The sequence below is a fragment of the Brassica napus genome, chromosome C1 (assembly GCF_020379485.1).
Source record: "Brassica napus cultivar Da-Ae chromosome C1, Da-Ae, whole genome shotgun sequence".
In the NCBI taxonomy this organism is placed as follows: domain Eukaryota; kingdom Viridiplantae; phylum Streptophyta; class Magnoliopsida; order Brassicales; family Brassicaceae; genus Brassica; species Brassica napus.
Window position 1 is genome coordinate 11,919,783 of NC_063444.1, and position 119,950 is coordinate 12,039,732.

At 36.9% G+C, this 119,950-nt stretch overlaps 12 protein-coding genes, 3 long non-coding RNA genes, 2 other non-coding genes and 1 pseudogene across 21 annotated transcripts; 10 read left to right on the forward strand and 8 right to left on the reverse strand.

Moving 5' to 3' along the window:
* Positions 1–11,639: 11,639 nt before the first annotated feature.
* LOC106349809 (protein SGT1 homolog A-like) lies at positions 11,640–18,351 on the forward strand. Its single transcript, XM_013789775.2, has 5 exons — positions 11,640–11,881; positions 12,315–12,390; positions 12,467–12,605; positions 12,695–12,879; positions 12,957–18,351. Exons 1-5 carry the CDS (start codon positions 11,640–11,642, stop codon positions 13,062–13,064), a joined length of 750 nt encoding a protein of 249 aa, XP_013645229.1. The 3' UTR covers positions 13,065–18,351.
* Positions 18,352–20,658: 2,307 nt separating this feature from the next.
* Positions 20,659–23,107, forward strand: LOC106346576 (cystine lyase CORI3). Its single transcript, XM_013785947.3, has 7 exons — positions 20,659–21,038; positions 21,245–21,584; positions 21,793–22,011; positions 22,129–22,188; positions 22,301–22,456; positions 22,548–22,641; positions 22,731–23,107. Exons 1-7 carry the CDS (start codon positions 20,785–20,787, stop codon positions 22,880–22,882), a joined length of 1,275 nt encoding a protein of 424 aa, XP_013641401.2. The 5' UTR covers positions 20,659–20,784; the 3' UTR covers positions 22,883–23,107.
* Positions 23,108–24,975: 1,868 nt separating this feature from the next.
* Positions 24,976–31,059, forward strand: LOC125580116. The gene has a single exon (XM_048744098.1). It carries the CDS (start codon positions 26,474–26,476, stop codon positions 27,788–27,790), a length of 1,317 nt encoding a protein of 438 aa, XP_048600055.1. The 5' UTR covers positions 24,976–26,473; the 3' UTR covers positions 27,791–31,059.
* On the forward strand, positions 29,778–31,059 carry LOC106349808. The gene has a single exon (XM_013789774.3). It carries the CDS (start codon positions 30,233–30,235, stop codon positions 30,950–30,952), a length of 720 nt encoding a protein of 239 aa, XP_013645228.3. The 5' UTR covers positions 29,778–30,232; the 3' UTR covers positions 30,953–31,059.
* Positions 31,060–32,744: 1,685 nt separating this feature from the next.
* Positions 32,745–33,937, forward strand: LOC125579806. The gene is made up of 2 exons (XM_048743661.1): positions 32,745–33,200; positions 33,401–33,937. The coding sequence occupies exons 1-2, from the start codon at positions 32,745–32,747 to the stop codon at positions 33,935–33,937; spliced, it is 993 nt and encodes a 330-aa protein (XP_048599618.1).
* Positions 33,938–50,510: 16,573 nt separating this feature from the next.
* Positions 50,511–53,171, reverse strand: LOC106346575. Its single transcript, XR_001270496.3, has 2 exons — positions 52,527–53,171; positions 50,511–52,322 (listed from the first exon to the last, which is right to left on the reverse strand). It is a non-coding gene; the product is annotated as an uncharacterized LOC106346575 (long non-coding RNA).
* Positions 53,172–54,123: 952 nt separating this feature from the next.
* Positions 54,124–56,329, reverse strand: LOC106349806 (protein PHLOEM PROTEIN 2-LIKE A8). 4 transcript variants are annotated; one of them, XM_022694700.2, is made up of 5 exons: positions 55,359–56,324; positions 54,848–54,957; positions 54,646–54,782; positions 54,475–54,559; positions 54,124–54,398 (listed from the first exon to the last, which is right to left on the reverse strand). In XM_022694700.2, exons 1-4 carry the CDS (start codon positions 55,849–55,851, stop codon positions 54,547–54,549), a joined length of 753 nt encoding a protein of 250 aa, XP_022550421.1. In that variant the 5' UTR covers positions 55,852–56,324; the 3' UTR covers positions 54,124–54,398; positions 54,475–54,546. The 4 variants fall into 4 exon arrangements, with proteins under 4 accessions (XP_022550421.1, XP_022550420.1, XP_022550419.1 ...); XM_022694699.2 differs by having other exon boundaries at positions 54,134–54,398; positions 54,475–54,782; positions 55,359–55,426; positions 55,499–56,329; XM_022694698.2 differs by having other exon boundaries at positions 54,134–54,398; positions 54,475–54,773; positions 55,359–56,329.
* A 14,350-nt stretch (positions 56,330–70,679) lies between these two features.
* LOC125580117 lies at positions 70,680–72,150 on the forward strand. Its single transcript, XR_007317843.1, has 2 exons — positions 70,680–71,423; positions 71,506–72,150. It is a non-coding gene; the product is annotated as an uncharacterized LOC125580117 (long non-coding RNA).
* Positions 72,151–77,153: 5,003 nt separating this feature from the next.
* On the reverse strand, positions 77,154–78,714 carry LOC106346574 (50S ribosomal protein L25). Its single transcript, XM_013785946.3, has 3 exons — positions 78,219–78,714; positions 77,949–78,078; positions 77,154–77,562 (listed from the first exon to the last, which is right to left on the reverse strand). The coding sequence occupies exons 1-3, from the start codon at positions 78,633–78,635 to the stop codon at positions 77,303–77,305; spliced, it is 807 nt and encodes a 268-aa protein (XP_013641400.1). The 5' UTR covers positions 78,636–78,714; the 3' UTR covers positions 77,154–77,302.
* A 1,402-nt stretch (positions 78,715–80,116) lies between these two features.
* Positions 80,117–81,875, forward strand: LOC106346573 (reticulon-like protein B1). 2 transcript variants are annotated; one of them, XM_048744101.1, is made up of 6 exons: positions 80,117–80,140; positions 80,341–80,671; positions 80,820–81,000; positions 81,086–81,227; positions 81,303–81,372; positions 81,478–81,875. In XM_048744101.1, the coding sequence occupies exons 2-6, from the start codon at positions 80,407–80,409 to the stop codon at positions 81,645–81,647; spliced, it is 828 nt and encodes a 275-aa protein (XP_048600058.1). In that variant the 5' UTR covers positions 80,117–80,140; positions 80,341–80,406; the 3' UTR covers positions 81,648–81,875. The 2 variants fall into 2 exon arrangements, with proteins under 2 accessions (XP_048600058.1, XP_013641399.1); XM_013785945.3 differs by lacking the exon at positions 80,117–80,140 and having other exon boundaries at positions 80,323–80,671.
* A 272-nt stretch (positions 81,876–82,147) lies between these two features.
* On the forward strand, positions 82,148–82,231 carry TRNAL-CAA. Its single transcript has one exon. It is a non-coding gene; the product is annotated as a tRNA-Leu (tRNA).
* Positions 82,232–82,410: 179 nt separating this feature from the next.
* LOC106349804 (potassium transporter 3-like) lies at positions 82,411–86,237 on the reverse strand. Its single transcript, XM_048744099.1, has 9 exons — positions 86,007–86,237; positions 85,499–85,742; positions 85,176–85,424; positions 85,057–85,104; positions 84,712–84,972; positions 84,570–84,622; positions 84,221–84,335; positions 83,721–83,975; positions 82,411–83,647 (listed from the first exon to the last, which is right to left on the reverse strand). Exons 1-9 carry the CDS (start codon positions 86,007–86,009, stop codon positions 82,548–82,550), a joined length of 2,328 nt encoding a protein of 775 aa, XP_048600056.1. The 5' UTR covers positions 86,010–86,237; the 3' UTR covers positions 82,411–82,547.
* Positions 86,238–89,930: 3,693 nt separating this feature from the next.
* LOC125579807 lies at positions 89,931–90,810 on the reverse strand. The gene is made up of 2 exons (XM_048743662.1): positions 90,805–90,810; positions 89,931–90,749 (listed from the first exon to the last, which is right to left on the reverse strand). Exons 1-2 carry the CDS (start codon positions 90,808–90,810, stop codon positions 89,931–89,933), a joined length of 825 nt encoding a protein of 274 aa, XP_048599619.1.
* Positions 90,811–92,111: 1,301 nt separating this feature from the next.
* Positions 92,112–92,988, forward strand: LOC106351283 (early nodulin-like protein 3). Its single transcript, XM_013791101.3, has 2 exons — positions 92,112–92,347; positions 92,431–92,988. Exons 1-2 carry the CDS (start codon positions 92,182–92,184, stop codon positions 92,850–92,852), a joined length of 588 nt encoding a protein of 195 aa, XP_013646555.1. The 5' UTR covers positions 92,112–92,181; the 3' UTR covers positions 92,853–92,988.
* Positions 92,989–94,396: 1,408 nt separating this feature from the next.
* LOC125580118 lies at positions 94,397–95,641 on the reverse strand. The gene is made up of 2 exons (XR_007317844.1): positions 95,225–95,641; positions 94,397–95,135 (listed from the first exon to the last, which is right to left on the reverse strand). It is a non-coding gene; the product is annotated as an uncharacterized LOC125580118 (long non-coding RNA).
* Positions 95,642–97,301: 1,660 nt separating this feature from the next.
* LOC106352505 (vascular-related unknown protein 3-like) lies at positions 97,302–98,297 on the reverse strand. The gene has a single exon (XM_048744102.1). The coding sequence runs from the start codon at positions 98,211–98,213 to the stop codon at positions 97,962–97,964; it is 252 nt and encodes an 83-aa protein (XP_048600059.1). The 5' UTR covers positions 98,214–98,297; the 3' UTR covers positions 97,302–97,961.
* Positions 98,298–101,578: 3,281 nt separating this feature from the next.
* On the reverse strand, positions 101,579–109,316 carry LOC106378979 (annotated as a pseudogene).
* A 6,751-nt stretch (positions 109,317–116,067) lies between these two features.
* Positions 116,068–116,174, forward strand: LOC125581097. The gene has a single exon (XR_007318808.1). It is a non-coding gene; the product is annotated as a small nucleolar RNA R71 (small nucleolar RNA).
* The last annotated feature ends 3,776 nt before the right edge of the window (positions 116,175–119,950 follow it).

Consider the following 119,950-nt stretch of genomic DNA (forward strand, 5'->3'; position numbering starts at 1 on the left):
AGTGTATAAGTGTTTCTCTTATGTTGTGGGGATTTCGTTCATAATCAGTCTAAGACACTTAATAAGAGTTATATGAGTGTTATTCAAACCGCAAAACGTTGTTTTCGGTTTAAAAACCCTACTTCCTCGGAATTTCCTCGGAATATTCTGAGGGAATTCCGAGGAAACCCTTATCTTCCTCGGAATTCCGTCGGAATATTCTGAGGAAATATCGAGGAACTAGTGTTTGGGGTTTCAAAACATCAATTTTTTTTGCCGTATTTAATTTCTTATACAATTGTAATGCATACCATTGAGTCGTCCAACGTCTGTGAAAATGTCTAGAACCGTAACATGATATGTTGCCCGTTCGCCTCTATCATCATGTCGAGCAGGTCTTCTGTTTTTGGTCTGAACTTCTGCCGGAAAGTAGTACTCGGAAAAGTTTGAAGTTTCTTCATTGATCATCTGTGCGACTATAGAACCTTCCACCCTACTTAAATTTTTCACCATCTTCTTCAAATGGAACATATACCGCTCATACAGATACATCCATCTATACTGCACAGGACCACCAAGTTCCAATTCTCTTGCCAGGTGAATAACAAGATGCTCCATAACATCAAAAAATGAGGGAGGAAATATCTTCTCAAGGTTGCACTGAATCACGGCTATGTTAGTCTTCAAATTTTCAATACCTTCAAGAGTCAATGATCTCGTTCATAAATCGCGGAAGAAACCACTTATCCCTGCAATTGCTTCGTGAACATTTCGTGGTAATAGTTCCTTGAAGGCAAACGGAACGAGGCGCTGCATCATTACATGGCAATCGTGGCTTTTCAAGCCAGTAAACTTTCCTTCCTTTCTGTCGATACAGTTACGCAAATTAGATGCGTAACCGTCTGGAAATTCCACATCGTTTGAAATCCAATCAAAGAACGCATCTTTTCCCTCTGCATCAAGTCGGTATATGGGAAAAGAAGCCCTACCATTCTCATCAACATGAAGTTCTGAACGAGCACATATATCGACTAAATCCAGTCTTGACTTCATATTATCCTTTGTTTTACCTTGAACATTAAGGATTGTGTTCATGAGATTGTCAAAAAAGTTCTTCTCAATATGCATGACATCTAAATTATGCCTTAGCAGATGATCCTCCCAGTATGGCAGATCCCTGAAAATACTTTTTTTTGTGCCAGTTATGTAGGTCTCCAACAGCATCTACCGGAAAACGCTCATGTCCACCGACGTCTGGCGTCCTTTCTGCACCAAAATTTCTTAGTTGTGTCTTCAAATCTTTCCCACAAATTTCCGGAGGTGGACTGTCAAACACCCTCTTGTTCTTCGTAAACAAATTCCTACTCCTACGATATGGATGATCAGGTGGTAGGAATCTCCTGTGGCAGTCAAACCAACACGTTTTCCTTCCGTGTTTTAGTTGGAAAGCATCAGTGTTATCTTGACAATATGGACATGATAGCCTTCCATGCGTTGTCCATCCAGATAACATACCATATGCTGGAAAATCACTTATTGTCCACATTAGTACTGCCCGCATTTGAAAGTTTTCTTTACACGAAACATCGTATGTTTCAGCACCTTGAGCCCATAGTTGTTGCAACTCATATATTAATGGCTGAAGAAACACATCAAGTGATCTCTTAGGATGCTCTGGTCCGGGAACGAGAATCGAGAGAAACAAAAACTCTCGTCGCAAGCACAAGTTTGGGGGTAGGTTGTATGGTGTAAGAATGACTGGCCATAGAGAATACTGTCTTCCACTCTTGCCAAACGGGCTGAAACCATCAGTACATAATCCAAGGTAGACATTTCTTCTCTCATACGCAAACTCGGGATACTTTGATTGGAAATGCTTCCACGCTTTTGCATCTGAAGGATGTCTGATCTCACCATCTGTTGAGTGCTCCGCATGCCATCTCATTGGTTGCGCTGTGCGTTCAGACAGATACAACCTCTGCAACCTTTCCGTCAAAGGCAAATACCACATCCTTTTATATGGCACTGGAACTCTTCCACTCGTATTTTTATAACGAGGCTTTCCACAAAATTTGCATGTAACCCGCTGTTCATCCGCCCTCCAATAAATCATGCAGTTGTCGCTGCATACATCTGTTACCTGATACGATAAACCAAGACCAGCTACGAGTTTCTGAACCTCGTAGTATGAACCAGGAGCTACATTATCCTCGGGTAGAATACCTTTTACAAAATCAGCAATCGCATCCACACAGTCTTCAGCCAAATTATAATCTGTTTTAATGCCCATCAATCTTGTAGCAGATGATAAAGCTGAATGACAACCTTCGTGCAATGGTTGCTTTCCAGCATCCAACATATCATAAAATCTCCTAGCTTGTGCATTGGGTAAATCTTCCCCTCTAAAATGATCATTTACCATCTCCTCAGTACCTACACCATAATCTACATCCGTTCTAATTGGTTCTTCTAATCTAACCGCTGGCTGAGGTTCGCTAGTACTACCATGTTCATAATCAGTTTTCCCATGATGATACCAAATTTTGTAACTTCGTGTAAACTCACTCAAATATAGATGAGTCCAAACATCCCACTCTTTAATAACCTTTTTATTTTTACAATTAGAGCAAGGACATCTTAACATACCTGTTTTTGCTTCCGGTTGTCGGTGAACTAACCCCATGAATTCGGTTATACCTCGTTGGTATTCTTCCGTAAGCAATCTGGTGTTCGGATCCAAATGAGGTCGATCGATCCAAGAACGAAAATAATTTGAAGAAGACATGTTTTTTATGAATCAAATTCGTGTGTAAAGAGAGTAAGAGGGAGGATGAAGATATGGAGTGAATGAAGATGAAGAGGGGTGCTTGTATTTATAGTTGAAATCCTGCCGACAGACCGAGGAAATTTCGACGGAATTCCGACGGAAACGGCTAGTTCGTCGGAATTTCCTCGGAATTTTTAAAATCCCCCAACGGCTCTCTAACGGCTATAATATATCCTCGGAATTCATCGGTTTTTTCCGAGGAATACGTTTTTCCTCGGTATTCCATAAGAATATTCCGACTGATTAATATTTCCTCGGAATTCCGTCGGTATATTCCGAGGAAATTCCGAGGAAACCAAATTTTGTGTTTCCTCGGAATATCCTCGGAAATTTCTCAGGATATTCCGAGGATTTCATTTTCCGTCGGAATGTCTGTGAGAATACCGCTGTTTTCTTGTAGTGTGTATCCCATATATTCCAATTCTTTTTATTCCATACATTCCTAAAACAATTTACCAGTTACAGCCGTAGACTTTTTGCGTTAATACATGTATATAAATGAAACTTGCACCCGAGAAAAAGAAGAAACCGCAGAAAAGAAAGTTAGAAAGAAGTTTTTTTGGTGCGTGTGTCTAAAGAAACAGTATGGATCGTGGCTTCATCTTCGCTATTGCAGTCGTAGCTGCGTTGATCATATTCATATCGCTTTATCTATGGCACTGCTGTTGCTGCGACCGAACAGCGGTTGAGCCCAATTCTAATCTTTAATAACTATTTATCTATTTCCGTGTATCGTCTATTTTATGCTCAGGTTTTATTTTGGTTACCTCTTTATGATTAACTAGGGGCGGATCCCCGCGCAAGCACGGGGTTGTTGAATTGAATATTTTTTTTTACCATTTGTTGCGACAATTAGACTATTTGGATCGAATGCAAACTTTTTTGCTAACTTTTTGTCATAATTGCATGAATCATATAGTCTGAAACGAAGATATATTGTTAGGCCGTAAGAGATTTTTAATTTAACATAAGTTTAAGATAAATGCATAGTTTAAATGGGCTTGGAGTTATAAAATCGGGCCATATATGTTCCTTTTCTCGGTGGTGAGGGAAATCGATAACTGTTTATCTTTGACCAAAAAAATAGATGTTTCTTTTTCGAGCTTTTTAGTTGTCCGCTGTGAATTTGAAATGAAGGCGCCGTTCCTGTTGTAGAATTATTTTTGTTTTTAGTAAAGAATCAATACATGAAGGTGTTTTTTATTGTAATTAAATGTTTATCTTGTTGCCTGGTATTGACGCAGATTAGGAAATGTTGGCGAAAGTCTCATCGTCTTCGTTTAAACCTGCAAAATTGGGTTTTGTAAATGAGAGTGTTTTTTATCTTAATTTCGTTGAGGAGAAGAGAAGCAGAGATGGTGTATGAAGTCGTATATAATAAAACCATGCATGTCTTTACTAAAATAAAGCTTATGGTTATTGTTTGTGCAGTGTATTCATATAGACCATGATAATGTGAAGACAGTTCAAGTTTAAACCTAGGAGACACCTTAATACTAAACGGACAAAGCCCACCTTATGTGCAGCTTGCTGCATGATTATGCAAATTAAAAAAAAAACAACTGATTCTTCATTTTAAGAAACATTTGGTGTCCAAAGTGAAGTGATGGTAGCTCAAGTTGAAGAATAAAGTGGAGTAAAACACTGGAACTTGAATATCCCACCAGTAAAAATCTACAGCCCTAGGTCCCTCATGAATCTTCCAATATGAGAGCTGTCTTGGTGCTGGCATCCCCGCTTATATAAGTCGCACATACTCGCGACTTCAGAGATGAAGTGGTGTTAACATAACTTTCTTTGAAGGTGGTTGAGGGACTCGTACATAAGTTGATTATGCACCAATGAGTCAAAATTGTATTTATTCATATGAGACAAACACTATACCATGATCTATAACCATTATTTTCATGATGAAGAAGAATCTTTCTAAATCACTTACAATAGTTAAGCATATATTTATATGTGCACAAATTCAAACATCTTACAGAGATGTGTGTGTGTGTATGTGCCCATAAGAAAGATATACATATACTATTCTGGAGCAAATATGTTTAACAGAAGTGTCCAGCTGTTACTCTAGAGTCTGGAGTTCCCTTGCGCAATTGATTCTAAATCTTTTCCCACATAATGCATGCAATGAATCAATATCATCCGCACTATTGTTAATCCCAAATGTTAAGTAAGAAAATCAGAACAATATTTATACATGTTCATTACTAAAATGTATTAGTACCTTTGGTTCCTCTCCAAAAGATCAACCCTAGCCTTAAGCTTGCTATATTTCATTGACCTATTTGTTTGTGTATACACAATTAATTCTCAGTTTGTAAGACAGTTTGATATTAAGATATAAACATACTTTGTGGGAATATGGAGCATTTACCTGTTTCTCTGCGTATGATTGCCTCTCGCAGCGTTTTAGAAACATGGAAAACAGTCTTTTACTTGGTTCATCTTGTTCATGTAAACATAAACCTTTTTTAATGGAGATCATTTATAAAAATAACAAAGTAGTACGCAATATAGAGAAGAATATATAAGAACCACACCGTAAACTAAACAAAAATTTTTAATTTCTAGATGCAAAAAGTCACCAGCAACCTGGAAAAAAAAATCAAACTGGAGTACATAAATAATCGAGCAAAGCTATAAGAACCAAAAGAGTAACTTTTATAACGTATTGAACTGAAAGATTCAGTCAGACCATAGCAAAAGGTTTCAACTATCTCTAGATTGTGGTGAAGGGAAGAGCTCAAAATTGAAAAGTAAGTAAAGAATAATGATATACCAAGCGGGAGAGAGAAAGGATGGTTCAACGATTTCTAAGCTTTGAATAGTCTCTAGCTCCGCAAGAGGAGTCGTTGAAGAAGGAAAATAACATCTCAACGGCTATGTCGCAAGAGGAAGACAATCTTCTTCTTTGGTCACCATTTGATACCTCAAACAAAGATCTTTGAGAGAAAAGATTATAAAAGAATCACAAAAATAATGTTCATGGACTTGTAAGAAAGTGAAACTAAAGCAACTCCAACGTGAATAAAGATATATTCTTTTCTCTTTTCATTCTCTGGTTTTACACAGAGAAAATAATCAGGCTTTCACCAACTTGGAAGGTCACCAACAGATTCCTCGAGTGACCCAATAAATATAATTATTATCTAATTGTACAGTTTCAAGAACACACTATTCTCCAAAGAGATTTGAATGAGAGAAGCACTAAAGATTGAACTTGTCATATATTTAAAAAAGAATACAAAGATGATCAAAAGGTTTGTTTCTTCTAACTTTCTTATGCCTCAGCTTCAACAACTTTCTCTGTCTCTCTCGCTCTTCTTCTTCTGTGATCAGCTTTGCTTCCATTTCATCTTCCTTCCTTGCGATTCTCGCACTGCATTTAACAAATCAAACACAAACTGTTGAGCAATATATATAAGAAGAAACAAATGATTGAAACTCATGATCAAGATATTGATGTTACCTTCGTCTCTCTTCCTTCATGATATCAGCAAAGCAGGCTTCCAGGTCTCGGTTATCATAGCCATGTCCAACATAACGATCAGTACTGACATTAAAACAATACAAAACTCATAAGTGCAGGAGAAAAAAACTAATGAAAATGTAATGGGTGTGAGCGTAGGAGAAAAGTTAGAAGCAGTGCTTGAACATTTGTCTAATCATGCTCAATGCTTTTGCATCCTCTGACATTGTTGCAGGCTTCTTCTTTTTCAGTGGCCTCCGATCATCTACATCAGGTTGTGGAGGTCTATTGGGCGCTGTTTACTCATCATTTGCGAAAGTTAGTTCATAGATTAGTGTCTTTGCTAATTTTTTTGTTCTTGTCTAAAAAGGAGATGAGAGAAAAAATCATGATACCTGGTGTTTTGAGGTAGACGTTGCTTGTTCTGGGATCATTCGGGATGGAATTCATCAAATGGTTAACGCAGATCAGCAACTCGATAGATCTCTTTGGGCTTCGTAGGAAGGAAATTGCAAAAAATATCAATCATACATGTTCGTCGAGGATGAGCAGCTCCCTCTCCAATTGAAGATAGAAGATAAACTGAGAGCGTCTGTGAAGATCCATCCGGCTATCAACCTTCTCCAATTTATAAGGGTTGAAGTGAATTTTTCGGTTTCATTGTATCAGAAGGGAGAAGGAGAGTTTAAGATCGTAAATGGCTTTAATGAAAGAAAAACATTTATTGTAAAATTTAAGAGATATACGTTGAATACAGTAAAAAGAATTAATAGATATGAAAAGAGTTGGAAGGTAAAGAGTTGACGAAGACTCGTTTTTTCACAGGATTAGGAAAAGCAACAGGGTTGGTAAGATTGAAGGGTCGAAGAAGAAGAAACCTCTGAAAACCTAATTGTTACTCGTTTAACGAATAAAAAACGGCACACTTTTCTCGACAAAAACATAAAACGTCAGACCTTTTTTTTCAAAATAGGCCATATAACTAAACATTGGCCAAATGGCCTTACACCCTGATGTTAAGAGTTTTCAAGGCTCCTAAGACAAATGTTGTAGTATAGTGATTGTCGAACCAGTTCTGAGGGATATCAAAGCACTGAGAATGCAAGTACTCACTTAATCTAAGTGCAACCAATGATTTAGATGGGTTTTAAGCTATGACTAAAACTAGAAAGCAATAACAGAATGATACTTTCTTGACTAAGGGAAAAAAGAACTCATGGGCATAGGGATTAGACCTTGGGTGATCAAGTATCGAACTAAGGATGGCAAATGATCAATCAAACTATCAACCTTAAGCCTAGACACAACTCTAAGCAAGCTCTATGTCTAGATGAATGCTCATTTGCTAACATATCTCAAACATCAAATGTCTTTGGTTGAATAATATGAAAGCAATCATTACTAACAAGTCTATTAGCTATCTTAGCATCTTTAACAACAAGAATGATCAACTTTTGAGTGACCAACTCAGAAGATGCATTAAGAATACTCTACTAGCAAGGAACAAGAATGATCTACACTAAAACATCCTAGAACTAACCTAATCACCCTTAATCTCCCTAACCCATGAATTCAAAAGGTGATTACTCACTAATCTCCATGATTCCTCTTAAACCCATATTGGATTTCAGATTAATCATGTATAGAAATCGATAAGAAATCAACAATAATACAAGAACATAACAATCAAAATCCAAGAGATGAACTTCTCAAGAGAGTTTTTGTGTATCTCTCAATAGATCAAAAGATAGTCTGCTTGGTGGCTACCAAAAAATGTTTAAAACATAGGTTTTAGAAATTAAAAACGTGCATCATGAAATGACCAAAATGCCCTTAAGTAAAATAGAAAATCGACCCAATAATAGACGCGGAGCGACCTCGGCATGTCGCTCCGAGAGGTCGCTCTGGCCTTCGGGAGCGACCTCAGTGGGTCGCTCTGAGAGGTCGCTCCGGGCTTCGCTTCGTGTCGTCTCGCCATAGAGACGCGAGCGACCTCGGGGTGTCGCTTTGGGAGGTCGCTCCGAGAGGGGTGTGAGATGCGAGTGACCTCGGCGCGTCGCTCTGGACTGGTCGCTGTGGTGAGGTCGCTCTAGGAGCTGGAGCGACTTCGCCTTGTCGCTCTAGGAGGTCGCTCCGAAGCGTATAGGGCGAGCGAGTTCATGGCGTCGCTCCGGTAGGTCGCTCTGGCTGGAGTGACTTGAGATAGTCGCTCTGGGCTGGTCGCTCCAGGCAGTGCTCGTCCAAAGATCACTCTAATCACCTCCTTTGAGCTCCAAATGCACCCAAGTGTCTCCAGGAACTCCATGTGGTACTCCAATACCTGATAGAGACATATGTATGCAAAATGCAACCTAGATATGGCTTAATCCTAATCTATATGATGAAAATGCACATGAATAAATGGATAAAACAATGTGAATATGCAAGATATCACACCCGACTTGGGTTTTTTATGGAACTTAAACCGAAATCATACATGTACAGAATAAACTTTCCTATCATAAATATATATTAATTTCGGCCATCAATGTATAAAGAATCCTTTAGCTCAGTGGTATAAATAGTGGTGTTTATATCTCAGTAACCCGGGTTCGAACCACAGTCTTGACATTTTTTTCATACTTTTTAAAATGGGACCCACAAACCGCTGACGTGTCGCGTCAGGAATGATGCAACTGCCTCATTATATTATAGATTTTGTGATGAAACTTATGGATTTGTAGCCTATAAGATAAGGAGAATGTTTATTCGATGCTGCAATGTTATCAGTAATATTTTCTTTTATTATGGTTTCTTGATATATTGTAACTTTACACAACAGTAATTGGTACTTCAACGATTTTGTCATCCTTTGTAGCGTTACATTAAGTGATCGTATACTAGGTGACTAAATGATAACGTGCGCCCTGGGCGGAGTAAATAGATTTCAAGATATTATTACTTTTAATTTGTAGACATAATAAAATTAAAATCATAGCAAAAAATACTATATGTTATAAACTAAGGGTTAGACGAAATTTAGTATTTCAATCTAAATTAAGCTGCAAATTTTTTTAAAAAAAATTGTATATTTGTTTGCATAAAATAAATTATTAATATAAAATAAAACGAAACATAAGCAATAGACTAATAAAATATAAAAGAAACAATGCCTTGAATGGTTTCAAATCGGAAACGGAGTTAAAGCCATCCATTTGATTGCTTGAGAGAATGTTTTGATATGAGCAAAATCGATAAGAAAGGTGTGGTGAGTTTTCTGAATTATAGAAGCCGTGTATTTATACTAAAAAGGAATCGCCGTGTGGTCATATGGATTCAAAATAATGGCCGTAACTAAATCGAATATTACACATAAGTACATAACTTGCGCTCTAATCTTAGTCAAGAATTACCTTAATATTGTAAATAGTTAATGCAAACTTCCTTTTATCAATCGCAATTGAACAAATTTAAGAAAGTTCATGATTATTAATTGATTACAATAATTTGAAACTTAATATACGTTCCTTATATCCAAAAGTCAAGTCCTCACAAATCACGTATTATTACCATCAATTTACCAAATTTGTAATTTAAAAATATACGAAATTATTAGAAATTTCCTTTTTCCCAATCATCAATCAATTTTGTCATTTTAAATCACGTTTGAATCATGGGCAATTTGCTCCGCCATTATTTGCATTATTATTATTATTATTATTTTTTTTTTTTTTTTATTAACCAGGTGTTGACCGGCCTTCGGCCAGCCCACCACCTAGGCCCGGAGCCAGCCGGCGTCTGTACCTTCTTACGGGACCTCTCAGACCGAAGCCTGAGGTGTTACCAGTTTAGCTAGCTCGTCCGAGTTCATTATTTGCATTATGCAAGCTGGCGTTAAAATCTTAATTACGATAGATCACCTAAGGTAAGTTTTTATAATTGTATGTCAGAAAATCGTATTGTACCTTAGTTTCTACAATCGCAAGACGGGGATCATCTAACAATTTAATGAAACGGGGCAAGTATGTGCTGGATTGGTTTAGGGGTTGCTTTTGGTGTGACGAACTGGGCGAGGCACTCTATCGACATGGATAGTGCTACTTTGCAGGATGCCTTTGGAAGATTGAAGAGCTTTTGCAAACGCCACTCCAATACTATTGGTGAAGCTTCACCCGAAGACGTCAATGGGATCAACTAAAGGGTCAATATGCAGCATTTTTCTATTTTCTTTTATAGAAAAAAAATTAAATTACTGATAACAAAAATTTTATTGTGGGATTAATAGTTTTAATAGTGTATAATTTTTTAAAAAATAAGTTGTCAATGTTCGTTCAAAACTTTTACCAAAAAATTGTTCAAAGTAAATTTTGAAACTAAAAGATTTATGTATTTTATATGGTTTATAGTTTAATTTAAAACGATATATATATATATATATATATATATATATATTAATCTTAATAATTAATTAAATTATACTTTTTACTTATATAATTTTGTAATCATTTGAATGTGAGACTTTTAACAGTTTTAGTAATTTATAGTCGTTTTTAAAAATTCAAAATATAACATATACAGAAAAATCTAAATTTTTTTTATTATATGGTTATTGTGGTTGTTTAATTTATTTAATGGTTTAATATTAAACAAATATGATAGAAGATACAATATTTTTATCAAATCTTTATTATTCAAAATCATTAATTGTCATATATACTTTAGCCACATTAATTAATTCCGTAAATTCTATGTAAGGAAATAATAAAGTACATTAATAATGAATTTATTGTTAGTATAATAAAAAGTTAATTATATAATTAGATGGACCAACATATTTCTCTAATGATTCTAAGAATCATCCTAGTGATGACACGTGGCTACAAAAAGAAGTTGTAATGTTTCTCGAATTAATAATATATAGGGGATTTCCTATATATTATTTTTGGAGTATTGATTAAATGACAATCTTGTGCATCGTGCTTACTTGTCAAGCTGAGAGAGCTCTTCATCCATTTTTTTAAGAGAAATTGCAGTCAATGTACAAGGAAAACAATGTAATTTATGAATCTAGAAAATGAACTTTTATGACACTGTATAATTAAATTTCAGACCAAAATGCCTCTATGATTTAGACCTGTGTATCTACGTCTCTCTCCCTTATTTTTATGCAAAAATATAACAATATATGTATATCCCATGTTAATTGCTTCTCTCTGTGTTACAATATGTAAAATGTTATCAGAAATTACTTTCAATCGAACAAAACACAGAAAAAAAAAATACTTCTCTTAACTTTTCTTGTTCAACCTTAACGGATCCAAGTTCCGAGTTTTTCTTCGTGTCAAGCTGCACTTGTCAGCGTCTGCAAGGCTCGCCATGAATCCGAGCTCCGACTTCTTCTGTCCACCGCTGCGTCTGAATGTAGATCTTCCCCGTCAAGTGTATCCCTTTCACAGCTGTGCTTCACCTTTCACTTATGTTTACGTTGAGCTCGCGTTCCGAGATTCGCACGGCGTACTTCTCAAACCTTCAGTGCCTTGCTCTACCAATTTCTTCATGCTCGGAATCAAGCTCGCCGTCGTACTCATCCTTGTCATCGCCATCCTGCGTAGAATAAGGTAAAAAATGATAATAATAGTAGTAAAAATAGTGTATTATTGTTTTCAAGTATTTTTCCAATTTTTACGATTTTTAAACGCCAGCTAATAAAATTGTTAGTTATACTTCAAATTGTTTATCCAGCCAACAGTTAATCATAGCTAATATTTAGTTTAGCCGAATATATGAATTTTGTACATCCAATAATCCATATACCCTCACATTAGTGTCGATTTCCTCCTTTTAAATGCACATTCTCTGTAACAGTCTTTCTACATGCGGAATAGTTGTAACCAAATCCTTCACAATTAATCCATACCGGTCGCCACACTAAACATTTAATATGTTTGATAGAAAATACTGCATTTCACACGTTAGATTGAACAACTAATATGAAAAAAAAATATTCTAAAAACTTGAAATAAAAAAATTGTATCCATATACATATTAAAGTAACCAGCTGAGTGTTGTGATTGATGTTCCTGGAGAGGATGAATCTTATCATCTCCAGCCGAGATTGTTTGGAAAGGTAACTGATGGATCAAACAAATCAGTGATCTGACTTGAACATATTGTATTGCCATTTAATTTGTTTCTGTGTTCAGATAGTACCAGCGAAGTGCAGATATGAAGTACTATCAACAAAAGTCGAGATCCGTCTTGCAAAAGCAGAGATCATCACATGGGCCTCTCTTGAACACGGCAAAGGGCTAGCGGTTTTGCCGAAGCCAAATTTCTTATCAGGTTTTGTCTTCTTCTTGTTTTCTTAGGTTTCATCTTCTGATGAGACCACAGTCTCTTTGACAAGTGAAACTTTTGTATAATGGTGCCAGAGGTTTCAAAGAGACCGGCGTATCCTTCTTCCAAGAAAGTGAAGGACTGGGACACGTTTGAAGCCGAAGTGAAGAAACAGGAGAAGGGTGGGAAGCTGGAAGGAGACGCTGCTTTGAACAAGTCTTTACGTGAGATATATTCGAATGCCGATGAGGATATGAGACGTGCCATGAGCAAATCTTTTGTGAGTATTTACTCTTTGGTGTTTCTTTGTTAATGGAGTTTCTGATGACTTATTTATGGTTTTTGGACAATGAACAGGTGGAATCAAATGGGACAGTGCTGTCAACAAACTGGAAAGAGGTTGGGGCTAAGACAATCGAGAGCACTCGTCCGGATGGCGTGGAGCTCAAGAAATGGGAGATCTAATCTTCCTTTGTGATACTTGGTCCCTTTCCTTCATGTAATGAGGATCCTAAGATTTCATTGCTTTTGTCAAATATGTCTCTTCACAACTTTTTTGATGTTTTCATCTGAATATTCACAGATCACTATTCTCAAGTGTCTTGTTAAAACTATATCCGCAAAACTAAATAGCCAAAGCCAAGTAGGCAACTGTATATGAGATTTTCCTACCAAGGGAAGATGAACTTGTATGTCAAATTGCATTGGTAATGATTACACAATCTTTCACACATCTTACAGTCTAGAACTGTTTTAAAGTGTTTGATATGGGTTTGTTTGGACACGTTTACAAGAGACTGTAAAATGGATAATGAGTTCAAATCCCTTTCAAGTTTCTGGTCAAGGTTTCAAACATTTGAACTGTCTTCAGTAATGTATGGGCGATGAGTTAAGGGATTAGACAAGAGTTTCGTTTAGTTGATACATTTTTTTAATGAAATTTCAAATTTATTAATCCATTGAGGTAACTATCATTTATAAAAGAATACTAAGACCACCTGTGGCTATTTTATTTTGCTAGGCTACGAGAATAACTGGAAAAAAAAACTGAGAACAGTTCCGACTGTGCAAAAACCAACGCTGAAGAAGTCCGACAAGCTTGTGACCAGCTCTGTACTTGAGGGATGATATGCGATCGATTGTGCATCATCTTATCTATGACAGTGCGCATAGCATCGACAGTTGATACATTAAAATGGTAAAATAATTTAGTTCATATATTTTAATGGTCTTTTCTAAGATAAAATGTAAAATTCCATTACAAGTTCGTGTATTGTTATGGGTGTACAAAAGTTGGTATTTTAAAAGTGGTACGTAATAGTAATCTATTTAATATATTAATATGGTAAGAGCACCTATAACAACAATTTTTAGAGAAGTTCTAAACGTTTAAGAAAAAAAAATATAGGAGAGAAAATGACCAAAAGTTCTAATATTAGAGGTTTTTAAAAGGGAAATTAGGCTGTATAACCAAACAAAAACGTATAATTCATTTCATAACCATTTACCCTAACATTTTTATACACGGTGTTAACTTTATAAATTAATACTATATTGCCCCTTCTTGCAACCGGTGAAACCTGAAACAAAAATAAATATTATTCTTAATTATTATTATATCTAAAAAGTAAAACATGGCTTTACTAACTTCACATCATTCCTTTTTATTTCTTGCTAACTTCGTAACCTTTGAATGCTCTCCGACACCGCTTCGCTCCACATCGTCACCTCCACCGGATTAACATTGAATTGTTGACTTCTTCTTCATTCTTTGCAAGCGCGTCCTCTTCTTCTCGTCTGAAATCGTCGGTCACACAACGGCGTTAAAGTGTCAGTGACGAGTAGTATGAGACCGTTCCTATTCCACTTCACATCGTCGATTCTTCTCAGATCTCTGGAACTACAGTAAGTTCTCGGGTGTTTACCTTCGAATTTCTTCATATGTTGTTATTTTTCTTTTCTATTTGGGATATTTTCGGAATTAAGGTACTATAATTGGTAAATCTACAACCTCGTTACCATTGCATGTCGGATCTGATTTTTGCGCCGAAGTTCGCCAATTGATTTAGGGTTTCGGTTTCCCCGATCGTTCTTGATTTTGAATTTTATGAAAAATACATAGTAAGTAGTATAGTAATATAATTTGTTATATGGAATAGCATCTGTAATACAACTTGTATGCGTGAGATCTCTTACGCCTATTTATATTTGAGATGGAATAGGAAAACTATATGTTCAAACTATTCTATTTGAGATGAAATCGATTGACAACGTATTCTACTTGAGATGGAATTGAATGATCTGTAACGTATGTGCTACCATTTTTTATCAACAATCGTATTGTTTGAAATATAAAAGGTTAATTTATATATAAAATAGAATGAATTACTTTGTCATAACCATGTTTTCCTCTTACTTTGTTCTTTAGGTTTGGCATGGACGAATTAAGCCTTCGTAGTAGATTTTTTAAGACATGTTTTGAACCCACTGAAAAGACGGATTAACCAATATTTCAACCTCCGCTGGTTTGAGATGATCAGGAATGCATTAGAGGGTTCAATCTTGTTCGTTGTTATTTCATGTTCTCTTGACATAAATGGAATAAACCTTTTATGTATAAAAAGTTTTAACGTAGGCCACTTGTTTGAATGTATACAGTGAAAATATCTTGGTAACTCCAACTCACTACGTGTCTTTCCCCTATTCTCTCAAATGGAATAGATGTAACCAACTTATAGCTATTTATTCCATTGCATTTGTCGTCACCTCTTCTACCACAGACGCCAAGCTTCTAGAAAACACAGGTTAGGGCAATTTAATGTTTCTCTATTTCCATTCCATTCATTGTAAATGAAATGGAAAGGCTCCGATTTACAGTCCTTTCTGTTTAGATTTGGATTTGGGTTCTCGAAGATTGTACGTTTGGTGTTCATATATGAGGTATTAACAATGATTTATGCTCACTAAATTTGGTTTGTCTTAGCATTACGGTTTATATTTCCTAACTTGAATAAAAGTCTTCTCGTAACCCTATACACATACCCCTTCCCTAGTCATTACCTTATGCTCCTTGTTTAAATTTAGAAGGTGAAAATATCTTCGTTAATGGAGAGGTGTACGTGGCATCCTCCTACTCTTTCATATGTACTTGTTGTCATCAATTTGTGTTAAGTGTTTAATGTCAGGTGTAGTTTTACCACTCCCCCATTAGACTTGTATCCAAGTGACATAGTATACAGTATATGGAATGGAAAATGTACAACAATATATACATGTCACTCTAAGATTTGTATCTACGTTTCCCACTGCATATTCCATGTTGTCATGAGGTTTATATTTCCATAAGATGTGGTATCCCTAGGGGTTTATATTTCCCTAACTTGGGTTTAGTGTTTATACTCAACTGTTGTATTACCAGAAGCTGATGTTATGTATTTCGTGTGGCTAATTAAGAATGTAAATACCTATTTCTGTGTATTAATGCACGCATATTTAGTTTACCAAAGATTTCGCTTCCCTGTGCTGGATTGGGGTTTATATTTCTCTATCTTGGGTTTAGTATTTGATGTCAAGTGTTCTATTATCATACCCCTATCTTTGTATTTGATTTTGCTCATGAAGTGTCTAAATACATATGTCCCCTAGTATGCCAGGTGGATTTAATTTCAAAAAGGTTTGGGTTCCGTTACCTATGTCTTGGGTTTATATTCCCGTAACTTGGGTTTAGTGATTACTCTCAACTGTTCTATTATCACCTCAGTTAGTTTTGTATTTCATCTGGCTCATTATGAATGTAAATACATGTCTCCAAGCTGCCATTATAATACTTAAATATATACATGTTGTACTCTGCAGCTAGCGTTTAATGTGTAGTTTTACCACTCCCTCATTAGATTTGTATCCAACTGACATAGTATACCGTATATGGAATGGAATGGTTTGGTTCGAACACCCATCTTTTATGTCTGCCACTCCGGGTATTGATAAAATAGTTTCAATTGGACTCCTTCATAAGTTGGATCTATCTTCTCTCTTACTCCTCTGACTAAATCATACATGTTCATATCACGGTAGAGGTTAATGTAGTGCTCACCAATGAAGGAATGGTCTGGTTCGAACACCCATCTTTTATGTCTGCCACTGACCCAAAATCCAACAACCAGTAAAACCTTATCTTCGCTATTCATCTGCAATTAAAAGTAAGTGAAAATCCATTTATATTTCAAAATTTATTCCATTACAGATTCAGAATAATATTATTGTATCAGAAAAGAGTAAATTTCCTATGAAACTAGGTTTATTAGAATATTCTCACACGAACTTACCTCCTTCTTGCTTCCAAGCAGTGAATCTGTAACTTCCTTCACTTTGTTGCTTCTGAGAGTCTTCACATAGATTACAGTGATTATTATATGGAATACACCATTTATGGTTTTCTTTCATTTCACCATTTAAGATTAGCGGTGCTAATTTCCACCACTCGTTTACCTCTCCACAGTAAAAATATCTTCAGTACATCTAACTTTCTACGTGGTTTTCCCCTACTCTTTAATACGGAAGAGCTGTAACACACAATTGCAAATTTATTGCACTAACTACATCATCGCCTCTCCCCAACCGCACACTTCACCGTCTTTGTTGGTGATTAAATTAGTAAATAATAAACTGTAAATCTATTCTATTTCTTCCAAATAGAATGGTAAATACTCTCATATGAAATGGAACATGCATAAGTTGGATGACTGAGCGGAGATATTCTATTTCCAAGTTGGGTGACTGTGTAAGTGCATCAGTTTATTTATGCTGACATCAACTGTCGCTATATTATGTATATGCTATTTTAATTGGAACTATATATGTATTTCTACTACTCTATAAAAAATATATAGTATGGTAATACGATTCTTGCATTCTCCGTTTGTTTAACGTTGTTTCTTTTACACTTCCGATTTTCATCTACTCCTCTCTCTGCATATTTTCCTTCCTTTGATTTTCATTTCACACGCTTCCAAAATTCTCTCATTGTTACTATGAGTCACAAAATCACCACGTCGTTTACTTTATGTGAAGGAACCGGGTACCTGTTACTTAGAAAGGTATAACCGGCTGGAATGATGGCAAAAAGACAGTCATTACATTCTGTCAAAATCATATCTATTCTCTTGATTTCTCTCTAAAATATAGCTATTAGGCCAATAAGCCCTTTTTAAAAACTGCTCTGACACCGACAAAATAGATGTCACTCACCGAAGAGAAATTGGTGATTTAACTGATTTGAAATAATAAAACAAATTCAAGTAATTATAATAATAATTTTTTTTATTTAGAAACTCTCATGGTGTTTTACCATTGGAGTAGCTCTAACATCTTAAGTTAGTATATTTTATGGAATTTTCTTAATTAAAGGTAAGATTTTCATCTTTCTAGTTATTGCTCCTTAACAACAAATCAATTGTAAAATTTACAAATTTCACCGAAGTATTTACAAAAATGTAAACTTTTTTTTTGTAAAGAGAAAAAATGTAAAAAAAAAATTTGGTCTAAAAAAAATGTAAACTTTTTGCGTTAATACATGTATATAAATGAAACTTGCACCCAAGAAAAATAAAGAGAAAACGCAGAAAAGAAAGTTAGAAAGAAGTTTTTTTGGTGTGTGTGTCTAAAGAAACAGTATGGATCGTGGCTTCATCTTCGCTATGTGCGTTGATCATATTCATATCGCTTTATCTATGGCACTGCTGTCGCTCCGACCGAACAGCGGTTCAGGCAACACTTTAGCAAAAATAAGAGTCATAAGACGGATTGAGCGGTTGAGCCCAATTCTAATCTTTAATAACTATTTATCTATTTTCGTTTATCGTCTATTTTATGCTCGGTTTTATTTTGGTTACCTCTTTATGATTAATTTTGTGATGAAACCTACGGATTTATAGCCTATAAGATAAGGAGAATGTTTATTCGATGCTGCAATGTTATCAGTAATATTTTCTTTTTATTTTGGTTTCTTGATATATTGTAACTTTACACAACATTAATTGGTACTTCAACGATTTTGTCATCCTTTTGTAGCGTTACATTACGTGATCGTATACTAGGTGATTTACATATTTAACGTGAATGGCGTTAATTTAGGGAAAATAATATGTATAATATACAAAAGAAATTTAGTATGGCGATATGTTTGTTCCAACCTAAGCTAAAGATTTTCAGTGTTTACACAAACGAAGAAAAACAAAGAAACAAAGTAGATCTTTTCGTTGTTTCTTGTGTACCAAGTTACAATGATCTTTTTAGTTTGTTCTTCAATCTTACTTTATTGTAATTGGGCAAAGAATTTGCGTAATAGTAATTACACGTTGAATGCAGCAACTTCATTATGAACCCTTGAACTCTAATTAAATTAAACGGTTTGTGAAGACCTCGCAGCTCACATCAACTCATCTTATTTCATCAGCTCAAATTTGTGAGAATTAATCTTGAGAAGTATACCACATCGACGAAAACTTTATTACAAACCTTTATATTGTAGATTTGATTATAATTTGTTTGGCGTAGATTTGTTTAATAAACGTGCGCAATGCTTTAGATTAATATTTTCTCATTGTTTGCAATATTTGATGTATTTTACTTAAAAAATAAAGTTAATAAATTTCAATGTCTTTTAATTTCTAAATTTTCTTTTTGGTAAAATTTTAAAATTTATATCATTTTTGTTTTTTACATTGTTGCAAGGAACTTGTTATACAAAGACACAAGAAAAACAGAAATCCAACACCCGAACACAAGAACTGAAAATTTTATATTATACTATTACATTATATTATTTATATAATTTATATTATTCTCTTAGTTCTTTCAAAACACTTATAGGTGATAGGTAGTGTCATATATATATATATATAGCTCAAAAGAATGTTGAATCAGATCGGACTGAATATTTATTGTCAAGAGCACTTCCTAACCTGAATCAACCGGCCGGCGTAGAGAGATTCAAATCAGATTCTAAGAACTTTTAGCTTAAGGTTGGATGTTTAGTGTATGCATATGATACACTAATATGTACTTTTTTCTTATTTTCAAGTTTATGCGTTTCCGTTAATTTAGATCATAATTAAGGAAATTTTTGATTGCCAAACTTTTCATCAATTTACCGCTGTTGGCGCTGGATGTTGTGTGCTGAAAAAGCATATTGGAGAGACTACGAGATGACCTGCTCTGATATGCATTTGATAGTAGTTTACAAATTTAAAAGCTACTACATAATATCAAGTTTTATAATTCCTACCAAAAAAAAAATATCAAGTTTTATAAAATATTATGTCGTGCTTTAAATCTAGAGAAAAAAAAACTTGGTGATTTTCCCTTATATATGATTTAATAAATGAATGTTGAAAATTCGATGAGTGCTCCCGGTATGTAATTGACCAAAAATTTTACAAATTATTCTCGATATACTATATTAACAAAATCAAATTTCGTTTATCCTTATTAGATAAGATCATGATTAATGAAAGGGGTTCTTAGTTTTTTTAGTTAAAAATTTAGAGACGGTTTCTTATATTCCACTAAGAACTTCATCCTAAAAATCCCGATGCTCTAAGTATATTTTAAATATTGCAGTCTATTTTTTGAAAGTTACAAGATTGATAGCAAAACTGATTGTTCCGAAACAACAATTTAAAAACAAAAATATTTTGGACATATTATAATACTTTTCATTTATATATCCAACATTAAGAGATTGATTTCTAATCGACCAAAATAACAAATAGAGAAATAACAAAATGGGTGGTTTTCCTCTCTTCGCTGGACGGAGACAACAAAAAGCGTACGTGGGAATCTTTGCTTCTTCTTTGATAGTATGAGTAATCGTCAGAACCGTTTTTTTTTAATTTGTTTCTTTTACCCATATGATAAAAGGAGAATGCGACTCTACGAGGGCTTCTAGGGACCATATTCTGAGACTCAAAATAATTGAAAGAAGACAAAGACTCTACATGCATTATTGTCTTTCCTCATCTGCTTTAATTCATCTTTCATATCCCACGTGAGATGACAAATATCAACGTGGAAATCATTGGCCAAAAAATGTAGTTAGAAATCTCACTATATATTCTAACTCGCAGCAGTGCGAATTAATCATTCAAAAGCAAAATATTTCTAAACAGAGAGAAAGAAGTAAGAAATGGCGACCACCCCCATGTGCACTGAGTGGCAGTTCAGCGGGAACGAGGCAGCCAAAGAAGCTGCTGCGGCCGCCCTAGGTGCCTACACCTCTAAACTCATGGCTCTTTGTGATCCTAATGGCAAGCCCATTTTGCCCCCGAGTAACAAGGCCGTGGAGACCAGCAATTCAGCGGAAAAGGCTGTCGTTAAAGTTATTCTCTCCGGCACTGGAAACGCCTATGCTCCTAGCATTGGCCTTCCGCTCGCCAAAAGGTAAAATCTTAAGACTAATTTTAATTTAGCCTCACTTATAGTTTTGCACCTAACTTCATTAGGTCCCTTATTATCGTTACTAGGTTACACTTTTGTATCTACGTGAGATTTGTATAAAAGGCAGTAATCTATCAATCTAAGAATCCTCTTTACGACCACAAAAGGGTCTTGACACAATCATTTTTGCTTCCGTTATTCTTTGTTAGTGCCGTAGCAGAGTATCTAAACAGAGATCTTCCAAAGAAGCTAACAGCAGCTGACGTGTTTATGACTGTTGGATGCAAACGAGCAATTGACCTTGCGGTGGATATTCTGGCTAAACCAAAAGCCAACGTTTTGCTTCCGAGGCCAGGCTTCCCGTGGGATGTAGTACGCTGCATCTATAAGAAACTCGAGGTCCGTTACTATGATTTCATCCCTGAACAAAACTTTGAGATCGACTTCGAAAGCGTCAAAAAGGTGACAGACAAGAACACCTTTGCTATATTTATCATCAACCCTCACAATCCCAATGGAAACACTTACTCGGAGGCTCATCTCAAACAGGTACTTATAAATATAGAGACTCTTCAGTCTTATAACTACTAAACTAGTAATTAAAGTATTTCATTTTTTTTCTTCTAAGAATGTAAATATCATTTCAAAAGATGAAGTTAGGTGTAACATTAAGTTGTTGACAAATTGTAGAATCTAAGTATTTCACTTCACTATGCGGATCATCTAACTTGTTTCTTGTGTAATTGTTGAACCTCAGCTCGCTGAATTGGCTAAGGAACTCTCGATTATGGTGGTTTCTGATGAAGTTTTTAGATGGACCGTCTTCGGGAATAACCCTTTTGTGCCGATGGGAAAGTTTTCTTCCATCGTACCAGTGGTTACACTCGGATCCTTATCTAAGGGATGGAATGTCCCAGGATGGCGAACTGGCTGGCTCGCGCTGCACGATCTAGACGGTGTCTTCAGAAACACTAAGGTCCCATCCTTTTTAACACATCATTCTAAGCTTCGGCCCATATACTAGATTTGATAATTAAACCTGTAAATTGTTTGTCTTTAATTTTTGGTCTAACCCTTTTGTTATTGTGGACAGATATTACAAGCTGCCAACGAATTTCTCCAGATAAATGCCAAACCTCCGACTGTTATTCAGGTAAGGACGGTCTGATTTCGTTAAACTTGGGTTACTCTCTTGCTCTTATTGTACGAGTAAACAAAATATTTAACTATGCGGTATTTTATTCAATGTTAATGCATATATATAGGCGGCTATGCCTGACATTTTGGAGAGAACTCCAAAACATTTCTTCCACGAGAGGGGAAGTTTTCTGAAACATAAAGTAGATATTGGATATTCTAAGGTCAAGCACATACCTGGCCTCACTTGTTACATGAAACCCGAAGCGTGCACCTTTTTATGGGTATTCTATTATTATTACTATATTTTAACACAGTATTTATCTTCTCCTATTTTGAGATGCGACAATCTTGACATTGAACATTATTACGCAGACCAAGCTGGATATATCGTGCTTTGCTGACATTGAAGACGATCAAGACTTCTGCAGGAAGCTTGCTATGGAAGAAAATCTCGTCGTTTTGCCAGGTGCTAATTTTTCAAATCCCTTTGCAAAATATATACTACAATGTTTTTCTTGTTTAACCATAGAACATGTTGTGTGTTGAATTGGTTAGGGATTGCATTTAGGCAGAAGAATTGGCTGAGGCATTCTATCGACATGGAGACGCCAACAGTTGAGGACGCATTTGAAAGATTGAAGAGCTTCTGTGAACGCCATTCCGCTGAACGTGGAGCTTCACTCAAAAACGTCAATGGCGTGAACTAGAGGGTCAACATGATGATCTTTGCCTACGTCTAATTACATATGCTATAATAATAAATGGGTGTTTTCAGTTCAAAAAAATAAAATAAATTGGTGTTTTTGGTAATGTGAGATAAATCATGAACACTTTCGTATTTGTAACAAATAAAATTGGTGTACTTATCATCAATCTAGAATGTTTTCTCATAATGTAGCTACTTTCGAATAATAAAATTAATATGTCCCAAATTCTGTTTTATTTGAGATAGATTGACGTGCAAGTACATTGATAACTAACTGATGCGGCCATCAGATCAGCAACTAAACCAGAGATCAACCCAAAACCCTACTCAACCAGCCAAAGCGCCAGCCAGGACATACGTGCACTAAAAACATCATATCTTACAAACCAAGAGGGTTTAAATGACAAGGTTAATTTTTATGGATTCTACATTCAAGAAGGAGTCCAGGATGGAATCGGGACAAAATATTCACGGAGCAAGAAGTTATGAATTTTATAAGTCATAGGTTTCTCAGCCCGTCCATCTGCGAGTACCCGACTTTAGAAGAAAATTCAAGCCCAATGAAAACGCGGCCTGAAGCAAAGCCCATCATAGGAGTCAAGAGGAGTTTATCAGCTTTTTAGAAAGCCCAATATCAGGAGAAATGGCCACGGAATTATAAAGTTATGATCCAATCTCCAAAACCGGCCAAACCAGTTCTACACTTGCCTCAATTGGAAGCTAACCGGTTCAATCAGCTTCAAACCAGACATTGGCGACCAGGAGATCTATCTATGCATTCAGGAAGTCCATCCAGTGGTCCAGAAGAGTCAGACAAGTTCATTCCATGCACCAGCCCACATAGGATCAGGAGGATCCTCATTAACCCCAACTGCCTTATTTGGAGCTTCTTGCCATCCAGCTCCAACAGCTCTTTTTCCATAGGATTGGGCACGACCTCAGCACATTCCAAACCATCAAGAAGGTTCCCAGGAAGCTTAGTTATCCCCTCAAACCATCCAGGTTTAAGAAAGATCAGATTCCTTACTTGGAGCCAAAATCCCACAAAAGGCTCCAACGGCTAGTTACCGATTTTGCTACTTTGCTTGATTTGTTTCCTTTTCTATTTGTTTTAGAACGTTAGGACCTTTTTCTCTGAGCCTTATATAAGCTCCTAGACGTCCATTGTAAAGAACACCCTCAATCACCAAGTTAATAAAAAGTTTATTCAGTTTTTATCAAAGATTGTTCTTTGTATAAAATATCGGTGTTTAGAATTCAAAGAGAGATTATTTGTTGTTCTATTGATTTCGTGAGTCTAGTTTGTTTGTTCAAATCAAACAAGCTCAGTAGACAGATTGAGAGAGTCAACACATTGTTTCCATCATCCATCAGGTTGAGAGATTCAATCAAACATTCATCCGCAAATCCACTTCAATCCATCATTTGATCAATCTGAGAGTAATACACATCCAGCAGCTTGATTCCGTCATATCTATCCTTTCTATCTCTTTTATTTTTTCATTTTATTCATATCATAAACCGCATCTCATTTTTTTTGCATTGGTTTCAGGTTTACAACCTTCATCTCATTCATATCGCCCACCTGATCATACTTTTGGTCGAACCATCCAAGCTTCCATCAACCATCTTGCCATCCCTGATTTCCAGGCTGAAATATTTGGTATTAGAGACGAAAGGTTCTTGAGTCAGGTCCATTCAATCCTTGCATCATTCATCTTCCTTGCATTTGTTTCATCATTAAAATAAAAAAAAAGCCATAAAAACAGTTTTTACATTGTTATTGTTCTTAAGAAAAGAAAAACAAAAGAGAAGAAGTTTCTTGCATTTGATTCACGAAAATTTGAAAAAGAAATCTCATATTGTGTTTGCATTCATTCCCCAGCTCCACTTGCCATTTTTAGATTTTGTGCATTCATTTAAAAAAAAAAAATATGCATTCCATATTTGTTTCTTATTTGAATCTTGCATAAAAATAAAAAGGCCTAGCATTTTATTTTCGTGCATACCATATTTGTTTCATAAGTTTATTATTTGCATTCAAAAAAAAAAATTCATTCATATTGCGTGCATTTGTTTTTCCATCTTATAAACCGAAAACCCATAAAAAACTGTCTTTTGTTTCAAGTATTGTTTCTGCATTTGTTCTTGTGTTCTTGTTGTTCATACTTTTCAAAAGCCACGAACAAGAAAAGAAAAAGTTGTGTTTGATTCATTAAAAAATCGAAAATCCCATAAAAATTGTCATTTTGAATTTATTTCCTTTGTTTGCATATCCTTCAAAAAAAAAATCATCCTAGTTATTTTAGTAGACCATTTTAGTTGAAGTAATTCGTGCATATCATATTGCTGCATTTAAAAAAAAAAACATTCATCATAAGTTTGAATCATTTGTTTCATATTGTTAGGTTTATTGCATTTCTTAAACTAAAAACTCAAAAAAATATCGTTGTTAGTTTTTTTCCATATTTTCTTTCCATTTATTTTTCATAGCATCCCATACTGATTTATTTCGTTCTTGCATCAAGAAAATCAAAAAAAAAAATTATATAGAGCATAGTTCATATCATTTGCATCTTGTTAATTTAATTGTTGCATCTTAAGAAAATTCAAAAAAAAAATATCAGTATTAGTTTGCTTTCCATATTTTATTTCCATTTGTATTCATTATCATCTCATATTGTTTCATTTGGAGATTTCATTGAGAAAACCAAAAGAAAAATCATTTTTTTTAGTATAGCTATTTCATTTCGGTTCATAGTTGCCAAATTTCTCGGTTTAGTTAAAATAGTTTTCATTATTCATTTGGTTTGACTAGCACTTCCCATATCTTCACTTGATCTTTAAGATTGATCTCAGGGATAAATGGGAGAGGCAGCACACGGTCAAGCTCTAATAGCTTCTCAAAAACAACTACTGATTGCTATGCGAGAATTAGAAGATCAAATGGCCCGGTTAGAAGAAAGAAGCAATATGTCTAGGAGAAAGACACAAGGCCGAGGACCACCACATGGAGAAACAAGATTTGGAGATGCACCAGAGGATGGCTATGTTGAGCCTAAGCCACCAGATCCTTCATGGATCACCCCACACTATACTTCTTCAACTCATAAATACTTAACTCATTCTTATCTTGATTTTAAATCTGTTAATGAAGTTAAGATTTATTCTTTTTCAGGAAGCAGTTGGCCAGATGACTATCTCTCATGGGAAAGAACCATGGATGATTGGTTTTCATACCATGGTGTGCCAAAGAAAGAAAAGCTGAGCCATGCCATCAAACAACTCACCGGAAGTGCATACAAATGGTGGAAAGGTGTAGATGGTGCAAGATGGAAGAGTCAAAGAGAGGCTATCAAAACGTGGGAAGATCTTAAAGAGGCCATAATCAGGAAGTATGTTTTCTCACTACCAACACCAGAGATTAGAGAAAGGTACCCAAGGAGGTTTTCAAGTCATGGGTCCAAAGAGGCAAATAGAGTGGTGCCACAACAAGGCCATAGAAGCTTGATCCATCAAGATCAGATTCGGCCCAAACCAGGGGCACACAGTTTTCTATGATCAATCCCAACCTTATGAGGTCCCAAAGACCATGGAGAGAAAGAACTTTGTCAGCCAAGACACGTTGGCCAGACACAAAGAAAAATCAGACAAACAGATTTTTAAAGAAAAGGCCAAGGATGTTAAGACAGGTCCTGAGGTCCAGAAAGACACGATCTCCACATCTTTGTTGAGATCCAAAGTTGTCCATGATTTAAGTCCAAGAGACAAGGAGATTTTAAACCCAAAGGAAGAAGAGCCATCAAGCCAAGGTAAGTCTTCTAAATCTGAGAATTTGAAATATCAGACATGTTATAGATGTCATAAGAAAGGACATTATGCTGTAGTATGTCCTACTAAGCAAGCATTGATAGAAACATCACTAGGAAAGAAAAGAGAATTATCTACTAAAAGTGATAGTTTTATTCAATCTGATTTATTGATTCCAAATTCTTGTGTAATGCACTTGTCTTTGTCAAAAGGTGTTGTAACAGGAATTAAGGAGCATGAATTCAAAGGAGAGGAGCAACCAGGCGCCACACTTGTGATGGAACAGAAGCTGGTTCAAGACACAATGCAGTCCATGTTGCTTAAAGAAGCAAAACCAGTAATCAAAGTATCACACCAAGGTAAGTATCTAACACCACTTTTTGATACAAGTGCTGACGTTTTTGTTCTTGGTATAGGAGGAACAAATGAAAGCTATATGCTTACTGAAGTTCCAAGGAAAGAACCAGACCATAAGCTCAGCCATGAACCACCTCATAAGTGGAAGCCTAAAATTGAACTAATTGTTGTTCAAATGCCAAGGCTTAAGGTAAGTTTCTCTGATCTTAAAATGCCCAAGACATTTGATTATCCAGATGTAATGCACTTTTCTTTTCCAAAAAGTTTTGATATAGGAATAAGACAAGAAGAAGTTCATAACAACCAAGGTCAAAAGTTGCAAAGAAGACAGCAAACAAAAACAAGTTGTCCAAAGAAGAAAATCATTCTTCAACTTGTGGAAGCTATCAAAGTAAGTCTGGAAATTTCAAATTATTTTTATCAGTGTCCAAACACAGATATAATTCACTTGGTTTTTATCCAGGAAGTTGAGAATTTTTCAGGTTGCAAAGAAGAAAACTTCAAAGAAATCCCACCAGATTATCTTATGTTGCTAGGAGGATCAACTCCAAAGAAGATCAGAAACGTGGCCACCACAAATTTGAAGGACCATCCAGTCCAGAACAGATGCAATGACCATAAACATACAAGAAGCGTGATCCTTTCATATCTGTCCAAAGAAGAGCCACCAGATGCATCATGCATCACCAAGCCGAAATTAAATCAAGGTAAGGGTCTAAACTCAAAAGAGAATGAAACCTGACTTGCTCTATCTTGGTACAGGTTATCCAGTTTCAAGGACGAAACTTTGTCAAGGGGGAGGGTATGATGCGGCCATCAGATCAGCAACTGAACCAGAGGTCAACCCAAAGCCCTACTCAATCAGCCAAGGCGCCAGCCAGGACATACGTGCACTAAAAATGTCATATCATATAAACCAAGAGGGTTTAAATGACAAGGATAATTTTTATGGATTCTAAATTCAAGAAGTAGTCCATGCCAATTGGAATCGGGACAAAATATTTACGGAGCAAGAAGTTATGAATTTTACAAGTCAGAGGTTTCTCAGCCCGTCCATCTGCGAGTACCCGACTTTAGAAGAACATTAAAGCCCAATGAAGAAGAGGCCTGAAGCAAAGGCCATCATAGGAGTCAAGAGGAGTTTATCAGCTTTTCATAAAGCCCAATATCAGGAGAAATGGCCATGGAATTATAAAGTTATGATCCAATCTCCAAAACCGGCCAAACCAGTTCTACACTTGCCTCAATTGGAAGCTAACCAGACATTGGCGACCAGGAGATCTATATATGCATTCAGGAAGTCCATCCAGTGGTCCAGAAGAGTTAGACAATTTCATTCCATGCACCAGCCCACATAGGATCAGGAGGATCCTCATTAACCCCAACTTGCCTTATTTGGAGCTTCTTGCCATCCAGCTCCAACAGCTCTTTTTCCTTCAGATTGGGCACGACCTCAGAACATTCCAAACCATCAAGAAGGTTCCCATGAAGCTTAGTTATCCCCTCAAACCGTCCAGGTTCAAGAAAGATCAGATTCCTTACTTGGAGCCAAAATCCCACAAAAGGCTCCAACGGCTAGTTTCCGATTTTGTTACTTTGCTTGATTTGTTTCTTTTTCTATTTATTTTAGAACGTTAGGACCTTTGTCTCTTAGCCTTATATAAGCTCCTAGACGTCCATTGTAAAGAGCATTCTCAATTACCAAGTTAATAAAAAGTTTATTCAGTTTTTATCAAAGGTTGTTCTTTGTACAAAATATCGGTCTTTAGGATTCAAAGAGTGATTCTTTGTTGTTCTATTGATTTCGTGAGTCTAGTTTGTTTGTGCAAATCAAACAAGCTCAGTACACAGATTGAGAGAGTCAATCACATCGTTTCCATCATCCATCAGATTGAGAGATTCAATCAAACATTCATCCGCAAATCCACTTCAATCCATCATTTGATCAAGCTGAGAGTGATACACATCCAGCAGCTTGATTCCGTCATATCTATCATTTCTATCTCTTTTATTTGTTCATTTTATTCATATCATAAACAGCATCTCATTTTTTTTGCATTGGTTTCAGATTTACAACCTTCATCTCATTCATATCGCCCACTCGATCATACTTTTTGTCGAACCATCCAAGCTTCCATCAACCATCTTGCCATCCCTGATTTCCAGCCTGCAACACTAACCTATACAGCATGTAAACTTCTATTTAATTATTGTTTTCTAAAAAATTATATAAATATTTAATAATATGGTAAATGTTTAAAATATGTATCACCTACTAAATGCTTAAACTAATATCAATGTATATAAAATATAAAAAAATATTTGCGCATAAGTGCGGATCAAACTCTAGCTTTGTTTTATTTGAAAGAAAAAAACGTTGTAAAGTACATCAATATCTAGCAATGGTAAATAAGGTTAAGATATTTAGGGTCAGTCCGACCTATCCATAACTATAACCAACATCAAACCCTAAACACCAACCGGCAATCGTTGAGAACATGGGATTAATTCTTATGTCGTTTGTCGTATCTTACAAGGTGAAGAACGAAAAGTTACAGAAAGAGATATATATCTCTGAACATGTCCAGAAAAAAAGGATCTAAAGTTGACAACAAAATTTAAGTTGAATTATGGTTGTTATTAATCTTTTTTAATAAACTCATGAGGAAGATCAATTTTACCTTCATTTTTCGATCTAGAAAGGTATAACCTCATGTCAAAATCAGTTTTACTTTTCATGAAGAGAAAAAGGAAACAATTGAAAATCACACTTTTCATTCTGCTACGTAATCATCAAAGCCAAGAAGTTAGAAGCTTCACGCACTAAAATCAACTCTTTCCACTTTCTTCTCGTTTTCCAAGTCAATAGCCAAACACCAAACGGGTCTTGAGGACGATCTTTACATGAGTCCATTGCAACTTAGGACAAGCTATAATTAATTTTATACTTAAGCTAAAATAACACACCAATGGGACCAATCTACATCCAAGATTAGAAGCTTTCACATCATAAAAACCAACTCATCCCACTTGCACTTCGTTTTACAAGTCAAGAGTCAAGCTTTTCTATTTTCCTTCCAACCGCGTTTCAGAAATTTACATCTCCATTACAAATCGAATAATATTATATAACTGTATTGTTAATTCTAAACCTTCAATTCAAGACAGAAACTGTGAGCTAGGCATGGCTGAGTCTAACGGGGAGGATCCAGCTAAGCCTTTAGCCCCACTTTATCTAACTCCACGTAGCGACCAACCCGAAGAAGATCAGTACCAAGACCAAACCAAACAACACGTCCACCACCACCACCAACGGGCCAAACTAATCTTATGTTGTGGCTTCATCGCATCTCTAACCATACTCATCGCAGTCACTTTCATCGTCCTCTCCCTCACGGTCTTCCACCTCCACAGCCCAAAGCTCACTGTAACTTCCATATCCATCATCCAACCGTTGGACATCGTCAACGGTAAAGTCAACACGACTCAAAACGCTACCCTCGCAGTGGAGATCTCATTACATAATCCTAACCCTGCCGTGTTTAAAGTTAAAGACGTTACGGTTTTGTTTTACCACGATGAACTGGTGGTGGTGGTTGGGGAGAGTACTAGAAGAAGCGAAACTATTCCAGCGAAACGGACGGTGGAGATGAATCTGACGGCGGAGATTGATACGAGAAAGCTACTAGCATCTGTCCCAGGTTTAATGGAGGATTTTAACGGAAGTGTGGTGTTGAGAAACAGAGTTGCAGTTAACGGTAAAGTGAAGATGATCAAGATTTTCAAGAAGTCTGTTCAGCTTAAGACAGATTGTGTCGTGACCATGATGATGATGAACAATTCATCAAAGCCTAGTTTTGATTGTACGAGGACAAGAAACACGTACGAACATGTTCGAAGCTGAAACAATAAATTTTTATTTATAAATGTCTGTAAATAAACTCAGTTCACATGTAAAAAAGGAAAGATGCAATGTCGAATCAAAAGACAAGTTTGGTTTGCACCGGTTAATATGACTTACTCACCGGTTTATTTCTTTGTTTGGTCTTTCTTCGGTCTTTCTTCGGTTGGTCCTTCTTTGCCTGGTCCTTTTGTTGGTCGCTGACACGTCCTCCGGCGATTTTAACGACTGGTTCGTCTTTGGACTTTATTAGCTTTAGCGCTGGGTGAACCTTGAGGTCTCCGGTTACTAGCTTTTGTCCAACGTCCAAGTGGCTGAGATCTACATCTATATATGGAGGGATTATTTCTGCTGGGCACAGTGGCAAACCTACGTTGACTAGGGAGGAGGCAGTTGCCCCCACAAAAATCTAGAAATAAATGTATTTGCATAAGAAACAACAAGCTTTTCGTAGCATAGATGGTTTCGGTCCTTTACCTGCGCCCCACCCCCTCGAATTCCCTTCTAGCCACATATTTCCCTCCTAGATTCGCCACTGGCTGGGCATAGGAACTTTACGGTTCTTTTGATCGTAAGAGATTCTCCTGCAGGAAGATCAAGAAATGGTGATCAATATTAAATTCTAACAAGAAACTAGATACTGCCAATATACCCAAAAAAAAACTAATGGGGATGGAATTTAAAAAGGATAGACAGAACTGAGATACAAGCCACTAAACAAAGCTAGAGGTCATTTTATACAAAGATATATCATGCAATATGGCAAACGGTGCACAAATCATCAAACATAATGTGGTTTTTGCAAATAGATTTCTCCCTCCTCGAGTTAGAGTTTTCTTAAAACATCAATCAAGTCAAAGCTTAGCTCAATCGACTTCGAAAGTGTCAAAAAGGTGGCAGACATGAACACGTTTGCGATATTTATCATCAACCCTCACAATCCCAATGGAAACACCTACTCGGAGGCTCATCTCAAACAGGTACATTTATAAACATAGATACTCTTTAGTCTTATAACTAGTAAGTATTTTACTTGACTGTGGATAATCTACTTTGTTTCTTGTGTAATTGTTGAACCTCAGCTCGCTGAACTGGCTAAGGAACTCTCTCCATCATGGTGGTTCCTGATGAAGTTTTTAGATGGACCGTCTTCGGGAATAACCGTTTTGTTCCGACGGGAAAGTTCTCGTACATATCCTACCAGTGGTTACACTCGGATCCTTATCTAAGGGATGGAATGTCCCAGGATGGCGAACTGGCTGGCTCGTGCTGCATGATCTAGATGGTGCCTTTAGAAACACTAAGGTCCCATCCTTTTTAACACTATTTCATAGCAACAGAACACATCATTGCCATTTAACTTAATTTTAGTACATATGTCCATTGCCAATTTGCCATCAATCTACTAAATTACTTCTATACATTATACATATATAATTACTTTCCATATACTATATTTGATAGTTAAAGCTATAAGATGTTGCTTTTAATTAGTTTTGGCTAAACCATTTTGTTATGTGTCAACAGATATTAACGACTTCCTCCATATTAACGCTAAACCTCCGACTGTTATCAGGTAAATTTGGGTTACTCTCTTACTCTTTTTTTAATAAGAAAATACATTTACTCTCTTACGGTTATTGTGAGAGTAAACAAATGTGTGAATGTAGGCTGGCACAGCATCTTGATAGGCCGGGATCTTCTGCTGAAGAATGTAGGCTGAACAGTGGGGGATGGAAAATCAATTAATATCTGGCAAGACCCCTGGCTAAGTCTGAACAAACAGGAACGTCCAATGGGGCCTCCCACCGAACAGAGTGCTGAACTTTGTGTCGCTGATCTATTGATACAAGAAGGAATGCGGTGGAACCGCAGGAAAATACAACCGGTACTTCCGGAATACGAAGAACAGATCCTAAGCTTGAAACCAAGTTTAACAGGGGTATCAGACAAGCTTATTTGGTTGAGTACTAAATCTGGAGATTATTCTGTTAAATATGGATATTATGTTGCGGTGGAAAGCGACGTTCAGATCGCTGGGGCAGATACGGAGTTTGATTGGTCCAAGAATGTCTGGAAGCTGGACTGTGCCCCGAAGGTGAAGCTCTTCTCCTGGAAATTGCTCAAAGGTGCCCTGCCTGTTGGAGAACGGCTAATTGAACGACACATTGAAGTAGACCCGACATGTAAACGTTGCGGATGCAATGAATCTATCATTCATCTCCTCTTCCAATGTCAGTTTGCACAAAAGGTATGGCAGCTGGCCCCCTTCGTGACTGAAATGGATTATAGAGGAACGGTAGATTTATTGACGGCCTGGCCATTAATTTGCTACCAAAAATGCCTGCCTCCATCGGGGATAGCTTCCGGCACTCTGTTTCCTTGGATCGCCTGGGATATATGGAATGCGAGGAACAGACTTGTCTTTGATGGTTTGCTGCCTCACCCGAGGAAACCCTCTCCTCCGCTATCAGGCTGGCTCGAGAGTGGAATAAGGACAGTAAATCAGAGACTTCTGGCCAGATACGAAACAGACGAGTGGAACTTCCAACACCAAATGGAGCGACGATTGTGAGATCGGACGCGGCGTGGAGTGGGAATGGGAATGTGGCAGGTCTAGGCTGGATTATCATTGATCCGACACAGCATAAAGAATTCCAACGAAGAATGGAGTACATTGCGTCACCTCTAATGGCTGAAGGATTAGCATTGAGAGAAGCTGTTCTCACCTGCTTAGAATTGGGGCTGCGGAACATCAAGATGAAGTCGGATTCGGCTCAACTAATCAAGTGCCTCAACACAGGGGAACATGTAGCGGAGCTACACAATGTTTTGTCTGATATCCTCTTATTGTCGTCTGGCCTTGTGCCTGTTTCTTTTGCTTGGTTACTTCGAGAGAAGAATGTAGAAGCTGATACTTTGGCAAAGTGTGCCTTGAATGTAGTTGAACCTCTGTTGGTTGGGGAGACAGTTATTGCTCCCAACTAAGTATTAATTAGAATTTTGTTTTAAAAAAAAAAAAAAACAAATGTGTCAATATGCGGTGTGATTTTCAATGTGAATGCATATAGGCGACTATGCCTGACTTTTTGGAGAGAACTCCAAAACATTTCTTCACTGAAAAGGGAAGTTTTCTGAAACCTAAAGTAGATATTGGATATTCGGAGGTCAAGCACACACCTGGCCTCACTTGTTACATGAAACCCAAGCGTGTAGATTGATAATACATTTTTTTGTTATAAACCATATGATGGATGTCCATAACTGGCCCGGTCCGGTATCAGCTCATGCGCCTTGAGAGAGAGAGCCGGCGGCCAGCTTCTACTATTTCCTTATTTACTTATGTTTATGATTTGTACTCTTTCCATTATTCTATGCGGTGTAATTCCCTATATATAAATGGCTCCATATGTTATGATTAATATACAGGAACATAGATTTCATTCTCTAGTTTCACAACACGTTATCAGCACGATAGAATCTAAAACCCTAAGCTAAAATCCAAATCGATAAACCCTAAAACCCTAGCCGGCTTGAACCCTAATCTTCTCGGCAAACACCCTTACCGATCGCGAACCTTCCCGATCCAAGCTTCAACCTGTTCGCGTCCTGAGCTAAGACGATCTCAGCCTGCTCGTGTTCCCGAAGGACAGCTCGCGACAACATCAGCTCGCGATCCGATCAACTCAACGTCCAGCTCGCGTTCCCGATACCAGCAAGGACAGCAAGCAATCCGTTCGTGTTCAGCTCGCGGTTCTTCTCTCCTCGGTGGTCCATTCAACCCTACTTGAGGTTAAGGTAATTCGAAACCTTAAAGAGAACCCATAATCGAATTTGATTGTTTGATAAGAATCGAAACCATAAAAACTACAAACCCTAATAGTATGATCTAATGTTGAAATCAAAACCATTGGGTAATAGATCAAAACCCCAATGAGTAAATCGAATCTCATAATCATAAGTTCGATATCCCAAACCCTAATCGAGATTGATTGTTTGATCAATTAAAATCGAAACCTTAATGGTTTTGATTCAAAAAACCCCAATGATCTAAGATCAAAATCGAAACCCTAATATCCATGATCCTAGCCGCATACATGCTTATTGCATGAATGCATGAAATCGATTTTATTTAAAACCCTAATACTAAAACACATTCAATTTTATAAACCCTAATTCGAAATCAAATTGATTGATTGAATGAATTAAAATCGAAACCCTAATCTAATGCTTTGAATCAAAATTGATTGTTTGAATGATTGTATGTTTGGATATAGTATGCTAGCCTTGATTAATTAAAACCATATTGAATTTGATCACATAGAAATCGATTGCTAGGATTGATAATCTCATTCTTGAATTTGGTTGTTTGAATTGATAAAACCGATTTAATGATTTTCAAATTGAAGTCTTATTGATTGTTTGATCGAAATCCTAATGTCTTGAAATTAAAATCGAATACTATCTTGTTTGATTGATTAAAACCAAATGTTTGAATTGAAATAGAAATCGCTTGCTAGGTTAAATGATTTATGCATTCTCGTCTTGATAATGATCCGGCTAGTATTGATAGTTTTCATACATTCTCGAATGAACCCTAATTGTTGCATTGCTCGACTGTTTGATTGCAATTACACATTGAACTCTTAGAAAACTGTTTGCTAAGATTGAAAACGAATAACCATTGTATTGATTGCATTGAAACCGTTTGCTAAGAATGTAGCCGTGCGGCTTGTTTGCATCATGCATGCATAATAGTACGAACTGATTGCATATAGAATCTGAATGCTAAAATTGAACATGTATGCATCATATACGAATGACCTATTTGCATCATACCTAGAATCCGGATTGCTTGAGCATATTGATTGCATTCGCTTGAACACTTTTAAATCTAAATTATGAAACATATGATTTCAGATGTTGAAAATCAACAACTTGGATTTTGCTGCCCTAAGTCTCTCTGGAGATAATTACTTGCAATGGGAACTTGATGCTAAGATAGATACGGTGCGATATTAATTATACGTCATCATCTTATTGAGAGTCTCAAAGATCAGTATTTGACTATTGAGAATCCTCTAGACCTTTGGACAAAGTTGAAAACGAGATATGATCACTAGAGAACGGTGTTATTACCAAAGGCTATGTATGATTGGAGGAATCTCAGAATCCAGGACTTCAAGTCCGTGGACGAGTATAACTCGGCCCTGTTTAAAATAGTTTCAAAATTGAAACTATGTGGTGAGGATATAACGGATAAGGATATGCTTGAGAAAAACTTTTCCACCTTCCACACAAGCAATGTGTTGTTACAACAACAATACCGTGAGAAGGGCTTCACAACTTATGCTAATCTGATCTCTTGTGTCTTGCTCGCTGAGCAGAACAATGAACTGTTAATGAGAAACAGTGAATTGAGACCTCCTGGAACAAACACATTACCTAAGGCACATGCGACCGTAGAGGCTAAGAAAGAGTCGAATCATGTCCAGAGTGATAGCCAACACAACCGTGGTCGTGGAAAATGGCATGGACGTGGTGGTCGAGACCGAAACTCGTTTGGTCGAGGCCAAGGCAACTCATATGGCCGTGGCTCCTATGGAGGCCGTGGACATGGCCGAGGACGTGGTACATCTTTCAAGCTACAAAACTCGACCAAATCCGTGTGCCATAGATGTGGTATGGATAATCATTGGGCTAAGACATGTAGGACTCCCAAACATCTCGTTGACCTCTACCAAGAGAGTTTGAAAGGGAAGAATCCTGAAGCTCATATGACTTATCAAGATGGTGAAGATGATTTCAATCATGAACGAGACGATCTTATGGATTATGAAACTTCAGATTATTTAAAAGAATGAAGTTGAATTCGACATCTATGTTTTCGTGTTCTTTGCTTTATGTTTTCTATGTTTTGATTGCTTTGAACTTATTTTATTAATGAATGAAAGTTTTTATATGAAGTCTCTAAAGTATCATTCCGGGTATAGCCAGTCTCATAGAGGGCTACGGCCAGGCTAACATCATGTTGCCTAAGGGTACGCATCTAGAGATATCTGATGCATTGTATTCACCCAGCTCTAAGAGAAGCCTATTGAGCTTTAAAGACATTCGAATGAATGGTTTTCATATTGAGACTAAGGGCGAAGGAAACAAAGAGTTCCTTCAGATCATAGAGATCGGCCAAGGCTATAAGAAAGTCCTAGAGTCTATACATGTGCTCTCTACTGGCCTTTTACTATGCTAAGGTCGGAATGATAGAGACCAATGCTGGTGAGTTCACGTCCCAAGCGTTTAATGATTAATGTATGTCCATGGGGGTAAGTGTGGAACACTCTGTGACACATGTACATACACAGAACGGCTTGGCCGAATCATTCATAAAACGAATTCAGCTAATAGCTAGACCATTGCTTATGAGGTCTAAGCTTCCGGCCACAGCTTGGAGACACGCGGCCGAACTGATTCGTATAAGACCGTCTAGTGAACATAAATATTCCCCATTACAATTGCTTACAGGTCATGAGCCAGACATATCCCATCTTAAGACATTCGACTGTGCCGTTTATGTTCCAATTGCTCCACCACAGAGAACAAAGATGAGACCTCAAAGGAGGATGGGGATATATGTTGGATATGATTCTCCCACGATTATAAAATAACTTGAGCCAACTATGGATGATTTATTTAAGGCCAGGTATGCGGATTGCATTTTAATGAATCCAAACATCCAACATTAAGGGGAGATAGCAATAAGCTGGTAAAAGAGATTACATGGAATCAAACATCCTTATCTTGGCAAGATCATCGGACTCAGGAATGTGATTTAGAAGTCCAAAAGATAATACATTTACAAAATCTAGCTAATCAATTGCCAGATTCCTTTGCTGATCCGAAAAGAGTGACTAAGCCATATATACCAGCTGCTAATGCACCAATTAGAATTGATGTTCAAGAGGGACCCAATCAAGTTGCTATAGAGTTTAGACAACGTTTGAAACGTGGTAGACCAATAGGTTCCAAAGATAAGAACCCTTGGAAATCTAAGAAAGGTGCAGAGAATGAAACCGAGGTTGTTAAAACCCTAGACGCGACCGCGGCCGTTCCTAAATCCCAAGACTTAGCTGCGGCCGATCCCAAAACCCTAATAGCGATCGCGGCCGATCATGAATGCTTAGATGCGGCCGGCCCTGATGTATCTAATACTTATCCTTGGGACGCCAAGATTCAAGGTATTGAAGGTCCTGATAATAATGAGATCTCAATAAATTATGTCTTGTCTGGGATACAATGGAACAGAAAGAATGTCAACATTGATGATATATTTGCATACAAGGTAGCACTTGAACTTATGGATTTAAATGAGGATCATGAACCCACGTCTATTTATGAGTTCACTCAACGATCAGATTGGATCAAATGGAAAGAAGCTATAAACGTGGAGTTAAACTCTTTAAAGAAGAGAGATGTCTTTGGACCAATAGTACGGACACCATATGATGTTAAACCAGTTGGCTATAAGTGGTTCTTTGTGAGGAAAAGAAATGAACACGGCAAGGTCGTGAGATATAAAGCACGGCTTGTTGCACAAGGATTCTTACAGAGACCAGGAATCAATTATGAGGAAACATATTCCCTTGTGGTGGATGCTACTACTTTTAGATTCCTGATAAGTCTGACTATAAGAGAAAACTTTGACTTGCGGTTAATGGATGTAGTAACTGCATACTTATATGGTCCACTGGATAATGAGATTTATATGAAAGTCCCAGAGGGTATTGAATTGAAAAACAAAGAGAGTTCTCGAGAACAACATTGTATAAAGTTGAATAAATCTCTTTATGGACTGAAACAATCAGGTCGAATGTGGTACAATAGACTAAGTGAGTACCTAGTAAAATAGGGCTATAAGAACGACCCGATCAGTCCATGCATTTTCATTTTCATAAAGAAATTCGAAAATAAAGGATTTGTGATCATAGCAGTGTATGTTGATGATCTGAATATCCTAGGAACCTCTGGAAAGATTTCCCAAACAGTTGAATATCTTAAGAAAGAATTCGAAATGAAAGATCTAGGAAAAACAAATTTTTTTTTGGGATTACAACTTGAGTACATTAAAGATGGAATCCTTGTGCATCAAATGGCATATACAAAAAAAGTACTCAAGAGATTCAACATGGCCGACTCACACCCTTTATCCAGCCCCAAGGTCGTGAGGTCCCTCGGCCTGGACACTGATCTCTTCCGTCCCAAGATGGACGATGAAGATGTCCTTGGTCCCGAAGTGCCATATCTCAGTGCCATAGGAGCTTTAATGTATTTGGCAAGTCGCACACGGCTTGATATATGCTTTACAGGGAACCTACTATCTAGGTTTAACTCTTGTCCGACCCAAAGGCACTGGAACAGGATTAAACATGTTCTTCGTTACCTGCAAGGAACGAAAGACTTGGGTCTATTTTATACTAACCAAAACAAAGAAGGTTTAGTTGGTTTTGCTGATGCAGGTTATCTATCAGATCCACACAATGCTCGATCACAGACAGGCTATGTCTTTACACATGGAGGTACGGCCATATCATGGAGTTCCATGAAGCAGACGATCGCGGCCACTTCATCTAATCACTCGGAAATATTGGCTATACATGAAGCCAGCCGCGAGTGTGTCTGGTTGAGGTCGATGACCCAACATATCCGATCAGATTATGGGATGACCGAGAGCAAGGACCCACCGACCGTGATGTATGAGGACAATGCAGCATGCATTGCTCAGCTCAAAGACGGCTACATCAAAGGAGACAGGATGAAGCACATTTTGCCCAATTTCTTCTTCACACACGAGTTGCAGAAAGCTGGAGAGGTCCAAGTGGTTCAAGTGCGTTCCAGCGACAACTCAGCCGACCTGTTCACCAAATCACTTCCGACTTGCACATTCAGGAAGGTCACGCATCAGATTGGGATGCGTCGACTGAAAGACCTTCAGTGAGGTTCACATCAGGGGGAGTAATACGTGTTGTACTCTTTTTCCTTCATCATGATTTTATCCCACTGGGTTTTCCTGATAAGGTTTTAATGAGGCAACATCCAAAGCGTATTACAAACTCTGAATGGTTATGACATCCAAAGGGGAGTGTTATAAACAATATGATGGATGTCCATAACCGGCCCGGTCCGGTATCAGCCCATGCGCTAGAGAGAGAGATAGCCGGCGGCCAGCTTCTACTATTTCCTTATTTACTGATGTTTATGATTTGTACTCTTTCCATTATTCTATGACGGTGTAATTCCATATATATAAAGGGCTCCATATGTTATGATTAATATCCAGAAACATAGATTTTATTCTCTAGTTTCACAACATTTTTAACACTTTTCTTTTAGTTTGAAAAGCTAATCTTGACATTGAACATTCATTAATATCTTCGCAGAGTAAGTTGGATTAATGTGCTCTGCTGACATTGAAGACGATCAAGACTTCTGCAGGAAGCTTGCTATGGAAGAAAATCTCGTCGTTTACCAGGTACTGAATGGTTATAACCAATGTTTTGAAGCCCGACCCGGATCCGCGGTTGAACCGGTAAACCCGGTGACCCAGAAAAAACCGGTTTGGGTTTTGTGAAAAACTCAATATTTAAAAACACGCAAAAATCCACTAAAACCCGGAACCCGATACCGATTGAATCAATACATACTTTTTACTTCTTTTTTTTTTAGTTTTTAGATTATGTTTTATATTCTAAGTTTTCAATTAAGAAGTTAGGTGTTAACAAAAAAAAAAAGAGGTCTTTCCTTTTCAATTTTACATTTGTGATTTTTAGATTTTGATGAAGATTTCACTATACCACATGAAGAAAATGAAGTGAACGATGGTGGAGAAAACCAAAATTAGTTGATGTGATTTGGTATTAGTTTATTTCCGCTATTGACAATTTATTACAATGATCTTTTACTTTTTGTTAATTTTGAATTTGAAGTTTAATTTATTATTCACATTAGACATTTAAATATTTATGAATTTTATATGTTGATTTTTTTTAGATATCATAACTCTTACTTTGTTACAAAAAATTTTAAATAGTCTAAACTATTTTTTTGGTATTTTTTATGTCAAATAAAATAAAAAAAATAAAAACTAAAGTTAAGTATTTTCTAAATACTTTTTAAACATAAAATATTTACATATCCAAACTATTATTTTATGTTTTAAAAAACATTTATAAAATATTAAACTTTACCTTTTATATATTTATTTTCATAGCTAACATATTATATTGTAATAAAATTTATTTATTTATTAAGCCGCGGTTTACCCGCGGTCGACCCAGTGACCCAGCAACCCGGTAAATCGTCTGGTTCAGTGTCCGGGTTGGGTTTAAAAGCATTCGTTATAACTGAAGACAACGTAGGGTTCAAGGCAAAATATGTATAAATAATACAAAGTTTTCCTGTTTTAACCAATAGAACATGTGTGTTGGATTGGTTAGGGATTGCATTTAGTCAGAAGAACTGGTTGAGGCATTCTACGACATGAATACGGCGACAGTGGAGGACTGATAGGTACCGAAGCTGAGTTGGCAAAGGAAGACTCATAGAGTAGAGATGAGCTGAGCTGGCACTGCTGCAACAACTTGAGAGTCAAGAAACAGAGACAGTTAGGAGATAGTATAAATATACTTCTTTACCTTTGTTGTTGATCATCCCTTTTGTTAGATTGGATCTTTTGGCTTGTTGAGTTCAGCTCTTCAAGAAGGCAGTTTCAAGAGCTTGTTCTTGATTCTGAAGGCTCAAGGCATCGTTCAAGAAAAAAGAGATTGTAATGGGTTTGATAATTAGGCAATAAGAATAGTACTTAGAAGCTTATCAAGGACGCATTTGAAAGAGTTCCTTCAGATCATAGAGATCGGCTAAGGGTATAAGAAAGTCCTAGAGTCTATACATGTGCTCTCTACTTGCCTTTTACTATGCTAAGGTCGGAATGATAGAGACCAATGCTGGTGAGTTCACGTCCCAAGCGTTTAATGATTACTGTATGTCCATGGGGGTAAGTGTGGAACACTCTGTAGCACACGTACATACACAGAACGGCTTGGCCGAATCATTCATAAAAAGAATTCAGCTAATAGCTAGACCGTTGCTTATGAGGTCTAAGATTCCGGCCACAGCTTGGAGACACGCGGCCGAACTGATTCGTATAAGACCGTCTAGTGAACATAAATATTCCCCATTACAATTGCTTACAGGTCATGAGCCAGACATATCCCATCTTAAGACATTTGACTGTGCCATTTATGTTCCAATTGCTCCACCACAGAGAACAAAGATGGGACCTCAAAGGAGGATGGGGATATATGTTGGATATGATTCTCCCACGATTATAAAATAACTTGAGCCAACTATGGATGATTTATTTAAGGCCAGGTATGCGGATTGCATTTTAATGAATCCAAACATCCAACATTAAGGGGAGATAGCAATAAGCTGGTAAAAGAGATTACATGGAATCAAACATCCTTATCTTGGCAAGATCCTCGGACTCAGGAATGTGATTTAGAAGTCCAAAAGATAATACATTTACAAAATCTAGCTAATCAATTGCCAGATTCCTTTGCTGATCCGAAAAGAGTGACTAAGCCATATATACCAGCTGCTAATGCACCAATTAGAATTGATGTTCAAGAGGGACCCAATCAAGTTGCTATAGAGTTTAGACAACGTTTGAAACGTGGTAGACCAATAGGTTCCAAAGATAAGAACCCTTGGAAATCTAAGAAATGTGCAGAGAATGAAACCGAGGTTGTTAAAACCCTAGACGCGACCGCGGCCGTTCCTAAATCCCAAGACTTAGCTGCGGCCGATCCCAAAACCCTAATAGCGATCGCGGCCGATCATGAATGCTTAGATGCGGCCGGCCCTGATGTATCTAATACTTATTCTTGGGACGCCAAGATTCAAGGTATTGAAGGTCCTGATAATAATGAGATCTCAATAAATTATGTCTTGTCTGGGATACAATGGAACAGAAAGAATGTCAACATTGATGATATATTTGCATACAAGGTAGCACTTGAACTTATGGATTTAAATGAGGATCATGAACCCACGTCTATTTATGAGTTCACTCAACGATCAGATTGGATCAAATGGAAAGAAGGTATAAACGTGGAGTTAAACTCTTTAAATAAGAGAGATGTCTTTGGACCAATAGTACGGACACCATATGATGTTAAACCAGTTGGCTATAAGTGGTTCTTTGTGAGGAAAAGAAATGAACACGGCAAGGTCGTTAGATATAAAGCACGGCTTGTTGCACAAGGATTCTTACAGAGACCAGGAATCAATTATGAGGAAACATATTCCCTTGTGGTGGATGCTACTACTTTTAGATTCCTGATAAGTCTGACTATAAGAGAAAACTTTGACTTGCGGTTAATGGATGTAGTAACTGCATACTTATATGGTCCACTGGATAATGAGATTTATATGAAAGTCCCAGAGGGTATTGAATTGAAAAACAAAGAGAGTTCTCGAGAACAACATTGTATAAAGTTGAATAAATCTCTTTATAGACTGAAACAATCAGGTCGAATGTGGTACAATAGACTAAGTGAGTACCTAGTAAAATAGGGCTATAAGAACGACCCGATCAGTCCATGCATTTTCATTTTCATAAAGAAATTCGAAAATAAAGGATTTGTGATCATAGCAGTGTATGTTGATGATCTGAATATCCTAGGAACCTCTGGAGAGATTTCCCAAACAGTTGAATATCTTAAGAAAGAATTCGAAATGAAAGATCTAGGAAAAACAAAAAATTTTTTGGGATTACAACTTGAGTACATTAAAGATGGAATCCTTGTGCATCAAATGGCATATACAAAAAAAGTACTCAAGAGATTCAACGTGGCCGACTCACACCCTTTATCCAGCCCCAAGGTCGTGAGGTCCCTCGGCCTGGACACTGATCTCTTCCGTCCCAAGATGGACGATGAAGATGTCCTTGGTCCCGAAGTGCCATGTCTCAGTGCCATAGGAGCTTTAATGTATTTGGCAAGTCGCACACGGCTTGATATATGCTTTACAGTGAACCTACTATCTAGGTTTAACTCTTGTCCGACCCAAAGGCACTGGAACAGGATTAAACATGTTCTTCGTTACCTGCAAGGAACGAAAGACTTGGGTCTATTTTATACTAACCAAAACAAAGAAGGTTTAGTTGGTTTTGCTGATGCAGGTTATCTATCAGATCCACACAATGCTCGATCACAGACAGGCTATGTCTTTACACATGGAGGTACGGCCATATCATGGAGTTCCATGAAGCAGACGATCGCGGCCACTTCATCTAATCACTCGGAAATATTGGCTATACATGAAGCCAGCCGCGAGTGTGTCTGGTTGAGGTCGATGACCCAACATATCCGATCAGATTGTGGGATGACCGAGAGCAAGGACCCACCGACCGTGATGTATGAGGACAATGCAGCATGCATTGCTCAGCTCAAAGACGGCTACATCAAAGGAGACAGGATGAAGCACATTTTGCCCAATTTCTTCTTCACACACGAGTTGCAGAAAGCTGGAGAGGTCCAAGTGGTTCAAGTGCGTTCCAGCGACAACTCAGCCGACCTGTTCACCAAATCACTTCCGACTTGCACATTCAGGAAGGTCACGCATCAGATTGGGATGCGTTGACTGAAAGACCTTCAGTGAGGTTCACATCAGGGGGAGTAATACGTGTTGTACTCTTTTTCCTTCATCATGGTTTTGTCCCACTGGGTTTTCCTGATAAGGTTTTAATCAGGCAACATCCAAAGCGTATTACAAACTCTGAATGGTTATGACATCCAAAGGGGAGTGTTATAAACCATATGATGGATGTCCATAACCGGCCCGGTCCGGTATCAGCCCATGCGCTAGAGAGAGAGATAGCCGGCGGCCAGCTTCTACTATTTCCTTATTTACTGATGTTTATGATTTGTACTCTTTCCATTATTCTATGACGGTGTAATTTCCTATATATAAAGGGCTCCATATGTTATGATTAATATACAGAAACATAGATTCTATTCTCTAGTTTCACAACATTTTTAACACTTTTCTTTTAGTTTGAAAAGCTATTCTTGACATTGAACTTTCATTAATGTCTTCGCAGAGTAAGTTGGATTAATGTGCTCTGCTGACATTGAAGACGATCAAGACTTCTGCAGGAAGCTTGATATGGAAGAAAATCTCGTCGTTTACCAGGTACTGAATGGTTATAACCAATGTTTTGAAACCCGACCCGGATCCGCGGTTGAACCGGTAAATCCGGTGACCCAGAAAAAACCGGTTTGGGTTTTGTGAAAAACTCAATATTTAAAAACCCGCAAAAACCCACTAAAACCCGGAACCCGATACCGATTAAACCAATACATACTTTTTACTTCTTTTTTTTTTTAGTTTTTAGATTATATTTTATATTCTAAGTTTTCAATTAAGAAGTTAGGTGTTAACCAAAAAAAAAGAGGTCTTCCCTTTTCAATTTTAAATTTGTGATTTTTAGATTTTGATGAAGATTTCACTATACCACATGAAGAAAATGAAGTGAACGATGGTAGAGAAAACCAAAATTAGTTGATGTGATTTGGTATTAGTTTATTTCCGCTATTGACAATTTATTACAATGATCTTTTACTTTTTGTTAATTTTGAATTTGAAGTTTAATTTATTATTCACATTAGACATTTAAATATTTATGAATTTTATATGTTGATTTTTTTTAGATATCATAACTCTTACTTTGTTACAAAAAATTTTAAATAGTCTAAACTATTTTTTGGTATTTTTTATGTCAAATAAAATAAAAAAAATAAAAACTAAAGTTAAGTATTTTCTAAATACTTTTTAAACATAAAATATTTACATATCCAAACTATTATTTTATGTTTTAAAAAACATTTATAAAATATTAAACTTTAGCTTTTATATATTTATTTTCATAGCTAACATATTATATTATAATAAAATTTATTTATTTATTAAGCCGCGGTTTACCCGCGGTCGACCCAGTGACCCAGCGACCCGGTAAATCGTCTGGTTCAGTGTCCGGGTTGGGTTTAAAAGCATTCGTTATAACTGAAGACAACGTAGGTTCAAGGCAAAATATGTATAAATAATACAATGTTTTCCTGTTTTAACCAATAGAACATGTGTGTTGGATTGGTTAGGGATTGCATTTAGTCAGAAGAACTGGTTGAGGCATTCTACGACATGAATACGGCGACAGTGGAGGACTGATAGGTACCGAAGCTGAGTTGGCAAAGGAAGACTCATAGAGTAGAGATGAGCTGAGCTGGCACTGCTGCAACAACTTGAGAGTCAAGAAACAGAGACAGTTAGGAGATAGTATAAATATACTTCTTTACCTTTGTTGTTGATCATCCCTTTTGTTAGATTGGATCTTTTGGCTTGTTGAGTTCAGCTCTTCAAGAAGGCAGTTTCAAGAGCTTGTTCTTGATTCTGAAGGCTCAAGGCATCGTTCAAAAAAAAAGAGATTGTAATTGGTTTGATAATTAGGCAATAAGAATAGTACTTAGAAGCTTATCAAGGACGCATTTGAAAGATTGAAGAGATTCTGTGAACGACATTCCTCTGAAGGTGGAACTCCACTCAAAACCGTCAATGGCTTCAACTAAAGGGACAATATGACGATCTTTGCATAAGTCTATTTACATTTGCTGTAATAATAAACTAGAAGATAACCCGCGTCCTACGCATGGTGAATTTTTTTAAAAATATATTGTACTTAAAAATATTATAAACAATATACATTTTGTTATCAATAACGTTTTTCACATTTGATTAGAGGTGGACATTCGAGTACCATTTGGTTCGATTCAGATTTTTGAGGATTTGGTTCGGTTCAGATCTTTGCGGGTTTGGTTCGGGTTTGGTTTCGGAAAACCTATTTAAATTTTTTTCAAAAATTTTAAGTTCATATATACTTTAAATTTTTTAAAATCTAAAAACCAAAACTAAAAATAATATATAACATATAAATTTGAATGAGGTATGCCAAAATACTTAAACTTAACATAAAAATCGGTTTACCTTAAATATTTGGATAGAAAATCAATAGATATTTTAAATATTTCAGGTATTATAAGTATCGTTTAGATATTTAAACATGTACTTATAACTATTTGTATATTTAAGTATATGAATCTTGTTCAGATATATTCGGATACCTAAAATATTACGGTTTAAATCGGGTTCGGTTCTGGTTTTCTAGATACCAAAATTTTGAACACATTCGGATATCTAACCAATTTTGGTTAAAGTTCAGTATTATTCTTTGAATCGGCCTTGATTTGGTTTTTTGGATTCGGATTTGTTGCCCAGCCCTATATTTTTATTGTGACAAAATTTTAAACAAAAATGATGATGGTTCATATTTATTTTGGGTATGCAAAAATTTTTAAATCAAAACACATTTTACTATGTACATAACCTATTTAATTAATTATTAAAAACTATTCTAGTCCCATTTAAAAAAAAATGGACTGAACTTAAAAAACATTACCATTTCAGATTGTCAATCGGCACTTCCAAATATTTTCTATTGGTGTTGTGACGAATAGAAAGGGGGTTAAGGTTAGGAAATCATATTTGTTGTGTAATCCATGTTTTCTCTAGGTGATTTCAATAACTTCTAAATAAATCTTAGTTGTAACGATCTCTTGAAAGATTTTCGAAAAATAATAATTAATAAAATCTTACACTTGCTAGAGTAATCAATGGTTTCTCAATTAATATATAAGATATTATAGTAATCACATAATTCAAAACAATAAATGTTGTTTATTTACAATATATTTATGGTAAATAAATAAAAATAATCATTTATTTTATTTTATATGGTATATAATTACATTTCAAAGATATTGACATAAATATTTAGTATACTAGGGCAGGTCCGCGCTACACGCGGGATTTGATGGATCAGTTTTCATAAAATATATAATTTTCTTTAATGATAAATTGAGTGTGAATATAATTATGTTGTCTGCATCAAATTTCAATTATATAGCTAAAATGATCGAATTCTTAGTATTGTTTTTGTTTTAATTCAGAATTGTAAGAATTTAGAATGTTTTAAGTATTATAACATTATAAAATACACAAATGAATCGAATTTGATCAAAATAGAATGAGATCGAGTTTTCAAATACCATCGTATCTTTTTTTTGTGAGAGTTTATAAAATAGTGGAGAATGTGGTTTTAATTTAGAGGAACACTCTGTCAAAATTATTATAGTTGTTTTTGGACAATGTTAATAATTGTTATTATTAACAATTGTTGTTGTTTTTTGGTATTTATGATATAATGGGTTATTATGGTTACTTTATGTATCGTTACATAATTAATTACGTTGAATAGCTGACTAAAGAAGTTAATCTCTTGGTATTTCTTTGTTTCTTTTGTGTGATGTTTTGGTTATATTTGGGCATATATTATGTAATTAATCGTACTAATAAGTTTATTTATAAGGAAAAAATGAATAAATTATAAATAAAAATAAAAAGAAAAAAGATGACAAATGTATCATTTTAAATGGGTAAACCGAGCGTAACATTTATCCAAATTTAAACACATCACAAATCTTCATTGTATTTTAAAAATATTATTTCATTCGTATGTTGTTAATTAAAAGATACATGAGTTTTTTCTTTTTCGGTTATAGCATATTTTTTTGTGATTTAGAATAAACGTATATTTGTTCGAAGATAACATGGAAGGCCTTCAAATTCCATTTGCGAAGCAATATTCTGTCCAATTTCGTAAATGTTGTTATGTCTACTGCGAGCATCTGCTTTGTTCTATATGTCATATTTTCTAGAAATGTTATGGAAGTTAGTAAATTGTGCTTTTTGTACTTTAACTATCAAATGGTTAATATCCGAAGATGGAACCATCTAGAACATGAAAACAAAGTTTTTATTTGTAATAATGACTTATAATATAAGTTTAAAGCACAACTTTTTATACCTGAAAATAATAAACATTTTGACTAAAATATTGTGTCTTGAAACGTGGCCACATCAATCAAGGATCATTAATTGTCCATATATTTTGTAATGTTACTTTCTCAGTTTCATAAGATAATTTGAATATATAATTTTATTTGTAATGTTATTGGTTAGTGTATTTGAATAGATTTGGAAATCCAAACTAAATATAATAAATTATTGGTGTCATTATTTATAAATTCAAATGAGGTGTTATTCAATCATACAAATTTATTAATAGAATTGAATATATTTGTATATATTGTTTTGTTAAAATATAAACTCTCAAATCCGAAGGTAATTCGAGGGAAAACCTTCGGATTTGTAAATACTAATTAAAATCGTATGTTAAATTTTAAAATATGTATATTTTACTTGGATTTGTAAATACTATTTGGATTTATGAATCAATTAAAATACATAAACCAATAACACAAATAATAATATATTTTCTTTGGAAAATTTTGAATGTATTGGACTATTAAATCATGCAATACTATGAAAAAGAAATTTAATCTAAAATTGGTAGAAAACTATTTTTATGTATGAAATACAATACTAACCAAAAATTATAGTTTATTAAATTATCACTTAATCCATCTGTTTCATTATAAGTGTCGTTTTAGGTTTCGGCACACGGATTAAGAAAACAATTAATTTTGTACATTTTCTATAAAAAAAACACTATTACCTATACACCTAACCATATTTCAACCAATAAAAAAATAAATTTTGCATAAAATTAATAAATTTTGCATAAAATTAATAAATTTTGCATTGAAAATCGAAACAACATTTATTTTGTAATGAAAAAAATTCTCTAAAACGACACTTAATATGAAACGAATGGAGTATTAATGTTATTTAAAACCATATTTTAATTTTAGATCAAAATTAAAGATTTCTCTTTTGGTAATCGTTGCCTTTATAATCCGGGTTCTATTTAGGGGTGTCAATTCGGGCTGGCCCGGCCCGGTCCGGCCCAAACCCGCTAAGCCCGTAAATATTTGAGCCCGGCCCGGCCCGGCCCGAAAATAATTTGGGCCTAGAATTCAAAGCCCGGCTTTTATAGGGCTACAGGGCTTTTCGGGTTTTTGTGGGCTTTTCGAAAAATAATTTGTCATTGTCATTTCCATCGTTTTAATACATGTGAATTTTCATTAAAAAAAAGAGTTTCATTTTTAAAAAATAAAAAAAGTATAAAGTGAGTTTAAAATTTTCTTGTCTATCACAAATTTTTTATTTTTTCGTATGTTTTAAAAACATTTTATACACAAACCAAATTTAATAAGATTTAAATAATCAAATATCAATTAAAACAAAGAATATAAGAGAACAAAATTTATGATAAACATGGTCAAACGTTTTATACTTTATATTTTGAAAATAAAAACATGTTGTACATGAAAGAAGAATGTACTTTTGTAAAATTTAAAATGTAACACTTGTAATGATGAAACAATAAAGTGCATTAAAAACTTTTATATTTGCTTTATTAGAGTTTAGATAAAAATATTAAAATAATATATCAATACTAATAATAGTTTCGATTACAAGAAAGAAGGATAATATTTACGCTAAAATATAAATTTCGGGTTTTCGGGCCGGCCCTAGCCCAAACGGACTTAAGCCCAAAATACCCAAAGCCCAAATGGGCTTAGCCCGAAAAGCCTAATTTTTTTTGGGCTTATAAAGTTAAGCCCAAACCCGGTAATTTTTAGGGCTGGGCGGGCTCGGGCTACGGGCTTCGGCCCTAATTGACATGTCTAGTTCTATTGCAGTAGATGTTGAGATAAAATGCCATTAATAAAGCAAGTTACTGGTGGTCACTAAGTATCAGAAATCGAGATGACTTAACTCTTCTTTTATAATGTAGACTTTTACATTTATAAAACAGATCTTACCTAATCAACTTCTTCGCATCAGACTCACTTATGTGACCTTTTTCTAGGATTTGCTTGTGGGATTGGGTTTGTTCAATTCAATTAAACTCAGTTTCTTTGCCTTTGACCCTTCTATTCTTCCTCCATAAATTTTCACTATGCTCACCCCATTATCACTGATCTTTCTTTACTTTATATTCTTCTTTCCATTTTCTCAACTCTTGTTCTAGGCCTAACTCATCTTCTTTAGCCTTCTCGGTTGCTTATGCAAGTGTTTTTTTTTTGCTTCTTCCTCTCCAAGTTTACTTTCTCTATTTCTCTAGATTCCTCAGAACAACTGTTGCAATTCTTGTATTGGCTTCTTCTTCAGCATCATGAGCACGCTAGCTAAGCAGATGGCGGCTAATGCCAACCTGTCCGAACCTTTACCAGCCTTGGTTTATTCCTGAGCTGCCAATATAAAATGGTCTCCATTGTACTTGCCCTAGCCTTTGCTTGCTCTACTTCTTCTTGAGACTTTCGTAGCTTTTAAGTGGATGATTTTGTTTCACTTAGACAGTGAATGATTTTGCTTCATCAGCCTTTGAGTTGCTTCGGTAGCTCCACTATTTCTTTCTGGCTTCTTTTTCCTTGGACTCAGAAATAGCTATTTTCATGTCATCTCAGCTTCTAGAGAAACAGCCACTAAAGATGGCATTCCTTCTCTTTGTTATACGACCATCACTCGCCAGCAAAACAAACCTCGATAAACAGAAGGCAATATTTACTAAAAGCAAGAGAAATGAAACTAAAAATCATATTTCTTGGGTTTTCATTTCGTTTTTAAATATATGTTAACAAAACCATAAACTCCGAATTATCACAATATGCTTGATTCTATGGAGGGACATCAAGAGAATCAAGGAATGATATCTTCTTTGAATTATCTGCACATCGATAACCATAAGCTATCAGTATCGTGACACACTAACATCTTTTTTTTTTCTTTTGGACACAGTGAAACACTAACATCTAACAACCGAAATTAGACAACAACCCCCCACAAAGTTGTAGTTTTATGACAAGACAATGAAGCATTTCTCTCCCACCAACCATCAAAGAGTATGCAACTCTAAAGCCAATTGAAGCATAACCCTTGAGATTAAAACTTGGGAGAACTGTAAAGTAGACTTTTGATTTTGGGTAACTATAACAGCAAACATGTCACAATTAGCCAAGTTCAGTATAACTAAAGCAAGACGTCTAAACAACACAGAACTTCCACTCATCTGCCTCGCACTCCTCATCCTTTACTCGTGTCGTGTGTAGCTTCTCAGCCTATGCCAGGCGATATGAAGAAATTTTTATTAGGAAAACGTCGCCACTAACGCTATAATCTTAAACTTTCACAGGGTCTGTAACTGGTCAACTGATATTCCTGTAGTTTCTCATCCTTGCTACTTGGTTTAGACATGTGAATTAGATAGAACAATCAACAAACAAATAAATAATCTGAAAAACTTGGTAAAATGATTCAACACGACGCAAAAGTTCAATAACATAATCAAGGAAAAAAAAGGTTGGTAAGTAGGATTTAACACGCCGGAGTCGTTACAAATAGAGTCGGATTTTTTTTTTTAATAGATTGATAGAATGCTAACCTTTTTTATAGTGGAATCTCCACCACCTTTGAAGAGCAAAAGTGGCATTGAAGATAGATCGTGTACGATGGATTTAAGATGGAATTTAATAGTAATGAATCCTTAACCGATTGATTTCTGGATTGGATCAGTAGGAAGAAGATGAATAAATCGCTCGATTCGCTACGGCGCCGATTGATTGCTGGATCAGTGAATCGATGAAAACCTTAGAATTGCCTACGGTGGAGAAGAGAGAGTGTGAAACGATAAAATAAAAAACGCCGCGTTTTGAACACATCATAATCATATTATGCTTTATATCAGTATGGGCTTGATAAAGCAAAACACACTATGAAGCTAAGCCCAAAATATTCCGAGGAAAAAATAAATGAAACAGAGCGTTTAATCAGCTCCTAGACGCGCGACTTTCCTATGTGAAATCACATATCGCAGTTTTAGGAGTGAGTAAAACACTCTTTTATATAATAAAATTTTAATATAAATATTTATTATTGAGACTTCTTACTAATATGGTTTTGTAAACATTTGTATATTTAATGTAACAAAAAATTTAAACCATTAATCTCAAATTTTTGATGTGGTATTCTTTTTATGCAAATTTCAAAATTAAAATATTAAGGTCTCAATACTCTTTCAATGTAAATTTCAAAATTAACATATTTATCTATTTTGAAATGGCACATAGTTTAATTTAAACAATATTAATATATATATAATATTAATATCTATTAAATAAAAATTCATATTAATACAATTGTATGATTATTTATATCTTGTTATAGTAAAAAATATAAGCCATTTATCACAAAATTTTCAAAGGGATTTTTAACATTTTTTTGTAATTTATAGTCGTTTTAAAAAATTCAAAATATAACATATAAGAAAAAAACCTAATTTTTTAATAATATAAAATTAAACAAAAATAAGGAATGATGCAAAAATTGTTATCAAATCTTTATTATCCATAATCATTAATTGATATATATATATATCTTAATCATATTAAGTAACTCCGTTTCTCTTATTTAATGAAAGATACATAGTTATTATATTTTGGATTAATATAATGTTCTCTAGTAATTAGATTTTGGACCAACATTTTTCAATTGATTGTTAAACTGCCACGTAAACTAAATTGACATTCTAATTAAGTGATACTTAATTAGAATCTTTTTTTAATTAGTAGAAACTTAAGATTACAATTTTTTAAATGATCTTCGATTAATATATAGGGGATGAGTGTTTTTATTTAATGTGAGATCGATCATGAACACTCTCGTACATGTAACAAATAAAATTGGTGTCCTTATCATAATCATCAATCGTGGAATGTTTTCTCATGATGTATCTACTTTCCAAATATATAAAATAAATACAAATTTCTCTTCATTTTATATTAGATTGGTGTGCAAGTACATCGATATCTATGTTGATCTCTTAAACTAATCTTTTCTTTTAAGACTTGTGTCATATAGCCAAGAATCAAGATCATTTCCTAAGCCAAACCAACCGGCTTAGACCAGATCGTTAATGAGAGCTTGAGATTGTTATTACTCATCCTTTACCTTATCTGACAAGGTGAGGAACTAAAATTGAAAGACGGTAAAACAAAGACGGAAAGCTTAGAAAACAAAAGATTTCCCTTAAAGACGCACAGAAGTAAAAGAAAGAAGCACAGTTGCTTGAATCGGAAGTTTCTTCAGTTCAAGGATTCCATTAGGTAATCTCTTGCTTCGCTTGGAAGACACAAACAAAGCTCGAAATAGTAACGCAGGGGCGAGAGGAAAGTCGTACCATGCCTATATTTTCGCTCGACGATATTGTCAATGCTCCGTTGATTATCCGCCCGCTTTTGATCCATGATCTCTTCAACTGTGGATTCAAAGTCAAGTCCGTGTCAGTATTCAGACAACAACATATGAATGGCTATGTCATGATCTGAACTTACAAGGCAAATGGTCAAATCTATCTCTCTCGTCACGGTATGAGGCAGTGCGTCTGTAATGTCCAGAGGAAGGGTTCAAATCAACACTCTGCGGGTTGTAGCATTAGCCTAGTAATCAGAAGCTGATGATAAAACAAAACAAAAACTGAGAGAAACAGACTAAGAGAGAGAGACCCTGTTGAGCGTTCAGGATTCAATCTGTCCAGGTTCAGGGTCAGAGCTTCCAGTGTCCTTGAAGAATGGATTAGTCCGTTCACGTTTGAGTGATTGATATTGAAAACAAACAGATATGATAGTTTTTCCTGTGATTTCTGCGATATTAGAGATTAGCCACCATGCAAAAACTACTCATGTAAGGAAGTAAGAATACACACACCTTACTAGTTTCAGGAGTACTATTACGACCTGCCTTTGCTGCAGTTTTGCCTAACGTTTTATGAACCTTTTCGACAACTTTCCCCACAAACTCAAACTCCGACCTGGAAACTGTTAAACATTATATATGTAATAAACTCAACACTTTGATCATACCCTAGAATTAGGCATGTGCATTTCGATATCCAGGTCGGTTCTCACCGGATCCGGATCCGGATCCTTGGCGTTTTAGAGAGATTTAGGCCCTTGTAGTTATTTGTAAAACTTTCGGGCAGTTTCTAGTTGGCTTTTATCGGTTTCAGATCAGTTCGGATTTAAATTTTGTTTAACCGTTACATATACTATTTTTTGGGTATAGTTTGATTTGGATATTTGGACGTATTTCGAACTATATCCGAATACCAAAAAAATACCCAAAATCCGAAAAATATCCCAATACCCGAAAACTAATTAAAATATACATCTAAAAGTCCCAAAATAATATGATCACGCAGGTCTACCGAGAATCTTACATTTTTTGTCGTAAGTCAGTCCAATCATTCCAGTGACGAACTCCAAAGCTTTCTTCCATCTCTTGATCCTGGAATTAATATGCTTAATCTTCTTCTTATCGACTTCTTTAGCAAGCAAAGAGTTTTGCAAAGCAAGAAACCTTTCCCCAAACTTTCCGCTCTGTTTCCTAACGCTTGAAACCTTCACCTTACGAAAGATGGGTATGACAGCATTGAGCTTCTCCGTCTCCATGCATTTCTTGATCTCCACCAGCTCGTCCAAACACCAACTCGACTCCGCGTAGTTCTTGGAGACGATCACAATCGCGATCCTTGACTTTCGGATGTGTCCAAAGAGATTCTCGAGCGGTTCTCCAGCCGCGTTCTCGTCGATGAACACATTCACATTGCTTTCTAGTAACCTCTGTTTTAGATAGGTTAAGAATCCGCACCGCTCATCTTTTCCCCGGAAACTTATGAACACTTGATCATTAATGTAATTCGTATTCTCCATCTCAAGACAAAGCAGGTTTGAGTTTGTTTGCCTGTTTAGGGAGAATACAAGCCTCTATTTATGTTATGATTATTTTTTGTTACCATACATATGTCCAGACACGGTTAATAAGTGCACATGGGCCCATCTCTGCTCCGGTGAGACTTGAGAGACGCACGATTGCAATTTCATACAGTTGATCGGTACAAACCTAAAATTTAATGATCCACAGAACTTTTTTTGTTACATGGAAGAACAATCCTTAGCTTCACCCACGCAGTGAAAGGTTAAATTCACCGCACTCTTCGTAACCAATCAAAATATCACGTAGAAATAGTTAAAAAAACAATTAAAATAAAAAATAAGCTGAAAAAACAACACCGACATTAATTAACACCATCTAAAAACCTAAACTCTAAAACCATAAATCGTAAATCTGAAACATTAAATCATAAATCTCAATCATAAAATCTAAACTCTAAATCTTAAACGTTAAACCCAAACTCTAAACAATAAACTTTAAATCCTAAAATCTAAACCATAAACCCACAACTCTAAACCATAAATCCTAAAATCTAAACCCTAAATCCTAAATTCTAAACCCTAAACTCAAATCCTAAACTCAAGACCCAAAAATTCAAATCCTAAACTCTAAACTCTAAATCATAAATCCTAAACCAAACCTCTAAACCGTAAACCCATATGCTAGTTAAAGTTTTGGGTTTAGGGTTTAGGATTTAGAGTTTGTGATTTAGGGTTTGGGTTTAAGATTTAAAATTTTAGGTTTAGGGTTTAGGATTTAGGGTTTAGATTTTAATATTTAGGGTTTAGGGTTTAGGATTTAGAGTTTTGGGTTTAGGCTTTAGGGTTTAGATTTTAGGATTTAGGCTTTAGGGTTTAGATTTTGGGTTTAGGATTTAAGATTTAGGGTTTAGATTTTAGGATTGGGATTTATGGTTTAGTTTTTTGGATTTAGGGTTTATAGTTTTAGAGTTTAGGTTTTTAGAATTTAGAATTTTGCAGATGGCGCTAATTAATGTCGGTGTTGTTTTTTTTCAGCTATTTAATTTTTTTTTATTATTTTTTTAAACTATTTTTAAACGGCATTTTGATTGGTTATGAAAGGTATAGTGAATTTAACCCTTCACCGTAGAGGTGAACATGGTTTACATGGAAACAAAATGTACCCAAAATAAACGTGCCTTTTATCTACCGGTTATAATGTCCTTGACCTTTTTATAAACAAATTAATGCCAACTGGCCTATTCAATATCACTTCCCTCAAAATATAAATATTTCACGTTTTTTACTTATAGTTTTCATTTATTACTTTTTGAGTTTTGTTCTAATTAGTTTACAATATAATTTGTTTTTTTTTTGAACTTACGATACAATATAATTTGTTTACGCAATAAAATTTACCCTTTATCTCTAATATGTTAATTTTAAATAAAATACATCAACTAAAGTGTAAAACATCAACTTTGCAAATACAAACAAATATATGTACTTCCAACTCTTTTAGTTGTTATATGTTATCGTTTATTCTACAAAGTGTGAACCACTAGAAATTAAAGAAAGAGAAAATTACTAGAATATATAAGAAAAGTAGGTTTATTACTAGAGTGTTAAACATTTTTTAAAAATTATTAGAATGTTTATATACCAATAATAAATGATTGTAAGGGCTTTTGGTTAGTTTTTTTTTTAATTAAAATTATTTTTAAACATTAAATCCACATCACTAATTAAATATACACATCATCATAATAGAAACCAAACCGTCTCTTCTTCATCATAACTACATAGAAGTAGAAAAAAAAACTAACTAAGAACATTGTCTTTGTCGTCTCGAAGAAGGAACCGTCGAAGAAGGAACCGCGAGGATACTCCCACTCTCCGTCATCGACATTGTCTGTGTTTACTTCCTCTTCCTCGAACTAACTCTCTGTCGTGATACTCTGTTTTCTCCGTTATCGTCGTGCCCGAAATCGTCGTCTTCAATCGTTTGTACGAAATCATCTTCGCCGCCGTCTTCGCCGCATTCTTATCTACGAGTTCGTCTTTTCCGGTAGGATATCGCGACGTTATATATTATATTTTGTTGCGACTGAGATAGGGGTATGTTGCGGCTGTGATATGGTTTTGTTGAGGGTTTTGTTGCGTCTGAGTTAGGGTTTTGTTGCGACTGAGTTAGGGTTATGTTATGGCTGAGTTATCGTTGTGTCGTGACTAAGTTAATGTTATGTTGTGGCTGAGTTACTTTTATGTTGTAGCTGAGTTACTGTTATATTGTGACTGAGTTATTCAAACATTTTGTGGCTGAGTTATTGTTATAGTACGGATGTGTTATTGTTATCTTGTGGCTGATTTATTGTTGGGTTATATGATCAGATGGATGTTGCTGAAGTTAAATCACGGGATTACCCTCCAAGACTTTACCTTGAAGGGTCTTCTAACCTGGAAAAAAAAAGATATTAATCACAATTTCCGTTTAGGAACTTTCCCCCACATTAGAGAAACAATTGGACTTGATGTGTGGGAAGAACTGGTGAACTCTCCCATTGGAGTAGTTGCTAGGCTAGCTGGACGCGAAAGCGTATGGTCTGGTAGGACCGTACACTATCTACTATGTAGACAGCTGCGAGTACATAAGAAGGAGATATGGTGTCTCGTGGTTGATGAGGCTATCAGGTTTAGCTTGCTCGAGTTTGGTGAGATCACTGGGTTAAACACAGGTCCATTGCCAACAGAAAGCTTTGAACCTGATCAATACAAAGAGTTTTGGGAGGAGTTGAAGGTGCCGCTTGGGATGGGACCTAAGTTAGATGAACTGAAGGAAGCATTAGCGTTCTGTCCGCTTTGGAGTTTTGAAAAGCGTAAGTGGTTGGGGTTGCTACTTCTTCAATCCATGGGAGTCTATTGTTTGCATCACAATTCAAGGATACATTTTGAAAGTGCAATAAGAGTATTCGACGATGAAGCCATGGGGTCGTATCCATGGGGTCGGACTGCATACGAAGTTCTCATTGACTCTATTAAAACGTTGGCTCCAGAAGGAGGGTCATACACGATAAGCGGCTTGACCGTCGCGTTATTGAATTGGGCGTATGAATCCGTCGTCTGCTTCGGTGAGAATTTTGGGTGGGTGGTGAATAATGAAGACGTTCCGCTTTTGTGATGGGGTGAAAAGCGTACACGTGCAAGTTTTGATAACTTGTTGGCTACCGAAATCAAAGAGCATGGCGAGGTAAGGTTTAACGCTGAGATTCTCGAGCGGTTCTCCAGCCGCGTTCTCGTCGATGAGCACATTCACATTGCTTTCTAGTAACCTCTGTTTGAGGTAGGTTAAGAATCCGCACCGCTCATCTTTTCCCCGGAAACTTATGAACACTTGATCATTAATGTAATTCATATTCTCCATCTCAAGACAAAGCAGGTTTGAGTTTGTTTGCCTGTTTAGGGAGAATACAAGCCTCTATTTATGTTATGATTATTTTTTGTTACCATACATATGTCCAGACACGGTTAATAAGTGCACATGGGCCCATCTCTGCTCCGGTGAGACTTGAGAGACACACGATTGCAATTTCATACAGTTGATCGGTACAAACCTAAAATTTAATGATCCACAGAACTTTTTTTGTTACATGGAAACAAAATGTACCCAAAATAAACGTGCCTTTTATCTACCAGTTATAATGCCAACCGGCCTATTCAATATCACTTCCCTCAAAGGCTCAAAAGATAAATATTTCACGTTTTTTACTTATAGTTTTCATTTATTACTTTTTGAGTTTTGTTCTAATTAGTTTACAATATAATTTGTTTTTTTTTTTTGAACTTACGATACAATATAATTTGTTTACGCAATAAAATTTACCCTCTATCTTTAATATGTTAATTTTAAATAAAATACATCAACTAAAGTGTAAAACATCAACTTTGCAAATACAAACAAATATATGTATTTCCAACTCTTTTAGTTGTTATATGTTATCGTTTATTCTACAAAGTGTGAACCACTAGAAATTAAAGAAAAACATAGATCTCTCCGGATATTGTCTAAAGAAAAGCAACAAAAAAAATCAGCTTAGCAACAGTTTTTTATACAAGTCACCAACGTGCAACTTCTGTCAAAATCAGTTTTACTTCGGACCTGTTCGTTTACCTATCGTGCGATCTGCGACATGCGACCTGTGATAGGTCGTAGGTTATTGTTTGTTTTGTTGTCGCGTAACATGCGACCTGCGATTAGTCGCATATCGCAAGTTGCAGGTTGTTGTTCGTTTTCATGTCGTGCGACTGATCGCACGACCAGTTGCGGATTATCATTCAAGTCGTCCGAAAAAAACAGCGACTAAAAATTAAGAAAATTTTGATCGTGCGACTAGTCGTAGGTCGCAAATCGCTGGGCGCACGACACGTAAACGAACATAGTTTTAGTCGCAGGTCGCAGGTTTAGTCGCAAGTCGCATGTCGCGCGACACGTAAATGAACGTAATCTTAGTCCCAGGTCGCATGTCGCGCGACACGTAAACGAACAGGGCCTTCATAAAAAAAAAGAACGATTGAAAATTACTCTTTTCACTCTGATAAATAATCATCAGAGCCAAGAACAAGCTAGTGTTATTGGTTAATGGATTCTAACATTCTTACTCAAATCTAGTGTTATTGGTTTTATGATTGTTTAATGACTTATAAAATGTCTTGTTATTCAAAGAGTTTAGTTTTTAATGATTCTATAATTCAATCAAATCCAGTGTTATTAAGACTTTGAATTCTAAACAATTTTACTATAAAACAAAACTTCACAAATCTTGCATATAACCTCTTAATTCTTAAAATCACTAAACTAGCATATTTTCATTTAACTTTTTAAATATGAAAAATTATTTACAACTCTTTAAAAATTTAATAAATCTTTTGATTCTTATATGTTAATGTAAGATAATCAAGCTACACCAACTAGAACACACAGTAACACATGAACAATTCTTTCCAAGAAATACGACTAGATTAATCCTTTGAAAAGCACATACAAGTTCTTCTTAAAAGCAATTCTTCAAGTAAGCTCAAGACAAACTTTGACTTGTTGACTAGCCCCACTTGTTCTCAGACTTGAAGCAGTCTATGAACCACTCAAGCTCTTAACCCCTAGACGCTTTGCTTCTCTTTATTCGGACTTGCAAACCTTACTATTGCTAAAAGCTCTCTCTGTGTGTTTTTTAAACGGCCACACAGGGCGAAGACTCCTCTTTATACTTTTAGAAGAAAACCCTAGATCTAAAAATCTATCTAATGGAAACTTTCCACAAGAGCTCTTTTGGCGAATAAGTCAATCTTCCTTATCTCTAAGATCGATTGCTTCTTCTTCAATACTTCCTTTATACTGACTTCTTAGTGAATCTTCCTTTGATGCCCTTTCACCGACTTACTCAACCCTTGTATCATCGTCTGATGTCGTAGTTCATGTCATACTTCATGAACTACTACAGCTTCGTCTTGACCATACATCTTCAATCTCCCCCTTTTTAATATGTGCGTCAAACAAGTACCTTAGATGAAGTAATTCACAATACACAAGACAAAAACCAAGCCAAGACCAAAATCACATAACTCAGAGCAACCGAAAACATACTTATATTATCCTAACATTTGTGTTCAAGTATTTAATACATCTTAACAAAGACAACACACATAAATACTCCCCCATAAACCAAGACGAGTCTGAACAATAGGATAACAATGATTGCAGCAAGTGGTGCAATCGCAAAAGTACATAAATCAGAAAATAAAACAGTTGCTCCCCCACAAACTTAGCCATTCTTCATCTCAATCCTCATCTTCTCCCCCTGCTTGGGAACGCATGGGTTAAAAACATTGATAAAGAACAAATCCCAATTAAAGAGAGAGTTACTAACCTGGAACAGAGCGACTCAGATCCTGAACAATGTCTGTCAGTGCTTGGAGAGCTCGAGTCGTTTGCTGAAGTGCGGCTTGGAGATCTTCATGAGTGAGTAACCCATGAGGAATGGAGACAGATCCAAGATCATGAACAACGAGGCATCTCGGTCCAGTCATGTTGCTTGAAGTTGGAGCTATGGAGGGTGATTGCACTGGAGGGGGCTTGTGAGTCAATCAAGATGACAGTCTTCCTTCTCCTACTTCCTTTGCCTTACCCTTGGCCTTAGTTACACGTTGTTCGTATATCTCACCAACTCGTTTGTCTTTTGTGTAGACCATTGGACTTTGAGCCTTCTCTCCCGAATGAAGAAGTACGCGATGTTGTTTCTGGAGAATGCTCATGATCTGACGAGGGAATATCATACACCGAGAATCATTCTTCTGAACCACACCAATGTTCATGACTTGTTTGAAGAATAACCTTCCCATGTCAATGTGGATTCCACGAGCCATTTTGTAGACTAACTGTGCTCTGTCGATAGAGACATGAGTCTTGTATGTAGACGGAATCCAGTTGTGTGCAGCGATGATCATAAGAGCGCCATAACGAGGAGACAGATCAGCCGTAGTCAGATTATCCCACTCCTTGCGAGTCCCTTCAGTGAGAAATTCAGCCAGCTCATACTTAGAGATGGCATCAACAGCAGTCTCTTCCTCCACTTCATCTTCATTGAGTGACTCGAGATTCAGAACATCATTGATCATTGCCGGCGAGAGTTGATATACATGGTCACGAACCTGAACCTCAACTTCCTCTGCATCTGCTTCAACCTTCGTGACAGGAAGACCGTTATAGAACTCAGCAATGACTGGTTCAACATAGTTACCGAGGGATGAGACGGTCGTTCCCATAGAGCCCTTTTCAATGATCTCCACATAGCCCCACTGATCCTTATCCGTCATGTCCACCAATCGTTCATCAATGATGTTCCGACGAAGGAATTGATCAACTCTCTTCGTAACTGGTGAGACTTCAAAAGTAGTACCTCTCTCAGGAGCTTTTTCTGGATCTTACACGACTGGAGACTGAGGTGTTCTGAGTGACGACTTGAGAACCTGAAGCAGCATTCGAGGCTCCTGATTTGCTCGTCTTACGGCGCTGAGAAGTTCATAATCCCAATCTCTTCATTACTCTCTTCATTCTTCCTTGTTTTTCAGAGATCTCGTTAGAGGATGACCCAATAGAAACTACCCCTTCAGTCTGAGCATCTTCTTATATTTTCTCAACTGGCTCAGGGTTATCCTTACTCTGTTCTTTTACCTCTTCAACAGATCCCTCCTTTTCTTCATGACAGAAGGGCAAAAGAGAATTAGTTACCGGATCTGGAGTTTCAGATCTGAGATATTCAGATTGCATGGTTTCGAATGGAACAGACAGAGGCTTTGGCGGCGCTGGGTCAAATGATGTTGCAGTGACCTTATCGATCTGAACTTCTTCGCAAGCAGAGGATGCGTGCTGGTCGTCGCTTTCCTCAGACGGCTCATTCTCATGTGCAGTGTTGAACGACTCGAGTTCCTCCGTAATCGCTGGAAGCAAGGTCGTCGACAGCAGATCATTCCTCGGAGGAGTTGGCTCAAATCCTCCGTCAATGAGATGAGGCCTCGATGATTCACCTTCTGCATGTGTCCACGAAGTTACTGCAATTTCGCGTTTAGCCATCATCTTCATCCTTACTATCAACTGGGAAGATTCTTGGTGTTCGATTGAGGGCAAGAGAGACGACGAGGAGCGGTTTTTGGATTTAAACAGTAACCGTTTAGGGTTTCCGACTCACAACTTCCCTTAAGAGGGAAACTCAATCAACTGTTCAAAAATTGCAACAATGGTCCCTCCCTATTAACTTCTTTCCTGATTTGACCTGCACTTTTCAATTTTTCTCATCCAAGCTCAATGTCATGCAAGCACATTCGTGAATTAATAGCATATCATAAGACTCTCAGAACAGTAATCAAACACGAGTTAAGACTCACAATCGGCCAATTTCTAGCTAATGATTTATAGATTAAACATTCATTCTTCGTACCTTTCAAGAGGTGTGCGGCAAGACTTGGCTCAGTACTTGATTCAGGTTGCACGTATCAGTCCTGTAGATTTTACGATATGGTGCACATGATTGTCTTTTTATGGCTAGCTTTCACATTGTTGTGCCTTTATCAACCTTGTGGGTTTTCAAAATTTATTCGCGCGCTGTGAAGCCCTTGTTGTTCCCCACCCCCACTCCTTTATTTTTATTTTTCTTTCTTATTCCTTTTTTTTTGTTTGAGCATATTTCCGAAACATTGCTGGCTCTTTTGAGAAGGGGGAGGGCCACAGATTAACGCGAAACCTATACCTCACAGTATTAACGGCACTTCAAGCAGTTATTTTCCACAGCGTTCTCAGGCTCCAAACATAATCTGAATTATATGTACATCCTGAGTCAGTGCCTGCACTAACATCTGCACAACTTGACTCAATGGTCAAGATTACACACTCCAATTGCATTTTTTAGAGTGATAAATCGATTGTACTCAAGAGATTTAGTGAATATATCAGCCAATTGTGAATCAGTAACTACATGGTTGATTGCTACCTGATTGTCTTCAACTAATTCTTTGATGAAGTGGTGTCTGATGTCAATGTGCTTTGTTCGTGAGTGTTGAACTGGATTCTTAGAGATATCAATAGCACTTTTATTGTCACAGTATACAAGAAGGGGACCAGAGCGCATTCCATAATCAGCTGACATTTGTTTCATCCAAATCAGTTGTGAGCAGCAGCTTCCCATGGCGATATATTCTGCTTTTGCCGTAGAGAGTGATATAAAATTTTGTTTCTTGCTCAGCCAAGAGATGAGATTGTTTTCTAGGAAGAAACATCCTCCACTTGTGATTTTCCTGTCATCAGCACATCCTGTCCAGTCTGCCTCGCAATAACCCACCAAGTTTTTGTTTGAGTTCCTTGAGTAGTACACTCCGAAGTTCTTCGTTCCTTTGACATACTTGATGATTCTCTTCACAGCGTTTAGGTGAGACACCTTAGGCTTTGCTTGATATCTTGCACAGACACAACACTGAACGAAAGATCGGGTCTACTAGCAGTAAGATACAATAGACTGCCAATCATTCCTCGATAGAGCTTTGAGTCAACATCTTCTCATGTTTCATTACGTGCAAGCTTCAAGGCAGAACTCATAAGCGTTCTGGAGACCTTGATGTCTTCAAGTCCCAATCTTTTCACCAGACTATGTGCATAGGCATTATGAGATATGAACACTCCTTGCTCTGATTGAACAATCTGTAGTCCCAAGAAGTACTTCAGTTCACCGCACATGCTCATCTCAAATTCTTGCGTCATGTTCTCCACAAATTCATCAACCATTGTTTGAGAAGTGCTTCCAAAGATTATATCATCCACATAAATTTGAATGATGATAATGTCTTTCTCTTTCTCCATGAAGAACAGGGTCTTGTCTACACTTCCCCTGATGTAGCTGCCATCCACAAGAAACCCAGTAAGCCTTTTGTACCAAGCACGGGGTGCCTGCTTTAATCAGTACAGAGGTTTTTTCAGTCGGTATACATGATCTTGATGAGTTGGATCCTCAAATCCCTTCGGCTGTTCAACAAAAACTTCTTCATGTAGTACCCCATTCAAAAAGGCACTTTTCACATCTATCTGATACACCTTGAAGTTTAATATGCATGCCATCCCTAGAAATAACCATATAGATTCCAATCTCGCAACTGGAGCAAATGTCTCCTCAAAATCAACTCTTTTAATTTGTGAGTAACCTTGTGCTACAAGTCTTGCCTTGATGCGAACCACTTCTCCATGTTCATTTGTTTTGTTTTTAAAGATCCACGTGGTTCCAACAATGTTGACTCCATCAGGACGAGCCACCAATTCTCATACATCATTTCATGTGAATTGTTCTAGCTCTTCCTCCATAGAGACAAATCCAGTATTCATCTCGAAGTGCTTCAGCATGTGTCTAAGGCTCGATGACTGAGACAAAGCAAGTGAACTGTACCATTTCTCTGAAGTTGATGACTTTTCCACGAGTTTTACGCCCTTCCTCAACTCCTCCAACGACATCTGAAACTGAATGATTCCAATGAACTTGCTGAATAGCTTGTTGAGGGACTGCATCTTCTATCTCACTTACTTCAGATGGTTTATCACTAACCCGAGGCTTTTCCTTCTCGGTGTCTTCATCTGACTCCCATTGCTCCCATGTGACAGATGACATATCGTCAAAGACTACGTTCACATATTCCGTGATGATTGCTGATCTCTTGTTGAAAACCCGGTAGGCTGTACTAGTTTCCGAGTAACCCAAAAAGATTCCCTCATCACTTCTTGAGTTGAATTTTTCGAGGTAATCATTGTCATTTAGTATGTAACACCTGCAACCAAAGACATGAAAATAACCAAGATTAGGTGTTCTTTCATTCCACATTTCATAAGGAGTTTTTGTGGTCCCTTTTCTAACATACACCCGATTGATTATGTAGCATGCAGTACTAGGAGCCTCTGCCCAGAACCTTTGAGGTTTCTTTTTTCCATGAATCATTGCACGAGCCATCTCCTGTAGCGTCTGATTCTTTCGTTCAACAACCCCATTCTGTTGTGGCGTCCTAGGTGTTGCAAACTGATAAGTAATACTCTTTTGTTCACAGAATTCCATCATAACTCCATTCTCAAATTATCCACCATGATCATTGCGTATCTTTTTGATTCCTCCTCTTTCACTCATGAGTTGAAGAGCCAAGATCTTAAAGCTTTCAGAAGTCTCAGATTTTTTTCTGATGAAACGAACCCAGATTAAGCGAGTGAAATCATCTACCAGCACAAACACATACTTATTGCCTCCAATACTTTCTTTCTGCATGGGACCCATGAGATCCATATGAACTAGATCAAGTGGTGCTGACGCTTGTACATCAGGGACCTTCTTGTGTTGTACTTTTACTTGCTTTTCCTGATTGCATTCCCCACACACTTGTTTGTCATCAGTCCGGAGCTTTGGTACTCCCCACGAACCAAGTCTTTATGCACCAGATTTTTCATGTTCCTAACATTCATATGTCCCAACCGTTGGTCCCACAGTTCTGCATTCCCTTGAGCAGACATACATTTGATCTGCTTTTCCCACATGTAGCAGTTGTTGCCTGACCTGATTCCTTGCAATATTGTCACACCATACACATTGATTGCACGACAGTCAGTTGCTGAGAACAACACTGTGAGTCCTTCATCGCACAGTTGACTCACACTAATCAGATTTTGCCTTTAGTCCTTTGACGAAGTACACATTCACCAGTTTGGATAAGTCAGAGTTGCAGGTAGTGCCTTTGCCCTTGATGATTCCATATCCTCCATCTCCAAATGTGACCTTTCCGCCTTTAACTTTTGACACTCCTTCAAGATACTCAGTTTTCTGTCATATGTCTGGAGCATCCGCTGTCAAAGTACCATGGTTCATCTGAATCAGAATCCTCTATGACCAGAGCCATGTTACACCTAACTCCACTGATGCCACTGTTAACTGTCCTTGAATACAGATTAGTTTTCTTCATCCACACTTGGTTAGTTTTCCCGATTCGCCAGAACTTGTGTTATTTCCACACTTGCTTAACCTTGTTAAGGTACTTGTAGCAGAACCTTTTGTAATGACCAAACTTCCCACAGAAGAAACACCCAGACGTCTGATGCACTATCGGTTCAATCTTGAATTCCTCCGCATGTGCATAGCTTCCTGACACAAAGTTTGTCTTACCTGTGTCTCCACTCTGCCTTCCCGTGTAGCCTAGTCCCATATGAGAGTTTTCAGTCCTTCCAGCACACATGATTTTGTCCAGTTATTTAGTTCCAGTGAGCATCTTGATGTTTTTGTTCTCTTGATCAAGTTTTGCCTGGAGATCCGCCGACACCTTTCTCTGAGCTCTTCATCTTGTTTGGCAAGGAATAGTTTTTCTTTGATTAATCTGACACTCCCCTTAGCCAGTTTAGCTTCTTCTCTCTGAAGTTCAAGTCGAACGAGAGACAGTTCAGCTTCTAGTCTCTCTTTTTCTTTAGTGAGAGAGAGATTCTCCATGCTGAATTTGATCAATGTTTCACGAACATCCTTATAGCTTTCATCCAGTTCTCTTTCCGGTTCAGTATCGCTTTCAGAACCTGACTCAAAGTTAGTTATCTCAAGAAAAGCCACAAATTTGTTCAGCTCTTCTTCCCTGTCACTTTCAGAGTCACTGTCACTGATTCCAATCATGGATCTCTCATTTTTCCTCTTTCCATCTGCCTCACACTCAGCTTGAGTATGACCAAATCCTTGGCACCCATGACACTGAAATTTCCTTCTTTTCACCGTTGGACATTCGGTTCTGAAGTGACCATATCCCATGCATTCATAGCACTTGACATCTGCCTTTTTGTTACCCTTGTTAGGTTCAGCAGCTATCTTTCTACCCGGAACGAACTTTTTCTGTCCTTACTCCACCTTGCGTAAGGCTCTGTCAAATCGCCTGACTAGCAGACTCACTGGATCATTATCCATGACTTCACTTTTCTCAACCGATGCTAGAGCGATTCCTTTTGCTTTCTTACCACCAGATACTTCCATCTCATGAGCCTGAAACATTCCAACTACTTCATCAAAGGTCATCTCATCAGTGTTCACACTCATCGCTGCCTTGTATGGCATAAACTTAGCTGGCAGGCATCTCAAGAACTTCTTCACCAGCTTCTTTTCTTTGTATTTTTTACCAAGCGTCAGAGCTTCTTGAGCTAGTGAGCTAAAGTCACCAATTGATTCGTGCTCCTCCATCTTGAGTTCCTCAAATCTGGTTGCAAGCATGTCTTTTTTAGAGCTTTGAACCTTCAATGTTCTTTCAAAGTGAAGCTGAAGAATGTTCCATGCGTCTTTTGCTGCTTCACACCCTTGAATCAACTCGAATTGTTTTCTTGCCACACTGCAATGAATGACAGTAAGAGCTCTAGCGTTGAACTTGGCCATTTTCTTTTCTTCATCAGTCCAGAGCTCCTCTCTGTTGGGTACATCTTTCCCATCATCACCTCGAGCAACTGGTGCTCTCCAACCAGATTCTACAGCTTTCCACGCCAGCGGGTCTATACCCTTGATTGTAGCATTCATCTGCGCCTTCCAAAAGCTGCAGTTCCCGATTTCCAGGATCACCTTTGAGTGCGACAACATCTCACGGTAGCTGTCCATCTTACTCCGTAGGATCTTACATGTTTAAACAAACACATATACCCGCTCTGATACCACTTGTTAATGTAAGATAATCAAGCTACACCAACTAGAACACACAGTAACACATGGACAATTCTTTCCAAGAAATACGACTAGGTTAATCCTTTTAAAAGCACATACAAGTTCTTAAAAGAAATTCTTCAAGCAAGCTCAAGACAAACTTTGACTTGTTGACTAACCTCACTTGTTCACAGACTTGAAGCAGTCTATGAACCACTCAAGCTCTTAACCCCTAGACGTTTTGCTTCTCCTTATTCGGACTTGAAACCTTACTATTGCTAAAAGCTCTCTCTGTATGCTTTTTAAACGGCCACGCAGGGCCAAGACTCCTCTTTATACTTTTAGAGGAAAATCCTATGTCTAAAAACTTATCTAATGGAAACTTTCAATAAGTGCTCCTTTGACGAATAAGTCAATCTTCCTTATCTCTAAGATCAACTACTTCTTCTTCAATACTTCTTTCATACTGACTTCTCAGTGAATCTTCACTTGATGCCTTTTCACCGACTCACTCAACCCTTGTATCCTCGTCTGATGTCATAGTTCATGTCATACTTCATGAACTACTACAGTTCCGTCTTGACCATACATCTTCATTACAATCAACCAACTCTACATAAATTATACTCCCACTAACCCCTCCTAATGCACAAAATCAATTCTCATCACTTTCTTCTCGTTTTCTAAGTTAATAGCCAAACACCAAACGGGTCTTCTCGACAATCTTTAGATGCGTCCATTGCAACTCAGGACAAGAGCTATAATTAATTTATGCTTCTATTCAGCTAAAATAAACACCAATGGGACCAATCAACATCCAAGATTAGAAGCTTCACATCACTAAAAGCAACTCATCCCACTTGACACTCCGTTTTACAAGTCAAGAGTCAAACGTGTCTACTTTCCTTGCAATTTCAAAATTTACATCTCCATTACAATTTACAAATCAAAGAAATACAAGTCGAGTCAAACGTATCAACTTTCCTTGCAATTTCAAAATTTTACATCTCCATTACAAGTAATATAAAACATATATATATATATATATATATATATAAGATAACTATATTGTTAATTCTAAACCTCCAATTTTTCCTTTTATACACATACAAAACGTAACTGTGATAGAACAATGGTTGGAATATGCCATAAACTAATAACTATCTGATATGTCCCTATTGAAATAAGATGTTGAATTACCTAATTATGTTTAATAAACTAGGTGTTTTTCTGCACCATGTGTAGTAATAGAAATTTTAAATTTAAATTATATATAAAAATAACAATTTATTATTATTTTCTTACTAATATTTTAATATAAATTTTTATTTAACAAAACATAAATTAAGATAAAATAAACAGTTTTGTTTATTCTAAAATAGATATGTAAATATTTAAAATTATAGTCTTAGAAATTTTTTGTATCTATTTCTTTTGGATAAAAATATATTAAATCAACTTGTATAAAATTAATTAAAAAAAATTGTTATAAAATTTGATATAAAAGCTGGATAAAACTAAACAGCATTTCTAAAATTATAGACATATAAAAGAAACTAATAATAATATGATTAAAAATTGACAATTTTTTTTTATAAAATTGAAAAAAAATTGAGAATCTTTATTAGTAATAAAGTTGTATAATTATGAAAAATATAAATAATTGTAAAAGATTATTATATTTTTATATTTTTATATTATTTAAAGTCGTATTTAAATATATTTATTTTAATGATGATATATAATTTACTATCATATTTTAAAAAGTTTATCAAAAATATAAATAAATATTAAATGTAATTGTTCATGTTACATTGAAGATTAAATTTATCGGTATCAGTGAGTATATAATACTACTACCAATGGGTTACGGCAATTGAAAAGTTTACCAAAAACACCTAATAAGTAATTGAACAATGCTAATCAAGAAATAAATATCGTAAATATTCACTTAGTCATTCTTATCTACCTAACTCATAGATCACAAAACGACTACTCACTCATCTTCATGACAATCATTAAACTTGCTTTAAAGATCCAAGAGATTCAAGTTTCACAAGTTTTTAAGAGAGAAAATGAAATAGATCTAGGTTTTTATTAGAAAAAATATATAGAAGGCTAAAACAAACACAAACTCCATTTTTTGAAACGCAAACGTCAAAAGCAGCGACCTTATTTTGACTGCGTTTGCCACTGATGGACCAGCGATCGACCGTATAAAATTGTGCAGATTGATCTGTCGATCGATCGACCATATCACGCTATGGTATGCCGTTTACCTCAAATTCTTCATCCTCGACATGAATCCGACGTGGTGGCCAGCTGGTCGTCCTCGCTTCAGTCTTCTCGTAGAAAGCTCGAGCAACAATGGTGAGTTTTCTCCTTTTTGCGCGTTTGGTCCTTCAACTCTTTTGTTATTCTCAATTTAACCCCTAACTATAAAATTGTGCAGATCGATCTTCGAATTCAGCCTCAAACTTTCGAGTTAGAACTCTAGCCCAAGTCCCCTTGCATTTAGCTCTGACCCCAATTTGGCTCCAAACTCATGAAATTGCAGATATCCTCTTAGTTTGACCCCAAACTTCCAAAAGTGCAATCTAGACCATGTCAAATGTAAATTAACAAATATATGCACCAAAATTTTATAATTGCAATCTAAATGATTAAAATGGGCTAAATGAGATGCTAAATATTATTAAAATCATAACATATCAGTCATGTTAAGTATAACAGTGTTTAACATGTTTTGAAAATTAGTATATAATAGAGAAATAGTTTGAACAACTGATTTACAATGTTCTGAAAATTGGTTTATAACAGAAATATACTTTGAACAACTGATTCAAATTTGAAAATCGTTATATAACAAAGCAATATGATGACCAATTGCTTATATTGTTAATAAGAGTTCAAAATTACATAATTTGTAATTAGATTAAGAAGAAACATAAACTTAATAAGTTTGGAATTGCATAATTTGATTAAGAAGAAATATAAACTTAAAGTATATTGTCTTTGGGTTTTCGTGACAATAACAATCCACATAAAATGATGCAGGTGTCCGAGCCACAAAACCCAAAGGAATGTTGAACATGTCCAATACCATGTAGACCGAAGAACGTTCTGAAATCTCATTGAGTCGCTTGCATGTCAGTTAGACAGTGGCAAGATCTGTGATGGAGTTTCTGGAACACTTTCTTTGTAGTTCATATGGTAACAAAAACAAACTTGAATCTGCCAACAAAATAAACTTTTGTCACAAAAAAAAGAATGAGACAACGAAGAGAATTGTTATCTTTTAGAGGTAGATATGAATAATGATATTTTTTTTTGTTATAAATAGATAGAAGGGTTTACCAATAAATTTTTTTTTGGAATATCAATGAAAAATTGTATTTTTTTATTAAGTTGCATTGCATGACAATGACATCTATATTAACTATGTTAGCAAAAAAAAAAGACATCTATATTAACTCTGTGTGCATAGTTTGAACTTACATTCAGAGTCTAACCGGTGACCAAAGAATGAAAAGAAATAATGCATTTTTTTGTTATTCTTATTTTTTTATACCATTTATAAGGAATAGTTTTTTCTTTCCATTATTTCTCATTCATTTTATTCTAGAGGATAGAACAAATTTGTTCCTCACTAAAATTTATAAAGAATAATTTATTCTTCATTCCTCTAATTTTATTTCTCTGTATTTTTTCCTACTCATTCCTAGTGTTTCTATAAATGATCACCAGTTAGACCCTTGTTTCTAATAGTCTAGTTTTCTAGTTTGTTAACGATTGTGTTTTAAATCATTTAAACTTACGTTTTGTTGAACATTAACCTTAAAGTTATACAATATGTTGAAGCTATTTATTTACAATTTCAAAGTGAAAAAAAATACCAACAATTTATTAAAAATGGTTGTCTATAACACAACAATACCTAGCAATACCTCTTATACTTTTATGTCAACTTTCTAAATATAAACTACTGTGGGTTGAAAAAGATATATAAAATATTTTAAATTAATAATAGTACATTAAATATATGAAAGCTGCTTGAATCACCTAAATCGCCCGTAAAACTAAGAATTATTATTCAATTAATGGATAAAAGTAATTATAATCTCTATTATTAAAAGAGAAGTACCCATTAAAAAATACCCCTAAGTTTTCTAACTTATTTACACTTCCATGCCACTGAGAATTAAATTAAACTACATATTTTAATGATTATCTTTTCCAAATGAGTTTTCCTTAATCAAATTTAAACTTAATGTCATTAAATAAACCTACCTATTTTAATGCTTATATTTTCTAGTTAAATTAATGAGTTTTCCTTAATCAAATTTAAACTTAATGTCATTAAATGAACCTAAAAATACATCATATTTAACGTAGCTTATTACGTACGAGTACGGCCCAATAATGAACTTGAATTTTATTTTTACGAAAACGTGAATCACTTGACTTATGTAATATTTAAAATATATTAACTACAATACAAAAAATATAACCTACCTATACTTTAGTTTGAAATGATCATGTTCAAGTTTTATATAGTCAACTTACATCATGCATCGATCGATGTACAATATTCAAACCACCTATAGTTTTCGTTTTCTTTATAGGATGTATCAACAAACCAATCATCCCATTGATTTTCTAAGCTTTATAAAAAAATAAATCAATAAATACAAACTCAAAATCCAATATCTTTTATTAATCAAAACAAAATATCTTCAATGTCGAATCTTTAATGTACCTATTAAATATAGAAACTGTAACCATAATTACACTAATTATAAGAATATATTTGATTCCAACCAATTGATCTATTAATTCGGTAATTGATTTGCTTGCAGAAGAGGAAACAATAAATTTAAAATTTATAAGAATATAAAGATATAGAGATTCCAACCAATTGCCTATATTTGCGTATGATTTCCGCATAATAAGCTTCAAATTGAACATTGAAAAAGATAGAGAGATTTTTTTTAATCTTTTACCGACACAAACTTAAACAAAACGAAGAGTTAAATGGATTTTTTTTTTGTTATACTTCCCGGAAAAAAACGGTTACAACATGGGCTTTCATAATATGACCTTTTAACATATTAATGTTATGGACATTTAATAATTATCTTGACGAAAAAAAAGACTATAAATAATTTATTATTAATAAAATTATGAAATTATATACAATTTGATGACTAATTCATCGCCATCTTTTACATGTTAAATTTTTCATAGAAGTTTAAATTTTTTTTTTTTTAACATGTATAACTAATTTATAATCTTTTATGCCATACTAAGTCATAATATAATATTTCTTCATATTTTACATTAATAACCATTGTTTTTATATATCGTCGACAATTCTCTAATTACGTCTATTTGTTCAATTTTTTATATGATATCGAATATTCATCGTAAATAGGTGGTTTAAGATGCCAAAAAATTATTTACTTGGTGAATATAATACATCAAATATTACAAATACATTATTTAGTTAAATAAATAACCAAAAATCGAAAATTCAAATCCGCGCGGATCAGGATCTGGTTATAAGTTAAAACACGAAAAGTAGAACTATTTGAAATTAAGTAAAACTAGAATACTAGGAACAACATTTTGCGTGCTAAGTAACACATGTCACATTTTAACGACAGGAATAGTATGAACGAATGTGAACACATATGAACGCATAGTGTGTTTTGGGTATTTTTTTTTATGTTTGTTAATTGTTGTGCTTGTAATGTTTTATATTGCATACAGTTTTACCGTAACATGATAAGTATATTTTGGAATTAAATTAGTTTTACCAATGCTTACGTTGTGAAAATATATTAGGTTATATATATACACTAGGGGGTGTCCGCGCTTCGCGCAGAATATTATTTTATTGTTAATAAGTATGAGTTTTCTGGATGATATAATTATGTAGCCGTCTTTATTTGTTAAAAGTATTATTTGTATTTTTACTGTATTATGTAGTAGTAAGTGATATGTTAATATATTTTGTGTTTGCTTTTTCAATAATGTGTTGTCGTGTATATAATAGTATTTGTTAGTGGTGACGTGAGCCTCTCATATAAAGCATATTTAATTTCAATAACTTTGCATTTATATGTTTGTTGATTCTAAGATTAACGATTTCAGAGTCAAAATTATATTTTATTGTATTTTCAAAATTTTGAACATTATTTTTTTTTAGATGTTTTTAGCCATATCTCTATATTTTGACCTTAACTATCACCATCTTTGTATTTCGTTTACCTCACCGGTGCTTCTCCCAGGAATGATTGTTATGTTTTGGAGTAGAGTTCTTATTGTCCTTCTTGTCCTGTGAGATTATCTCATATTTGTTGTGGATCGGGTCTATGAGTTCCAAGTTGTGCGGTTGTTTCTCACTGCATTGTAGGTTGTTTCGGTCAATATTGATTGCTCCTCTTCTTCTTTAAATTTTGGCTGATGTTGGAGACTGCATCTTCTTGGGTTGGGTCAGAGTTTAGGCGTCGTTGATGTTTTTTCCTTGTCGTTGGCTTGACGTCGATGGTCCCTGCTCGTCTTGGTTTTAAAATTTTGTTTTTTTCGTGATCTAACTTCTTTTATCTCTTTCATAGCTTGAGTACGGCTATACGGTTTACTAATTTCATTTTGTTTTTCATTCCCTCGCTGTTCTCTCAACCCGTTGCAGTTTTCATTGCTGCTCGCATCTCTAGTAGCTCTCATTTCTGCCATGTTTGCCACTCTAGGTTTGGATAGTGTTTTCCTCTGTGTATGCTCGGTGGGTTTGGAAGGTTGTTTATGGTATCAAGCTTGAGCTCTGGTTTCTCGGTGGTTGGTTTCCATTCTCGCTCCCTCAGGTTGTTTCTTTTCTTTCCATGTTTCCCTTGGTATAGGCGTACGGAGTTAATCTCATGGAGATTTGGTCCTTTTTATCTAGAGTTTTGTGGTTCTTCGCTGGCATGGACGTCTTGCTTTAGTTTGTGAGGTGCTTCTTACCTCTTAGCTGGTGGCTGGGCTTTTGGGGCTTTAGGCATGTGCCTTCCTACTTCGTGCTGACTTTGACATTTTGGTCATTATTTTTCTTCTGACTTGTTTTTTTGCTTTTTTTCTGACTTCTGATCATTTTAGTAAGATGAGGTAATTTAGTCTTCATTCTTAATCTCTTTTCAGTTTCGGACCTTTATTGAGTTAGTATTATTATGGAATTTTACCTTTTTTGTGGTTGCGGAGGTTTTAGGTTTAGACCATATGTTGTGCTCTAGTTTCTTCTTCTTAGTTTAGTTATTTTATGATTTTTAATAGTGAAATAAATATTTAATTTGTAAATTAAAAAAATAGAAAATAGTAAAAAATTAATAACTAGTGAAAGTTAATATTATTTTTAGTTGTTCATAAATTAAATATTTAAAATTATTTATATTATTTTACTTATTTCTTTATTCATCTTGAATTTCACTGACCAATAAAATAATTATCAAATTTCATATAATGATTCTTTGTGCGAAAACGATTAGATAACTAAAATTTTCAGAAATTCTATCAGAATCGAAAATTTCGCTTTCTTTTGTTATTTGTTTATTTATTCTAATTTTCTTAGTTTTTGCATTATTCAAGCTCCATCGGTAATTTTTTAATATAACAAACATGTGAATTTTAATAAAAAAATAAAAGAGGACACATGACAGCAAACCCCCTGTCACTTGTCAGAAGAAGGAAAATGTCTACTTTATATATATGGATAGATGTATTTACTGTTTTGTATATTTTTCCTTTGTAACACTTTGCTGTTTTGTATAAACTATAACTTAGTTGACCCAAAAAGAGGATAACTACAACTTATTAAAATATATTTTTCTATTTCTTGTCAACTCAATTTGCTAATCATATGTTTAACTAACTAAATAACTAAATGTAATGGTTACGCAGAGTTAGATTAGTATTAATAAACATGCAGACATTAAGAGAAGAGGGTAGCGTGAAGATGATAAAGATTTTCAAGAAGTCTGTTCAGCTTAAAACAGATCGTGTCGTGATGATCAACAAATCATCAAAGCCTACATTTGACTGTACCGGGCAAGAAAACACGTTTGAAACTGAAAGATCAAATTTTTGTGTTTGGTTCCATTTCTACTCTTATTGTAAATAAACTCGTTCACATGTAAAAGAAAGATGCATTGCAGAATCAAAAGACAAGTATGAGCAACATTTTGGTTTACACCGGTTAATATGATTCACTCACCGGTTTATTTCTTTGTTTGGTCTTTCTTTGGTTGGTCCTTCTTTCCCTGGTCCTTTTGTTGGTCACTGACACGTCCTCCGGCAATCTTAACGACTGGTTCGTCTTTGGACTTTATAAGCTTTAGCGCTGGATGAACCTTGAGGTCTCCGGTTACTAGCTTTTGTCCAACGTCCAAGTGGCTGAGATCTACTTCTATATATGGAGGGATGATCTCTGCTGGACATAGGAACTTTACGGTTCTTTTGATGGTATTCAGAGATGCTCCTGCAGAAAGATCAAGAAAAATGGTGAACAGTATTAAATTCTAACAAGAAACTAGATGCTGCCAATATACCAAAAAAAAAAAAATGGGGATGGAATTTAAAAAAGTGACAGAACTGAGATACAAGCCACTAAACAACGCTAGAGGTCATTTTATACAAAGATATATCATGCAATATGGCAAACAGTGCATAAATCATCAAACATAATGTGTTTTTGCAAATAGATTTCTCCCTTGTCGAGTTAAAGTTTATTAAAACATCAAATATAATTATTTGTTGTCGCCAAAGCTTAGCTCTCGGCCTCTCGCTCAAATCCAAGAAGGGAATAACTGAAAATCAAAACAAAGGAACTACAATTTTTATAAATAAAGTAAAGACTTTTGTTACCTTTCTTTAAACCAGGAGAAACATCATCTCCAATGAAGACAAGAGGGATATCAACCTTCAACAGAGTACCAGGAGGAGCTCTTATGAATGTCACATTCAGCGGTGCATCACTTCCAGAGTGCAAATGAATCTGAAAGTTGTTTTAGATTAGTTAATTACATACACTAATAACCCAACACAATCAGACCAGATGACTTTAACGCAATGTACACAAACAAACACCACACTTATGATCCAAATCATGTCTCAATAAAAAAGGGGGGACTTAACCGATCTGGGCAAGGCCCTGACTTTCTCAACGACCTCACCGGACTCAAGCTCAGACCGAACCTCGACATCGAAAATCCTAGAGAGGAAGAAGGAGTAACCCATGTGAGTCACCAGCTTCCTGATCTGATTCGTCTGAACTGAGACAAGCCGCTTGTTCCCTCCGTGCTGTCCATCCTCCTGTTCGAATATGATCGAAGGGACTCGGCCCGCTTTGCGCTCTTTCGCCGATATGTTCTTGCCGGAATCAGACCGTGGAACGGCCAAGATCGTCTCCGCGTGCTTCGGGTCGGGTCGCGGGAATCCAGGGAGGTAGTCTAGTTGGGTTTCTAGGGGTAATGCGGAGGTAGCTGCCGGAGAGTATAGCCGGAGGTTTTGTAGGGTTTTGGGTAATGCGGCGGTTGCACGACGGAGCAACATTGTCCACACTTGACAGAGACAGGAGACAGCGAGCACTTGAGTGGGTGTAGGAACTGTGTTGCAGAAATGTGGGGTTTCTCCGATGAAACGCGTCGTTTAGGGATTTATAATGGGCCTCATTAAAAAGCCTTATGGGCTTCTTTATGAGCTTCAGTTTAGTCCATTTTATGGGAATGAAGGGGAGAAGAAGGTCAACAGTTGAACCTGATGATTAGGTGGCGTGATTCAACGGATATTCCATAAGGATGTTCTTTTGTGTAATCCCTCGGCCTGTTTTGTAAATGACCATTTTAGCCTTATCCCGACCTTTTACGGTTTGGTTTGATTGTTTAATAAATGTATCATTTGATTATATTTTTAATTTCTTTGATTTGTGTATTTCAGTGAAATGTATGGAAACCAAAACCAAATCCAACTAGTATTCTGTGGTGACTATGAGTGAATACGAATAGAAATTTGAGCAATAAAAAGGGCAATAGAAATTTATGGTAAGTATTTTATAAGGGTAGAATCGTCCGGACCGAAAATATAGCTTTCATCGTGAATATATATAACCTCGTCTTTGCTCTTTCGACCAAACAAGAAGAAAAATAAACTTTCTCTCACGTCTCTCAATAGCTGATTCTTTTATAGTCAAAGGTATTATTTTTGTTTTAACCATTTTCTTCTCGCTATTACCTTATCGCTTCATTTATATTATTGTTTTATCAGATTTAAAAGAAGAATAATCGGTCAGCTTCACAAAATACAGATATGGGGTTAAGGACAATGGAGCTTCTATATGTGTTTTCACATCGTCTTCCATGTGCAAGGTAAATTCATTTGTCTGTTTTTCTTTTCTCTAAGCCTCCAAATTCCTTTTTTTTTTTTTGAACACCAGCCTCCAAATTCCAAAAGACAAAATATTGGGGTTTCATCATTTTTCGGTTTGCAGTTACGGTTAGTCTTCATTTCGGTTTATTGTGATCGAATAAACCTTTTATCTTGGGCCCATGTGGAAATTAGTACTGGGCGTGATTTAAGGTCGAATCCATCTTTTGTGCCATATTGGGCCCTATTGTCACTCTACATTCTACAAGTCTACAAGTTTTCCAATGAAAAGACCTCGTTAAAGAAAAACAAAAAGTACCTCAAAAACACCAAAAAGGAAGGAAAAAAAAACTGTTTCCCACCTACTAATTACCTGTTTACACATTGATTCCTTAATCATAAAATAATCACACTGTTTATCATATACTTATTTACTGCTGGTACCTGAACAAACTATATAATAGTATAATGATAATACTATAGTAATGCTGTTTTGTCGTTCCGCAGACAGAAAGAACGTGACTCATGTACGAATCGCTGAATCTCTCTCACGTGTCCTGCGACCAAGGGATTGAATCGTACAGCATCTTGCTTGAGCCGCGTGACACCTGAACATCCCCCAATTTACTTAGCTCAAACCTCTGCCACGTGAACGTCCTTAACGACGGGGACCGTTAACTCTGACGTCGTCACAGGTCGATTCCTCCTCGTTAAATTGTTTATGTTCCCATCACTTTCCCTTTTGGCTTTTTCTTCTCCCCCAAGGCCATAGATGGCCCTAGTTAAGTTACCGAACGTGTCGGCCCGGAACCGAACCAACCAACGGCTCAGATCATTAATATTATACCAGCGGACGAGATTAAATTTAGAGATTATTATTTTTTCCTATTTGAAGGCATTCTTCGAGATATTTCTCTCAAAGGCGTAGCTTGGAAGCTTGTGAAATCGAATCGGAGAAAAGATGGCTGAGGAACACAAACACGACGAATCTGTGACGGCTCCGGAGCCAGCTGTGGAGATTGTGGAGAGGGAATCGTTGATGGACAAGATATCGGAGAAGATCCACCACGGCGGTGATTCTTCATCGTCGTCTTCGTCGTCTGATGAGGAGGAGTACAAGGAGAAGAAGACGAAGAAGCCGGAGTCTCCGTCGTCTATGAAATCGAAAGTCTACCGCTTGTTCGGAAGGGAGAAGCCTGTGCACAAGGTTCTCGGCGGTGGAAAGCGTACGTTTTTAATTTTTTTGCTCCGATCTGGTTTTTGATTTCGTGTGATTTGGATCTGGTTTTTTTAGGATCTGGGTTTGCTTAAAGTTGTAGTCTTGTGTATAAAGTTTCATGCTTTAATAGATGGGATGATGGTTTGTATTTGCAGCGGCGGATATATTCATGTGGAAGGACAAGAAGATATCTGGTGGTGTGCTTGGCGGTGCTACGGCCGCGTGGGTTCTGTTTGAGTTGATGGAGTACCATCTTCTCACTCTGCTGTGCCACGTGATGATTGTTGTGCTCGCTGTGTTGTTTCTCTGGTCTAATGCCACCATGTTCATTAACAAGTGAGTTTATGACTAGGCTTTTGTACGTGTTCCTAGGTTGATATGGTTCGTTTCTCAAATGTTGATGATTGGTTCTCTGTGTCAGGTCACCACCAAAGATTCCTGAGGTTCATATCCCTGAGGAGCCTATCCTTCAGCTTGCATCTGGACTCAGAATCGAGATCAACCGTGGCCTCTCCTCTCTTCGTGAGATTGCATCTGGAAGGGATCTCAAGAAATTTCTCTGTGTAAGTTTGAGTAGAAGCTTTGCTTTCTGTGTTGATCCTTATCTTTGACAGCAATATGTTATTGGATTTGAATAGGCTATAGTCGGCTTGTGGGTTCTATCAATCATGGGTGGCTGGTTCAATTTCTTGACGTTGGCATACATAGGTAAAATGCTTAATCCTTCCATAACGTGTTTAGTTGTTTGCTTCTCTTGTCTAACTGAACCCACCTGATGAGTGATGACTAAACTCTCTTTATCTGTTGCAACAGCTCTTGTGCTGCTCTTCACGGTTCCTCTTGTATACGACAAGTACGAAGACAAGGTCGACCCATTAGGTGAGAAAGCAATGATCGAGATCAAGAAGCAGTACGCAGTGTTGGACGAGAAGGTGTTGAGCAAGATCCCAATGGGCCCGTTGAAGAACAAGAAGAAAGACTAGGTTTACAAAATGGTGAGTGATTAGCAAGAAAAGGGTGTTGTGAAATGGTGTTTGAAGCTTTATGTTAGATCTTTTAATATGTTATGTGAATGAACGTGGAATTTCCTTGCTTTGTTTTTTTTTTCGTTTTTCTTGTCATTGTTGGTGAACGTGGAAGGGATACGATTAGTGTTGCTTCTTTCTTTTCTCTAGACCTCTTTATAACTATTTGAATCTTCAGTTTTGCAATCTCTTGTTTGGAGGTCTTTAATTTCATTGGATAGATCATAGAAGTAAGTTGTTGTTTCCGGTCTTCACCTTTATTACCGAGTTGGTTGGAAAATGTTGCTGCAAGAAGCTTTAGACGGTTCTACAATAATTACTTGTTCAATCAAAACCTGTTCCAAACATTGGTAAGGAGGATTTGGTGTATACGCACATGATTCTTTTGTCTACCCATGAAAAGAGAGAATACGATATAGTGAAGGACTATTATGATATAAGTGGATAAACAAGCAAAAGTCAGGGTGGCCGAGTGGTCTAAGGCGCCAGACTCAAGATCTGGTCCTCGTGAGAGGGCGTGGGTTCAAATCCCACTTCTGACAATTCTCTATTTTTTTCAAGCTTAAATTTTGTCAATTTAATTCAGAGATCACCATCACAGCTTCTTGTACGTTGAATATGATCCAACAGAGCCTTTATTTATGTTTGTATGATCACCGGTTTTGTTTGAAACGGGACCAAGTCCAACTTACCAAAATGTCAAATCTAAAAAAAATCAGTGTGAAAAAAAATATTCTTATTACAAAAGAAAAACGTATTGGTTTCACCATTATCCATATTCGTGAAACTCGAACCATCAAACAAAACAACAAAACCTCACAGACATTTTAGCAATAGACAGATACTCTTTGTAATCACTCACAAGTAATAGTTCATGCCCACCTTAATCAAACAAATGTGAGGAATATTCAGCATCACAGCTGGGCTCCTGCAATTCTTCCTCAAGAACGAGTAAGCCACGTTTACCACCAGCCGTTTCACAAACACCGAGTTCCTCTTCGCCTTCACGTGACCGTGCCCAACAATGTACGCCACTTCCGCGTCCTTAGCATTCACCAAATCAAACAGCTCCTCTTTCACCTGTGGTTGTCTGAAATTAGTGTCCATTGGTCTGAACTGAAACATCCTCCTCATGCTCAGCCTCGGAAGCTCTTGCTCATACTCTGCTCTCAGCCTCAGCAGAACGGGCGACTTGCTGTTTGTCACCGTCGTCTGCGATCTCGAGCTGCCTGCTATGTTGGCCTCGGATATAGACCGAGAGAGCCTTGTACCGAACTTGTTTGAGGCTTTCACAACAGCTAGACGACCGTCGATGGAACGGTCAGTGTTTGATCCTCCGTAGCCTTCGGATTCCAGCTGGATAAACTCGGCTATGCTCATCACTAGCTCATCTTCAAAATCGTCTCCGTCCTTGTTCACGTCTTTGTAGCCTGCTCTGATAATGCATCGGTACATCCTGTATGTTTTTGGTCCGATCCGGCCGATAAGGTAGCGTTCTTTCTGCGGTACGTAAGGGATGGGGACAGTTTTGCAGCAGACAAAGACGACAACTTGGTAGAATGCTGGTAAGTTTGTGAGGAAGTGAGTGAATGTGGCGGGAACCCCGCTGGCGAGCTCTGTGTAGATAAGACCCATCCCGGGGACTTTGATGATCCCGAGGCTCGGGCCGAGGCTTAGGATTGATTTCATGGGGACCTTGTTGTGCTGGTCGCATAGGTACTTCTTTCTGCTGCCGTAGTGCCATACGTATGTAATACAGGTGAAGAAGAGGGAAAGCAAGAGAGTGATCCAACCTCCTTTTGGGATTTTGGCTAAGGCTGATGCAAAGAACACGAGTTCTATGGTTCCGAAGAAGAGGATGAAGAGAACGGAGAAGACGATATTACGGTTCCAGACGAAGTTGATGATGAGAGGCATCAACCAGGTTGTCACGAAGGCTAGAGTCATGCAGGCGAGCCCTGGAGAGTATAAAAGGATTAGCTAAATGATAAAAGATGATAACTATAGTTTGATGGAAGGTTAAGCCCTTACCGAAAGCGAAAGCTATGTGTCGAGTGTCTTGGAAAAAAATGGTGACAGTGAGGGTGAGAATCATGACAACCCAATTGATCTCAGGGATGTAAATTTGGCCAAGGACCCATCTTGGTTTGTGAACTATCTTCACGCGCGGGAAGCATCCCAATGCATAGCATTGTTTGACAATCGAGAACGTAGCGAATATCACTGCTTGGCTTGCGACCATTGCAGCCAGCATAGCCATCATCAGAACAGGCCAGAAAAATGGATCTGAAGAACAAGAGCAAAACACATATGACAAAGTACACGAGCAAAGAGTGTATGAATGCATAGAGAAGAATAAACCAGAAACTTTGGATCTAAAGATGCACCACTAAAATATCCAAAACACTAAAGGCTCATCTTCATTCATTTGAAAGGCTGTACTACTCTTGGGACTTGTAGTGGAATTATCCAAAATCGCAGCGATTCATTGAGATTGTAAGGAGTAGAGGAATGAGACGTGAAATGATTACCTGGAATGGAATCGTAAAAGCTTGTAGGTAGAGCAGAAAAATTCTTTGATAGAAACGCAGCTTGGCCCATGTATTGAAGCACCAGACACGGGTAAACAACACAACAGAAGGCAAACTGCATAGAACAATAAGACTGTAAGATAACTATAACAATAACCAGATTGCGATAGTGTATCATAATTTTTCTTATTCCTTCCCAAATATACGTGTGACCAATTGCTTATGGATTTTCTTAGAAACAAAAATTCTCTTAGCAACTGTACTATGCAATTCCTAAAGCTTGCTGAGGGAACTTTCAAAGAGGTTTCTGCTACATGATATGAGGAGCTAAATAAGTTGCTCAACTCACCCGTATTGATGTAGCTGTAAACTGGCCAAGTTCAGCAAAGATAGCCTCCGTTCCTGTAGTTAAAGACCAATCGCCAAGATGAAACATAACATATCATGAAAACCTGTCGAGTCTTAGTTTAGAATATAAAAGACTATATTACCTGTGATGCATAAAAGAATCCCTCCAAGGGATAACCATCCATCTACACCCGTGTCTCTAAAGAATACATAAATATAGTAGGGAGATAAAGCTTTGTATACACTGGGGTTCCAAGTGACGATATTGTAGACGCCAACAGTTGCAATCGACAACAACCACAAAATCATTATAGGTGCAAATAAAAAGGCGACTTTATTTGTGCCACGGTGCTGCAGAACGAAAAGTCCAACCAGCAAAGCGCATGCTATCATGACCACAGTACCTAGGCAAGTAACACATTGGTAAAAGAAAAATAAATAACAATGACGGAATGTATATACATAAGATAATCCCAAACATTACTTACTGTGGTTCAGACTTGTTTTCGCCACAAGGCCATCAATAGACGAAGAGACTACAAGAGGAGGATATAGTGTTAGCTAGATATGTAAAAGTAAAATCTGGTGTAAAGGGCTAGCTGATTACCTGAAATTGCTGGTGTAAGGACACCAATGGTAATGACCATGGAAGTTCCCACCAAGACTAAGATAAGCAAAGCAGTCTTGGATCTTTTATTTCGCTCAATAAGGCTTTTGAAAGCAGAGCTAGGCAGGTTTCTAGTAGCATCTCCAGAGCCATAGTAGGTGGAGATTTCCTCATCAGCCGCTTGCTGATTCGGAAGCAAAGAGAATCTCGCGTGTCTGCAGAGCAAAGCATACAAAGCAAAGATCCCTCCTGCAATACATAAAAATTCAACAATTAAACATCAAACAAATGAAATATCAATAAACCATATATGTGCTTATTACCTTCACCATTGTCATCAGCGCTTAGTACAAAGACCATGTACTTGACGAGTGAAAGGAGAGTGATGGTCCAGAATATCAAAGAGAACGCGCCGAAGATGGTATCTTGGGTCTGGTGGTGCCTCAACCCTCCGTAGAAAGTGCATTTATAGACGTAGAGAGGAGAGATACTCAAATCTCCAAAGACTAAGCCAAAGCTCTGATACGCTAGAAGCAGGACTTGGTTACACCTGTTTCTCCTATCAGCCTGATTCAATAGGAACACCTCTCGTCACAATCACATACACAGATGCTTGGCGAACATTTGATTATACAATGGAAAAGCTCAGAGATTCACTTGAATGAATCGATTACAGCAATTATACTTTCAGGAGTGATCGATTGGAAAAGAAAAGGATAGTAGAATCTATCATCGCGATCGTGATTTAAGCAATGGTTAAAGAGTGCAGACGATTCAGCTATACGCGCGGAGAAGGGGGGGGGGGGGAGGAAATGGAATGGATGAACGTACCATGATTGGAGCCGCCGGAGAGTGAGATGCGGCGTCGTTTCGTCGACGATCAGAGGAAAAGAGACTAGGGGGTTCTGAGAAGACGATTCGGAATTGAATCTAGAGGGAAGCTGTCCATCATCTTCTATTGTTTATTATCTATCGAGACGAGATGATTAAATAAATGTATTTTTCAGTTTTTTTTTCGATTGTATTATTAAGCGCAAAGAATTCAGACAAATATAGAAAAAGATACACGAGTATGGATCCAAAGTAAACTAACAAAAATATATCTTACGTGTGGATGACCAAAGATTTTTCATATAAAAGCTCTATATTTACTTCTGGAATAGTTGAATCTCTAGGGAGATAATCTTCGTATTAATCTAAAAAACACCACGTTTCAAACTGAATTGGGAACGATTGCCACTCTATTTTTAATACTCCAGTAGGAGTCATCGAGACGAGACAACTCTTTATATTGCTCTATTGAAAATAATAGACTCAAAGAGATTATCATTTCATAGAATTTCATGTTGTCTTTCTAAGTAACCATAGTTTGCAGCAAGAACTCCATCACCATCAAATGAAGAACATCAACAATTGAAGCCGCTAAGACCCGTCGTCACCATCCGCAGTATATTTGTCAATTACTTTTTCTAAACGGTTCAATTGAACCGAAGTTTTTGTCTTACCAAATCCATTGGAAAAAACATACAAAAGAACAATAAAAAACGTTGCCAGATTTAAAATAAATTGACAATTAAACAAACCAAGTGATAGAAAGTAAATCAAATCAAAGAAAAAGAAACAAATCAAATCAAACAAGCCGATGTCAGAGCTATAGAAGCCTCTGGCCATCGGCTTGAAACTAAAAAAAACTTTTTCTTTTTCCCTTGACGGCTAGATATTTTTCAGTTGTTTGTACTCGTTTTTTTCTTCTTCTTTCAATTATCAGAATTTTTGTGAGAAAATTGAAAATATCATCAATTTTTTTATTAATATTAGATGTATTACATCAATTTTATCAACTTTTTATATTTTGTGATATTTTTTAAATGTTTATTAAAATTCGGATACATAGTTAATTATGTTTATGTTTATAAAAGTTACAAATATTTTTAAAATTTATGTACTAATCTTTTTTTTACATCAAATGGTTATTACTCAATCTATAATTGTCAAGTAATACAGCAAAACCACCACACCACTCACCTTTATCATTCCTCATTACTCCCCCCCCCCCCCCCCCCCCCGCAGTTGCTGGCCCCGGGTTTCCATGTGAAGCCCCATCTGTGTTCATCTTCATCCACTCCTCCGGAGGGGCAGTCCATCTCACCAGTATTTCGGTCCTGTTTCTCCCAATGCCCCGCCCTCTCTCGATCTCATTAGCTACCATCACTTCCTTACTTAAGTTCCATAGGAAACCTACTATGTCCCTCCAGAGTCGATTCTCACCAAATACATTCCCACATCTCCACTTCCATCCCCACCATATAGCTAAAGCAAAGCTCGTAGACCACGAAATTCCTCTCCCTTCTTCATTCTTCCTCAGATTCTCATAGAGCCATTCAAGTAAAGGCTTTGAGAAAAAGGAGTACATCTTCACTGCTGGGACAAGTTGCTCCCATATTCCACTCATCGCTGGACAATCTCTCAGAACGTGTAAGATCGTCTCAATTCCTCCTTTGCAGACCTGACACACATCAGTCCCACTAAGGTGCCGTCTATACCGCTCTGCATTTGTCATGATTGCTTGTTGTCCAACTAACCAGAGAAATACTCGCACTCTTTCAGGAGCCACAACATGCCACATCCTTCTAAAGAACTCTCCCTATACGGTCTTGGGGTGTCATCATGCGTGATCAAGTCATGAGCTGATTTTACAGTAAATTGCTCATTATTAGTATGCCCCCAGGCTAACCGATCCTCACCTTTCGTAACAGTATCAACCACTACTGCTGCGAGCTCCAGTCTTGTCTCCTCAGTCACAAATGGAGCGATCTGAGTTAAGTCCCAGCCTCCACCTACTACCCACATGTCTCTAGCTGTTATGTCCTCGAAACCTTCTGGTAACTCTGCAACCGTAACTGCTGTAAGTGGTTGGTTTGATAGCCATCTATCAGTACAAAACTTTATTTCTCTTCCATTCCCCATGACCCAAGTGTGGCCTTTAGAAAACACCTCCCTTATCCCTAATGCCACACTCCTCCATGTAGAAGAACCATTCTTTCTCGCTGCCATCCAAGATATGTTATGAATATTACCCACTGCATACTTACAACGTATAACCCGAGCCCATAGACTTTTTGTGTCCTGTAGAAGACGCCATCCCGCTTTAGCTATCAGTGCTTTATTCATATCTCTCGATCCTCTGATGCCAAGGCTTCCATCACTCTTTGGTCTGCAGACCTTATCCCAAGAAACTAGATGTTGTCCACTGCCCCACACGAAGCTTCTTGATAAGCTATCCAGCTTCTCAAGCGTACTCACAGGCAAGGATATTGTGCTCATCGAGTGTACTGGTATTGAAGATAAAACCGCCTTTGTTATGGTTACCCTTCCTGCAAGGCTTAGAGTTTGCTTTTTCCAGCCTGATAGTCGTGATGCCACTTTCTCAAGAACTTCCCCAAACGTATCTTTGTTAATTCTCTTCTGTAGTATTGGCATCCCCAAGTATTTTCCCAAATTCCTTGTTGATGCAATCCCACTTTCCCGGCTTATTCTCTCTCCTCTTCCCCTTGTGACATTACTAGAGAACAAAATCTTAGACTTCGGAATGCTTACTTTCTGTCCCGAAGCTTTACAGAACTTCTCCAACACCTTTCTTATCACTCGAATTTGCGTCACTGATGCTTCAGCAAAGAGGATTAGATCATCAGCAAAACAAATATGTGATAATTGCGGGCCACCTCTGGACAGTCTGATAGGCTTCCATCTCCCATTCTCCACCACTTCATCGATCAAATGACACAGCCTCTCCATACATAGCACAAACAGATACGGGGACAAAGGATCTCCTTGTCCGAGCCCTCTCACTGGCTTAAACGATTCTGTTTTTTCTCCATTCCACAAAATGCTCATTGAGGAACCAGATACACATTCCATGACCCTTCCAACCCAAGCCTCGAACAAACCTGCAGCCCTTAGCGTGTCCTCCAGAAAGTCCCATCTCAGCCTATCATACGCCTTCACCAAGTCCAACTTTAGGAGCATCCATCCCTTTCTTCCCTTCTTTCTTCTCATCGAGTGAACAGCCTCCTGAACCACCACAATGTTATCAGCACTTAGTCTGCCTGGGATGAAGCTAGACTGAGCAGGGCCAATTAACTTCTTCATAATTCCCTTCAATCTCCCTACCATGGCTTTCGTGATAATTTTAAACAACACGTTACAGAGGCTTATTGGGCGAAACTGAGTAAAACTCTCTGGCTTAGCCACTTTCGGGATCAAAACCACCAGAGCATCATTAGTATCTTCTGGTAACTTCCCCGTCTCAAAGAAAAGGGTAGCAAATCTGACCACTGAATCCCCTACTGTCTCCCAGCACCTCTGATAAAAGATCGGCTGGAAACCATTCGGGCCTGGCGCTTTGAAACTACCCATGTCTCTTACAGCCTTCTCCACTTCCTCTGCCGAAAAAGCCTTATTTAAAATAGTATAATCTTGGCTCGTGAGGCTCACAAATCTTCTCTCCGATAAACCATGTGTATCAGTGTCGACATCCTCTAGTGAGTATAGCTTCTTAAAGTAATTCACCGCTAGCTCCTCCAACTCATGCGCTTCTGATACCCATTGGTTCTCGCCATTTTTCAGCATCTCTACTCGGTTCCTCCTCCTTCTGATAATCGTCGACATGTGGAAGAACTTTGTATTCTTTATCTCCATGCACAACCCACTTCTCACGCGATTTTTGGAACAAAATAACTTCTTCTTGCTCAAGGACTATCTCAAACTCCTTAAGAAGCTCCATTCTTTCACTAACAACTCATCAGAAAGCTCATGTTCTATCTTCTCTTGTATCTCTTTGATCTCCATTACTAACTCCTCCTTTCTTCGTTGAACATTTCCGAAGACCTCTTTGTTCCACTTCCTAAGTGTCACTTCCAGCTTTGTTAGAGCTTCTCTGGTATCAATGTCACGGTTCCATGAAGCTCCTATCAATTCTTGAAACTCAATATGTTGAAGCCATGCCGCCTCAAAGCGAAATGGACGTCGGTACGCATTCCCTTTTACCTCTGGAGTGAACTGCAAATACAGTGGGGCGTGATCTGAAGCCAAGAAGGGTAGGTGTGAAACTTTTGCTTCTTGCCACTTCAGTCTAGCTTGGGCACAGCATAGCACTCTGTCTAATCTCTTTGCGACGAAGTTATTCTCAGTCTTACCCCTCTTCCATGTAAACTGATTGCCATTAAAACTCATATCAATCAATGACATGTTATTAATCCAGTCACCAAATGTTAAAGAATCCTCAGACAATCTTCCATTCCCACCACTCCTCTCGTCTAACCTCATAATCGTGTTGAAATCCCCACCAACGAACACCGGGCCAACAACATCACGTATCACATCTTCCAATGCAGCCCAGAGACCACTCCTACGATTTGGAGAAGGAGCAGCATACACTACAATCAGATTAATCACCTCTGTTCTACTTCCTATTCTAGCGTGGATATACTGATCAGAGGACTTCACTACTTCAAGCTCCCCTACTTCCTCTCTCCATAACAGCCACAAACTCCACTCTTGCCACACGCATCCACCCTAAACGAATTTTCAAAACCCAAACCTTGACAGATACGACCCGCAGCTTCTCCACCAGCATGAGTTTCGAACACACTAAGAATATATGTTCTGAATTTTTTCACCAAATACCGAATCGATCTACGAAATTGAGGTTTATTCGCCCCCCGGCAGTTCCATAAAATGCACTTCATCAGAAATTTATAATTGACAAATAGAATCACCGGGGCAAATCGTTATGCCTCCGCTCTCTTCGAGCCTTCTCCCTCTTACCCCACATGGAGTTCCGATTCATCAAAAGCCGGAGTCTCCATTGTTGCAGTCTGCCACAACCACTTGCAATGCTGACCGTAACCCGCTCCTCCTCCCTCCAGACGCGCTCCTTATTCCATTCGATAACCGAACCCTAAAAGCCAAAGCATGGGCCAAACAAAACCACATGCCAATACCCAAGAAACTCCCTTGTCCGGATAACTGCGGAGTCAGCATTAACTGGCACGTTAACACGGACTACAGAGACGGTTGGACGGCTAGGTTAACCGTTTTCAACTGGAGAGACTTCGCGTTTGAGGATTGGTTTGTCGCGTTGAGATGGGAAAAGCAGGTCCAGGGTATGAAAACGTCTACTCCTTTAATGGCACACGTGTTCCACCAAACAACAGAACCGTTATGTTCCAAGGTTTACGTGATATGAACTATCTTGTGGGTCAAGTTAACAGAACCCATCCACTAAGAGACCCTCCCGTGCCGGGCAAGCAACAATCTGTTATCTCCTTTAAAAAGAAGAACATCAAAGGACTGAATATACCAGAAGGCGACGGTTTCCCAACCAAACTTTTCTTCAATGGGGAAGAATGTGCGCTTCCAAAACATTTTCCAAAGAAGAGCTCGGGACAAAGACACGGTATCAGTGTCTTGATGTCACTTGTTCTCGCTATGGCAGCGGCTTTTGCACTAATGATGGATTAATTACTAAAGTTAGCCTTATTGGTCAGTTTGGTGTTTTGATGCTGTTGCTGAAGAATCAGAAGCAGCAGATGTGGAAAGATCTTTGTAATATGATTGATCTATATTGAAAAAATGGATATGTTGTATTATACTTTTGTTTGATCTTAGTTTTTTAATTTGGAATTTTTTTTCTTGAAATATCTCTTTGTTCTTTATTATCTTTATCTGGAATAGTATTAAAATGCAAAATCAAAGATGCAGAAGCAAGGAACAAAAGCTATGGACAGAAGAAACAAGTTACATGAGATTCCAAACTAAAAAACATTTCTTGAAAGCATGCATTTATGCTTTGCTTAGAATCTGAGAAAGACAAGAAAAATCTTCTCTGTAACATTTCCTCAAAAACCTCACCTTTATATAAACTCACTAACCTTTCATCATGTCTCATCGACAAAGTCCACGTACATCTCTATAGCACATCTTGATATCACATACCCTAAAGAAAATGATGCTTCGTGGGTTAAGTCTCGTGTGTTTTTTCATGATTGTTAACAAAGCCTACGCTAGAGAGTTTATGGTCGGTGGTGCAAAAGGTTGGACCATTCCTTCCGGGTCTCAAGTTTACAGTCAATGGGCAGAACAGAGCAGATTCCAAGTAGGCGACTCTTTGCGTAAGTTTCCACACTGTACTGACCAAACAATAACCATAGTTTCTTTTTCTTATGTAACACAAACACCATGTATATAATCGCAGTGTTCGTCTACCAACCAAACCAAGATTCAGTGTTCCAGGTCACAAGAGACGCTTACGACAGCTGCAACACTGATGCACCAACCGCTAAATTCGCTGACGGGAAAACATCCTTCGCACTAACCCACTCCGGACCATACTTTTTCATCAGCGGAAACAAAGACAACTGCAACAAAAACGAGAAGCTCGTGGTCATTGTCATGGCTGACAGAAACGGCAAGACCAACGCTACATCATCATCACCACCGTCTCAAGCCCCGGCTCCCTCAGGAGAAGCCGCTCCGTCTCCGCCTATCACAAGTAACCTTGAGCCCCCAGCAACTACGCCTACTCAAGAAACTCCAAAAAACGCAGCTTCCTCATCTTCTTCCTTTATCTCTGCTCTTTTGGGAGCTGCTCTTGCTTCCACTCTATTCCTACACTAAGAAGTTTCTCTTTTGTCTTCTATTCTCACTCTTTAACGAGTCTTTTCACCTGAGTTTGTGTCAATTGGTGTTTGTTGTTTTGATTTTTCCCCTTTTGTTTCTCATGTAAATGAATAAAAAGTTCTACTTGTGTGCATAGTACAGAGACGTCATCTCTATTGTATTTAGAGAAATGGAAGGATCAAGAAACTAAGATAGTGTCAGACAAAACTTTCTTTCTCTTCTCTGAGGTTTATTTACGTATATTTATTTTTGCAAAGATATATATAAGAAATAGTTTCTTATCTTATTCAATTTGAAGCATTTTTTAAAATTATGGAATGTATTGTAAACTGAAATATATAATTAATTTTTATAATAGTTTTTTCGGAGTTGGTAAGTATAATGTCTAAACTATTTGAATGATCTTTTTCCTCAATTCACTTAATAAAAATTTAGGAGTTGCGAAGAGTTTTTTTTAGGGAAAATTGAAAAAATGGGACACTCTCAACTTTTATTTGTCTTTTTAGGACTTCTGATATTTTTGGCAATTCTAGACATGTTTTACCCTTATTTTATGGGAAAAATAGTAAACTGAATTTTAAAAATGTAAAAAAATATTAAGACTATTGGAAACATAAGTATGACAATATATATGCTTAATTTTTTTTTTTTGAAAAAAGTTGAATCATATTTTATTTTATTTTCTAGCTACAGTTAGAAAACACATTCTAGTAATCTACTTAATTTAGAAATCGGATACTAAGTTTTATACATAGATATATCCAGGGTATATAGCGTAAACTAACATTTCTTATATATTCTAACGAAACTATAATCTGTTACGTTATAATCAAGAAAATTGTCTTCAATCTACCTACAACTTGATAACGACATATAGCTACAACGCAATGATATACTTTATCTATATTATTTGTCATAATATGTTCTGCCTTTTACCTTATGTGACGCTTAATGAAGAATGTGTTTCTCATCTACTCTACTATGTTATGCGTAAGGTAGGATACATATTCTAGACAAATCCGAAAAATATGGAAACTTCCATATTCGGTTAAAGATGTTTCCTAAATCTAAACTAAATCTACCCTAAATCTCTCATAGAATATTTTCTCCCACGTTTTTCTCCTACTCCCACGATCTTTCTCCGATCTTTTCCTCTTCGTACTGGTCTAAATCAAAAGGAACAATTTGAACAAGGAGCCGTGTTGTTGAGGCTGATAGCGTTAAAAACAAAAACAAAAGAGACTCTGCTAGGGATCGATCCCATAATCTCTGGTTGTGTGATATATCGTAGACCAGTGCCTTATCCATTGGGCCACAAAGTCTAATTGTTTGTTGTATGATATATTTAGCTTATAGACCTTTTAAACCCAATTAAAGAACATATAGAAGAAATGAACCAAAATCTAGTTTGAACAATTCAAAGTTGTATGAATTCCCAAAACTTAATTTCTCAAAAGTCAAAACTGAAATGAAACAAAAAGTTGAACGATACATCATACAGAAAAAAAAAAGTTGAAACTTTGTAACAGAAGAAAGATTCATATTCAGGAAAACAAATAGAAAATCACCAGAAACTTAGGTACATCCTCAGAAACTCCTAACACAATTCAGTTAAAGAGACAACTTATTGGCACTTATTGACCCTACGGAAGATGATAAAGTATTGTCTTTTGAGAAAATAAGAGAAATGTGCGATGCAAACATTCGTTATAAACCTTGTTTAATCCTCAAACAATGCCTTCTGCAGTTTTCTCTGCCTGTAGCTTCTTAGGACGGGTATCTTCGGCTTTATCTTCCTCATAAGCTGCAACATGAACTCCAAGAGCCGCACGACCCGACAGGTCAAGGTTCTGTGACCAAGCAGCGTCCCATTCCACAGCCTTCGCTGTACTACATGGTACACTTGGACCTCCTGGCACAGTAGCTCTAGCAGCGCTCTGCTCATTATATGTACATATCAGAGCAAAGATCAAAGACAGTTCAGGCAAAGAATGAAGTAGAACCTTAGGGAAGAATTTTCCAAAGATGGCTCTGTTAGAAAACCTTCGGTAGATAAGGATTCTTCTCATCATCAAAAGCAATGCGTAACACCCATTTCTCGATCCTTTCGATGTCAGGCCTGATCTGCAATGTGGTTTAGACCAGATCTTACATCAAACTGTGAAGGGACCGTCCGACGAAACCTGTAGTGAGAGAAGAATACCGTCCGACGAAACCGTAGAGAGAGAAGAGGACCGTCTGACAAACCAAAGAACAAATCCCCAATTCGCTGAATTGTATCTGAGAACAAAGAGAAGAAAGATAAAAACGAGATTAGAGACAAAAAAATTGATGATTTACGATGAAAAAAATAAGGATTCTCCGCTTACCCTAAATTGACATTGAAAGGGTTGAAGGCTTGAAGGTACACGGCGGAGAAGAAGAGAAGTGAAAAAATATTAGGGTAAACAAGTTTTTAATCCTTTTGTGTTTTTTTTTTAATTAAAATTTAAATCAATTACGAATTAATTTAAATTTTAATTAAGGTTAATTTGGTTAATTATAAGGGTATAATGGTATTAAAGAGAATATAAATCTTATTTACCTAAATAATCCTCTACAAATCTTATTGGAACAAATCTAAGATGAAAGTGTCTCATTTTTCTAATTTTCCCTTTTTTTTAACACATTTTATATCTTACTTATTCCATACACAATCAATACAAAAATTGATAAGCTATCACAAAGTATCCAAGTGAACCAAGCGGTGGTAGTCTAATGGCAATCTATTGGGGTTTGGTGTTTACCCATATCAGTCATCGCCTCGATTCTTCCTGAGAACTAAATTATCATCACTTGGCCAGTCTGAGTTTGAGCTTTGACCCAAGTGGTTTACATGGTGGATCGTAACAGATGATCAGTTTACACTTGCATTAGTCGGAAAGTATTCCAAACTCGGGTCAGACATTGTGGTAGCCAGTCCACTCTGTAGTAGTAAGTGCATTTTTTCCGAGGCCGATCGGATTAGCCGATAGGGTTTATCAAAAAAATTATTGAAGTGAAACCGTCAGTTTATCTGGACTTTATATCACCAATTTGATTTTAGAATGGTTGTATACTCTTTATATAATTAATTCTCACTTTGTAACGACGACGATCGTACCACTTAAATAAACCGGATTTTTTAATAAAATGGACACTTCAATCATTAGACATCAGGGCTTATCAAACGTACATATATGTACCTGATTGTACCAAGCGACACACGGAAACAAGTTAACTTTTTTGTTGCACATGTTTGGAAATGTTTACAAATCTTACACTCTTGCTAGTATCTTACCCTCTTGCTAGTGCATCTATATTATTAAAAGAGAAGTACCCATTTGAAAAAGTTCTAATTTCATTAATTAAACTTCTTTTTTTTGCTTGTTTTTTTTCAGTTGCATTTATGAAATATCCTAAAACGAATAAAACTGTCTAATTTATTACTTGTCTTTTCAGTTACATTAATGAAATATGCTTAAATGAATTTAAACTTCCTATTTTATTGTTTGTCTTTTCCAGTTACCTTAATGAAATATCCTTAAATAAATTTAGACATAATGTCATTTAATCCACCAAAAAACTCATGAGTTATCCTTACGTGCATAATTTTAATAATAGAAATTTTTAAAAACGTGCATCATTAAAATGTTACCTAAAACATGCAGCACTAATATATAACATGCATCAATAAAACTAGAATTTGACTCACACAATTGTACGGATATTATTTTCAGTTGATTAAATTTAAAAATAATTATTTATTCAAAAAATATTTAAGAATGGCTATGTTTTTAAAAATTATATGGTATTATTTGCTCATAACTCATTTGTCATTTGATAAATTGTTAGAAAGAAAATTTTAGCATAATAAAACTCAGTTGTCAGTTGCTAAATTTATGGTTTTTATTTATATTTTTTATTATTTAATTATAATATTTTCATTTTATATTTGAAAGATAAATGAATTTTATTTCAAACAATATTTTTGTAAATGTATTTTTTTAAAAAATAATCAATTAAAATTGTTATTATCTTGAATATCATTATTTTTGACATAATTTGAGTTTTCGTTTACATCAAAACTTATCATATTTTAGGATAATTTTAAGTTAAAATGTAATTTTCATATTTTTCAAACAAATTCTAAAAATATTTTTTAAATATTTTGTTATAATTGTTAAAAAAATATTGAGTTGCATTTCAAATAAAAAGGTAAAGATATTAAAAATATTCTAATTAAAATATGTAAAATTTAATATAGTTTTAAGGAAATGGTCAAAATAAAAAAAAATTACACATAAAATAATCATGATTTTTGTTAACTGGGCGGATCATTATTTATATGATATCGCACACGAAAGAAAAATTTATGTTTTTAAAATTATCTAATTAACTCTATACTCATTTTTTTATTTTTTTTATATAATATCACACATTCGTAAAAAAATAGATAGTTTAAGATGCAAAAAAAATATTTACTTAATGAATATAATATGAACGAATATTACAAATACATCATTTAATAAAATAAATAATTAAAAACTGAAAATTCATATCCGCGCTGGCAGAGTCTAGTTTATACATAAAGTACATCATCCAGCATTGATTCGACTTTCACTACATTTAGTCATTTACTAGTCCATTCTATAGATTTTACAGACAAAAATAATTCACAATAAAAATTAAAAGATTATGACTGAAAAAACAATCAAAGTATCAACCAATATAGTTGGACAACATGGACAAAGGAACTAAGCAAAGTCCTCGCTTCTTCAATTCTGCGCAATAATCTTCATTTATTACCCCTTTCTTATTCAATCCCTTCTCCTATAAACCCGTAAGAATATTTTTGTAGCTCGTCAGAAAAAAATTGTCAGAAATTATGACTGAAAAAACATGTTGAAAGTTTCTTACCTCAGTTTTAGTATTGTTCATGTTTTTTTCTTCTGTGGTATTGTCTTCCATTTCACTGTAACCCTAAACGAACAGGCATAGCCAAGATTAATATACATATATATAACGCATAAATCATCACCCAAAAGCACATATATATGTGAATTGCTGTTTAGGTCTATGTCTGGATCATTTTATGTATTGTCTTCTCTTTGGATTTACCTTGGTTCTTTTAGAAGGAGATGAAGCCGTGTCTTCTTCGACATAGGCCATAGGGGACGCAGCGTCTGAGATCATGGAAGAATCATCATAATGGCATGTACGATCTTCGGTTTCAAAGTACATTGTCCAACTACTCTCTTCTAGACCCTCTTGTATTGTTCTCTGTTGAGTAGAGAATATCGTACGCCTCACGCAGTTGCTCAGTGCTGAGTTTTCCATTTGAACTTAGAGAAAAGCTTAATGAATAGTGGTTGGATCTTGTAGAAATGAAATATGTGAGAAGTTAAAAAATGGGATTTAGACTTTTGTTTGCCCAAATAATTCTTTCAAATGTGACAACTATATAGTCAGGGAGGTAGATGTCATGAAACTTGTAGGTTTAGCACAATTTGGCCCTTTAGTCTAATTATTGTTTATTTTATTGCTTAACGATAATATTATTTGTTGCTGGCAGTTGAGTAGTTTTATTTCTTTGTGTGCAAGAACAAAGAAAGATATACAATGGAAGTGGAGCACCTTCTTGTTGAGTTAGTGGAGAATAGAAATGTACACATCAACTTTGAGACTTGCTAGTAGCTACATTAATCATTAGTTAAAAGTTAAGACAAAATTAACATTAAATATATAGATAAAGAAGGTACTTTTAATAGGTGAACGCGAATACAGTTTTTGGTTGTTGAATTTCCAATAAAAGTGAAGCAATTAAAATTTAAAGAACTTTCCTAATGACAATCATCACACATTAATTTCGTATATTGTCAGTTATAAGAAAGTAATTTCAATAACATGATAAATTAAATTAATTTGAGCTTATATATTCCGTTTAATAATACTTTTCTTACTGTATATACGTGTAGTCGAATATATTGTACTGTGCTTGGTATCAAATTTAGAAGTATATATGCAAAATGTACAACAATTTTTGATATACAGAAAGTGTTCTTCAAATATGTATATATAATGCAGTCAACGATGAATACATGTAGTTCGTGGGGAACTGATACTAAGTGTTTAGCGATAATATGGTTTATAACGTGACAAGCAGATTTAATCTTCGTTTACTTGAAAAAAATTCAAACAGAAAACAGAAAACGTGATGAAGGCAACACTACACCCTAGGCTAAAACTCCAAATAGCTAATTATAAACAAAACGATAAATGTATATAATATATGGTCCTACATAAAGTCGGTCCATGTTCTTGAACCTTTATAGTCCGGCAAGATAATTATTTTATTATCATATTGGTATTTTGGTTATAAAGTATGTACAAACATATCTGAGAGGCATGAAGTGTGCGAGTTTGCAAGTGTTGAACCGAATCTTTGATGGGTGTTGTTAGTGTTACAATGATCGTGTCCCTTCTCCATCAGCCATGTATGACGTAACAGGCTCCGTAAGCTTTAGATTTTTTGACGACTTTATCTTGGTAAATGTTTGACACGATGTATTACTATGATGGTGATATATTTATAAGTAAAGGCTATCCAAGATTTTGCAGATCCAAGTTTTGTTTCACATGATGCACAGCGAAAATATAAACAAAGCAAACATTTTTTTTTTTAGTTGTCATTTGTCAATGAAGTTTGTTGACAATTTATAGATATCATCGTTTAATAGTTGGTATTAGAATGTTTGTATCGACGATTCTGGATCTACCACAACATATTCAGCGACCTCCCCTTTTGTGGCGTCGTCCCTTATTGCAGAAACTTTGGCTCTTTGAGCAGCCATGATCACTACCCCTGTTCTAAAAATCGGCCGCTTAGCCGCCTAGGCGGCCGCCTAGGCGGCCGCCTAGGCGCTACGCGTCACTTTTCCGCCCCGATTTATGCCAAATCGGTTTAAAAAATCGGATATCCGATTTTTTCCGCCTAGACCGCTTAAATGACCGCCTAGCCGCCTAAATGACCGCCTAGCCGCCTAGGCGGCCGCCTAATCTATTTTTTTTATTTTTTTTATATTTTTTTATATTTTTTTATATTTTTTTTAATTTTTTTTTTAGTTTTAATAATATTTTTATTTGTTTATTTGATCTAAAATTTTATAAATATCATTTATATTCATAATTTTGATGAAAATTACACTATATTATGTTTATATATTCTATTTGTGTGTTTTATACAAACTTAAACATGAAAATGTATTAATGTTATACACAATTAAAGATTAACATGTTTTATAACATAGTAAACCATCTAAAAATTCCGCCCCGCTTAATTTCCGATTAATCCCCTATTTTCTCTTTAGGCGCTAGGCCTAACCCGACCGCCCGACTAGCGCCTACCGCGTTCCGGAACAGGGATCACTACTAACACTCGTGGAATTACCGCTCTCTGTATCTACTCTGATTCTTTAACCCTCATCAAGTTGGTGAAGAAGAAAGGAAGAAACCTAGAGATCGCTGGAATTCTCAACGAAATTTATCTCCTCTGCCATAAATTTATTGCTATTCAGTTTAAGCATATCCCTAGAGATGATAATAATAAACAGACTCTAGGATTAATGTATGAACCTTAAATTTTTCCTATGATTTAAAAGTCTGATTTACAAACAAAAAAAAAGAACGTTTGTACATGTCAATTTTATATTTTGGAAAAAAATCGTTTCTAAATCAACAAAAAATTAAATTCTTTTACGATTATTCAAAATCTCGTGAAAGGACGAAGTAAGAGATGTTATTTAGCAAAGTTCAGAAAAAAAAAGATGTTATTAGCAAATTTATGACGATGATGAGTATGACTGAGAGAATCATGATGACCATTATACGTCGAGAATCGATGGTTTCTTAATTACAAACAGATTTACTTAAACTAATACTTTCGGTGGTGGATGTAAAAGTTACTTCTTCGTGTGCTCGATCGCCAAATATCTTTCTTTTTTCTTTTTTTTTTTTTTTTTTTTTTTTTGTAGACTAGGATGGGTTCGAGCCTTCGGCCTTAATCCCATCCCAGGCCCGGGGCCGGCCGGCGCTGATACCGATAACATGGCGTAAAGCACCTCTCCCCATGGGAATCGAACTAGGGGTGCAATGGAACCTACTCCAAGCACTAAACCACTAGCCCAACGCACCTTGGGTAGATCGCCAAATATCTTGTCACGTTGAATGCATATGTCATTCATTCACACACATATCTGATGACATGTAATTCATTCACACAGGATTATAACATTATGTTTATGTCAATTGTTTCGAAAACCGGACCGGATACCGATTTGATATACCAACTAGTTGATTGAATTGACTGATTCAACCGGTTGAACCGGGTTTTCTGTTTTCCTTTAAAAAAAAATAAATATATATAATCATATATTTATACTATATGCACAAAATAGTTCTATATATGATACATTTTCTATATTTTTCCATTAACTAAAAAATAAACAACAAACATAAATTCTAGATATATATATATATATATATATATACAGTTAACAAGTGCATAATATGTAAACTGAACTGATAGAAACACAAATGATTAATTGTTCAAATTATCACATTTATTTATAAGATATAGCTAAAATCCTAAATTTTATGAATATAACAAAATGAAAATAGTATATAAGAGCCAAAGAGAGATTTTACGTTATTTTTTTTTTAAAAAAAATAGGATTAAATAGAAACCAATTAAATAAATGATAGTTAATTATGAAGTACTAAAGTTTAATAATAACTGAAAATACATTAATTATGTGTTGATTATTTAGAACCAGATTTTCAAGCTGACATGGATCACTATTAAACTGAACTTGACTTTTTCGATATGTGACTGTCTAACCAGTTCCAATCCTGTCCGGTTTTTAAAATATTAGTTACTGCACTAAAAACATCAGTATTTCACAGAAAAGTGTTGATTACTAATAAGTGACTTCAAAGTTTCTCAACATGTTGAAAGTTTCTCAAATAAAACGTGCAAGGAATACGAAGACCGCATGGAAATCTTAACTCCGTTAAGTACTTAATAAGTTGATACATTATCAACAATTTTTTTATTGAACCCTCACTCTCTTGTGATTTTTTTTTTGTTGAAATGTTAAATTTATTTATCAACAAAAGAAAAAATGTTTACAATACTGAATATTTGGTAAGATTACAAAACTTGCATAGAACTTGAATTCGATACTTGCGAGCCTTTTCTAAATGCTTCGCTCCAGCCACCAAGTCATCATGCTTCCGTAGAAAGCCACATTCTTGAAACGTAAGGAGGACACTCTGTTTCTAATGGTTTTATCCATTGTGCGAACGAGTTCTGATGCAGCACTCTCCTGTGATTTACAGTAGCACCCTATTAATTTTCTTCTTATTATTGTTTTTGGCTCTTTTATCTTTGATTATTATTATTCATCCACACTGTATTTCCTCTCTGCTCTCCGCCAGTGCAGGTATATTAAACTTCACCTTCTTTTTCCGAAATGTTAGATTCCCCAAGCCCTAAATTACACTGGTGGTCGAAACCTGTAGCTTACGTTTCTAGCTTTTAGGGTTTTGATATTGCGACATAGAAGGCTAGGTTTTTGCTTGCGTTTGTGGAACATCTCCAAGTATGGCTCGCAATGTATCAGAATCTCCGGTGAGACACAGGCACTCTCCACGCAGGAGTAGAAGAGAAGAATCTTCGGGTTTGCAAAGTCGTCGTAGCTCTAGGTCTCCTTCACCACGAACGAAGAGATTGAGAAGAGCTCAAGGTGAGAGAGAGGAAGGGAGAAGAGCAGGGAAGTAGAAAGAAGAAGAGAAGGAGCCAATGATAAGACAAGGGACATTCCTGTGTCGTTTTACTCTCTTGGCTCATCCATGTATTGACGCTTCAGAGCTAACTTTGTTAAATTTTTCAGGAAGAACCATCTTTTGAGCTATCAGGAAAACTTGCGGAAGAAACCAACAGATATAGAAGTGATGTTTCAATCTGTGGATTTCAATTTCTAGCATCTCTTTGTCATGTGAACTTTTGCTACAGTGATCTTTATGTATATGTGAATTATGTGGCTTTATTGTCAGGGTCATATATTTTTTTTTAATTTCACATGCGTCCCTAATTTTGTTGAACCCTTTGCAGGTATCGCAGCACTCCTATTCAATGAGCCACCAGAGGGCAGAGGCTAGAAAACCCAACAAAGGATGGAGACTCTATGTTTTCAAGGATGGTGAACCATTAAGACTTATTGTATTTACACATGCTCCATCTGTCAAAGTAGTCGTCCATTAAGACTTATTGATTTTTTTTTTTTTTTTTTTGGGTGCATGAAACAAATGCAGTAAATCATGTAGTGATGGTTTGGTGAAAGAGATTCTCGAGATTGTATGATGCAGTCTAGCCATGTAACACTTGAAAAATTGTGGTCGTTGATGATTATGCAATGTTCAATGGTCAGATACATTTGTGACTGCTTTCTGGTGTCTATTTTGGTTTGAATCCTTGAAGATTGTTTTTTTAGTTTAGTGATTTATACACAGATTTATCAATTTTTAATCTTTTTTCTGTTTGTTTCCAACTCTTAGTGACCTGAATCAGTCTTCTTGATGCGTGATTTTTATGCATATGAAATGTGTTCCATTGACAGAGCTACTCCAGCTCCATCGCCAAAGCTGCTATCTCTTTGGACGTGAGAAAAGAATCGCCGACATTCGTACTGATCATCCTTCTTGCAGCATGCTGTTATCCATTACCGGTGTGAGTAGTTCTTCCCTTGAATAGTAAATTTCTATGAACATGGATCTAATGAGAAGAAGGGTTTTAGGTTAACATTAGTGACACTGTTAATGTTCTTGTCTCATTGAAGTGGAAATGGAGAAACTAGATGGTATGATGGAGACGCAAATGAGGTAAAACTCTGTTTGCTTTTTCATTTGGCTTATTTCCTCGCTTTAAGGTAAAATTTAATTTCCATTTATGCCACCTTGCAGGCCTTACATTATTCTCAACATTTTTATACTAACATGTAGAAAACACTTTCTTATTGATCGAATGTTTATAGAGATTTTAGTTTCTATTGTTGGTTTTCTAAGGTGACCCTTTGCTAACAGAAAGAGGTTGGCTTTTTTTGGTAATGAGATCAATCTTTACTTTAAAAGCTGCAGCATCTTTAGACTTTGGACCAAACATAAAAGTAACACATCGAGACAGAGCTGAGATTTCCCAAGTAGGTACCAAAAACAGACATGACTTCTCTGTAAGAAGAACCTATTGAAGATTTTGTCAAGCCTTTTGAGTGAGTGATCCAAGAATCACATCACGGATCTCCTCGCTGCTTGCTCTGTCGAGAACTGTGAAGTCAGCGCCGGCTCTAAGAAGCTCCTCGAGCTTTAGGCTTGTCTTCTTAGGCTACTAACTCTACAGGATGAATGTTTTGGCTGAAAAGAGTCTCCACTCCATCTTATCGTAGGTAACTTCAACCGCAAGCATCACCATGTAGTTGGAATACTGCAAAGCACCAAGTAGCAGAAAAGATATTTACTCTGTTTCGAGGTGTTAAGAAGCAGCAAACTCTTCAAGAAATGTCACAAGCCTAACATATTCTTACGCAAATAATGTTGATGATAACGTTTGTTGTAACTCTAAAACCAGATTCCATGATGATGTGCTACAGATTTGTGCAACGTATCAAGACATAAAAAAGTGCTTAGAGCTTTAATCTTTCATCTTCTCCTTCTTCTTTCTTGTTGTTATCTGTTTCATTATTTTCTTCGACTTTGGTCACTCCTAAGTACTCAAGCGCGGTGACTACATCGCTCATCGTTGGTCTGGTTTCTGCTTCTTCTTGAAGACACATCGCTGCAACTGCAAGCGCTTGATACAATCCCTTTATCGGATACTTCCCTTCAAGCAACGGATCCGCCATTAACGTGAACTTTCTCTTATCTTTAAACAATGGACTCGCCTACGCATTTTACCAAACCATCTAAGAAAAACAAAACAAGAGATCTTAAAGTTGATGAAAAACTTTGCATTACTTATTACCCAAGTCACTAGATTCTGTTCTCGAGTTGGTTTCTTGGTGTCGATGACTCTTCGCCCTGTGATCATCTCCAAGAACACCACGCCGAAGCTGTAAACATCAGATTTCACTGTGAGCTGTCCTGTGAGAGCATACTCAGGCGCACAGTAGCCGTACGTTCCCATCACTCTCGTCGACACATGAGTCTCTCCACCGGTCGGACCAACTTTAGCTAAACCAAAATCCGAAAGTTTTGGGTTGAATTCTTCGTCAAGTAATATGTTGGAGGCCTTGAAGTCTCTGTAGATCACAGGAGGATCAGCCGTCTCGTGTAGATACTCGAGCCCGCTCGCTGCACCTGCTGCAACTTTCATCCTTGTGTCCCAATCCAACGGTTTCTTCTTGTTCCGCACCAATTCTGAAATAATAAAGAGGTGATTTTCTTAGAAAACTATATAATCTACGATGTTTTGTAATGTATATATACCGAGAAGATGATCTTCTAGTGAACCATTTTGCATATATTCATAGACAAGAATCCGTTGATCACCGTCTGCGCAATATCCAACCAAATTGACAAGGTTTTGATGATGTAAGAGACTCAGCATCATGACTTCAACAAGGAACTCTCTGTTCCCTTGGTAGCCATTCCTGTCTAGCTGCTTAACCGCAACAACCTAAATAATGCAAGAATCATAATCAAACCGCTTTGACAAGAATATGAAGGAAATGTTGCAAAAGTTATATATACCTTTTCAGGGGTTTCTATATGCCCTTTGTAAACCCTTCCGAAACCGCCTTCACCGAGCTGATTCTCAGGGTTAAAGTTCTTGGTGGCGACGCAGAGATCTCTGAATGTAAATATCTGAGCACTGATGTTCCCTTTCCCAAGTTTTGCTATCTCTTCGGATATGTATCTTCGCCTACTGCTATCTACAAGTATATATTGATGTGTCGAGTTTTAACCCGATTATCTAACTGCAAGTGCACAGTAAAGTACGCAGTAGTAATGCGGGATCGAATCCACAGGGACCGATGATCACACGTAGAGTTGCAGACAAGTTAATAGCTACAGCGAACGAAGATATATTTTTGATGTTTTTTTATTTAATTTTCTTTAGTGTCACAAAACATAAACAAGCTGTAAAAATATGATTTAAACGATTTGAAAACTATTTTAAAACAAACGTTGGGCATTGAGAATTCTCAGGGATTTCTTTTTAATCAAGATACAATTAATGGCAGACACAGGGATATATTAAGAACCGTCTAGAACTCAAACACGATATTAGAATTAACCTTCTTCCGTAGCGCTAATTCTCTATGTTATAGAAATCTCCACACTAACTTCCGCTGAGTTTCAATTTCTAAACAAGCATTAAGAACAGGTTCAATATGTTCACAAAGCGCAATAACATCAACTTCCGAGGGTTAAGGACACTTTGCTCATCTAAAGTATTTTCGGAAGTTCAAACAATCACTTTCGGTGCATCAAACAATCTGATATCATGAACTAAGTGATCAATTCAGTTCAAGCAGTAAGAAATCCATTAGATGAAGAACCAAAACGTAATCCCTTAGTCTACACACGTTTTATGAATCAAAACATCAAGAAATCCCCTATGAGAACCCCTAAACCCAACTAGATGACTACTCACACATAACTAAGCAAGAACAACACGATTTTGATGAAGAAAACATGATAAGATTGTATTAAAACAGAGTAAAGGTTCAGAAGATCTTCTCCAAATGGTTTTGAGATGAACTCCTTTACAAATCTTCACAAATCACAAAAAACAAGTTACAAAACTCTCAAATCTCTCTCAAGAACTTGTAAATCTCCTTCTTGGTCGTCTCTGGTCTTTTCTGAGTCCCCAAAAGTCGAGAGTTTTTTTCCATTATTGAGGGGAGTGGGTAAAAAGGAGTGAAAAGCTCGTTGGTGCGTGTGGAGCCCGTAGAGCGTGGGATCGGTCGATCCACATGGACCGGATCGGTCGATCTAGTGCATGAAACCGTAGCGACAAGTTCTGCTTTTCTTCTTAGCTCTGGATCGGTCGATCCACAGACAATGGATCGGTCGATCTATGTCCTGTGCGATCAATACTTCTCATTCGGTCCATTGTTCGGTCCATCTTGCTTCTGAATAAATCCCGAATGCGTTCTTTTCTTGCAAGCTATCTAGTAACCTGCATATTACACTTAAGAACACCAAAACGCATCAAATAGACCAAAACATTAATTAAAACCGACCATTTAATTGCTCCAAAACGAGTTTAAAACCGTTAAAAACACGGAATATCAACTCCCCCAGACTTGAATCTTTGCTTGTCCTCAAGTAAAGAGGATTAAAATTTGGGAGCTCACTAACCCTCAGTAGACCTTACCTTGTGATTTCGCTAACCACTTAAATCAGAGACTGTCAAGGCATTCATTCCAAATCCCCACCAAGACCGCGCAAACCTTTCCATATTTCAGACCTGCAAGTCTCAGTTTCAAGTAATCAACTCTTTACATTCATTAAAAAGGGCGTGACCTTTCCACCAAAGATATCTCCATCAGGTATAACGGGCTCGGTGTTTGGGAGGCTGTTTTAGTGTTTAATTAGGTGAGGCTCAAGTGTTTGTGGGTATCAGCGATAACAAAAAAAATGCAAAACATTATGCAAAATCGCTGGAGAAACCGAGTATATTGATAACCACGTTTTCGAACTGCTCAAGTCTCAAATGATCAAAACCCAACAAATCTCAAACTCTAACCCCAAATTTAAACAACGCATCATCTCTGGTACACAAAATAAAAATAAAATGTCTAAATCAAATCTACTGAATGAGATATAAACATGAACTCTTTTTTTTTTTTTTTTTTTTTTAGAATCGACTGATTACTTGCAAATGTTTTGTGGTAATCAATCGATTCATATCTTTTTTTTTTTTTTTTTTTTTTTTTTTTTTTTTTATATTTCAGAACGAAAACTTATACAAACCGAAATCGAATATATACACTGCGATGCAATCACACACTTACAACACCCAATTTTTCTATTTACACCTCTAGACACACAGGTCCGTGTCTAACCACCTAAATGTTCCGATCCTACCTAAGCAGTCGGATGAACCATGTCTACCCTAATCTCTCCATTGTTTTTGCACATGTATGCACATATGATCAGTGTGTAAGAATGCATGGAGATGAAATAAAAGGGTAAGGTGTAGGTGTGGTACCAAACTATTGATGAGTCTGGCCATTCAGGATTATTAAAGAGTGGTAAAATGTGGTAAAGAAAATCCTGAATGTGTATATGGTGTACCGTTTCCTGATGTTGATTCCTGGTCAAAAGAAATTAAATTCATTAATGGTCAAAAATAGTTGAGTCGATTACAATTCACCGAGACTTGATAAAAGATTTAAGGAGAGGTTGTTTGGTCAAGTGGTTCCTCGGTTTGTCTGCGCTAACAGTCCTGAAAAATGGCCAATATGAAATGTAATGCACAACACACAAGGAAATAGTCTAATAATCATCACAGGGTCTGATAAAAATACGTAGAGAGTTTTTTTAAAACACAAGCAAATCCGATAAACTAAGAAAATAAAAGAAATAATAGCAATATGGTACATAAGTAGCATCCTCCCCCAGACTTACTTCACACCGTCTCGGTGTGAAAATAATTCCAAGAGAGATTACCGATCAGGCGTTGCGGTCAGTGCGCCTCTTCGAGCGCCTCTCCAATGCTCCATCATCATCAGAGTCCTCCGCTGCCTCAGGTCCAGCAGCGGTGTCGTGAGCGCCTGAGTCGTCATCGCTATCTCCAGAAACAGCTGGCTGTGATGCGCATCCCTTCTTAATGTTGCAGATTCCCTTCCACATCTTCAGCAGTATGGAGTTGTTGGTTTGATGGCTCTTGATGGACCAAGCGTTGATCTCAGCAGCGGATGCAGTAGCGGGAGGTGCTGGTGGCAGCATATACGGAGTGAAATCCGTGGGGAAAAGACTTTCCTCATCTTCAGGCTCCTCCTCTATATCATCATGTGGTGCCTGCTGGTGTGTCGATGATGATGCGACTCCTTTCTTCTTCAGTGTCGCGGGTCTGGCGCAGAGAAATGCAGGCGGTGGTAGAAATATGAGAGCACCTGGATCAGTCAGCTCGGTGATGGCGGTATAGGGTAGTTTGACAAATTGCTCTCTCCCTTGTGGGTCATGGAACTGGTAGATATGAGGGGCTGACTTGTCGATGCTACCTCGCCAAGGGCCGGTGAGGTAGTGGCTGCTAATGAGTGCTCTCATGTCGAAAAAGTTCTGATGCATCCCCTTCTTATCCACCACTCTGTCAAAGGTGGAAGAAACACTCCACATTGCCTTAAGATCCGTGTGATAACCGCTCCAAACCCACATCTCTTCGTGTCTGAAACTTTGAAGTACGCAAGCTTCTCCGCGATCACAGCTCCTATGTTTATGTCCTTCCCGCTAACATAGGTAATGTCTGCGCCCTGAGGCCATAGGTGTCCAGCCCCGATGAACAGAAGAGCTAGCTCATCTTTTGTCACTGCAGCGGGTTCTGTCTTCCATAGATAACACTGCTGATCACTCTCACTGCATATCGCAGAACAGGGCTACGAATTCTAGCTTGCTTGGCCTCTCGAGAGATGAAGTTTCCTGAAGCGATGAATTTCCAGAAATCATTGTGTTCCGGGAAGTCAGGAACACAAGATTGACGTCCTTTCCCGAACCCAAAGACGTCGCACAGCTGAAAGATGGTCATGGAGTGGAACTGCCTGTTCACAATGAAGGAGAACATTGCCTTATCAGCTACCGGGTTGTCCTCGTCAGGATGGTAGAGGCGGGCTGATGCGAGGAACTGCCTGGTCAAATCAGCATAGCAATCACAGTGAAGATCGAAGATGTTCCCCAGGCCAATCTTCTCGAACAAGGCTTCAATATCCTCGGTTATCCCCAATGCATCTGTAGTGTCTCTGTGAGCGAAGCGCGACGGACATATTTCCACTCCCCTCATCTGCTCGTAGAAATCATCATCATGTATATCCCACTGCTGGGTTATCTCTCGATTCGCAGGATGAGACCTATCCGTCTTTCGGAAATTGCCCTTGTGCTGAGCCTAGCAGTCTGTACCGAGGAACTCCCACGCTCACCCTGCTTCTTCTGTCTCTTAGGCATTATCTGCAAAATTAATTCATCAAAACCCAAGTAAGAGACAAATAGAAAAACACTCTTATAAAATCAATTCTGATCAATCCCCTAAACATGTAAAAATTTAGCACACATCTCTTCTCAAAACTCAAGATAACACATCACACTCCATTCCAATTTTCGTTTTTCAATTAAACTCCAAAATTAAAATTTTATTTTTCAGTTCCAAATTCATAATTGCTTAAAGAAATCATGCTGCAAAGTGTTAATCATCATGAATATTCAAGCATTTCATTCAAACAATTAGAATTTGTTTTAATTTGAACTTTTATCAACATTATGACCATTGGAAATTATTTCTCTAAAATCTCAATTCAACCCACGAAATTGGCAATCAAGGTAACCCATGAGTATAATCATCACAAATAAACCATCCTAGATGCCATTCCATTTAGAATTCGGAGATTCCCCAACATCAAACCCTAGGGCGATTTTAGATTCCAAAATTAGAGAGTCATACCTGTGTCTTGATGAAAACTGATGGTAGAAACGGATAGAGCTTGAAAAACTAATGAGTTTAGCACCAAGAATTACAAAAATCGGATGAGAGATGATGGAAATCGAATTTGGTGTTCTTGAGAGGTTTGAGAGAGTTTGAGAGGAGAGGAAGATGAAATGATATGTGTTTTGATTGATATTTTCGCGAGTTGGGTGTTTTATGGGTGTTTTCCGGTTTAAATTAAGTGAAATCAAACCGGCAATACTTACCTTAGATCGACCGATCCGACGCGTATGGATCGACCGATCTTCCTGAGATCGACCGCTCTACCTCACCCGGATCGACCGATCTCTTACATGGATCGCCCGTTCTGTTTCTTTAAGATCGATCGATCTCTGCCTGATCGTGATACATGCCTGAAAATCATCTAAAAACACAACCAAAAATCAATTCACACAAGAAAACATAATCACAAAAGAGAAAGAAAATCAAACCATGTGGGTTGCCTCCCACTCAGCGCTTGTTTAAAGTCGCGAGCCTGACTATTTTGTTGTCCTTAGGCGAGATCAGGTTCCGATAAAGGAATGTTGGTTCCTTCTTCGGGTTTTGCATCTGTGAAGTAAGGTTTTAGCCTCTGCCCATTGACTGTGAACTTCCTCCCATTCTCTTCCAAGACAACAGCTCCATAAGGTCTAACCTCTGTGATGGTGAAAGGTCCGGACCAACGAGACTTAAGCTTTCCAGGAAATAGCTTGAGTCTAGAGTTGAACAGAAGGACTTTGTCTCCAGCAGCGAAGTCTCTCGGGATTATCTTTCTGTCATGCCACGCCTTAGTTCTTTCCTTGTAGATTTTGGTGTTCTCATAGGCGTTCAACCGAATCTCGTCCAGCTCGTTCAACTGAACCATCCTCCTTTCTGCAGCGGTTTTAATGTCGAAGTTCATCAACTTCGTTGCCCAAAAACCACTGTACTCCAATTCCACAGGTAGGTGACAAGACTTTCCATAGACCAGATTAAAAGGAGTGGTGCCCAAGGGAGTCTTGTAGGCGGTTCTATACGCCCATAAGGCGTCATCAAGCTTCACAGCCCAGTCTTTCCTTGTTTTGCCTACAGCCTTCTCCAAAATCCCCTTGATTTCTCGGTTCGATATTTCAACCTGCCCACTTGTCTGAGGATGATAAGGTGTAGCTACCTTATGCTTTACTCCATGTTTCTTCAGCAGTTTATCGAACGTCTTGTTGATGAAGTGAGAGCCTCCATCACTAATAACCACTCTCGGGATCCCGAATCTTGGAAAAATGACTGTCTTGAACATTTTCTTGACAACACTAGAGTCATTTGTCTTGCTGGCTACTGCTTCCACCCACTTGGAGACATAATCAACCGCAACCAGGATGTACTCATTTCCATAAGAAGATGGGAAAGGGCCCATAAAATCAATTCCCCATACATCAAAAACTTCAACTTCAAGGATGAAATTTTGGGGCATCTCATTTCTCTTACTGATGTTGCCCTTCCGCTGACATGCATCACACTTTGAGACAAACTCATGGGCGTCTCTGAAAAGTGTAGGCCACCAGTAACCAGCCTGCAGGACCTTAGAAACCGTCTTGAATGTTGCAAAATGGCCTGCGTATTCTGAACTGTGGCAGTGGAAAAGAATCCCTTGCATCTCATTCTCCAGAACACATCTCCTGAATAAACCATCTGAGCATCTCTTGTAGAGGAAGGGATCATCCCAGTAGTAGTGGTTCACATCTCTCATGAACTTCTTCCTCTCATACCCCTTCAGGTTCGGTGGTTCAATTCCAGCACATAGGTAGTTTGCAAAGTCTGCAAACCATGGGAGATCATCCTGAATTTGTCTCATGACACAGCAATCAGCCTGATCCAAATACTCATCCTCCAGCAAGGTGATCACATAGACATTCTCCTCGGGTAATGTATCATCCAGTGGTGTTTCAGCTTCCACTCTCATTCGGGAAAGATGATCTGCCACTCCATTTTCTGCTCCTCTCTTGTCTCTGATCTCAATATCAAACTCCTGTAGCAGTAAGATCCACCTTAAGAGTCTCGGTTTAGCATCTTTTTTCGTCATCAGGTACTTCAAGGCTGCATGATCTGTGTGCACAATTACTTTCGAGCCCACCAAATAGGACCTGAACTTCTCGAAAGCATAAACTACTGCCAGCAACTCCTTCTCAGTGGTAGCATACTTGATTTGAGCATCATCAAGCGTTCGGCTGGCATAATAGATCACATGGAGTTTCTTGTCTTTTCTCTGCCCCAAAACAGCTCCAATCGCGTAATCACTTGCGTCACACATTATTTCAAATGGCAAGTCCCAATCTGGTGGCTGCACAATGGGAGCACTGACTAGAGACTTCTTGAGAATCTGAAACGCAGCGAGGCAGTCAGCATCAAAAACAAACTTCGCTTCTTTGCACAGCAGACGGGTGAGTGGCCTCGCTATCATAGAGAAGTCTTTGATAAACCTCCTGTAGAAACCGGCATGTCCCAGAAAACTCCGAATATCCCTCACTGTCCTAGGAGGCTGTAGGCTGGTCATAACTTCAATCTTTGCTTTGTCAACCTCGATACCCTGCTCTGATATCCTGTGACCCAAAACAATGCCATCTTTCACCATGAAATGGCACTTCTCCCAATTTAGCACCAAGTTCTTCTCCTCACATCTTTCCAGCACCTTGCACAGATTAGCAAGGCAGTCGGTAAATGAAGAACCGTAGACTGAGAAATCGTCCATAAAAACCTCCATAATGTCCTCAATAAGATCAGTAAAGATCGACATCATGCATCTCTGGAAAGTGGCAGGAGCATTGCACAATCCGAAGGGCATTCTCCTGTAGGCAAAAGTACCGTATGGACAGGTGAATGTTGTCTTCTCTTGGTCCTCTGGATGAATGGGTATCTGAAAGAACCCGGAGTAGCCATCGAGAAAACAGTAGTAGGGGTGGTTGGCTAGTCTTTCCAGCATCTGGTCAATGAAAGGAAGTGGGAAGTGGTCCTTCCTTGTGGCTGAGTTTAGCTTCCTGTAGTCAATGCACATCCTATGCCCTGTGACTGTTCTGGTAGGAATCAGCTCAGCCTTCTCATTTGTGATGACAGTGATGCCACCCTTCTTAGGAACCACATGAACCGGGCTCACCCAAGTGCTGTCTGAAATTGGGTAGATCACCCCTGCACTCAACAGCTTTAGAATCTCCTTTTTCACAACTTCCATCAGTTTGGGATTCAGTCTTCGCTGGTGCTCTATGGACGTCTTTGACTCATCCTCCAAGTGAATCTTGTGCATGCAAAGATCTGGAGAAATACCTGTAATATCATCCAAAGAGTACCCCAATGCTTTTCTATACTTTCGCAATTTTGAAAGAAGCAAAGCGGTCTCCACATTATTCAGGTTAGCACAAATAATAACAGGATATGTGGAATTCGGTCCCAAGAATGCATACCTCAGCCCAGCTGGGAGGGCTTTAAGTTCCACCTTTGGAGCATTCTCCTCACTCCAATCTGGTTGGGAGGATGACGGTTTGACGGTTTTATCGGTGCCTGAGTCTTCAAGGCTGACATAGGCGACATGCTTCTCAATCGGTGAGGCTGAATCCAAAATCTCAGAAAATCCAACCACTTCTTGGTTCATGAACCCGAACTCACTCTCCCTTTGGGTCAATGCGACTTGTAGAGGATCATCAGTGTGCAACTCTTCATCCATTTCCTCCACCAGTTCAGTCAATGTATCAACCCAGAAAGTCTGTCCATCAATAGTCGGATTTTTCAGCACCTTCTCCACATTGTATCTCATCGCCATGTCTCCTAGACGTAAGTCTATATGCCCATTCTGTACATCAATCATGGCTCCAGCAGTAGCTAAAAACGGTCTGCCCAAAATGAGAGGATCTTTAGGTTCCTCTTCCAGCTCCAGAACTACAAAATCGGTAAGCACATATCCCTTTCCAACACCAACAGGGATGTTTTCTAGTACACCGACTGGTCTTCGCACTGATCGGTCAGCAAGGACCAAGGAGATCCTTGTAGGTTTGTAGTTCGTCATGCCTAGCCTCTCAGAGACAGAGAAAGGCATTAGGCTCACTCCTGAACCCAGATCGCAGAGACTCCTCTCAAAGGTAAGTGATCCAATGCGGCATGGTAGAACAAATGCTCCGGGATCTTCACGCTTTTTAGGCATGACATTTTGTAGAACTGCGCTACATTCCTCATTGAGCATCAACACACCACGCTCTAGGCTCATCTTATCGGTAAGAATCTCCTTCATGTACCTTTTAAGAGAAGGTACCATCTTCACCGCTTCAACGAATGGCAATCTCACATGTAACTCCCCAACAAGGTTCTTTAGCTTCTCGTACTCACGTTCTTTGATCTTCTGCCTTGGTCTGGATGGGTATGGAGCCTTAGGAACATAAGCAGGAGGCGCCACATACACCTCTTCAGGTTCAGAGGAATTTGGCTTCGTTGACACGGGATCGGTCGATCCACATGGACCGGATCGGTCGATCTCCGTCCCCTTGGATCGGTCGATCTGTTCCTGAGATCGGTCGATCTTTCTTATTCGATCCCTCAATCGTTTTTCCACTCCTAAGTGTTACAGCATTCACAAACTCCTTGGGATTCGTCTCTGACTTCCCTGGTAGAAATCCAGGTGCTGTTCTGCTGCTGGAGGCGGTTTGAGCAACTTGCTTTTCCAAAACTTTCAAATGGGTGTTCAAAGCTTCAAACTTCCCATTAAGCTCTCCATACATGTTATCCACCTTGGTGTTTATCTCTGCAGTGCTATTCTTCTGACCTTCTAGCACCATTTGCAGCATCTTCTTAATTTCGTTATCCTGAGAAGACTGTGACGAAGAGGCATTCCCTTGATTCTGGTAGTTGTTGTACTGCTGCCTTTGCTGAAATCCTGAGTTGCCCGAGTTGTTCCCCTGATATTGATTTCTGTTCTGATATCCTTGGTTGAACACACTCTGGTTCTGATTCTGGTTCTGCCTGTTTCCTGCCTGAGGGTAGGACTGATGTTGTGGATTCTCCACATTGTTGCTCCGGTAAGACAGATTATTTTGCTGATTTTGACTCCATCCAAGGTTCTGATTGTAGCCTCTGTTGTAGTTTCCTTGACCACCAATGTAGTTCACATCAGCTTGCATATCATCTGAATCATCACCAACAGTTTCTTGTGAGGAACGATAGCCTTGCTCCTCCACAAATTTCACAGATTTCTGATCTCTCTTGAGAAGCATCTCAATCTTGGCATTCAGCTCATCTATCTTCTTGGATTCATAACCAACACCCTTCTGGCTGGTGTCAAACCTTGACTTGCGGTTTGCTTTGCTGGATGACAGGTTGTTCAGCAAGGTGTAAGCTTCTTCAACAGTCTTGGTCATGAAATCACCATTACTTGCTGTGTCCATGGCATCTTGACTCTCTTCATGAACTCCATTATAGAAAATGTTCAGCAAGCTCACATCAGTGTAACCATGGTGAGGGCAGTCCTGTGTGTACTCCTTGAAACGCTCCCAAGCCTCATGAAAGCTTTCTGAATCAAGCTGCTGAAAGCTTCCAATTCTGCTTCTCAGATATGTGGACCTTGACTTGGTGAAGAAATGCTGTAGAAAAGCAGCTCTTGTCTCTTCCCATGTAGTAAGAGATCCTGGAGGGATGGACTTTAACCATCTGATAGCTTTATCAGCTAAGGAAAACGGGAACAACCTGCATTTCAAAGCGCCTTGAGGAACTCCATTATGTCTGCTGGTGTCACAGACTCGCTCAAAATGCTCCAAGTGATACATCGGGTCCTCAGACGGGTTTCCATGAAACGGATTTTTCTCCACCAAATTAATGAGACCAGTCTTGATCTCAAAGTCTCTTCTCTCAATGGGAGGTGGGCGAATCCCAGAACGATCGGCATAGAATGCATCTGGTGTATCATAATGTGCAAGCGTCATCCTAGGCATGCCATAGTCTCCAGCCTGTTGTCTTGCAGCTACACCAGCCTGCTGATTATCACCAGCATTGTTGCCTTCTCGTTCATCTACAGGAATTGGATTTTGCGGGTTGTCCTGAAACTGGTCTTCTTGGTGTTCAGCCATTTCAACCTCTTCAGCGGACTCAAGTCTTTTCTTTTTCACTTGTCTCTCTAGGCGGCCGAGCTCTAACTCCAAAGGTATTAAATTCGATGATCCTTTGCTTCTAGTATGAAATCCGCTCATTCACCTGAAAACACAAACAGAAAGAGAAAGACAGAAACATTAGACAAAATAAAAATGCTATAGTCTTAAACTGATCATTAACTCTAGGGTGACCAAATGGTCCCCGGCAACGGCGCCAAAAACTTGATGTGTCGAGTTTTAACCCGATTATCTAACTGCAAGTGCACAGTAAAGTACGCAGTAGTAATGCGGGATCGAATCCACAGGGACCGATGATCACACGTAGAGTTGCAGACAAGTTAATAGCTACAGCGAACGAAGATATATTTTTGATGTTTTTTATTTAATTTTCTTTAGTGTCACAAAACATAAACAAGCTGTAAAAAGATGATTTAAACGATTTGAAAACTATTTTAAAACAAACGTTGGGCATTGGGAATTCTCAGGGATTTCTTTTTAATCAAGATACAATTAATGGCAGACACAGGGATATATTAAGAACCGTCTAGAACTCAAACACGATATTAGAATTAACCTACTTCCGTAGCGCTAATTCTCTATGTTATAGAAATCTCCACACTAACTTCCGCTGAGTTTCAATTTCTAAACAAGCATTAAGAACAGGTTCAATATGTTCACAAAGCGCAATAACATCAACTTCCGAGGGTTAAGGACACTTTGCTCATCTAAAGTATTTTCGGAAGTTCAAACAATCACTTTCGGTGCATCAAACAATCTGATATCATGAACTAAGTGATCAATTCAGTTCAAGCAGTAAGAAATCCATTAGATGAAGAACCAAAACGTAATCCCTTAGTCTACACACGTTTTATGAATCAAAACATCAAGAAATCCCCTATGAGAACCCCTAAACCCAACTAGATGACTACTCACACATAACTAAGCAAGAACAACACGATTTTGATGAAGAAAACATGATAAGATTGTATTAAAACAGAGTAAAGGTTCAGAAGATCTTCTCCAAATGGTTTTGAGATGAACTCCTTTACAAATCTTCACAAATCACACAAAACAAGTTACAAAACTCTCAAATCTCTCTCAAGAACTTTTAAATCTCCTTCTTGGTCGTCTCTGGTCTTTTCTGAGTCCCCAAAAGTCGAGAGTTTTTTTCCATTATTGAGGGGAGTGGGTAAAAAGGAGTGAAAAGCTCGTTGGTGCGTGTGGAGCCCGTAGAGCGTGGGATCGGTCGATCCACATGGACCGGATCGGTCGATCCACATGGACCGGATCGGTCGATCTAGTGCATGAAACCGTAGCGACAAGTTCTGCTTTTCTTCTTAGCTCTGGATCGGTCGATCCACAGACAATGGATCGGTCGATCTATGTCCTGTGCGATCAATACTTCTCATTCGGTCCATTGTTCGGTCCATCTTGCTTCTGAATAAATCCCGAATGCGTTCTTTTCTTGCAAGCTATCTAGTAACCTGCATATTACACTTAAGAACACCAAAACGCATCAAATAGACCAAAACATTAATTAAAACCGACCATTTAATTGCTCCAAAACGAGTTTAAAACCGTTAAAAACACGGAATATCATATATGTCAGCTTCTTCTAGATAGAAAAGTTTTTAAAAATATGTAACAAAAGAGACCTGTTTTAAAAGAAATGTTGTCAAATCTAGAAAGATTGTTATTTGCATGATTGCAGTCTTTGATGCTTGGTCTCGATGATGATCGTCTGGTAAATCGTCTCTCAGACATACAACAAAACAAGCAATTCATTTTCATTTTTAATGTATATATTTTTATGTATCTTTCTGATTGTTACTACCAGAAGATTATTGGTTACTCCATTTTCATGGATGGTTTTTGAACTTGGAATCCAAGATGGCAAAAGGGTTTCCTGAAAGAAAAAATAAGAACAAAATGCTTGGCCTTTGAAGAAACCAAATTTGAATCTGGTCTCTTTTGGCCCCAAAAGAAGAAGAAACAACAAAAAATAGAATTAATTTTTCCTACTAAGAACTTTTATATGTTGGATTGTTTATTTTATGTTTACTTGTTATTTTTCTTGAGAAAGGCAAAATAAATTGATGGCGAAGAATCCATTGGAAGAGAATTAAGATCAAATAATCTAATTTTGATTATATATATATGTGTTTATCCATTTCCTTTTTCCTATTAATACCCTCTTCTAAATTTGATATTTCAGATGTCTTACAGGAATTTTTAAAGAAGAATTAATCATCATGGATATAGTACCCGATTTAAAGTCAGTTACAAACATTTACACCAAAATGGGATATAAAGGTTCACAAGAACACCATGGTTCTAACCACTAAGGAAACTTATATTGCTTTTGCCATCACCTTTTTTGGAATAGAGGCAGGAAGCTATCTGAGTCAAATTCATAACCACTATTGCCTAAATATTATCTCAGATTGGCTCAAGAAATTTTAGAGTAGCAAAGAGAGAAGAGGATCCTTTTTTTACTACAACACAAAATACAAGTTTACTAAATTTGATTACTCCTAAGTTTAATCAAGATAGCTAATATCTAACGAAGTGTTTTATCATGTGGTTACTCCTGATGAAGCCAGGGATATACCCTTTGTGCATGTTTTAATGAGGTGATGAATATCATTTCCCAGATCTTTAAAGCTCCCATAGTCCAGAGTTTATGTTGTATTTGTAAAAATCATTGCGAAATAAACACTTGATATATGATTATTTTGTAAAATTTACCATATAAACTTTAAATAAATATATTATAAGTATTATTGTATTAAATGTAATATTTAAAGTGAAAGTATGAACATGGTATAAAATTATCAAGAAATGAACAATATATAGATTTATATTGGTTTAGTAAGACTATAAGAGTAAAAAAATTAATCTATTTTAGGTTAACTTTCATAAGATGATATTGAAAAATCTAATAGTTAATAATGATAAATACTAATATTAAAGATGTTACTTGATTAACATAGGAATGTAAATTATATATCAGAAAATTTTCATTATAATATTGTGTGTACTAGTGTGTTCTTCAAACTGATAGATTGACATTGACTCTTAAGAAAAAAATATTATCTATTATACCAAAAAAACTATAGAAATTTCAAAAGATCTGAGTTTTAAAACTTCTTTATTAGAAACAAAAATAATTAATTAAAGAGACAGTGTTTTGTATAGAAGATTGCAATAGACATTAGATAAAGGTAAAATAGATAACTATGATA

Excerpts from the sequence above, each read along its gene's own strand:
- LOC106349809 (XM_013789775.2), top strand. The coding sequence starts at position 11,640 with ATGAATCCGAGCTCCGACTTCTTCTGTCCACCGCTGCGTCTGAATGTA. Across the intron at positions 11,882-12,314 it reads GCCATCCTGCGTAGAATAAG|TAACCAGCTGAGTGTTGTGA; the intron begins GTAAAAAATGAT and ends TACATATTAAAG. Across the intron at positions 12,606-12,694 it reads GAAGCCAAATTTCTTATCAG|AGGTTTCAAAGAGACCGGCG; the intron begins GTTTTGTCTTCT and ends TAATGGTGCCAG.
- LOC106346573 (XM_048744101.1), top strand. The coding sequence starts at position 80,407 with ATGGCTGAGGAACACAAACACGACGAATCTGTGACGGCTCCGGAGCCA. Across the intron at positions 80,672-80,819 it reads GGTTCTCGGCGGTGGAAAGC|CGGCGGATATATTCATGTGG; the intron begins GTACGTTTTTAA and ends TTGTATTTGCAG. Across the intron at positions 81,373-81,477 it reads CTTGACGTTGGCATACATAG|CTCTTGTGCTGCTCTTCACG; the intron begins GTAAAATGCTTA and ends CTGTTGCAACAG.
- LOC106349808 (XM_013789774.3), top strand. The coding sequence starts at position 30,233 with ATGGCTGAGTCTAACGGGGAGGATCCAGCTAAGCCTTTAGCCCCACTT.
- LOC106346576 (XM_013785947.3), top strand. The coding sequence starts at position 20,785 with ATGGCGACCACCCCCATGTGCACTGAGTGGCAGTTCAGCGGGAACGAG. Across the intron at positions 21,039-21,244 it reads GGCCTTCCGCTCGCCAAAAG|TGCCGTAGCAGAGTATCTAA; the intron begins GTAAAATCTTAA and ends ATTCTTTGTTAG. Across the intron at positions 22,189-22,300 it reads AACCTCCGACTGTTATTCAG|GCGGCTATGCCTGACATTTT; the intron begins GTAAGGACGGTC and ends GCATATATATAG.
- LOC106349804 (XM_048744099.1), bottom strand. Across the intron at positions 85,425-85,498 it reads CGCTGATGACAATGGTGAAG|GAGGGATCTTTGCTTTGTAT; the intron begins GTAATAAGCACA and ends TATGTATTGCAG. Across the intron at positions 85,105-85,175 it reads CCTTACACCAGCAATTTCAG|TCTCTTCGTCTATTGATGGC; the intron begins GTAATCAGCTAG and ends CTCCTCTTGTAG.
- LOC106346574 (XM_013785946.3), bottom strand. The coding sequence starts at position 78,635 with ATGTTGCTCCGTCGTGCAACCGCCGCATTACCCAAAACCCTACAAAAC. Across the intron at positions 78,079-78,218 it reads TCAGGGCCTTGCCCAGATCG|ATTCATTTGCACTCTGGAAG; the intron begins GTTAAGTCCCCC and ends AACAACTTTCAG. Across the intron at positions 77,563-77,948 it reads TTCTCCTGGTTTAAAGAAAG|GAGCATCTCTGAATACCATC; the intron begins GTAACAAAAGTC and ends ATCTTTCTGCAG.
- LOC106352505 (XM_048744102.1), bottom strand. The coding sequence starts at position 98,213 with ATGGAAAACTCAGCACTGAGCAACTGCGTGAGGCGTACGATATTCTCT.
- LOC106351283 (XM_013791101.3), top strand. The coding sequence starts at position 92,182 with ATGATGCTTCGTGGGTTAAGTCTCGTGTGTTTTTTCATGATTGTTAAC. Across the intron at positions 92,348-92,430 it reads CCAAGTAGGCGACTCTTTGC|TGTTCGTCTACCAACCAAAC; the intron begins GTAAGTTTCCAC and ends ATATAATCGCAG.
- LOC125579806 (XM_048743661.1), top strand. The coding sequence starts at position 32,745 with ATGGGGCCTCCCACCGAACAGAGTGCTGAACTTTGTGTCGCTGATCTA. Across the intron at positions 33,201-33,400 it reads AATGTCAGTTTGCACAAAAG|GAAACCCTCTCCTCCGCTAT; the intron begins GTATGGCAGCTG and ends GCCTCACCCGAG.
- LOC106349806 (XM_022694697.2), bottom strand. The coding sequence starts at position 55,851 with ATGGAGAATACGAATTACATTAATGATCAAGTGTTCATAAGTTTCCGG. Across the intron at positions 54,958-55,358 it reads ACTGACTTACGACAAAAAAT|TTTCCAGGTCGGAGTTTGAG; the intron begins GTAAGATTCTCG and ends AATGTTTAACAG. Across the intron at positions 54,783-54,847 it reads GTACTCCTGAAACTAGTAAG|AAATCACAGGAAAAACTATC; the intron begins GTGTGTGTATTC and ends CTAATATCGCAG.
- LOC125580116 (XM_048744098.1), top strand. The coding sequence starts at position 26,474 with ATGGAGAGAAAGAACTTTGTCAGCCAAGACACGTTGGCCAGACACAAA.